Here is a 144,179-nt window from a genome sequence, read left to right as displayed (position 1 = left end):
ACTGTTAGTCTGCAGAGCCGAGGTTGCACGGAGCACTAATGATATTGACCTGCCAGCCAAGCGCAATCAGCATCCGATCAGATCATCCGTCAGAGATTGAATGCACAAGTCTTGAAGAGCTTTGTATCTTGTATGGACACTTGATGGACGCCAGACTAAACCCTGACCTCTCTATAAACCTTCGATATATACATAAATTTGATATGTCCTAGTTACTAAGACTGTTTAGAAAAAAATACCATTTCTCGGGGAGGGGGAGGTACGAGTTGCACGTGCATACTGAAAAATTGATGATATCGATATGGCAAATACAATTTCCCTGAAATATTCGAAGGATGGTTTAAGAGTGGAAAATTGCAGCAACAAGTAGCAGAGCTTAAACACGCCATTGCATTCGGGTCTCCAATCAGTCATATCAATCTGTATGATAGGATGCTGTTTGCTGAACATCTCAAAATGCAGAAAGCATTCATGTCCATATTGGGCCTAACGTTATTTTCATAATTATAATCTATGTAAGAACTTATCGTTGTAACAAGCAGATGGGCCTATTGTACAGTTGACTTCTACAAGTTAAGTGCTAAACAATGATCAGAAAGTGCATCTTTTTTTACATCAATTGAATTTTCATCGTTTTCCAGATATCGAAAAAACAAACAAAGCAATTCCGATTGCAACTTCATCAAAATGCTATAAAGTAGTAACCTACATAATACTGTATGTCACGCACTTTGAGCGTGCAGAGCCGAGGTTGTAAGAAAATGTATAAATATAATGTATATTGATGCATATATTCATAATGATTACACCGACACTTTGTTAAAATCGGTTATACTGTACTGAAATCGGAACGAAGAAATGAAATTAAACTCAAATGACAATTAACATGAAGCAGGAACTAAAAAAAGAAGAAGAAAAAGATTACGAAAAAGGGGAAAAGGAGAAGAAAAACAGGAAAAAGTAGATGACTTTAAATACGATGAGAAGAAAAGTAGGCCCTTTGAAAGAAGACGATTTGAATGAAAGGAAGAGACAGGAGAGGGAGAAAAGGGGCAAGAACAGAAGCAGAAAAAAAATGAATAGGGAGCTTTAGATTTTCGCGACGCGGACGTTCAGAGGGAAAAGAAATGTTCTGCGCGTGCGCACATTTGCCTATGAAAATTGACCTCACGTCTTCTGACTTTGCACGGTCGGTTCTGGGCCATTTTTGCGTCCGCTAAATTCACGACGCAGAGAGCTTCTAGTACTTGATGCAATGATCATATGGGTCACGGGGCGCCATTTCACTTTGTATAGGCTGCGTCCTTGGGTAATCTTAAGCTTCTCTGCAACACAACGCAGGGAGAAAGGAGAACGGTCAAGGCAATCGTCGATCGTCTTAAACGTCCGCGTCGAAAATCTGAAACTCCCTCGTGATGAAGAAGAAGAAGCCGAGATGAAAGTCCATCTGCTCAAAATGAAGAATCATTTTAAAAAAATCCTTGTTCTTCCTCTCGTCTTGTCTGTGGGCCATTCTCAGATTAAGTGTTCAATTCCATGTGAGTAAAACCGAAAAATCAACCACAAAGTAATACATTCAAAGATGTGTTTTCGGTAGCTGAAAAACCGGTCAAATACGAAACAAAAAGTGGAACATTCTAAATGATGGCCATTCGTTGAGTAAAAATGAATTGAAATAGAGCATCATATATGTTTTTTGATCACCAATCAGATACGTTACCGCAAATTTACATGTTGTAATGGACTCCTAACTTTGAATTGAATTTATTGTTTTGATCCAATTTCTGTTCAGGAAAAGACATCTGTCCCCTCCTAAAGATATTGGGGTTTTTCAAGAGAAAAAGATGTTATAATCCCTTGCTAATTGGTAGAAATTATTTCTGCGTGGTAGGTTGAAATATGTCTTCTGCTGAAATGAAATATAACCTTAAGATTCACTTTGTTCTTTTTTTAACAGATTCGCTTACAAATAAAGTTTCGAATCCCAGAAATCATGCAAAGGGAACGATCCGGTCTGGAATTTGCACAGGAAACGAATATGAATTATTGCTTTCGTGGGGAAATAACTATTGAAAAACATCGAATCGCCTTTGGTATGGTATCTGGTAAAATATAACTAATAATTTTAGTTGTGTATGAATTAATAAATATCACCTGTTTAATCATTAAAAATGAATGATGTAAGCCCAAATTAACCATTTTAGACATTGTACGTAATATTTAAACTACGAAATGTTGTGGAAAAGAGCCCTAAATGTGAAAGCTGAGTCCTTCATTCACAGAATATTCTTATCTTACGTCTGAATGTATTTATCCATCTGACTATAAATATTCATTAAGTTATGATGGATAATGCAAACAAGGATTAAAAATATATCTTTGCAGGCACTTAGAAGGAAGTAGGTACAGTCTCTATGAACTTGATGTTTGTTCGACGTATGGTAACGTATCTGGCTCACCCCTTTTAATGAAAATGAATAAATAATTGTTCAACTCAATGAATCTTTAGTAGTTCTTCATATGTTGAAAAACACTAAATATGCAACAGAACACTGAAACTTTTCTCGGAAGCTTTTCATAAACTACTTTTTACTCTTTCAAATTTAGGTAACGTATCTGCATGGCGTACCGTAAATGAATCTGTCGGTGAAGTTACAGAGCAATTTCTACTGAATATTCTTCATTTGAACATAACTTTAATTTTTTATGGAAGCGTCATTCTAAGCAGAATTGTTTTATGAACACTTTGTTTTACATAACATTATTTGTCACCGTGGGTGCCCTGAATTATACGTAACGTATCTGCTAAATCTGAAAAGCAAAAAACTGATATGCTGAATCATAGCTTCGTCTTGTAAAATAAACGTTAAAAGTTGTTGAATAGAATATGAAAGTGGCTGGGTTTTATAGAATAGAACTTTGGAGTTTGTGAGCACACAACGATTTGTTTGTCAAAACATTTACAATTTTTTTTCAGCATTTTGATTATGTGGTAACGTATCTGTCGGAAAACTTGGCATTAAGTTATGAGACACTGACGCAGAAAGAAAAATCATGTGGAAGTGTTGCTCTTTTTCACCTCCCTGTCCTTTTGGTGTAAGAATATAATCCTGAGGTCCAACAAAACGAAGCATGTAATATGTAGGGACGAATTTTGACCAGATTTGATCCCCTGAAAGCACAAGACCAATGAGCAAAATTCGGTCACGTATCTGTGGTAACGTATATGGTCGATCATGACTAGTGTTATAATGAGAGCGATATCTCCCGAATATTTCTCACTTGTACTAAACTTTAATGTTGAATCGATGCGTCATTCCGAGGAGTAATGTATAATATACAATTTGTCTGACATTGCAATATCTGTCACAGTGGGTGGCGTGAAATGTATGTAACGTATCTGTCCAAATAGAAATGCAGAAAACAGATATTTCAAACATTGTACCGTATTCTCAATAAAAAGCTATTGCACAAAAAATCTAAGTACTTGCAATGTATGAAGTATATCTTCACGGTCTCATTATTATACACAGGGTCATTGCATAGTCTTGTTATTTTTGCAATGCTGTAACACTAAAGAAACTGGTAACGTATCTGGCGGTGAACTTGGCGACAGGTTTCAAAAGGCTATAAAAATGAAGTCAATAAAATATTGTGGAACTTTTTGAGTATTGTGATTAGCACATATGATATGCTCATCGTCCATGCAAATGAAATTTGGAAAGTGTGTTTGTGGACGGAGAGGAGCAATGAAACATGATTCTGAAATAGCCGGCGACACTGCGTTTTGGGGGTCTTAACGAAGTTTAACAGCAAAATTTTATACAAAAAGGCAGACCACCGCATTTGATCGTGTTTGTTTTTAACAAATAAAGTCCTCGTGATATATCATAAACATTTAAATAGTATCTAACAGGTTTCAGGGAACCGCAAACTGTCATGGAATGTCGGCGACACCAAAATTCCGTATTTGAACACTTTTTCTGAGAATGGGCCATATGCGATTTTTTTTCTGCTTCTGGACACATTTTATGTTCGCCTTATTGTCTTTTTCAATGTTTTAGTCATTTATTTACATGTGTATGTGTGTGTGTATGTGTGAGCGCGCGCGTGGGTATGTTTGTGTGGGCATGTGATTTTTTGTTTCCCTTTTTCAGCGCACACCAGAGTGGCGATACCAAAAGAGCAGAAAGGCTAACTCGGCGAAGATAGGTCATGTATCACACAATGTTAGAGAGTACCGCCTTTAATCACGAGGGGGGGGGGGGGGAGGACCGTGATGGGGAACGTGATCACCGTGGATGTCATGTCAGATTAAGCTGTCATACAATAATTGCTCTGGCTGTCACAGTGCACTGCAAAAAGTCCGGTGTTAAATAGTGAACACCGAGCTGGTGTTAAATTTTCGGTGCTCATTTATGGTGTTAAATTAACACCTCCGGGTGTCATTTCGAAATTTTAAACTGTTTTTTGAAGAGTTTCTTAGTAACTGCACTTCTTGTTGATTTTTAATTTAAACAAGACGATCAAGAATTTTACATTAAAATACTAGATTTTTGAAAAAATGTTAAAATAAATTTACACCAAAGTAACACCAGCTGGTGTGGTCTCTTATTGAAGCTGGACGGGTGTTAAACCATTGATATTAACACCAACAAATATCAAATCAACACCATGTGGTGTCATTTTTTAATTAACACCAGTACAGTGTCAAAATAACACCAGGTACAGTGTCAAATTAACACCACGAAGTGTCAGGTGAACACTTTTCAACACCATCACAGTGCATTTTTAACACCTGTGGGTGTGGTCCTTTATTGAAGTTTGATCGGTGTTAGATTTAACACCCATGGTGTTAAATCTAACACCGATGTTTTTACAGTGTGCTGATGAGAAACCTAATGGGCCGTAGTAAGAGGGGGTGAACGCAACGAAACGTTACGTGACTTGACATGACGTGACAAAAAAAAAAAAAAAAAAATGAACTGCGAAACACAGCCCGAACGCCGAATGCGAAGTTCCCACAGTACAACTGTGTACAAGGAGCGCCCAGGGGTTAAGGCCGTCCTTAGTTAGTGTGACGCGACTAGAGCATGTGTACCAGTAGTCTAGCTATACATGTTCACTAGTCTGGGACAAGGATACCCTTGTAACAAACTAAGATACGGAGACCTAAAGAGAGAAAGAGGGAAACTATCCCACCTGCCCATGGCGTACTACATTTCGGGAAAACAGGGCTGACGTGGTCACGGGGAACATGGTGAAAACGTATAAAGCATTAAAGTGATGGTATAGTATTGATGGGGATGAGGATCGGGCTCTTAACATTTTGCGAGATACCAAGAAACCACTTGTGAAATACGTAATACAGAACATACCATTCTCAGAGGAATTCAAAGTTTATTTGATGAAAATCGGTTTTGGAATGGCCAAGACATCCGAAACAAACAAAACACAACAAAGCGATCATAATAAAAGGCGAGTCCCAGCTTTTATTAGGATTGCTCTGTTTTGTATATCTTAGCAATTTCAAAATCAATTTTCATCAACTAAACGTTGAATTCCTCTTATTACATACTCCTTCATATTTCATAGGTTTCTCGTTATCTCATTCAAAAATGTTAGAAACCTGAAGTTAAGTCTCAACCAAAACTATACTATATCCTTGTAATTTTCTGTGCGCCATTATTATGATTCATCTCGCTTCAACATAACATTCAGAGTGAAAAGACACACACACACACACACACACACACACACACACACACACACACACAAGCATTTGAGCATCTCTGCAAAAAATTAAAAAAAAATTAAAAAAATTAAAAATATCAAGCTGGTTCAAATCAAATCCATGGTCCACACTTAGCCCAGAGACTATCAAAAACAAGTGCAAAATAGGTGGCACATTTTTGTGTGCCATCACGCATTTGTATAGTCACGTCTGCTGACACAAACCATAATGTGACCATGCGTCACAAAACCAACAAAAAGTCGCACCCCTTGATTTTACGTGAGGACTCAAAAAAAAGGTGAAAGGGGTCAACAGAGTCAATCTGTTGAGTTTTCATATTTTCTGAAAGAGATATACTTCTTCTACAGTATGCTTTGGTTTGGGATCATAACATGAATGGGAAAGTGTGTTTTCAGCAGTTTTTCTACAACCCTTAATTTTCTGGGGGGAGAGTATAGAATGATCAGGTATGACTTGGAGGTCCCTTTTTCATTTCACTGTCAAGTCTAATAACTTTTGAAAGGATCACGCTACTGCTTTGAAAGTTGGCATTAGTCATGGACAGAATGTGTTATTAGAACATCCTCAATTTCAGCTCAATCTGATAATCCCTTCACTTTTGTTCTTCGATTGGTTTACATCTTGTGTTTTGTCCCTTTCATCACACAGCTGGCACGGCTTGGTAAAGATTAAGGCATGGCTCGACACTAACTTTTTTGTTTGGTGGCCCGATGGGGCCACCAAAATCCTAAATTTCAAATTTTTGGTGGCCCGAGAGAAAAATTTGGTGTCCCGAAAAAAAAGAACCCACAATAAAAAACATTAAAAGTCCTTTTTTTTAAGGAGTCAAATATTTAAGTTTTATGATAGTAAGAATTAGAAGTTGGACATATCTACTCATAAATTAAACTTCAACAAACTTGCAACACTCACTCTCAGGCACTCATTCAGTCCTTTTCATCCATCCTTTAAACAAATTTAACTGCTAATTTCCGGCGCAAAAAGTTACGAATTTATTGACATACTTTTCAAAAAATTGTGGTGGCCCGAGGCGGGCCACCAAATTTGCCCTTTTTTGAAATTTGGTGGCCCGACTTTCATTTTTGGTGGCCCCGGGCCACCGGGCCACCGTTAGTGTCGAGCCCTGATTAAGGGCTTGAATAGACCTTGTACTTCAGAGCCTCTTTTCTCAGTTCATGCTTTTCCAGAGTGTGTGCTTTCTTTCCAGTATTTAGATAGGTTAGGGGAGTCCGTGTGAATCGAGTTATACATTATTTTAAAGCTTAGAGTCTGCTCTTTCAGAATCTGCCCATAACTAAAAATCCATATCTGGCGACTTTTTGTTGGTTTTGTAATGCAGGGCCACATATGTACATTGTACTTCTGCATTTGAAATTTGCAGAGTCCATGGATTAGTTTCAAACTACATTGTACCTTCGTGAATTCCGTCGTCAATGTAAGGCGTGTAAACTGAACAGACAAATAAAGCCATCATCAAACAGCAGCAATTTAATCAGGTTCAGAAAACTTAACATATGAATGTACCAGGTATGCAATTTATTATGTACTTGTCAAGTTCACGCAGCAATGAATATACATGTACATATAGTACAGGACATGTACTTGCAACTTCTGACAGATAATACGCCTTGGCAAAATATTGGCTTTCAAAGTCATGAATATGTTTCATTATAATATATGCTACATTTATGTCATGTATAATTGTATATAGATATATTCCATTTTTGTGACAAGTGTCACATAATATGCAGTGGAAAGACAAACCATGATAACATAACCATTTATTTCATCAGTCGAGAACCAGCACAAGAATGTAACTTGCCAAAGACAGAGTGGAAGATTTTAATATGCAATTGATGCACAGGACAGAGTGGATCGGTGAGAATTGGATGCATGAGTTTAACATTGGAATTGTTTAAACCCACAAGCACAGCAAGTGGGTTTTAGACTGTTCCAAAGTCAAACGAGAGCATCCAATTCTCACTGATCCACGACATTGGCTTGTGTATCATTTGTGTTATAAAATGGGCCCGTTAATTCATAAAATACCACCATTTTCCCCATCATGCATCCAGTACACCTACAACTCTACACAAGACTAGAGCCATGCGTCTGAATTTTACTGGACGCATGGCTCAGTGTGGATCAGTACAAATCAATGCATGACAATTGACCAATCAGATTGTAGAGATTCTAATGCCCATTTCATAACACTTTCTTACAATAATATGGACATTGCTGGTGTTCCTGGAAATTGTTCTGTTTGAAATCTTTATTGTTCATACACTGTATGTGACTATTTGTTTTAGTTCATAGAGTTTTCATAAGCCTCTTACATGTAGGTGAAATTCATAAATGAATTTCAAACTGGCAACACATTTCAAAGTTGGCAAATTCGTGCAAATTACCTTCTGAATCTTTGGGGATATTACTAACGTTAACCAATTCCTAAACAGGGGCAGATCCAGAGGGGGGCGCACTGAGCGCGCGCCCCTCTTATTTGTTGTTAAAACAAAAGAAATAAAAGGGAAAATGAGATGAAACCCGCAAGCAGCACCTGAAATATTGTTTGCACCCCCCCCCCCCCCCCCCCCCTTTTACGTAATTCCTGGATCCGGCCATGGTTAAGGTATATTTCAGAAACAAGTTGAAGCACTGATTATTTCTCACTCATTTGATATCTATAGATAAAAATAAATGAATCTACATGCAATATATGCAATGAATTTTCCCTATTTCGTATACACAAACAAATCACACAGTAGAGCTGCTGGTTAGAATGTCCACTTGCTTGACATTATTGCAGCCTAGAAATAAGCAGAGTTGTAACTTTGTTACCTCCAGTGTACATTCAATGACAAAATCATTCTGTGAAAATTACAAAATAGAGTTGTTATAGCCTCTAATTCAATAAAACAAAAGAACACACAACACACACAAACATTTCACTTGTTTTGATCTATTCCCATCATAAATCAAGCACCAATTTACTTAACATTCTTCAAAAGAGTTGTAACAAAATGATTATACTAAAGATCAGCTGCAGTGTATAATGATTAATACTACCCCAAACTTGATCCATTTACCAAAGTGATATCTCATACTATGCCAAACTTAATCTATTTACCAAAGTCGTATCCCATACAAGTACTACGCCAAACTTAATCCATTTACCAAAGTCGTATCCCATACAAGTACTACGCCAAACTTAATCCATTTACCAAAGTGATATCTCATACCAGGTACTCTGCCAAACTTAATCCATTTACCAAAGTCGTATCCCATACAAGTACTACGCCAAACTTAATCCATTTACCAAAGTGATATCTCATACCAGGTACTCTGCCAAACTTTATAATCCATTTACCAAAGTCGTATCCCATACAAGTACTACGCCAAACTTAATCCATTTACCAAAGTGATATCTCATACCAGGTACTCTGCCAAACTAGATCCATTTACCAAAGTGATATCCTACACGTGGTATTCGTGGGTTGTTGGTGTTTTTTTCTTCATATAATTCTTTTTCTTTTCGCAGGTTTCAAAGATTGGCAACACAAAGCAAAGTTGGCGCACTGTTTCTCTAAATATTGATTCAGTGTATCATGATCAATGCTATACCCAAGACTTCATCCATTCACTAAAATTCAATTCTTACACTGAGTACAAGCTATTATCTTTTTTGTTTTCTTCATTCTTTTGATCAACACTGGTGCAAAAGATCGGCAATACGAAGCAAAATTGGCACACCACCTCCCTGGATTTTGCTTGTAACCAAGGACACATCCTCGGGAGCTGCCGAGTTCATACATGGCAGGTGTGTTCTTCTCCTCCTCCTTGATATCTCTTGTCATTCTCACTGGCAGCTAGACTGAAATGATGTCAACAGTATATCAATTACATGTACCGTATATGACCATCCGGCTCAAAATCCACAAAAGTCACATACATGGGATTTTCTGTAATGGACCAGAAATAGTCATTCGGGTTGACCGACACAATTTAAAAAAAAGAAAAAAGGTTTATCTTACATGGGAGAGTAATCTCTTCTCTACCTAATATCAAAATTTGGTGGCTTATAACAGAACAAAACTTGAGAAAAAGCAGTTTTTTCAAGACCGTACATGTATCTTTTTTTTCGGACAGGTGCTTCTTTCATTGTGATTTTCATCGATACTTCTGCATAACACACTTGAGTGACCCTAATCTTTAAATCCTTTCTTCTCCCTTTTCTCCCATTACAAGGAAGTCCTCAGGACGGGCAGTTTTCTTTCGTTATATCAAAATTTCATTATAACTGAACAAATAAACAATAAAAATTGGTAGAGCAGATACTGTTGCAGTCTGAATTTTAACTTTGTTGTAAGCATGTTCGTTATAACGGGAGTGTACTGTATTTCAATTCACTTTTTGAATAGATTAGGATGGTGAAATTTGAACAAGTACACATTGTAATATATCATTTTACAGATTTGGGACTACTCTTTCATACCATGAAGAAAAGTGAAAATTCATTTTCTGGCCTACTGTTTGTGGGTTTTGAGCCCGGCAGTCACAAGTGGCAGTTCTGAGAGGTCCTAAAGCTAAAACGTAGTTGTCAGATGGGCTTAAAATTTGTTTGCCATTATTTGGAATTTGCTTGTAATACATTCAAATACTTTACCAAGAAACTTGTCTGCCTGATGCGATTTGCCAGGATAATGAGTTGTATTAGGAGTATTCCGGGATCAAATTTAAAATGATAAAAATCGTACCCAGCTTATATCCCTGAAGAGCCCTCCCTGTCCAGGAGTGGGCACATAGAACATGACTAGTACATTATGATCGAAATGTGCCTTATTAGGAGTGGTACTGAATAAGCTGTTATTTTCACTCCTGGATCGTGAATTTAACAACCAGCAAAAATGTTGCCATATGCTAGGCTAATAGTGCACTTACGTTGTATGACAAGCCCCAGTGTCAAATCGCAAAAACAACATCTCGCGAAAATGTCAGTGACCTTCCCATTTGCAACAATACCTTTACGCAAAAACAAAGGCTTATACAGTATCGCACTGCAGGCAGCTAACAAGTTGTGGAGCAATTCAATCTCATGCAATGGATACTGTTACGACCCAATATATTGTATTCAAGGTACAGCAATAGACTATAAACATCTCACAGCAACCACGATCAGGAATGTTCTGCAATTGTAGTAAGTGCAGCTTACACTCTTTGGCAATATTTCACATTATTCTTTTTTTTGTTTCCCAATGAAAATCCTGCTGTCATAGCAGCATTTTACACATTTAGTCTCTATGCGGTTGGGGAACACACATAGAGACTATCCTATTGTATTATGCATTCTAACAACTGATTATCATTATTACTTCTTATGAATACAGAAATATCTCTATTTCAGAGCAGAAATCAACAGATTATGCAGTCAAATGGAAACTACATTTTTCTTTGACACTCAGGACAAGATGCAAAATCTATTGCCAATGTGATCATCCCTCTGGCAAGATTTACTTCAGAGAAATGACAATGATTTCCTCATCACCATCGACATTTCTTTCCCTGGTATAATCAGCCAATGAGACAGAAAGAGAGAAAGATAAAGGGAGGGAGGGAAAGAGATCGAGGGAGAGAGAGAGGTAAAACAGCCTTGAGATTGTAAAACAAGGTACACGTATGTTGAAAATTGATTTAGTCACATATTTCTGGTTATTTTAGTATAATCTAATTATTGACCAAATTTTGAAATCAGAACCCATTTCGTTACTGCGATATGACGCTCCCTCCCATCTGAAATTGTCCCAACTTTTATTGGCAAAGCAATGTGAGCGGTGATACGCTTGCCCCAGCTCAACACACGACGGTCATGGACTTGGCAAAACAATGTACAAATGTATCTACAGAGACACATTGTTTTGCCATCTCAATGTTACCACAGTCATAGTCTGCGTGCCGCACGCGGCTGCAGAAGGGCACGCATATTGACATTGTAATACATTATACACACGCCAGTGATCAAGACTTACATTGTTTTGCTACATCAATGGCGATACTGTGGTTATGTTGAAACGGCAAAAAAAAATGTATGTTTTGATTAACCCGTTCCTTCCGTAATTCTCCGAGTGCCCTTAATGCCCCCAAACGAGATTCTTTTCGCCTGTCGACAGTGCTAAGAGGCACACAGGTTGGTAATCCAGCTGTGTGAAGGCAGTCAAGCGGTTCATTGTGTCCCCCTTTCTATGGTCGACTACATGTGCCAATGAACAATGGAAATATCGATCGGATGCGAGGTATGAACAGAGCGTGCGCTGATGAGCTCTCAGAATCTTTTGTTCTACAGAAAACCAGGTACCTGAATGAGGTGACTGGGGTCAGCGAACCCCCATTTCTAACTGATCTCAGCCTTGATAATTATGTACATGTTCGTATGAGTTTACAGCAGAACAAGCAAAAAACTAAATCAGGAAAAGGTACATAATACTGTAAAACCCCCTTTTTTTAGATAGCAGGAGAACAAATCCTGATAGAATAAACTCCATGAAGATAGCTTGAACCATTTCCAAGATATGGAGAAAAAGTGAAATTTTAACATTTTCACTTGACCTCTGACCTTTGACCTCATGACTCGAAACTCTCTCAGGAGAATTTTTATTTGGTATTACATGTGTACACCAAGTTTCAGAAAAAACCTCCAGGCATTGCATAGATATGGGGGAAATAGTGAAATTTTGAGCATTTGACCTCGACCTTTCGATCTTTGACCTTGAGCATGTGTGCCCCAAAGTTGATAGGCACAACTTGGCCTACTTATGCATATACATACCAAGTCTCATTATGATACCTTCAATGGTTTTTTAGTTATGCTGTCCACAAAATTTATTACGGACGGACGGAGGACGGACGGAAGGACGGACGGACAACCCGAAAACATAATGCCTCCGGCACCACTTTGTGGTGGAGGCATAAAAAGTTTAAGTTCACTATAAAGAAGTCTAAATATCAAAGCCCTCTTACAAACAAAATGAATTCTTTTTTTTTTTTAATTAAACATATTCCAATTCCATATATTTGATTGATTTTGTACCCACAGTGACATACAACTTGTATGGTGCAAAACCTGATAATGAGGCAATGTAGTTATTTTTAATAGGCCCTCATGTGAAACCTGATAACGAAGCAGTGTTGTGTATTTTTAGGCCCTCATCATAATGAGGTTCCCCTCTAACCACTATTTGTACATCGGCACATGCTTCCTTCAACAGCATAATTATAACGTACGCCGCAACAGAATGTGGCATGCCCACGGAAGACACTTCTGAATGGAGAACTTTGCAAAGACGAATATTTCCTTAGTCTGATATCCAGTCGTTGCGGTACATTTTTTCCACTTTCAGGTGCTTCCTGAAGAAGTTGATGATCTTCCTCCAAGCAAACTCCTGGTCTTTGGCGACTTGCTGGATGTCCTCGCCACCGTAGTCTGTGTAGTACACTGCAAGGAAAAAAAAAATTACAATTGGATTTCTGCATTGATAACTTTCAATATGATTAAACTGTCTGAATGTTACATGTACTTCAGGGCCTAAAAATATAACATCTTACCTATATTTTGCAAAAAACTGCATTCAATCTGGTTACGTGGCCACAGAGAAATGTGGATCGTTGTAAAGCATGTCATGGGTCTGTTTCTTCCAAGTTCAGCACTTGGATGCTCTTGGAACTGCATGCATATTAATATGTGAACACAGTGGACAAAACTTCGAGGGAAGGGATTCCTGACATGCTCTACAAAGATCCTCATTTCTCCTGGACTACTGAAGCAAATCAGATGGGATTTTCTGTACAACATGTGCAACAAGGAAAAGTAGAAATTACGCGGTGCGTAATATATGTCCCCGCCGGAAGTAGCATTTTGTAACAAAATGTGCAATATAGGTAAAAAATCAAGGTCAAAGGTCAAAGAAGTCAAAGGTCAAAATTCTGTGTAGAAGTTTTGAAGCCCTCACCTAGTGCCATCACATAAAGCAAATGGAATCAAAATTGGGTTAGAAATGGCGAAGGAGTAGCATTTTGTAGCCAATGTACAATATAGGTCAAAAATCAAGGTCAAAGGTCAAAGAAGACAAAGGTCAAAATTCTGTGTAGAAGTTTTGAAGCCCTCACCTAGTGCTATCACATAAAGCAAACAGAATCGAAATCGGGTTAGAAATGGCGAAGGAGTAGCATTTTGTAGCAAAATGCAGAATATAGGTCAAAAATCAAGGTCAAAGGTCAAAGAAGTCAAAGGTCAAAATTCTGTGTAGAAGTTTTGAAGCCCTCAACTAGTGCCATCATATAAAGCAAACGAAATCGAAATCGGGTTAGAAATGGCGAAGGAGTAGCATTTTGTAGCAAAATGTACAATATAGGTCAAAAATCAAGGTCAAAGGTCAAAGAAGTCAAAGGTCAAAATTCTGTGTAGAAGTTTTGAAGCCCTCACCTAGTGCCATCACTTAAAGCAAACGGAATCGAAATCGGGTTAGAAATGGCGAAGGAGTAGCATTTTGTAGCAAATGTACAATATAGGTCAAAGGTCAAGGTCAAAGGTCACAACTGAAATTGTGTGTAGAAGTTTTAAAGCTCCCACGTAGTGCTATCATATAAAGCAAACAGAATCAAAATTGGCTCATAAATGACAGAGAAGTAGCAAATTGAACATTTTGATCACACACGGACGCACACACGGACGGACGCACGGACGGACGGACGGACGGACGGACGGACGGACGGACGCACAGACACACACACGTACGGAGCCCGTTTCATAGTCCCCTGCTCGAACTCGTTCGGCGGGGACAATAAGTTTCTGTTTCATTCCCTGAAACTGTATTTGGATTGATTCACTATTTTTATTTTTATTTTTTTTTTTTTTTGTGGGGGGGGGGGGACATATGGTACAACAAAGTTACAACTCTTTGGCTTGAATTCACGAAGGTGGTACAATCTTATGAAATCAGTCATTTTGTCGACGAAATGATTATTTTGTAACAAAATGACTGATTTCGTAACGAAATATTCCATGCGACACTTGGCACCCCATGGTTTTTGTCCATGGTTTAAATCATGGACAAGATTGTACCACCTTTGTAAATTCGGGCCCATATATGCCATGTCATTATTAGTAGAGTGTAAATGAAGCTTTTCAAAGTATAGTCACTCTGACCAGGTTTTGATGCATAGGCATAAACATAAACAGAGGAAGAAATGGGGACAAAAATAATGATCGACAGGAATGGATACTAAACAATGCTGCTCCCTAATCCCACATTGACTCACTCGTCATCTGGCCAGTGGTGATTTGACCCGGGTCGTAGAGGCTGGACACGGTGTTGATTGCTTGGTATGGACACTCCAGGAAGTGACCAGTCCCTGGCAGGGATTGCAACTCCACCAGATGACCCTTGCCCGCCTCCTTCATCTGCTTCACAAGCTAAAAACAAGTGACAATTTACAGAATATCACATCATGAGAAGGCAACTGCACACTTGTAAAAATACAGTTGAACCTCTCGTATGCGGACAAGTCGGGACCGGTGCTCATCCGGATAAGGGATTTGGCCGGATACGGGAGACTCAATGCTTTATATATACATGTACATACACATACACATGTACTGATGTAGCCCATTGTAGTACCACATGTAGTAATGTGTATACTGCAACCTTTTCATTGTTACACTCAGTAACAGACCCCAAAATAGAGGTTCGTGTTTGCAAGAATGAAATCATTTTCTTTTATAAATTCTTGGGATGATTTACCTAAATAATGATTAAGAAATGTATCAAGTAGATCTTGAAAATAAACAGTACGAGTCGACGAAACTTCAATCATCACGGCTCGGCAAAGTCGACTGTAGGTCGCCATTGTTAGATGGTCTCCCTCTCTCTCTTTGTGTATGTACTATGTGTGAACAATTTTTGAGTGTTCAATATCATTCGTTGCTCAGCCAATGACTCGAAACAATGCATGTTTATCTAGTCATGTCGATGGCTGTGTATGGACCTATATGTGGCATTGCGATATGAGAGGACTCGAGTGCATAATCTGTCCATATTCTTGCGATGATTTGGGGATGTTTGGGGGTGTTAAAATGTCTGAAGGTAAGCAATTTGAAAGGAAATTTGATGTAATGTATGTTAATCATGTTGGAAGTAATATGTAATTCATGTGTGTTTGTATAGGAGTTCTCAAGGAGTTGGGAATCCCCCTTTCCTCCCGTAATTATCATTTTTTTTTTTTAAAAATCACGGCGAGATTGCGTCCGTATAATAGAGAGATCCGGATAAAGGGAGGCCGGATAAGAGAGGTTCAACTGTATACATAAAATATCATACAACAGCTAGAATGAATGTAGCTTTTCGATTGGTCGATTGCCCATCACATGACATTTAGTTAAAAGTTCCATCGCACGCTGTGGCTGTCACCCGTGCAATTTTGTTTGAGCAAAAATGGAGAGCGCATGGCTGAAACAGAGAAGATAGCTTCTTCTTATCATTTTTCTATTCTTTATTTTTTGGTAAGACTGCTACCAATAACAAGAAAAGTTCAGCTGATAATAAATAGAGAAGTTTTTTTTTTTTTGGACAAACCAGGTTGACACACACTCACACACACACAAAAGTGATGCCTCTTATAGAAATACTTTTGTGACAATATCTAATGGAAGTTAACAAATCACCAAATACAAATGTAATGAAAATTTGAACTTCCTTTGAATTCTCAAAGAAATTTTGTTGGAAGAGTTTGGATCCAATGATGCTTTTGTAATATTAAGTGGAGACATGGCAGCACTATACACTGCTGCTTTTATTACAAGATAGACAGTAGAATACTTACTTCAGTTGTCATAGGTATAGAAGGTATGTGCTTGTCATCTTCATGACGGAACGCCAGGAGTGGACAATTTATATTCTCCACCTGAAGGAGTGAGAAAAGATTTATCATTTTCTAATAAGTATTGTCATTTTCATTTGTGAATAAATATAAATTTCCATAATTTAGTAACATTATGTTTTGTCATATTGGGGGTGTGTAATATCTGTATCATATCAGGGTAAAATATTATGTTACCTTGTTCGTTGCTCCCCCATCCCCATGCCCATTTCAACAAATGAGGATCCCAACACCCTAGGAATGCTTCTATCTGCCAAGTTTCAGATGAAAATGTAAGAAGTTTTCGAATCACGTATTAAGCCACATTACAGATGACGGACAGCAAGGAACAATAGCTGAATACAAAAATGACCTAGCTCTGACATATCTTTTACAATTATTTTAGAAGTGATTATAGTTATTTAAGCTGAATACATACATATCAGGGTCCACATGCTAAATTGCATTAACTTCATAAAATATTACCATTTAAAATTGTACAGTGAAACAGACTGCAAACAGAATGACAAATAATCATGCATGAGATCGAAAGTCCGTGTTGTAAGAAAACGTAAGTAAATCCAAAACAATAATCTACAAACTGATCACGGAGAGACCAATTGGGGACACTAATAGCATTAAAACAAGTGAGAAAAAATCAAGATAAACTTAGTTCTTACATCCTTGTATAATTTCAAGTGTCTCTCTCTGGTAAAACATGTTTGAATTCAGGAGAAAAAAAAAAGCACATGAAAGATGCAGATTGAGCGATATGACAGAAACAGATCTTGTACAAAACTATAGATCAAAAAATTTTCATGGTATGAAATTTTCACGAACTGGAGCCAGTGACCTTTATCGCTGCACGAAATTTTTGCTAATTGCCATCAACATTGAATACATAACAGTGTAGACAAGCACTTCAGCATTTTAATTCCAAGACTCCTTAACTGCCTCACACAAAAGTCATAAAATTGAAAAATGCATGCGAAAATCTCTGGTTTCAGAATAAGTAACAACACGTAACTCAGTATGATACTATCTTTAATCATCTCCCCCTCTCAGTCTGTATTTCTTTTTATCACAAAGTTTGTTTACAGAGCGAAAAGCAAGTGAGAAGACACCTGTTAGACGCCTAGGTACTGTACTTTATTGAAGAACAAAGACGATAATCTCATGCTTAACGCACACAAATACAATATTGTACTACCTCGTACACATACTCACAATTGGCAGGGCTTTAGTGTAACCCTCAATCGAGTCAGAGAAGGAGTGATTATTGAAAGTGAGCCACCACTTGTCGTTCTTGTCTTTCCATCTTGAGACCATCGTTGACATCGGTCTGCGAACAATAGCAGATCAAGAGCAAGGAGGTAAGAGACGCATACGCAAAAAAAAAAAAAAATGTCATACTGTAAAAGTGGAAATTTTGCTGTGTTGAAATTTTTGCGCACTTCACACAACCAGAAATAGCGTGAGAATAAAATCATGTGAATATATTTTGGCAATCTTACCAGGCCAAGCCGAAAAAATATCCTCTTTTACAGTAGTGTAATAATTGGGCATACCCAGGTTGTTGTTGGTTTTCTGGTTTTTTTTTGTTTTTTTTTCTAAGGTGGGTGCTCAAGTTTGATGTATGAAAGTAGCGGGGCAGTAACCATATTTGTCCAACACACAATAAATGGTGTCTCTGTACATATTATGAATAGACACATTCAAAGCCTCTCAAGGGAAAGTCTCGAATGTTTAGTTTTCTTACTCTCTTTGGCGAATAAAGAACATCCAGTTTTTGTGAGTCATATATAATTTTTAGACTGAGAATCTTGCTTTCATATAAAAGCAATCAGCCTTAACTCATCGAAACATGTCTGGAATATATAAGTTCACATACACATAAAAATATATTCACATATTATACACACGTAATATACACATAATATGTACGTGTACAGTCAGACCTATCCTAGTGGACACCAATCTGCAGTGACTACCTGCCATACAACGCCATTAAAAATCATTCCTCCCAAATGAAATATCATGTTCACTCTTTATGTGCTACGTTCGCACACCTGACTCAGTTGATGGCATGCCAAGTTCGCATGCACATAGCACACAAACCTGAACAAACCAATTGGAAAATCGCCAAATACCACAGTACAATGAAAGCGTTTCTTGCAATTCCATTCATGCAACATGTTCTGTGCATTTCATGAGGTGATTGAATATTAAAGGGTGTTCCCTACTGGATTTGCAAGTAAATTCCAATTTTCCGTCACTGTTTTGTGTGCAAAAGCCATGCCTCTAAAATAACGTAGTTATGGTCATTTGAAAGAAAAATAATCATATACAATGTACATTTGCCATACAATTTTCATCACAGCAAAGCTTGGCATTTTCTCTACAACTTCACTCACTACACGTCCAGGGTAACAAAAATCTGGAAAAGTTACACAGACTTGAAAAACAGAATGTTTTCCCCAAAGAACGACTACGTTGCAGTCTCAGAATAATGTCACACACAGGTGGTTTACACCATGGCACATAAAGAGTTAAAGGCCCTGTCTATCACGTCCACCTGTATATAATGATCATTTCTTTGTCTCCACTGGGTGGCTGCTACAGACAGGTTTGACCGCAGATCACGAAAATATCCATGAAAGACGAGAGTGGAGACTCGGGATCTTCCTTACCCTATGGGGTCTATGAGGCTTCCATCAAGGTTCTTCCAGCCCACCTGGACCGACAGCAGCGTGGAGAACCCCGCGGCCACCATGCACCGGACCGGCAGCTGGAGGCGTGTGACGGAGTGGAGCATCATGGATCCCCCGTAGCAGGAGCTCGTTATGCCAATCCGCTCTGCATCCAACCTGGGATGCTCTTGGGCAAATTTGATTACATCCTGGAGGGAGGTCGAGAGATAGAGAAGAGAGAGCAAAAGAGAGAGAAAGAGAGAGAAAGAAGAGACATGGGTGAAGAGCGCTATGTCTTGACATTGCATTGATGCTGTCCAAAATCATGGCATGACTATTAAACATACTATCAGAAAATTCTGAAGTCCAAAATGGCATGAACTTGCCCCTAACCCTACAATCCCTACTCATTCTCTAAACAAAGCAAGACAGAAATGCCCACATCTATCTTGGCACACTGCATATGAAAACAAGTTTATAGCATTCAAAGTCTATGCTTTCCCCTTCTCTTTTGTAAAGGTAGGTAATTATCCAAGAAATTTGAAAAAGAACATTTAGTATTTTGTACTAGGCTTTTCTGACCACGCAACAGCTGGTGACCTGGAAACATATTCAATATCAGGTTTATCCAAAGGATGGATTGATGTGCAAAAGAGAGGGAAAAAAAATCATCACTTGGCCATTCCACAGGCATACATCGTAGCCTCAAATCTAAATGAATACAAGATAGCAGTTGAAATAAATTTGGACACTTATGTACCACTGGTACTGCTCCCTGGCCCCAATTGGGGCTCTCTGCCCCAACTTGCCCCTGAGAATGAATCTTTCTATAAAGTACATTGAAAATCACACCTTGGGTTTTAAAGACCTGATAGATGATATCAATTATCATGATATGTGGTTGCCCAAATCATTTACTTCCCATCGAGGTACGTACATTCAGAAACCATGAATAGCACCCGTCACCGAGTATGTGCTTCGAAACATACACACATTGGTAATGCAACACTGCACACACACACTGGTCGCATGGTCGCTGACCGGTAAAAATCATTGTCGGACCAGTAACTTTTTCAGGAATGGACCAATAAAGCATGGAAAAACTGGGTACCTACTGGTCCGACAGACAGGTTGGACCAGTAGAAAAAATGGGTTAGTGTGCAGCCCTGGGTAATGGCCAACTAGTACTGCAGTTGAGATTTGATCTGCTATGCATATATACTTTAATACACAGATATCAGAGATAAAGCTGTCTACAATTTACTACAGGGATTCTCAAATTTATCCAAGCTAAGCCAGCCTTCCACCTCCATGGGGATTCCAACACCACCAAGTCTTTAAAGAAGAAGAGGGAAAAATGTTTGGACAATCAGCTGATTGATGATGCACAATATCTAGGTGAAGTACAATGCCATGGAAATGTGTGATCTTTAACAAGAAGCTAGAAACTCACCAGGAATGCTTGGCTGTCCATGTACACATTTTCCTCCTTTGTCTTGAGGCGGCGTGGCAGGAAATAGTCAAAGGCAAAAACCGCAAAGCCATGTGAAGCGAGAAGTGCTGCGCGGTCCACGACCAGTCGCGTCAGGAGTCCCCTCATGTCCACGACAAAAGGCAAAGGATCTGATCCCTCTTCGAGAGTGGCAAAATGGGACAAAAAAAAAAATCAGACCGAGTGGAAAAGGAGTGCATCTAATATAAACACAGTGTAGATTGGTTTGCTAGAAACCCTGCATCATACCTGACACTTATGTATAATGCTTCAGGCAATGTTCATGTCATGGAAAGTTAATTCTGATCTTCAACAGTGTAAATGTGCAGAAAGTGCTTTTTACACTGTATCTGCTCATTTCTCTGATGTCGAATCACCAATGGATAATTTATCATCATTGAATTCCAATCATTATTTCAATGCAAAATAACAAAGGAAACGATATATATCATGTCATCACAGTTTCTGTATTTCGGAAGCAATGATTAAAAAAAGAAAGAACAAAAAAAAAGAGCAACAAGAGACAGAATTTACTATTGCGACTGTGTGTACAATGTATGTTCAGACATGAAATCCGGACACTGTCAGAACTTTCACTTTGTAAAAACATAATTTTGCTTGGAAAAGTCCTGTTTGGGATTGCTGTGATTCATAAGTTTTTTCTGCAAAGTACATCAAAAAGAAGTAATCTACAAGATCCACAATTATTCATATATTATCCATATTATAGGGATATCAATCCTGAAAGTAAATACTGTAAACATTGACTTAAATGTATCCCTCTCATATTGTACTTTATAAAGTGGCAAGCATCAGGGCCCCTTAAAATTTGCTCAATTTTCTGCTGGTATGTATTGTACATCAGAAGGCAATCCCATGTGCATATCAATAATATGTCACTTGGAACTTAGTTTCAGCACAGAGAATACCCGCCTTTCCTTTTTCTCACTTTCCACTCAAATACTCTGGTTTGCTTTGAACGAATACCATCTGGTGTTTAAAATGCATTCACAAACTCTATACCTAAAAAAAAAAAATCACATGTCAGCCTAACATATCAAACAGTCGCACAATTTACTGAGTGACTGCTATTGAAAAGTCATTACACTTTACTTACCGTATGACCGGTCATATGGAACGTTACATGTCAGGCAAAATAAATGCCTAGTCATGTGGAGGCTCTCAAGCAATCATTATAGGATGTTCATCATTAGCTTTTCAATAGCTGCCATGGCATAGTGAGTTTATATTCAAGACCCTGCTAACAGCTGGCTTGTTACAGGAGCATTTTCTAGCCATGTTTCAATTGAAAGTAACATGTATGTAATATGTTACTGTATACGCTGTTATTTTCGTGTACAGATATTTTCGCGAATGATGAGGCCATAGACATTTTCACGAGATGTTTTCGCGAATCGACGCCGACGCTTATGTTAATGCACTTTTAACAGGGCGCATGAAGACATTTTCGCATTGTTGAATTCGCGATCCAACTGTGATTTGCGAAATTCACGAAAATTGAACCCTTGCGAAAATAACAGCTGATACAGTAGTATCTATCAATATGGACATACCTCTCTTCTCTGGTAGGAATAGTACGCCTTCTGCCTCGCCAGTCGAAACAGGAATTCTTTCAACATAGTCTGCTACATACGTCCTCTCCACCACCTTGGACGCTAGGACGCCTCCTTGTCCATCATGGAGCTCAAAAGTATATGTAAACGGTCTGGTCACATCGAACTTGACCAGCCGAGGATGCTTGTGTGCCACCTCCGGGACTGGCTGTTGGCTCCAGAGGAGACCCATGGGTTCCACGCCCTGGTAGCTGCCCCCCAGTGATGGGTCTGTTTGAACTGGACAGCAAGCGACAAACAACACACAATACTAACCAGAAATCCTCCATTTCACAGTCCTGATTGTCCAAATGCCTTGGCAATTTGTTGGTGTCCCATGTTTGCCCTTCTTGGGATGCAATATAATATCCATTTTTTTTCCACAAAATTACAATGACATGATAGAATAGATTATTGCACTGTAATGGAATATCACGTTTTCATATTACTTGTGCAATTTATGTTGGTACATATGTAATTCATATACGATGTACACTTCATAAATTATCACGTTATTGTAACTGTATGGAAATCTATAATTGTGATATCATGCATGTCCATTCTCCAAAGGAAAACAGACAAAAATGATAAAGGTTTTCTAGAAAGGACATTAAATATCAACTCATGCGAACAACTGTATGAGGACAATTACCCCCCCCCCCCCCCCCCCCTGCTAAATACCAGCTACTGATAGGATTAGTGTAAAAATTATAAAAAGGTAAGGGTAAGGGTTAGGGATAGAATTTGGGTTAGGGTCAAGTTCAAGTTGATTTATTTCAGGGTCAGGAGCATGTCCTCATCAGATCTCTGTTTAGATTGTATTGCATATGAAATGTAAATTATGTATCCTTGCGATGATATGATCTGAATGAATAAAAGTATTTGAACCAACCTAATTAACAATGATCGAGTTTTACTCAAATCTACCATGGCTTGAAACGTTGAAAGCATGTGCTACGTTCTCGCTCCCATCTCGCAATGGTTCTCACATCAGGTTACATACAATGTACGTACATTCTGTGTCTTCAATGACGATTAAATGGTTTTAATACATGTTCATGTTTACCAGACTGATCTGGTTCATTTCACTTGCTTGATGGATTCACTCATTTGATATTTGACCGTGCACCACAAAACAAACAAAAAGTCCCACCCCTTGATTTAAAGTGAGGTCTCAAAAAGGTGACATTTTTCAACCAAGTCAATCCTGAGTTTTTCATATTTTCTGAAAGAGCTTTCCTTCTACATTATTCTTCAGTTTGATATCATAACATGAATGGAAAAGTGTTTTTTTTTTTTGCCATTTTTCTACAACCCTTTTGGGGGGAAGAGTAGGATGATCAGGTTTTTCTTACAGGCTGCTTTTCATGTCTTGAAATCCTGTGCACACTCTTCACTTTCAAGTCTTATAACTTTTGAAAAGATGACGCTACTGCTTTGAAAGTTAGTGTTAATCATGAGCAGAATGTGTTAATAGAACATGCTGAATTTCAGCTTAATCTGATAATTCCTTCATTGTTGCTGCTCTGGTGGTTTACATCCTGTGGTTTGTCCCTTTCATGGCACAGCTTGCATGGCTTGGTAAAGATTAAGCACTTGAATAGACCGTGAACTTCAGAGACTCTTTTCTCAATTCACACTTTTCCAGAGTGTTTGCTTTCTTTCCAGTATTGAGTAGGTACGTTAGGGGAGTCCATTTGAATTGAGTTATAAATTATATTAAAGCTTAAAGTCTGCTCTTTCAGAATCCGCCCTTAACTGAAAATCCATGCCTGGCGACTTTTTGTTGGTTTTATGGTGCAGGGTCACATAACGTTTACATCTGTATGCTTCATGATGTGATATGCTGATATTACAAATTTACTTGTGACTCAATCAGCATCACATAAGTTTGTAAATGACCAAATTAAGGTCACCTGTCTTGATTTTCCATTAGGCTTGAAAATAATGATTTTGGTAAAAACTAAGCTTGGGGTTTCAGTGTTTTCTAAGAAACTTTAAAATACCATGTCTACTTAACTTGCAACTGTGCAAAGCTTGCCAATCAGAAACATTCTTTAGTACAGGGGAATGAAAATCCAAAATATGTGCAGAAAAAACAAATGCAGCAATATTAGAACACATTAGACGATCTGTGAAAGTTTGAAGAAAGTCGAACAGTCCGTTGACACCAAATTTGCGATGTCTGGGCACGGGTTCCGAAGTTGCGCATAGATATGCACGTGCATGTCAGGCCAAAAATTGCTCGAAAATGTAAATTCGTGTACAATTTCAATGCAAACTGTGTTTACAGGCAAATTTCATAAAAGCATGATTATTTGGGGGTTTTATTGATTAAAATCAATTAATAACATATTTTCTTGTTCGGAACAATGTCGCTGACAAATTTCATCGAAAAAACAATGAAAAACATAAAGTCGAAAAAACAAGGAAGTACATAAGAAATTCAAAAAACAATAAAATATTGAGGAAATTTTTTATGATTGTGCAATTTTTTTCTCTTACATTTGCTAAGGACACTAAAAAGAATATTTACACAAAAAATGTGCCTGTTTTGAGCTTTATACCAAATTGTTTGATTTCATGCATCATTATGCATAAATTAGCATAATTTAGTGTAAATGATAATTTTTGAAAAAATTAACTTCATGGTACTTTAGATTACATCATAGGCAATGTGTGTGCCAATTTTCGTCGCGATCGCGCAGTAGACGGCCGAGATCTGGAGGGGGGGTCTGGGAGCCCCCCCGGCTCTATCATCTACCTAAATAGCCCGGCCTAGTTACGGTTAAAATGAAAAACAACGTAACAAAGAAAATATCTTATAAACAAAGAAACTTCCACAAAATGTAATTTCTCATGAAAAGTACATATTCCCTTAACCCTAAAAGGGCCAGGGGGGTGGGGTGGGGGGGCGAATCCGCCCCCCCCCCCAACGTTTTGCGCTACAATTCTGTAACGCGAGAAGGCCTCGTCGCGAGGCTTCTTGACTTTGTTTGTTCAAGTCACGCGCAACTTTTGAGACCAAATTTGCAACGTCCGCGCATACTTTTGCCAAGCCACGCCCATTTTTGTAATGGAATGTCGCCCCAAACTGGGCACAATTTTGTGATTTTGTGTACATTTCCTATGGAAAACAGTGCTCTGTCATGAAAGTCATAAAAACTTGATTATTTTTACAGCTATTCACTTTCATTGATTACTCAAGTGCTAATTATGGTAGAAAAGTTGTCAGTGACAATTTCAAATGAAAAAACAAATAAAAAAACGAAAGTTGAAAAACAGGGAAATACATAAGAAATTCTGAAAATATCAAAAAATACATAAGACCTGAAATGAGTTTTGGAAGTTTCTGTGATGTAACATTGTTGAATAGGCTAAAACAGATACAGATCAAAAATTAAACTCTCAATGCTTTTTATTAGGCTAAAATATGATCTTGAGCTTAATTTGCATAATTAATTAATTAGAATTAGAAATTGTTTCAAAAAGTCTTATGACACAATCTTGTAAATTATGACTTGGGTCTCACGCATGCAAAATTTCACCGCGATCGCACCACCGATGGCTAAGATCTCGGGGGACGGAATCCATATGTGCAGAAAATCCCACACCACTCTACACATTATCCAAAGTCTTCTACCACACAAAGGGTGACATAAAAAGTGTAACCTACACACTTTGAACCTTTTGTATTCATTTCATATCCCACTCAAAGGACAGGGTGTTTTATCGTTCTATAATGTAAACACTGGAAGAGATGGCATAATAACACACAATAAACAACACTGTACACCTCAGCTGAACTCAAACACAAGTGTTCAACTGCAAGGCAAACATACATTTTGTACTATTGCTGCGTAAGCCATATCTCACTACAGATCAAAGTTTCCTGATAACAAAGCTGCTTTTAATAAAATAACAGCTTCAAAACAAAATAACTTGAATGTTTGGTATGAATGTACCATAGAAAATACAGATTTTGAAATTAGGCAATGTATTTTACTGCACATGTAACAATTGAAAAAAGATGATTGGATCATATTTTGTAATGGGGTACAAAACCAGAAACATTCGCGAATTGGATCAGGGAGAACAGCCTTTTTGCAGCAAGAAACTTTCACGGACTGCAGACCATGATGGTGTGCTGTACAGCATAGCACTGGTATTTAAATACATTCTGTAGACAAAAATGTTCGCATGCATTTTACTTTCACGAATTTTGGTTCCTCGTGAAATTCACGAAAGTTTCATGCATCATGCGAAACTTTCTAATTTTACATCACATTAGAGAAGAGGACATACCTTTCACGGTACCATCATCTGCAGCCCTGTACTGGCCACTCGCCTGATACTCGTATTTCCCGTTTTCTGTGCGCACCTTTGCGGTTAGCGTGACCAGCTGTCCCGGCTGCAAGCCCAAGCACCTGATGTCCATCAACTCATCTGCGAGGCCCGACTCCGGCGTGATGCTGAGAACGGGACCAGTATCCGTACATTCCTTGGTGACGCTGGATGAAGCAGTCTCACGCCTTGACATGACGGAAACACCGGCCTGAAGCGATGGTACCTGACGCAAGAGAATCCTAAGTCTTGCGATGCTCATCATGCCCCACCCTAAATCCATAGGAGTCAAATCATGTGAAAAGCTAAATAGTTTCTACTTTTCATGTGAGGATTTATCACACAATTCCATGCATCTGAGCACATACATCTGAGATGACCTTTCAGTTATGGCACAGCAACTCAAAACTACTAGGACACAGTTTTATGTCTGCTGAACTGCAGGAACAGGTGTTGCAAGTATGAAGTCTACAGGGAATATTAAAGGGAGGTCATGGTTAGTGCATGTCTCATTTGACCCCTACACCACAGACTTTGAAATAACATGGACATGTGTTGTGATCAATAATTCCTACTTGAAGCATGGCATCTTGTATTATTACAATCAATGTTGATGAATGACTTACACCTTTACGTTCTAATTTAGTCTCAAACACATACATTGTACTGACATAATTCAGATTCTCATAGTTGCTCGAGACTTCTTTACGTTTTAAAGTCAGTGGTAAATACACAGACATTCTCATTTGACCTTTGTTCTGCACATGCGCAAATCACAACCGTGAACTCCCTTATTGCCATACAGCTTAAGTTGGTATGAAATATCAATTTGGAGACAATAGAAAGTGATCTTCTTTTTGAATCTAAATGTATTTTTTTGGAGTCATCTCCAAGGTCCTGTATTTCTTTGACAAGCACAGAAGAGGGGGTTTATGTCCACCTCTCATAATCATAATAGATTTTGAAACAATATGTTAAAATCAACAAGTAATAATTTGCTAATGAGTGCTTGCAGTACAATAGGGCAAGACTATTTGCTGAATTATTTCTTTGTGATGCACTTTTTGAAAACAAGTATCACAATGTACAATGTAGGTTAGCTATCCAAAATGACAAAAAGAAACGCCCAAAGGAAACTTAAATAAAAACCATTTCTTTACAGGTGCACACAATAGTGAGGATCTGCTTATTCACAGCTTTGTGAAATACATGGAGGTTCATTAGCAAGGGATAAAATTTGTCTTGATCTTGATCTTGTGTTCATGCCATGCTGTAATGATTTGTTGAAATTGTACGTGCAAGCAGTACGTCATCTCTTGTCTAGCTGTGTACAGTATACAGTGTGGCCATTAAACTAGTTTTGCTAACCTTTTAAAAAATGATGATATAGTTCAGCGCATGCTGTTATTAAAGGACAAGTTCACCTTCATAAACATAAGGATTGCGAAAATGCAACAATATTAGTAGAACACATCAGTGAAAGTTTGAGGAAAATTGGACAATCGATGCAAAAGTTATGAATTTTTGAAGTTTTTGTGTTAGAACCGCTGGATGAGGAGACTACTACAGCTTGTGAGTCATATGCGTACAACAGTATAAAGAAAATGTAAAAGAAAATTCAACATATTTTCACTTTTTTCTCATAATAAAAGAGCACTTGACTTGCCTCTTTCTAAAGGCAGGGGGAATAATATTACCCATAACATTTGTCGGTAACGAGTCAGGGGAATGTGTACTTTTTTCAAAAGATGGAATTTTGTGAAATTCTCTTTATATTTTCCTTATATTGTTGTACGCATGTGACATCTAAGTTATTCATACACTGCAGTAGTCTTCTCATCCAGCGGGTACTGCACAAAAACTTCAAAAATTCATAACTTTTGAACTGATTGTCTGATTTTCCTCAAACTTTCAATGATGTGTTCTACTAATATTGCTACATTCTCTCAATCCTTATGTTTATGAAGGTGAACTTGTCCTTTAAAGTGGAACTATGATCGAAATTGATAGATTGGGCACTTTTGTGTACAGCCTCAATGGCCTTTACAGACTGCAAATGACTGGAAATGGTCAATGAATAGAAATCACCAATGGTCCAAGGTCTTCCTGTTGGACAGGGGGCATTGTTACGCCCCAGTGAGCTACAATGTAGCTGTCACATTTCCCTCAGCTGTCAAGTTTGGAACACAACAAAAACAGCCTGGCAATTTTTAGCGAAGTGCCTTTTGTGGCACTTACCGGTACCGGCACAGTACCCAAGGGGCGCTCCTGCACACGCCCCCTCCCCCACCCTGAAAATTAATGTTCTGTGGCCCTGTGATGAGCTATTTACATACTGTACAGTGTATACATGTTCATTGCCACTGAGTGGTGCTATCAATACGCACCATGCACACTTTAATAACCTGTCGAGGACGGGCTAATTTTGCTACAACATGTACATTTCCCAAAGACTCATTATACTTGGGACTCGTCTTCGACAGGTTAATACAGAGTATACCAACAAAGTACTACAAATGGTGTCTGAAGTGTATGGCGAAGTACTTGTCACAGGATGTGTCGTCCACAGTACATTACTTCCATCTTTTGAATTGGCCATCCTCAAATTGTCACTCAACACTTATATACACATAAAATTTTACTAAATAGAACATACCGGTAACTTTTACTAACAATGGGGGGGGGGATGCAAGCATTGCATAAAAACAACATATTTTATACACAGGTATGTCATTCAACAAATCTGAAATGGCTATATAATTATGAGCTGATAATAAAGGTTATTGTACAAAAAGTACCAAATGATGCCAAATACATACTGTATAAGACAAAGAAGGGGCAGCAGAAAGGAGAATTACAGTATAATAAAAAAAGAGGAATTGCGCTGGGATGCCCTGATGTAAATCAGTGACTAGGATATAGATCTAGTAGGAGTTCTATCACTAACATTAGTAACAACAGTCAACACACATACAAAATGACAACAATATTGTTGTCATATGATTAAAAAACCTAAAGAAACAAAAGCATGCATGTTGACTATTAAAAACTCCACAGAAATAGTGTACTAGTACTATACGTAGGTAGTAGTAGGGATGTATAGGGGTCATTATGCATGTAGGGACTACTTGCAGTCTAGCCCACATTAATTGTTACATCGTATGAACGTTAGATCTAAAGGCCATGTCATACTATAGTGTATAAATCAGCGAATGCCTAGCGGATGGGCAAAATTTGGCAAAGTCCAGATACAGTTGAATCCACTCGAATTCGCAAGCAAAATGTGGTTTTCGAACGTTCGCCTAACGAATGATGAGCATACGTATGCTAACCATGTTATGAGCGGGCAAGGTAACGAATGAAAGCGAATGCTTACAGTCCATACAACGGATGCTGAGCGGACAAGGCGAATGAGCAGCGAATGCCCAACATATGCAAAGTGATACTTTGGCAATCACGTGACGGATCTCGGCTGACGCACACTTCACCAAATCATTTTGAGCAGTGATAGTACTTGTCGAGTAATGTTGTGACTGTGAAAATGGCTCCAAAAAGAAGGAATCAGTCACCACCAAGTATTCCTGATGTCACTACCCTCGACAATCCTAAAGATTCCCCTAAAAGTGCACTTCCTTCTGATGACCACGTTGACGATGATGTTGGTAGTCCAATATCCTCCATTGCATCTGGTGCCTCCAACTGGAGTCAAACTTTCACAATTCCCAATTTCCATGCAGAGATTCCCATATAAGGTTGAACTTCTAGTTCGCACACTTCACCAAATCATTTTGAGCAGTGATAGTACTTGTCGAGTAATGTTGTGACTGTGAAAATGGCTCCAAAAAGAAGGAATCAGTCACCACCAAGTATTCCTGATGTCACTACCCTCGACAATCCTAAAGATTCCCCTAAAAGTGCACTTCCTTCTGATGACCACGTTGACGATGATGTTGGTAGTCCAATATCCTCCATTGCATCTGGTGCCTCCAACTGGAGTCAAACTTTCACAATTCCCAATTTCCATGCAGAGATTTCCATATAAGGTTGACTTGATACCAGCGATATAAAATAATGTTCTCGATACAAGCACTGCAAGTGCTGTTATTATCTATCATATTCCACATTTCTAAGACTCTTGCTGTAGGATTGGTCAAGAGCTGATCACGTGATAAAGCGTAGTTTTGCCCATCACATCACCTGCAATTTCATATGAACTACATGTATGTGCATGAGCGTTCTTGTGACACGTGTTTGTGTGATTGAATGTGTGTGTGCGTGTGTGTGTGTGTGCTTGTATTGCATCTGTCTTATGTAAATATGTTACTATTACTGTAAACGTGGAAATTTTCGCGGTACATTAATTTTCGCGGATTTCGCGCTACGCTCGGCTAGCGCGAATTCAAAAACGCGCGAATATATCTTCACAATTTTCTACGCACATTTTGAACGGGATGAATTGTGTGCGCTTCATCGATGATACTGCTACGTAGTACAATGTACAGGCATGTTTACGCTACTAGTACTGTGCGAAGAGACGATACCCTAGATTGCTGTGTACTGTAGCATGCATGTGTGCACCGCACGCATCGATGCTACAGTACCCCGTGACTACGGTACTAGAGTCACAGCTGTACTACGTATTTGAGTGCTTGTACTCGCAGTCGAGCCGCTCGCTACGTCGCTTGTCGTACGCTGGCATAGCAAGCTATGTAGCAGAGGCTTTGGATGAAAGCAGTGAATGTGTACTACAGTAAAGTAACCTGCTGCGGAGCGCGAATTTACGAACCCGCGAATACGTTTTCGAGCCGCTCAGCGCGAAAAATTAATCGCGCGAAAATATTGACGTTTACAGTATACTTCTTGTTAATATCTTTTAGAAAATGGGTTCAAGAACGTAGCCAATAGGAAGCGCTGAAATGAGTCACGTGGGCTTTGATTACTTTAGTACCATTGCACTGCAGTACCAGTGCACACTCAATCAGTTGTTACAAGTGCGTCGCGCGCTACTATACGCGCTGTCAATCCTGTAAACAACTTCTAGTTCGGGCTGCCGGCCGGCCTTTCTTGTGTGCATAACATAATAGCCGGGTTCACACGTACACCGATTAGCAGGATACAAATCTCGAGATTTGCATCGCGATCGTCATCCCGAGTTTTTTGCACGTGTGGACAGAAAAAACCCGAAAATTAGCGGGATAAGCATCGCAATGCTAATCCCAAGAAATCTTGCGCTGGTTCATCAATTAGCGGGATAATTGGCCCCGCGTTGGTACGTGTGAACGGTTGGGATTAGAATCTCGAGTTTTTACGTCCCATCTGCGCATTGCATGATTCATGCAATGCGCACATCACAACAGCGAGGCCTCTGCAAAGAGGTCCTTCACCTCTTTGGAGCACAACAACAACAGCGCGCGAACCACACCACTGACGCGTAAAAGACAATGGACAAAGGTCAGTGCGCGCAGGCAGTGATAGAGAAGGGCGCTGCGGGACCCAGTTTGCAGGCTTTGCTGTTATCTCTATCGGCAATTAGCGGGATAATTCGGTACGTGTGGACGCTCGCCAAATTAGTGGGATACCGATCGCGATCGCTATCCCGCTAATTTGGTACGTGTGGACGCTCGCACAAAAACTCGGGATGTGCATCGCGATCATCATCCCGCTATGTGAACCCGGCTAATATGTGGCGTACGTATACGGTACTCTTATACGTACAGTACTTACATGTGCGGGATTTCCGAGTGCGACGTGCTTGACTCGACTCCCTCGAGCGAGTGCTACATGTAGCTGACTGGTATTGACCCACAAAGGTACGTGAAAAATGCTGTTAGTTTTCGACCCATTTTATAAAACAAATGATGCACAGGACTATTTCGTGGCGTTAGTGGAGATGCAGCTCACTCTTGGGTATTTACAATGTAGTGCAACATGCACTCGGCTTCGCCTCGTGCATGTTTCACAATTGTAAATACCCTCGAGTGCGCTACGCCTCCACTAACGCACTCTATCCTGTGCATCATTTGTATATAAAACTTTAGTATGTTTTGTTTTGTTTTATATGTTTATCCGGGACCCTTTTTTACAAGCTCTGCTTCTTTTGGGGTCCCAAACCATTCATTATTCTTAATTCTGTATCCTTTTGTAAAATGTAAAATGTTTAATGAATTGGTTAAATAAACTTGAAACTTGAAACTTGAAGAAGAACTAGGTCACTTGATAGTACGCAGTGCAACGCACTTTCCCTTCAGTGTTGCGCGTGGCGCACAGCAAATTCATGACTTTGTCATCTATAAAGACAGCTCTTTGTTTTGCTGATCTCTGGCAGTCCATACAGTCTTAACGCGAGATGAGTAAGCGCGAAATTAAAGTGCGTTGCACTGTAGACTATCATTTAAATAGGTCACTTGATAGTACACAGTGCAATGCACTTTCACTTCAGGTGCGCGCAGCAAATTCATTGTTTTGTCATCTACGCGCACACGTAGCCTAAGCCCCAAGGATACCTAAAGACAGCTAAAACGGTTTCAGATGTGGAATAAAATGGGAATTTCTAGGACCCTAGATGTGGAATATAAAGCAAATAATCAACTTTTAGTTTCAGGCAAAGAGACAAACTATCACTTCCTTGGCGATCTGAATGTGTACGCCGTCTTTCCTCAGCTGCACTTCGGAAAGATAGCTACATCCAGATCACCTCGGAAGTGATAGTTTGTCCCATCACCTTCACCAACGTTGATTATTTGCTTACCATTTATTACTTAATGCCAGAATACGTATAATGACATGTATCATGTGGGGGCTGTTGCATAGTGGATAAGACTCCTGACTCCAGAATCGCGGACCCGGGTTCGAATCCCGCCCAGTGCTTAACATCCTTGGACAAGATTTTTACCCACGATGTCCTTCTCGACCAAGGTGTATAAATGGGCACCTGCGGCAACGCTACTAGGGTATTACTAATAATAATGGCAGCGCCCTCTGGTAGAGCAGTGGCAGCACTGTAAAGGCTATGTGCTGGGTAAATAAGACCATTGTTTTTCTTATCATTATTATTATCATTATTGTCATTATTTTTGCTACAAATATCTAATATTTCTTTTTCTTCTACGTTTATATCTTTATGCCCCATGGTGGAAACCCCCTGTGTGCCACGTTATTCTGAGACACGAAAGTATATAGTCATGCTTTGAGAAAGAATTCTGTTTTTCCAATCTGTATAACTAACTCTTAGAGTCTACTACAAATTTCTGTTAAGCTGGACATGAGTAAAGTTAGAGAGGAATATGCCAACCTTTGCTTCCATATACAATGTATAACAATTTTATTTTCAATTTTCCTTTTGAATTACCAGTTGCTACATTTATGTAACAGCTAGTGTAACATTAAAGGCATGACTTATGGACATAAAATAGTTAAAATAATGACAGAAACTTAGAATGTACACGCAAATCTAGACTTCTAGTTGGGAACAGCGCTTGATAGTAAATCACCACATAGAATGCAAGCCGTATGTACTAGAGGAACAAAAGCGCGAGAAACGCTTCGATTGTACTGTGGGATTAGCGATTTATCGATCGGTTTTGGCGGCTTTGTTTGTTGAGCAGAATATGCGAAATTGGCACGCCGTCGACTGAGTCGGATGTGCGAACGTGGCACATAAAGAGTTAATTAACGTGTGTTGCCGTGCAGATTTGCTGGGCAAATTTGGACGAACGGTGGATGAATAAGAAATGAACGCAGAGCGACCAAAGCTTTACTTTCAGCAGATGCTAAGCGAAGTCAAAGCGGATTGTCATTCCGTTTGTCACCCGCTCAAGGTTTTGGACATGTCCAAAATTTAAATTTGGCTCCGGCGGATCCCTGCAAATCTCTGCGATCAGCTGGCGAATACAGCAAACGTCGAGCGGGTCACGAACGACGAGTAACGGATGTGAGCGTATCTCCACATTCTCGGATCCGCTGGGCATTCGTTGGCTCGATCCACTGGCGCTCTAGTGTGACGGGGGCTTTAGGTTGCCTAATATTAGACAGTCTATTCTAGTATTCATACAAAGATTGTAATGTTTATAGATTAAAGCAATAAAAACATCTTCAAAGTATGGATGCAGTTGACTCAAAGTTAAGACTAAAGAGCTCCCAAATCAATAGAGTTGAGTCTAACGACATTTAACGTAAGATTCTAACATTCGTATTTACCTGACCTGAATTGGACGAGGTGCCTTTAGAACCTAACTAAGTAGCGTTTTCACGCTGTCAAGGAAACGTTTCCGAGTAAGTCTACAAATTGATCAACGAAAACTATCAACGTTGAGTTTTATAGTCAGATGTTCTTCCCTTGTGATCGTGTAGACTATGTGCGAAACATTGGTATTGTACTATAACGTTAGTAAATTTAGTACAACTAAGTTTGTACGTAGGCCTAGATAAGGTCCTTTCATTGCGTGGTATACACACAGATAAAGAAGGTGAATGAATATGAATGTTATTGTAGACTAGTCATGTCACGTTTAGATGAACGTAAATTTACCCTTCTTCAGGAACACGTACAGCAGCCCTGAGTGACCTTTCTCGCTTCCTCTCTCCGCCTGTGGTCACGGCGTTACTAACTTACTAGTGTCGCGGAAAGTGGCAAAGATCGGGGGGACAAAAGGCTCGCTGGAGCTCTTTCAACGGCAGTCTCGGTCTCTGTCAAGGCTGTTGTAGTACTTGTACGTGCGGTATACGCGACATGATTTAAGCAAAATGTTCATGTACACATAGTGTACATGTACATTGTACGACGCGACGTGCACTTGTATGGCGCATTAAAGCTACCTGCCAAAGAGCTAGCGGTCTAGAAGTAGCGCCACCATCTCACCCGGTACCCGCATACAAATTAATGTGTGTGTACGGTGTGTGGGCCGGGGATCTGATGGGGAGGAGAAAAATCTCTTCACTTTGGGTGGGGCCACTGATTGGTACATGGTCTTTGCATGCAGAGCCCAGTTGTGACGTGACTGGCCCAGTTTCAAAGTCCACGGTACTTCCGACCAATCAAATCAATGATCCTGTTTCTATTGGCTGGTCTTTGGTTGGTACTATAATAGTACTAGTTTATAGTGAATTTGCGCTCCGTATTTCACGGTTGAAAATTTAGGGGAGGGAATCCAATCGTACCCCGATGTAATGTTTTGATTTTTCTTTTCAAATGGAGAAAGTTAATTACAAAGAACGAGATGGTAATGACGTTGAAGAAGACTTTGAAAGAAGAAGGAGAAGAAGAAGAATGACGACAAAGAAAAGAAGATTATGCCAGTTGGATTATGCTGACGAAAGAGGACAAGAAGAAATATGATGTGTGAGTTTTTCTTCAATTTCATTGCCTCCCTCTACAAATGAAATTTGTAAGATCGCAATTGCTGATTATTCTGTAAGTTGCCATCTCACAAATTTCATTTGCAGAGGGAGACAAATTGAAGAAAAACTCACACCTCACCCCCCCCCATGTTCAATAATCTCTTGCTTTCAAGAAGAATGGAATGATGAAGAAGGTGACCGAGAATGATCAAAGAGAGGAGGAAGATGAGGATCTAAAGATGATGAAGAAGAATTCGTAGGAGAAGAAGAAACTAAAAAGGAGGGGATAAAGCAATAATGGAGATAAACCACCGCGTGCCGGCGCCACATTTTCTAAAGGTGGGGGCACTTCCGGGTTTCATGAGTTAACAAGCAAAAAAAAAAAAAAAAAAGGAGGGGGGGGGGTCTTCATTCTCATTACACTTGATCGGGTTTCTTCAGCTGGAAAAAAGAAGAAGAAGAAGAAGAAGAAGAAGAAGAAGAAGAAGAAAAAGGGGGGGGGGGGTTGAGCGCATTACCGGGCACAAAGCTTACGGTTTTATGGTTTTGCTCTTTTTTTTTTACTGCCACTTCACTTCCGGGGTAAAATAAAAAGTGGGGGTGCAAAGTGGTGGCACCCTATGTATTCCTACAGTACGGGAACAAAAAAGTGGTACGGACTGAAAAAAGAAGGAGATACAGAGTAAAATTAAGAGGATGAGAACGAGTAGAAAAAGTAGCAGAGGGAGGAGAAAAAAAAAGACGTTGAAGAAAGAACAATGAGAAGACGGTGAAGATGAAGAAAGAAAGACGATGATGAGGAATAAAAGAAAAACAAAAGGAGAGGCAGTCGGCGGCCTGCGCCACGTTTTTAAAAGTGGGGGTCCAGTTTTAGGGAGAAGAAGAAGAATAAAAGGCCAAAGGAGAGTGAAGATGTCATTTAGGAACCAAAATACTAAGCCCACAAATCAAATTTTGAAAAAAAAAATCAAGCTTCGTCTGTTGTTGTTGGTAAGTATTTATATAACCTGTTACGTTTTCTTTATTTGCTTACTAGTACTTGTCTCTTCTTCTTTGTTTTGATTTGTGTGTGTGTGTGTGTGTGTGTGTGTGTATCTTTTGCGTCTTAATGTGCGTGTATTATGTGTTTGTGTCTGTATTTAAGACCACTGGTCCTTGTAAAGAAAATGGCCAGAAATGAACGAATAGTAAGCAAAGTATAGACTGCTGTGAAGAGAATTATATACATGTAGTATGTCATATTCATAACGCACACTCTACCGAGCACAAATCTCCCACTATGACTAAAAAACGTCCCGCTGCCCCTGTATATCAAGTTTTACATAATAATTGTTTGCATATACACTCGAAAAAATAAAGTCTAAATCAACATTTTAGATGTTGTCACTCCTCCAAGCTTTGTTAAAAAAAAATGTTACAGGGACTGTACAGTACTGGTTGAGGTGGGGATTCATGTTTTGAACATTCTTAAGTGAGATAATGAGAAACCTCTGTTGAAATATATATGAAAGAGCATGTAATTTTAAGAAGGATTCAACGTTTGTTTGGTGAAAATTAGATTTCAAATGGCTGAAATATCAAAAAAGTGATGATAATAAAAGGCGACAAGCCACAACTTTATTAGGATCTCTTTGTTTCACTTTGTTTTTGGATATCTCAGCCATTTCAAAACCGATTTTCATCAAACAAACTTTTAATACCCCTTAGAATTGCATGCTCTTTGACATCTCATAGAGTGGTTTCTGAATATCTCGCAAAACGTAAAAAGCTAAATCCTCTCCTCGACCAGAACTGTACACACCCTTTAAATTTAACATCCAAAATGTTATATTCAAAAATGTTGAACTGCCATTGCAGTATTATGACTACAATATCGAGTGTCAGATTAATTGCAAAAAAAGTTGGAGTGACAACATTTAAAATGTTCCATTTACCTTTTATTTTGTTAGAGTATAATCACATGGGGCCTGTATACATTACATGATATATATATATATATATATATATATATATATATATATATATATATATATATACTTTAAGCTTTAAAATGATGTATACATCAAATCAAATGGACTCTCCTAACCGATCTAAATATGGGAAAGAAAGTACAAATTCAGGAAAAGTGTGAACTGAGAAAAGAGGCTCTGAAGTACAGTGTCTGTTCAAGCGCTTAATCTTTACCAAACCGTGCTGGCTGTGCGATGAATGGGACAAAAAACAGGAAGTAAACCACCAGAGTAACAACAATGAAGGGATCATTAGATTAAACTGAAATTAAGCATGCCTGGGTAACATATTCTGTCCATAATTAATGCCAACTTTCAAAGCAGTAGCACTATCCTTTCAAAAGTTATCAGAGTTGAAAGTGAAGAGTGTGGACAAGGTTTTTTCAGAAATGAAAAAGGGATTCTAAAGACACACCTAATCACACTATTCTACCAAAAATGTTCGAGATAAACTGCTAAAAAAACACACTTTCCTGCCCGTTTTATGATACCAAATTTTAGGATAATGTAAAAGAAGACCCCGCTCTTTTAGAAAATATGAAAAAGTCAAGTTCGGCCAGGTTGACCCATTTCACTTTTATTTTCAGTCCTCACGCAAAATCAGTGTGTGCGACTTTATGTTCGTTTTGAGGTGCACGGTCACATATATATATATATTGAGAGAGAGAGAGAGAGAGAGAGAGAGAGAGAGAGAGAGGGAGAGAGAGAGAGAGGGAGAGAGAGAGAGGGAGAGAGAGAGAGGGAGAGGGAGAGAGAGAGGGGCGGGGAGAGTGAGAATAATGTGTATACAGGTATAATATCGATTTCAATGCACGCAACTAATCTTTGATGAACAAAGAATATAGTGATAATGACATGATTATAGAGTCGAATCAGACGTCTTATCGCTTATCACGTTTATTGGTTATACAATACTACAATACACGGATGGAGTGCAGTAAGAATTACGCACTAGGTTACAACATGTACTCGTATACTGGTGATGAACATCTCAATAATTACAACGTAATGGGATGAATACATGCATTTTTGTGAGTATTACGTCTAAACATCGTATACTTCATTTCATACGGATTTTATGAATTGTTAGTTACTATAATGAGAATGAAAACAAAGAAGGCTAACAAATTGAAACCAATGTGAAGGACGTCCGTGCTGAATGAAATCCACCTTTTCCCCTTTTGCATGATTTTTACCACCAGGGGGTGTTTCATAAAGCTGTTCGTAAAGTTACGAACAACTTACGAGCGACTGGTGATCAGTTCTTGTGCTGAATTATGGAAATTCTGATAAGTATAGCACATCAGAGCTGATCACCAGTCGCTCGTAAGATGTTCGTAACTTTACGAACAGCTTTATGAAACAGGGCCCAGGACTCTATAGATTCAAATTGACAGTCTAAAGTAGATAATGTATAGCTACATACTTTCCTACTTAGGGATACACAAGACAGTGAGCAACAGGGAAATAAATACAAGTGTACATCTACCGAAACCATATACCAGCATGACCAGTGACATAGTTGTTTTTTTTCTTACACAAGATACACAAGACAGTGAGCAACAGGGAAATAAATACAAGTGTACACTGTTCTACATGAAACCATATACCAGCATGACCAGTGACATAGTTTTTTTTTCTTACCTTGTGCTTTATAAGTAAGCAGTATAACAACAATAACAATCTTTTATCTCCACCAAACTGTCCACCGCGTTTCGTGCGATGTTGTGTGTATAACATTTTGATGCATCGCAATGACCAAGCAGTTCTGTTAGAATTCGAACTATATGGTTTCTATACGTGTGTTGTTGTGGTTGTTTTTTGTTTGTTTGTTTGTTTGTTCCTTAGCCATGTTAGTGAAGTTATTTTCAAGATTTAGTCAAAAGAAGATAATGGAGATTAATATTCTGACAAACATCTGTTCAAATTCTTGTAAACCTTGCAAACTGCCAGATGGCAGGTATACTTCTCATCATCGGGTTCAGCGAAGTTCCATTTCACAGTGTTCTTGGATGAAACAATCTATATGCGCATTAAGGCAGACCTTTTACTGTCATTACTCTCAAAGAGCAATGTCACTATCCCGGCACAATCGGGTATAAAATGTGCTGTACATGACGCGTTTGCAAACAATTGTTATAACAAAATGTTACTAGTCTTTTCCATGTTAACTTTGATACAAATGAACGACTTAATTAGTGATTACATTATGAATAGTCATAGAATAATGAAGTCATGTGACTACGTGCCGATGTCAGGTGGTATGATACTGAGGTCCTGTGCAAAAGTGTACAACAAACATACACTGTATAACACTGATTACCATTTTCATGATTCTGCTTATAATACACATGCATATCAACATGGGAACTGCAATTCCAGATTTCCAAACTTCTGAGCTCATTTAGTCAATAACAAAAGAAACTGATGGTGATACACAAATACTTTCGAGTATTCTTCTGTGCTAAATGAAAATTCACTTAGAATTTTCATTAGAGTTCAAGTATTTGCGATTTCGTAAACTGTGAACGAGCCAAAGAGTGTAATTTTGTTCGTATTATGACTGCGTCGAATTGAACCCTTATCAAAATTCTCAAGGACATAACTTTGTTCCCTCATTAAATTGGTAACTATACAGTTGTAGTTCGTTTTTTCCGAAGGTATTCGATTATTCCGAAGTTTTGTTGTTCGAAATGAAATGAGGTTTATTGTTCCGTAGGTTTGTAAGTCCGAAAAGAAAAGGTTCATAATTTCAAAGGTTCGTTAGTATACACACATTTTCTTTCTCTCATTTTCAGATTAACGAAACTTCGGATTAACAAACCTTTTTTCGGCATCACGAGGCTTCGGAATAATGCCACAAACGTTCTGATCAACGAGCTCTATTTCATATTCGGATTGACTCTTATAGGTCTGTGCATGTGTTTCTGAATAACGAACCTTCGGAGCAACGAATTAATTTCATTTTCGGATTAACGAACCTTCGGAATGACGAACATCAGCGGCAACTGCGTGATATGGCAACGGTAGTTCATGGAATGATCCTGACGCAATAACCTGACGTATGTTGTTGGTTTTTTTTTAAAGTAAGGTATAATAAATCAGAATGCTGTCGGACTAAAGAGAAAATGTCAAACGTTTCACTCTATCCAGATTGAACATACGATTATGCGTGACAAAATACTTATCAAACTTTAAATTATGTACATGCTCTCACCTAATTGTGGTAATCGGTATATGCCATAACCATTGTACCCATACATGCAAATTAGCCAACATGTGGCTAAGATGATTATTACTTCTTGTACTATTGAAACAGAATCATCTCTTTTTTTTTAACTTTTCATTTCGCGTAAAAAGATGAAGATTAGCTGTGTCAATTATCCATTACAGGTCAAGGGGAGTTCATTGTGGGGACGTATGTCGCCATATGTTTCTTGTTTATGTTTGCAATCAATATCATCATTTAGTGACGTCATGTGAAACATTAAAACTCCATTGCTTTCTTATTCCAAGGTCTGACTTTGACGAGATTAACCTCTCTAATATTCTTGACGTCAGTTGATGAAAGTCAACTCAAACATATCATTATGAAACTTAACTCGACAGCATAAGGGAAGATGACCAATCATAAAAACTCTTTAGTTCATCAAAGTGAGTGTTGCATATCGTTGTCATGCACTAAAAGAACTTTTCAGCATTATTATTCAGATCTTATGGGGTTGGTTTCTTTTTTTTCTGCAATCCCTCGAGTTTTGCTTCATATACCGTTTTGATTTCATACTTATCTATGACACTGTCCATCTGGTGTGAAAGGAGAATGCAAAGACGAATTTCTTGCAGCACATCTCTAAGCGACTTCTTAAAACGGTGAAGTTTATTATCTTAAGGTGTTTTTTTTTCAAGAAAAACAGTAAGATTTAAGGTCCGAGAAGAGTTTAAAACATTCCTTGCGGAATGAACGACTCATCGTCAAGAAGATGACGAACTGGCTAAACCGGTTGACAGCTGTTAGTCTTCGCATGAATATGACGACTGAGTATGCCGTGGGGTTGGAGACGCCGAGATCGCGGACTGCGCCAAAGAGCATGCAGGCGATGCTGGGGCACCAGGCTAAGATATAGACGACGACAACGCATAGATGCAAAACTATCGCTTTCTCTTGCTTCGTTCGTAGCAGAGGACGAACTGCGGCACCAGGATCTCGCAACTCGCCAATTGCAGGTAGCGGCGCCACCGAAACTCTGTGACTGATCGTTCCGGTAGCCAGCCCAGAAATGCTCTTTGCGTCTCCAACATATACGTTCATGTCTGTAGCTCCCGTCTGTACGGTTTGCTTCGTAGGTCGTGTTGCTACAGGTTGAGCCATATCCGGCTGCTGATCTCTGGAAGTTGTAGGCCGACAATCATGACCAGCATCATTTAATTGATCATTTTCTCTACCAAGTTTATCGCGTTGTAATCTGGCGATTACTGACCGAGTATCACGGCGATAGAGGCTATGCGGACGCCTGATCATTCCCCTTGGTCCCGCAGCCTCCATTTGAGCTCGGATCTTCGCTCGGGACCGCAGGTTCTTCATCACAAGAACATACAGAATCACCGTGATGGTGATGGTGACGAAAGATATTATGGCAACGGAATTGGTGTAGATCCTGGCTGATCTGTGAAAGTTAGGCGGGATGCCACAGATCGAATAATCCGGGGAGAGAGTCATTAAGGTGTACATCATCGGCATAGGTACACTCATAGACACTGCCAGAACTACGCTGACAATCACAGTCACAAGCGACATCTTCAGATTAAGTCCGCGGTCGTATGGCTTGCATACGGAAAAGTAGCGGTTGACGGAGATTAGGGCTGCCATAAAAACGGACGCGTTAAAGCCTAAAAAGAACGAGAATCCGTGCAATCTGCAGATCATCTGACTTGTCTGCTTCGTGAAAAACAGAAAGTACCGAAGGAGCATTGGACTGGTAAAACACAGCAGGAGGTCGACGATCGCGAGACCGATGATGAGAACGTTCGTCGACGTCCGGTTCTTCCGGGCGTGGACGGCGATGAGAACGGCGTTGCCCGGAATGCCGACCAAAATGACCACCAAGTGCAGACCGAGTGTCAAGATAATGTGAAGTTCCATAGTGTTCGATGTATAACTATGAAATGTGTACCCTTAAATTCTGCAAAATGTAACAGTACATAATATACAGAAAACAACTACACTCCATAGAGTGGTTCTTGAGATCCGTGTAGTGGGGTTTTCCGTTATATACTCAGTAGGATGCTGCTTTACAGAAAACCGCTTGGGTTATATCTCTTCATCTCTTCATGTCGACGTTTGCTCTTTCCCTATAGCTGTCTATGGATCTACTGAGTATTCATAATTCCTCTGTCAAATAAAGAATTTGACCTGAACCTTCAAGTTATCGATTTGCACGAGAGCTCCGATGTCAATTTGAGTCACCTTGCAATCCTTTCCCTGTGAATAATACTGAGAAGAAAGGGATTACACGTCTTAAGTCGACAACTCAGCAGGGATCGTGAGCTGGTAAATTCTTCTCATTATAGTGTCAGTAAGTTCCGCTCTAACTTGGTAGTAGCCCCTTTCCTGCACCTCGCACTAATTTTATTCAAAGCCGAATTAAGATGAAATGGTAATCTGCTGCCTAATCAAACCAAAATGGATCTAAATGAATCCCTCTCCTTGAATTCGATGGCCGCTCCTTTCACGTAGCCTCGATTCCGACAATAATGTCACTGAATTATATCGGGTATAATATAACTTTAAGGATTTGTGACTTTCCATTTGAAAACAGACACTGCGAGAAAGTGTTGAATGTCTGGACCGACACAGCATCTTCAACGTCGGTAATCAACAGCAGGTTCGTTTAGAATGCAGTCCGGCGAGAAAAATCAATGCGCTGCTATAATGAACACGCGCGCAAACTTCGGAGGGAGGGAGTGGCAGTCGAAAACCAGAAATAAATTGTTTATACGTCAGACCTTGTGCAACGATTTTGTTAGGTCAGTCATCTGTGGGTCATCGTGCGTATGAAATCTTACATGGTGATGAAAACGCCTGGAGCTAATAAGGCGCTGCTATGTTTCTACAACAGCGAGCGAGGTTCTATACGGAGTGTAATTCCGTGTTTGTGTTTGGTTTTGTTTGATTGTTTGTTTTTTATTGTTGTTACTCTTATTGTTGTTCTCTTTGCACACGGAAATTCATTATCTCTGAAACGGCAAACAAGATATATGATAAGCTGATGCCTTAACATTTCTTAGTGTCATGCAAACCAATTACAGTGATTGGTAGAATCCAGACCAAATTGCAATATCTTTGAAAAATGTAAAAGACCATAACATCTCTTCATGCTTACAAGATGACTAATCTTATAGTGACTTATGATGTCTCAGAAGACATGAATAATAATAATAATGAATCTGTCTCTCATTATTTATAGATATGTCAATGCTGGGTAGAGTCCATTAAGCTATTATCATTTCATAATGAGATCTCTTCCCCCCCCCCCTCTCTCTCTCTCTCTCTCTCCCTCTCCCTCTCCCTCCCTCTCCCCCCCCCTCTCTCTCTCTCTTGAAACCTTTTCAAGTCAGAGAAAGATGCTCCAGAGGTCAACCATCAAGATGTTGTCTGTTCGCATCGTATCATATCAATAAAGAGAAAACATGATTCATGATAATCTATAATTAAGAAAACTTTAAGGGCGCATTCGTGCAATATAGATTGCAGCCTTCGTTTTTCACTCAAGGCAAAGTTGAGCATCAGAAGCAACCTCATGGTTATACCGTCCCCTCCCCCAAAGCAAAAAAAAGTTAGGCCCCTAATGATAATAATTCCATGATGTCGATCCAATTCATAACGCTGGGCTCCTTTAGCAACCTTTTCTTTATATTCAAGTTGATTTTTATTTAAAACAGCATTGCTCTTATACTGAAATGATCAAACGATATACTTTCATTTATTTACTAAATAATTCAACTCATTCAAGGCTACTTATCATTGGTATTTTTTATATATTCACTATTAACAGAGACATCTATCATCTAGTGCAGAGACTAAGACTATGTTGGAGAGAGAGAGAGAGAGAGAGAGAGAGAGTCGATATAAATCTAAGCGGATCAAGAAGGATGAAAAATATGTTGAATTCTGGAGTGTTACACGCTTTAACGAAACTGTGATACAGCTTAAGCGTTAAGGTGGGTAAATCATGTTGACCCTGGCCATAATTACCATTAATTGCCTCAATTATTATCCAACATGTCTGCAATCAAGAAATCTCTTTAAATCAAGATTCTTTGCTGCTTTACATCAAACATCTACCGCGAAAACAACAACGTCATGCATGCCATGATGAGTTCCTAAGTTTCTCATAATTATGTTATGCTTTCACCAAATAGTTAAAGGGAAATTCCAGAAGAGTTTCAGAATATCACATCATGTAGTACATAAATCGAGAGCTCCGTGTATAAATTTGTAGAATTTATTGTGATCCTTGATTAGAGAAACCATTACCCTGAAAGATTTTTAAACAATTATAATAATGTGCTTTTTTTCTTTTCCAATAATGTTCAGCTGCAGGTACATCCGCTGGTACCATCTAAATGTCAGAATCGTCAGATTATTGCACGACAGGAACACTCCTTGGGCACAAGTTTCAATTTTGCCGATTTTAGTACAAACAGGGATTTGGACAAACAAAGAAAAAGAACAGTAACATCACGAAGTTTGTGTGCTCTGATGATGTGCATGTGGTTGGTTGACTTATTTAGGAGGCCATGTAATTATTTTGTTATGATTGTTTAAGAGGAAATTAAAATTACTTTTCATTGAAATCTTATAACATACGTCCGAACTATAGCTTCGTTTCATCGTCTCAATCTAGTCATCATTTCTTGAAACATTAAACAATTACATATACATTTCTTTTATCAGAGAAAAATAATCTGTGAAACACAAGTCCTCCTCAGATGTTCCTGTTATTGTACCGTCATTGTGTCTATTCTCTCCTTCTTTCATGTCTTTTCAGTCGGCTCTTCTGCGTTCTTATACCGGTATAAATATGTATACACAATTCTTTGCAATATATTAAATCCAGTTTATGTTAAATATTATTACTTTAACATCATGGAATCCAGTTCGCTCATCCACGATTACACGTGTTGTAGTTTAATTTTTCCTCTTTTTTCCTTCCTAATTTGATTTCGTGTCAGTTGCGATGACATTGGTTCCTTCCATTTTGCTTTATATAATATGTTGGTATATAGTTTCATTGTGTCATTTTTCGTTCTCTTATGCATTTTCTAAGGGTCTCATATCAGACAAGTTTTGCTTTGTAATGAGACCCTCCATTTTCTTTCTCATTATTATTTAATAATATGTTCTATGCATCATGTATGCAATAAAAACAAAACAATTGTTTTCTTCACTTTGTGACTCATTATCACATGTATTTTGTTGGTTTACATTTTTTTGCAATCAATAATTACAAATATGTTCATCTTATATATTGTATATAATTTTCTCTTTTTATTTGATGGAAATGAAAATAAATTTGAACTTGAACTTGATCTTGTTATCTGATTCGCATATTCATGCCGTTGCAAGTAAAAACTATATCGTGTAGTGAAAATCTAAAAGGCATATCTCTACATAAGTTCTTGTTGTTAAGAGTCCAATTTGGGTGGGGGGGGGGGGGGGGACTTATCACATTCTGACATGTCCGTTTGATCTAACATGCAGAATAATCAAGAGGAGTTGTACTTTTATTAGCTCCTTCTCCCCACTCTAAAAATATTGTATAAGACTGACACAGTGCTTTTTTAACCTTTCGTTTGCCTTGGGTGCCGATTGGCCTATAGGAAACCCAATTGCATTTCATCCAATTTTGTTTCCATATCCAAATAATACAAAATAATTGCAAAGAAGCATAATCAATATGATTGTATACAAGAAGGTGAAAGGTCATGAAGTACTAATACAATTTCAAACATTACATGCACTGCTGCACTTACATACACATCATAGATACACGTGATTTACATGATCTTCATGAATAATCACTGTGAGTTTAAATAGTCCTCGCTAATAATATTATGACGAATATTGTGCTGGGATATGAGGGGAACTTGCGGCACAGAAAGCAGATGTTGTACAATTATTAGCAATTTCCCTGAGTGAAAACAAAGACGCCTTTGCATACGCGCGTACACAATTATTATGAACGAGTGGGCATTAAACGATTCAGAAGGGATAAGAAGAAGAGGTACAAGTAAAGCAATGGGACAATAGCGGCCACGCACATATTCAAACAAAGTAACATACAAACCTGGGCCCTGTTTCATAAAGCTGTTCGTAAAGTTACGAACGACTTACGAATGACTGGTGATCAGTTCTGATGTGCTATGCTTATCAGAATTTGAATAATTCAACGGGTCTAGGAACAGTACCCCCTGGAAAACCACCCTCCGGATAACTACCACCCGGATAATTACCCCCCAGGACAATTCCCCCCTAGGGCAACTACCCCTCGGACAACTACCCTCCAAGGGCAATTACCCTCCAGGGTAATTACCCCCTAGGACAACTACCCCTCGGACAACTACCCTCCTAGGGCAATCACCCCCCAGGGCAATTCCCCCTTAGGAAAACTACCCCCTGGATAACTGCCCCTCGGATAACTACCCCTGGATAACTACCCCCGCGGATATAACTACCCCTGGATAATTACCCCCCGGAAAACTACCCCCTGGATAACTACCCCCGGAAAACTACCCCCTGGGTAACTACCCCCAGGAGAACTACCCCCTGGGTAACTACCCCCAGGATAACTACCCCCCGGATAACTACCCCTCGGATAACTACCCCCCGGATAATTACCCCCCGGATAATTACCCCCCGGATAATTACCCTCCGGATAACTAACCCCCCCCCCCCCGATAATTACCACCAGGATAATTATCCCCAGGTTAATTACCCCCTCCTCCGATAACTAGACCCCAGATAACTTCCACCCGATAACTACCCCCTCCGATAACTCCCCATGGATGATTACCCCGGATAAGTAGGCCTACAACTCGCCCTCCCCTATAACTATCAAGAGGAAAATTACCCCCAGGACAGTGCACCACGTCAATTACTCCCTGGGTAACTACCTCCCGGGTCACTGCTCCCACCCCCCCCCCCGACTCTTACTTTTAATAAAAAGGATATCATTACTACAGAAAACGAAGTTCTTTGTATTATTTGCCAGGAATCACGGAGATGCCATACTGAGACATCATCTTATGAAAACAACATCTTAAGGATTTACGATTTGTATCGTTTGCATTTAGGACGATTTATGTACAAGCTTAATTTCTCCCTCTGTATTTTGACTCTATGTTCATAAAACACGAAGCTGTCCCTTCATATCCTACCCGGTAATCCAGTAAATGTCAATGTCTTTAACCAAAACTATTTTCGCTAAATCTGTGTTTTCTTTTACTGTTCCGAAATTTCGGATTTATCTTGATAGTATAGTATAAAAGAAGTTTTAAGTTTGAATGCCTTTACCATTGAATTAAAGACATTTTGAAGAAATGTTGCACTTCAGAATGAGTTATACTTTTTGCAATATTTTTTTTAACCATAATCGTCTATCGTTTACCACAACTCCATGTAACACTTCTTTATTTTGAGGAGCTTATATCTCATGCCTCACGTGCCCTGGTTTTGACCCATCATCTTCCTCTTCCCTCTCGCTCTTCTCTGTCCACCGTGAAGGTAGTCTATTCCTGTCATTCATTACTCACCTTTCCTCTTTCTCTCATTACAAGGGATTTATCTCGTGTGTGTTCATGTGCAATGCACTCCCGTTAAAACGAAATGCTCAGGACCGGCAGTTTTTTGTTTTTTGTTTTTTTCGTTTTAACGAAATTTCATTATAACCGAACAAATGCAATGTATAAGGAAAAGAAGGAAACCACGCATAAAAAAATGCTATTTGTTGAATCCTCATCATACGCTGGAAAGCTATGTGAGATGGGAGAATACCTTTTTAATTTCGTTTAAATATTACATCTCAAAAAGAGCATAAAGTTGTTTGTGTTGTCACACATGTGTAGAAAATGACGGTGTAGGATTTGGTTACAGTTCGCTATTCCAAAGGTTCTTTTCTTACTAAAGTACGTTACTTCGAAGCCTCCTTATTCCGAAGTTTCGCCATTCCCTGGATTCCGATGGTTTGTTTATCTGAAGGTTCGCATTTCTGAAGAATCATTATTCCGAAAGTTCATGATTTAGATCAAAATAATATATCGTTCATTTTCCGAAGGTTCGTTGATCTGAAAATGAAATGAGGTTCGTCATTTTGAAGGTTTATAAATCAAAAAGTGAGAAAGGTTCACTATTCAGAAAGTCCGTTGTTCCGAAGGCTTTTTCATCCGAAAATGATATAAGGTTCGTTATTCCGAAGAAATTTTGTTAATGAAAAAAAAATGAGAAAGGTTACTTATTTCGAAGATTTATTTATCTTAAGACGATTATAAGGATTGCAGTTCTTAAGTTATGTTAGTGTACTCTCCTTTTTTCACCATGGACGATATTTTTGTAATGTTCCGATTAACGAACGTTTTAATTCCTATCATGTTCGGACTAACGAACCGTATAAGAATGAGAATAAGGACCATATTTTATTATCGGATTAAAAAACTTTTGATATGGAATAACGCAAAAATGTGCTTAATATTTCATTTCCGAACTATTACGGACATTTAGTTGTATCAGAATCTATGTGTTTTGTATTGAAGGACTTCGGAACAATGAAACAAACCTTATCTGAATTCAGATTATTGTATTACAATAATGCAAGTTCCCCTCGGAAACTGTGCGTGATACGCGGAGTGAACATTCAATGATGCGTTCGCTCATGCAGAGACGCTTTAAAAATGCTTGTTCCGCTACGCATTTTCGAATCATCGGCGATCCGCATTTCGTTATAACGGAGCACATTTCCTTTGTTTTTCTTTGTCAGTGGTGCTCAGAAAAGACTTCGTGATAACGAAAATCTTTTTATAACCGTCTTCGTTATAAGCGAATTTTGTACCATAGACTTTAATGGCGATAATTTTGGGACCAGAAGTTTTGCTTCGTTACAACGAAATTTCGTTATAACCGTGTTCGTTGTAACGGGAGTGCACTGTATCTTTATTTGTGTTGTTCGTCTCTGTCTTTTGCTTTCTTTGCATTGTTTCATCAATTTTGTAACCATTTTACTGTTATACCGTTAACGCTCATTTCAGGATTGCCCTACTGCATCATTGGGCATTAACAACTAGTATATCAAGAATGTGGGAAGAGATTGTCACCTCCTTGGTATGATCACCGCAGAGCATTACCTCCCTTGACAATTACTCCTTATTAAAATTAGGCTCCAAACAGTCACCCCTCTTACAATAACTCTCCCCCAGAAAATTACGTTTCTCATTGTTATTTTCGAACGTTTGCTATTTGAATTGAAAAAAAAAAACATTTTTTTTCACTACATATCGTCTGGTTTTGGTCGAGACCTAACTTCAGGTTTTAAACATCTTTTGGGTGAGAAAATTAGAAACCCCTTACGAAATGAGCATGTTATTCCAAGAAGGATTCAAGTTTTTGTGAAAGAAAAATACTCTTGAAATGGCCAGGATAAAACAGAGCAGCCCTATAATGTAAAAAGGATTCTGTCAACTACAACTCTCTATAGATCTATTAAAAAAAGAGGGTGCAGGACAAAAGACTTCGTTAACAACTAGGGGTGTTTTGTAAAAAAAAAAAGAAATACCGTTAAACTCGTAATATTTTACTCTTTCTAATCAGACTAACTTAATTTGAACTGGATTTCCCCTTAAAGTGTCGAGGACATTTAATTTGAAAACTAGCACAATTCTACTTGTATGTAAAACAAGCTGTAATCTTACTCTTATGACAGATTAGGGCACCGTTTGATAGAAGTTGCCAGTTATGACATCTTGTTAGTCTCTAATAATTTCAATAAAACCATGGGTTCTGCTTGATTGATAAGCTCGAGTCACCGACTTGTTACCATGGACCTGCTTTGAGCGACCTACAACGATTGGTAATTGTGTGGAACTGACAGCTTGTCAGGACTGACTTCATAAAACCGTGCCCGGATCCTATCAGAAATTATGGCTTTATATCGAAGGATCCCTCGCTAATGTTAAGGAAATATGAATTGCAGTGAAATCAACTCTCCTTTTCTTATGTTTATCTTCCAATGTGTTATAACGGTAGAAAATGACAAGCCAAAAGAGTAAATGATGACAGTGTAAGAGAAAGGTGCATCTTCTGATATGGTGTTATGAACTTATGGAAAAATTACAACGGGTGGTACTTCTTTCGGGGGGCGGGGAGGGAGGGTTGTCCAGTAGGTAAGTATCAGGAGGGGGCGGGGGGGGGGGGGGGGTCGGGGTATGGTTATGGGGGGGGGGGGTAGTAATCCGGGTGGTAGTTATCCGGGGGGTAGTTATCCGGGGGGTAGTTATCCGGGGGGTAGTTAGCCAGGGGGTAGTTCTCCGGGGGGTAGTTATCCAAGGGGTAGTTATCCGGGGGGTAGTTATCCAGGGGGTAGTTATCCGGGTGGTAGTTATCTGGGGGGTAGTTATCCGGGGGGTAGTCATCCAGGGGGTAGTTACCCAGGGGGTTGTTATCCAGGGGGTAGATGTCCTAAGGGTAATTGCCCTTGGTGGTAGTTGCCCTAGGAGGGTAGATGACCGGGTGGTGGTTGTCCTAGGGGGTAATGGCCCTGGAGGGTGATTGCCCTAGGAGGGTAGTTGTCCGGGGGGTTGTTGCCCTAAGGGGGAATAGACCTGGGGGGTAATTATCCGGGTGGTAGTTATCCGGAGGGTAGTTGCCCAGGGGGTAAGGGCCCGGATACGTAATTCAACACTAGAACTGATCACCAGCCGTTCGTAAGTCATTCGTAACTTCATACGAACAACTTTATGAAACATATCCCCCTGGTTGAAGACACAGGAAAGCCCATAGCAGTGTGTGCGGATTACTGTCAAAAGTCCCTGGAACAGAAAGAGTTAAAGAGAGCACCGCGCACCATCTTCCACACGTCATGATGGGAGCTCTTTGAAACCGAATCTTAATTGCCAAACTATCATTCACAGTGGCGGATCCAGAGGGGGGCGAAACCGGCGCACGCCCCCCCCCCTTTATTTTTCGTAAAAAACAAAAGAAATAAAAAGAAAAACAATGAAATGAAACCCGGAAGTGGCACCAGAAATATCAGTCACCCCCCCCCCCCCTTTACAGAATTCCTGGATCCGCCCCTGATTCAAACATGTATTATACTCTCCACTAAACAGCAGCAGCAGCAGCAACAACAACAACAACAATAACAACAACAACAACAACAATCATGACAATTATCGTGATTCTCATTATATTTCCCCAAATTGCAAAGGCGTTGTCACCATCAATTTAGCTAACTGCGCTGATCATTAATTTTGTGATATTTTTGCGTGATAACGAACATCAGGTGCATATCTAGGATTAATATAATCCCCTCCCGCCCATAACACCCTGTCTTTCAGATAACACTGATGAGACGAGGGGGGGGGGGGGGGTGTCTAAGATCATTGTGCGTCACACGTACAGTTTGCATTGCTGGTATCTCGCGGTCAAAATCAGTGCAAGTATAGGCTATAAAGATTTATGCTTTTGTCAACATCTGTGACTGAAAGTGTCTCTTGCATTATCCGATTATATTGGAGTCCGCATGCTTAAGTGCCCTTGCCAGCAATTCAGTTATTTTGGCCATTATTGCCTGGTTAATGGAAAGAGTTTGCATTTTTCCCATCTGTTTTGAGTATACTCTAACAATTGAGTATATGAATATAAGAACGACCCAAGTCCATGGAAGACCATTTCGAGTAAACTAAAAAAAAAACTTTATACCTTTTTTATTTGTCCAATAATATTCTATTTAACTGTGATGGGAAGGCAACATTGTATATACAAATTAAAACATATATCATTATGAAAATTAACATTTACATTAATTGTGGAGAGGCCATTTTGTGTGGTGGACTTGGGTCGTTCTTTGATTCATACACATGATATTCTGCTATAGAGATGAGAGAAGGATGAGAGAGGGCGCTATTATATGAATGTAAGAATGACCCAAGTCCTTCATTCTTACATTAGTATAAGATTTATCTCATTCATTTCAGGCACTTCCGGGGTAATTAGGATTTATCGTTTATACACAAGATGAGTCCTTGCATAAGCTACAATTTCCCATGTCAAACTGAATTTGGCCAAAAATTTGACTTGGGTCGTTCTCATATTCAGGTCCTCAATTTTTGAGGTTGCATATTATTAGAAGCCATGCATCTGGTAGGATTTTTCAAAGATCCGTTGCTATGGTGACAGATTAAGAAGCCCCGTTGCTTCGGCGGTTTAGAATAAAATTTTCTTGCCTTGCTTACTTGCTTACTTGCCACCAGTAGCTTCGTTTTATAAGACCCTGATGCATGGTATCGACATTCATTTTTCAGCATATGACTCCTGCCATATAGTTAACATTTTCTCTGGAGCAGGGTCATCGATGATGAACATCTTCCGTAGAAATATCATAGGGTCATTTCTATCTTTCCATTAATAGTTAAGCGAAATGACGCATTCGTATAATATAGAAAGCAAAGAACTAAACTTGGGTAATCTATCCGTGTTGTTAATAATGCCAGCTGATACCATTCAGGTGTAACGGGTGCAGGGGGGGGGGGGGGGAGCATTTGAGCCCCATACTTTGGTCTTGTTTTTCAGAGGGCTGAAGGTATAAAGTTGTTTTTTTTTTTACTTTTCGTTGTCTATCTTTGTTTGTCAGCAGCCGACCTTGTTGGAGTGGCATGAACAAAAAAACAGTTGTGATGCTTGCCATCCGATTCTGATAAAACATATATCATTATGACAATCAACATTTACATTAATTGTGGAGAGGCCATTTTGTGTGGTGGACTTGGGTCGTTCTTTGATTCATATACATGATATTCTGCTATAGAGATGAGAGAAGGATGAGAGAGGGCGCTATTATATGAATGTAAGAATGACCCAAGTCCTTCATTCTTACATTAGTATAAGATTTATCTCATTCATTTCAGGCACTTCCGGGGGTAATTAGGATTTATCGTTTATACACAAGATGAGTCCTTGCATAAGCTACAATTTCCCATGTCAAACTGAATTTGGCCAAAAATTTGACTTGGGTCGTTCTCATATTCAGGTCCTCAATTTTTGAGTTGCATATTATTAGAAGCCATGCATCTGATAGGATTTTTCAAAGATCCGTTGCTATGGTGACAGATTGAGAAGCCCCGTTGCTTCGGCGGTTTAGAATAAATTTTCTTGCCTTGCTTACTTGCTTACTTGCCACCAGTAGCTTCGTTTTATAAGACCCTGATGCATGGTATCGACATTCATTTTTCAGCATATGTAACTCCTGCCATATAGTTAACATTTTCTCTGGAGCAGGGTCATCGATGATGAACATCTTCCGTAGAAATATCATAGGGTCATTTCTATCTTTCCATTAATAGTTAAGCGAAATGACGCATTCGTATAATATAGAAAGCAAAGAACTAACCTTGGGTAATCTATCCGTGTTGTTAATAATGCCAGCTGATACCAGGGCAGGTGTAACGGGTGGGGGGGGGGGGGGAGCATTTGAGCCCCATACTTTGGTCTTGTTTTTCAGAGCGCTGAAAGTATATATATATATATTTTTGTTTAACTTTTTGTTGTCTATCTTTGTTTGTCAGCAGCCGACCTTGTTGGAGTGGCATGAAAAAAAACTTGTGATGCTTGCCATCCAATTCTGGTTTGGAAATAGCATCTAAAAGTTTGAAGGTTGTTTGTTTGTTTGTTTTTTGAACTATTTTTACTTGTCGTTTAACCGAAGTGGATCCAGAGAAAATAATGTTAAGCCGGAAGTGGCACCAGAAAATGTTAAAGGGATGGTATAGTAATAAGAGGTATCTCATTATCTCACCAAAACACGTTAAAAACCTGAAGTTATAGGTCTCAACCAAAACTATACGATCCCCTTAAACAGAGTCTTGCTATAAGAATCGATTGGTTGGCTATACACATCCATGATAATCTTTGATTGATACTTATTGATTGATTTGAATTCATTCCCACTTTGTGTTCACAACATAGAAGCAAACATAACTGAATTTCGATGATTCTTACTACATACAATAATACTTTGCCTTTTTACGACGTAAAAGGATTATATCGCATAAGAGGATCATGAGGTAGCGCCCCGGGAGCGCCCCCTTTTTCTTTGTCAAAGCAAAAGAAATAAAACGAAGAAATCAAAATACCATCTTTTTTAGCTTATTGTAGTGGGAGTAGATTTGTGCTGAAGCCCACCACTCCCCCATCTTTATTTTTTTTATTTTATTTATTTTATTATTATCATTTTTTGCATGTCAGCCGATGAAACCCGGAAGAGGCACTAGAATAATAATAATGACTATACTCACGAATAAAATCAATGGACAATAATTATGCCATCACACAGTCTGGGATAGTGCTGAGGACGACGCCAGCCATGTACAAGACTCCCATTAGCTCTTTGTTAATACTGTACTACAGTTTCCCATCATTCCCATAAGAAAGAGAAATTTGAATGTAGGCCTTTAAATCAGTACATTATAACATGATAATGTATGCATGTAACATCAAAACGTCTCTTGTATCTGTACGCGAATATGATAATTTACACCCAATAATTCTAATTTGAAAGATTTAAGAAGAAAATAAATTTTTTAAAAGGAATTTGAATTTTCAAAGCAAGCTCACCAGCCGTGACTTTTTAAATTTGATTGCAGACATTTCAAGAGATTCAGAATCAACGAGACGGTCACGACATTCAAAACTGCAGTATTTATGGCATATTTGATATAAGAATTAGGCGAATTTGTTTTATACTTTTGGAATAAACAAGCTACAGATCCTTACGGTAACGATAGGTGGTATACCCTCAATCATACCACCATTGTATACCACACATTTTGTGCACACACGTTAGACAATATTGGCACATTTCAAATACAATAATACATTTCTTTTTTTAGTACCATGATAGCGAGAAGCAAGAAATGTTATTCAATATCAAAAAGTGAACACACAAAGGTAATCAATACGAAAAAGGAGCTGAAATTACGTTTCAAGTGCAAAAGCGAATGAGAACAGGCCGCTAAAAAAGAAAAGAAAACAAAACCAGCATATCAAACAAGGTCATCCAAATAGGTGCTTGAGATCTCTCTATGGGAATGGAGGCTCTATACCTCCATGCTATTAGTAAAAGGAAACCCCGAACATGCAGCACAATGGAAAGATATCCACCCCCACCCCCAGAGAGAGAAAGAGAGAGGGGGATAATAATGCCTTTGCCGTTAGATTTTCTGGTTGAAATGAGCAGAGGTGACTCCCAAATAGTACTATATCTGTACAGTATTTTGTATTCACTGAGCCCCGAAGTGAATAATGCATACGATAGTACACATGAATACTTTGGGAGTCACCGAAGTCCACGTACTTACATTATTATAAACATACTCGAAATAATGCAGAGTTTCTTTGTTTATACGTTTTGGATGAAACTTTTAAGCTAAAGAAGGGGGGGGGGGGACACTGCCCAGCATAGGCGCCGGAAGTGGGGGGGCATTGGGGGCGGCCGCCCCCCAATCCAAAAAGTGGGGGGGGGGGGGGGCAAAACGCATTTTTGCCCCCCCCCCCCCAAAAAAAAAAAAGCCCCCCCCCTAAAAAAAAAATAATAAAAATAGATGAATAAACAAAGAAAATAAAATAAATATGTATATATATGAATAAAAGGGAAAAAATATGGCTACAAACGGCAGCTTTTGGACTGTAAAATGTCAAAATTTTCAAGCTCGCTCGCTTCGCTCGCTCGCATCCAGCAGTTGAGCCCGGTGCGCCTCCCCCTTAATTTCTAAAGCGAAAAACATAGCTACGACGGCAGTTGTTGGACTCTAGAATGTCAAAATTTTCAAGCTCGCTCGCTTAGCTCGCTCGCATTGAATCGATAAATGCCATTCTCGTAATGTTGCTGACAGTAATTGCCAGTAGTTGCGCCCGATGCCCCCACCCCTTAATTTCCAAAGCGAAAGAGAATAGCTACAAACGGGAGTTTGGGGACTGTAAAATGTCAAAATTTTCAAGCTCGCTCGCATTGAATCGTTATGCCACTCTCCTAATGTTGCTGCCAGTTATTGCCAGCAGTTGCGCCCGATTCCCCCCCCCCCTTAATTTCCAAAGCGAAAGGTATAGTTACAAACGGGAGTTTTTGGACTGTAACATGTCAAAATGTTCAAGCTCGCTCGCTTCGCTCGCTCGCATTGAATCTTTATGCCACTCTCCTAACGTTGCTGCCAGTAATTGCCAGCAGTTGCGCCCGATGCCCCCCCCTTTATTTCCAAAGCGAAAGATATAGCTACAAACGGGAGTTTTTGGACTGTAACATGTCAAAATGTTCAAGCTCGCTCGCATTGAATCGTTATGCCATTCTCCCAATGTTGCTGCCAGTAATTGCCAGCAGTTGCGCCCGATGCCCCCCCCCCTTAATTTCCAAAGCGAATAGTATAGTTACAAATGGGAGTTTTTGGACTGTAACATGTCAAAATTTTCAAGCTCGCTCGCTTCGCTCGCTCGCATTGAATCGTTATGCCACTCTCCTAACGTTGCTGCCAGTAATTGCCAGCAGTTGCGCCCGATGCCCCCCTTAATTTCCAAAGCGAAAGATATAGTTACAAACGGGAGTTTTTGGACTGTAAAATGTCAAAATTCTCAAGCTCGCTCGCTTTGCTCGCTCGCATTGAATCGTTATGCCATTCTCCTAATGTTGCTGCCAGTAATTGCCAGCAGTTGCGCCCGATGCGCCGCCCCATTAATTTCCAAAGTGAAAGATATAGCTACAAACCCCAGTTTTGGGACTGTAGAATGTCAAAATTTTCAAGCTTGCTCGCTTCGCTCGCTCGCATTGAATCGTTATGCCATTCTCCTAATGTTGCGGCCAATAATTGCCAGCAGTTGCGCCCGATGCGCCCCCATTTATTTCCAAAGCGAAATATATAGCTACAATTAAAACTCCAGTTTTGGAACTGTGGGGGGGGGGGGGGGGGAAATATCAACATTTTCAAGCTCGCTCGCTTCGCTCGCTCGCATTTTATTGTTATGCCATTCACCTTATGTTGCTGACAGTATATAATTTGTCGATCGTTTCACACCGTCATTCCATAATCCATGTAAGGAAAACTTACAATGTTCCTCATTGACTGCGTTGTTGAATGTATCACATTCCGTACTGTACATATTGTAGTCCCATTATTGCTCACGCACACACGCACAAGCATACAGACGGTCAAAATTACTTTATGGTTCCCCCCATGTTTCGACCCATCGTACGCCACTTTACATATATATATATATATATATATATATATATATATATATATAATAGATGTGTGTGCGTGTGTGTGTGTGTGTATTGTGTAACATAATATGCATGGTCTAATCTTGAGCCCCCTCCAATGTTTGCCCCCCCCCCCCCCTCAATCCAAAACTGCTTCCGGCGCGCCTGCTGCCCAGTGAGTGTGATGGGTCTCATGGGCCTTGTTTGCCTAGTTTTGGACTCATGGACCTAATTTGCCAGGTGTGGAGCTGATGGACCGTACAGCTTGTGGACCTATTTTACTTGATGTCGAGTTCTTGGGCCTTGGGCGGGGTTCAGATCAGTTCAGTTCAGTTTATTTTATTTTAACACGGAACCTGCTTCAGTCAATGGCTGTTCTTCAGCTGGTCCGTGCCCGACAAAATCACATATACATCATTATACTTTGTACAATAACAAACATATCAAACAAGCAAAACAAAAATACAATTATTCATTGAAGATAAAAAAAATACACAAATACAAGAAAGTACAAAGAACGCCAACGTTTACCCTCTCCCATCCTCGTCCACTCAAATCGTAATACTGAATATGGTCATAATTAAATCATATCTCTATTCATCAAATATATTTCATAAATTAACTCCATTTCTGCCTTATACCTAAACACTTATCTTCAATCCAGCAAATGTGTGACACCTTTGTGTGATTCCCCTTTTTGATCGAGGTCTTTGTAATTCTTAATTCTTACATACGCTTCTCAAACTACGATAAAGTTCTTTGAATACAAGATATTGCATAAACTCACCAGGTCGCGGTTATTCAGAGCCGAATATGTGGATAAACTGGGGTGGTATTCTGAGGTCGTAATTAAGTCTGTAATTAACTTCGTGATTAAGTCGTGCAGTTAATAGGCCCTTAATCATGGGCAAAATCGGTATTCTGAGGACGTAATTAAGGTATGATTAAGTCCCCTGTAATTATCTTAGGTCCCTCCCATCTAATTGTTATTCCATCCAATCAGACGCGTTGTTAGAAGCCAAAATGATGATTACACGCGCAAATATGCCCTCAATGCGCGCTCCTCCACGCCCCCTGTCATTACAACCCAAGAGCTCCGTGCGCACACTCCGGTATTTGATTACAACCCCTCACCTACGCACGCGAAGATCTCAACCTCTTTGCTCACATAAAATGACAAAATTCCTCGAAGATCGGCTATATTTCTTTTTTTCTCTGAATTCTACGGATACCATGATAACAAGATTCAACCGCTCCTCGGTTAAGGAAGACGGTAAGCATCGTTGTGGCAGAGAAAACACGATGTAATGCGTGATATCGGAGTAGTTAATGACACTCTTTGGTATCATTAAGTTTTCCATTAACTTTCATACTTAATTACACCCTCAGAATACCGATTCGTAATTAACTCTGTGATTAAGTCCTCTCAGAGGTGCACGCGCATTGATACGCGCAAACGCGTAGGTCCTTCCCGCCAAAACGCTTGTTGCTATGGTAGTTAATATACCCCCTACTTAATCATGCTCTCAGAATACCAATTCGGTAATTAAGTGCTAATCAGACACTTAATTAGCTCTCAGAATACGGCCCCAGACTTTAAGTTCATCACAGTTAATGCTGGAAGAATAGAATTAACCAACGTAGACGAACTTGAACAGCGCCCTCTTCACCATAACTTTCTATGTTGCTGTTTTTGTTTTTTTCTTGCTCGCGAGCGTTATCACAGATTGAAGTTAGCTGACCGTTTTCCTATATGCCTGCTGTCGTCTCGAATTTTACACACTGTACAGGCCTATAAAGCATTACTAGTATTTACAATCGAACTTCCAGTATTTCACAAATGATCCAACAATTAAGAAAAGCACATTCGAACCTGTACATTTATGGAAAATGCGATATATAAATGTATTTGTTGATTATTATTATTATTATTATTATTATTATTATTATCATTATCATCATCATCATTATCATTGTTATTATTATTATTACTATTACTATAAAGATCCTGCTAGTTCCCAGGTTTTGTCCTTCAGACATTTTCCGGCGTTTAGGGATATTTTTTTCTTTAGATAGTGTATGGGTATTGCAGAAGAAAACAAAAGAATTGTGCTCTAATTGACATCTACACTAAATAAAGGCTTACTGCTCCTTCCACTAAATTGGAGTCACTGAACACCAGTAAGCCGATGATGGCATTATGAAGAGTTTGTTCGCAAAAACTGATAAGTCCATATTTGCCAAATGGAGATATTTGCGATTAAAGGTCAAGAAAAGTAAAAAGAATAACTTAGAAAAATTTTGCTTCTTTTGACCATAACTTCAAAAATGTACCTTTATATGTAATGACCAATATATCATTTAAAAGGTATTATTTTGTACTGTGTGACAGAGATCGTACTTCAAAATCTCCAAAAATGGACTTATCGGTTTTTGCAAACAAACTCTTCATAAGTTATAAATAATACATGATTATCAGTAGGTCTACTTTACATCTTATAAGTTAGATCAATGTCATATCAATATAATACTCACTAAACTGGACCAAAAATGTTGGAGTCTTTAGGTCGCCACCCCAAATACCAATGATATTTTGTCAAGAACTGAACATCAATGCACTGCAAAAACAAAACAAGAACAGAACAAACAAACAAACAAACTAAATTCAAGAAACATGCCTGAACTGTTTCGTTCTGTTTTGTTTTGTTTGTTTGTGTGTGTGTGTGTGTGTTTAATAAACACACACACACACATTTGAAGCGCCATGAGCACTGAAAAGTGGACCTGTGCGCTATACAAGTAGCCACTATTATTATTATTATTATTATTATTATTATTATTATTAATATTCTATAATAGTCTATAATAATGAATGCCTGTATCAAGTCAAAGGCAAGCATTGTATTTATAAACCAGGGTATCTTGGAAGTTTGGGAACATGTATAGGCACCCTATTATGATTTGAATTGACTTGATAAAACCACTGACAATATTGACTAAAGTAATGACATTCATCATGGCAACACAACTACACATTCTGCGGTATGTAGAATCCTCGACTGCCAACAAACGTTCCCACGAATTTGGTTATAAACTTCCAGACCGCGTTCGGGAGCCAGACTACGAACGATCCGGATGTAAAACAGAAATTAGCCCGCTACCTTCATTCAGGACCATTGTACTTCCGAGTCGCAACGTAGCGTAGCAACACACAGCGGCATGTACATTGCACGACCTCTCCATATGTCTGGCACTGTGTGTGGCTAGATCTGGGCAACTGTTACGTATTGTATTACCGTGCGTTTGTTATCAGTTGAATTGTGTACGCTCTATGGGTCTCTACTACTACGTAAATAACGGAAACCGGTTAGATTGTCTGCGTTTTTCAGCACATCAAACGGCTATTTCACTTAATTGGTGACTGCAGCAACATACCAACAAGATGAATTCTGTATTTTAGAATCGATTGTAGTTACTGGATGACTGAATACGTGTAAAAATGGCTGACGTTCAGGTGAGTTTCCCCGTTTTGCATGGTCATAAGCGAATCAATAAATTTGCAAGATGTCGCCATACACGAACATCGAAAATCGACACTGCGGTACTGTCACAATTGTCAGCGTTGTTCACTCGCATAACACGATAACGTATGCTCGTAGGGTTTCTATTCTAACGTTAGGCAGACTAGGATATAAACAATGAAGGGTCATAATTATTTGGGCTTTCACCATCGTACAGTAGACAGTCTAGAGTTACATTAACAATGAACATGATTAAACCAATGTACATTTTTTTTTTTTTAGGGATTGTTATAGAATTAGAACCTAACGTTAGACTAGACAGCTGAGCCGAGCCTGAGACAGGTCTTTTAACACGTAACATTAGGCGGACTGCATGACTATTTTTGTATGATCTTTTTTAATTCAATTCAATTCAATTCAATTTATTTATTTTTTTTTTTAGCGAGGAAAAAAGGATGATCAATGTCTAAATACACATGCCAATGACTGTTCTGGGAACGTGTCATTCATAGGGAGTCCGAGAGCTCAGACATCCTCTCCTCCACTTAATTTGCCCAAGCCAAGCACTACAAGCAGCTCATTTCCACTATCCCCGCTGGCATTGACTGGTAATGGTAGGTGTCCAACAGTGGCAACACAATATCGTCCGACACTGTTTTTGAATGTTACAGTGAAACCATCACCCCTCTATGATAATTGCTAACATTGCGCGTAAAAGAATGAACTTTCACGCATGAGACTACGTGTGATGGCTTTGCATTCTTCACTGGGGATTTGATGTCAAAATATTACCACGATTATGCCCTAGATTCTACTGAAAAAACCCGATGATTAAAGATCAACAGCAAAACATTTCACATGTACTGTAGGCCCTATTGTCAATTTACCAGAGGTAAGGTACAAACGTGTAGGGGTGTTGGTTTCAAAACACAGCGCAACTGAGCGAGTAGATAAACATCAAAATATCAACCCACGCATTCGAAGCAGTTATCTTGAGGAGCATGTGTAGACCCTAGGCCTACCGTGAATCCTATGTTTAATTCGCGCTTGTGTATTTAATATAGAAGTCTATTCTTTACATGTGAGTAAAATTTCAGGCAAATTGTGTGATATTTTGAGTTTCTATTTTGTATTAATAGAAAAACATTTAATACAGTGTAGGGTGTCGATAAATTGGACACCCAACCATACTGATTTTGTTCTCCCATAAAGGGAAGTAGGGCTTCTACAAATGTACACCATGTAGCTGTAACATGCACGCGTGTATGCAAAATGCATTACCCGTACTAGTAGAACTAGAAAATTCCATTACTTGGAAGGGATACTTTGTTCATTCCTCTTGAGCGTACCTTAAATAAACATGTAGAAATCTTCTGGAAATTTTAATAAACATACACTGTAGATCTACTGTACATTGTAGGTGTACTACTGGTACTACAAAAGTGTATTTAGGTCTAGAATCTACTTCTATCCAACGCTGGCCTCAGACTTTACATTTATTTATTTATTTATTTTTTTTTTTTGACAAAAACTTGTCTGCATTTTAGTTTTGTGAATCTTTTCTCGCAAAATTTGCAAAATTTTTATGCGCACAAAAATTCCTGGTTTTGCATTAATGTACACATATACTGTACAGTGTACATGTGCATTACTGGTTGACTGCTTTTGTTTTTCTTGTTACTTTTTTTCAAATGTAGGGTTCATCCTGAATGCTTTCATGAGCAATTGGATGGACTATTATAAATGAATGACCTCGTACAGAATGTGAGGCGCATGCTACAATGTAAGAAAAAAGTGATTAACTTTCTCTGTGTTTCGACTTCTTTCTACAGTACCAAGCACCAAGAGCTAACAAAGGCAAGAAACCGGATGATGCCCAGTCGTTTCTACCAACTCTGCCAGCGGTAAGTGCTCAACTTTCATCTGATTTTTGATTTGTTAGACATCTTTTAAAACATCTTTAGTCTCCATGAGATGTTAATTGGTATAATCTCACAGAAACGTGAACAGCATTGAGCGTACAATTGGCCATATAATATGCAAAAGTAGTCGTTTGCAGATCTGTAGGCCTAAAAGTCTGATAAATATTTTTCTGAACTCTTGAAGTTGCAATTTATTACGTAATGTACTGTGAAGGACATCCTCACCAGTGGTGGATCCAGAGAGGGGCACATGGGGCATGCCCTCCCCCTTCTTTATTTTTCATTAAAACAAAAAGAAAAAGAAAAAAGGAGGTGCATGTGTCCCCTTTAAAGGGTTAAGTTTGTAAAGGCGCCTCCCCTTTATGGAATTCCTGGATCTGCCCCTGCTTGCAGTCTAGATTATTAAATGATTGGTCTCTGACGTGAGCTCGAGTTCAAATCACTGGAGATGCATGCCAGGGTGATACATTGTAGTATTTAGGAGATTTTCACTTCATCCCATAAAATATGGTAAAGAGTGACTGTCATTTTTAATTTTTATCTTTTTAATATTTTTTTTTAGTGCTTACCTTGAATCAGTGTATTGCCTCCAAAATACATTTTTGTTGGTGTATCAGAATATTTTTGGTCAGCATTTGGCATCTCTGTTTTACACTGTACCTGCACTGGATTATGAATTTAGAAATTGCAAGAAATGCAGATTACAAGTATCCTCTTTTACAGTGCTATAAGGTACAACAAAAGGAATTGTAATGTAAACTTGCATTAATTGATAGTATCACATTATCATGATGAACATTGTACGACCATGCCACTTCATGTTTGACCTGAAAGCTGTCCCCATACTGTATACGCTATAATTTTCGCGTACATAAATTTTCGCAAATTGCCGCTGTCACACATTTTTGCGAGTGGTTAAATTCGCGATTGGGGGACCAGAGAAAATGTGAAGTGGCAAAGAAAGTGTGAATTTTCAACTTACCAGCAAATAATCTGAATGATACTAGTTATACACTGCTGCATGAAAAAAACTTACCAAACTCTGCGAACTAGTAAGGTAGAATTCAACATTTTATTTTTTGAAGTGGTTAAGTCCATCGCGCTAGATTTCTGACGAATGGTCCCCTTGCGATAATGGATTGGCTCTCTACAGTATTCGTAAGTAGATGTGGACGTGCTATATGTACGTAAACAAGCTTAGCCAGTATGGTCTGTTCGGTAAGCCATGACATGGTATACTAGTACTGAAATGTTCGTATCATCAAGGCAAGGGATTCATTTTGGAAGGTAATATTTTCGCGTGTTGTTAATTTTGCGAATAGCTCCCGACTCGCGAAATTAGCGAAAATAAAACCCCCGCGAAATATATAGTGTATGCAGTAATTGTTCAAGCCAAGCTCTTTACAACAATAAGTCTTTGTGCACCATTACCTCAGACTTGTATTTGTCAGCCCTTATGTGATCTGAGTCTTCCATGTTGTGTGTATTGCTTCGTCACTCTGTGACGTTGCAGTAGTTTGACACATTTTAAACAAAGAGTGCAAATTTTGTGTCAAATGTTGTGTTTCCAAATTGTACTGAATTGTTCTGAAAACTTTTTGACTGTCTTTTGTCTTCTAAATACCCTTCAATAACAGAAACGCTCCAAGCCTGTTTGGCAGGCCAACCCACCCTCATTCATCTTGACTGGCAAGCCGCCTGAAGAGGAGGTAGAAGATCTGAGCGTTACTGCACAAATTACACCAAGTAAGTAGCCTATTATCATGACTGCTCTTGGCACACAGTGTCTCGTTAGCTTTCAGTTTTGAGACAGGAAATATGTCTACATTAAACTGGTCCCATTAATGGTTGTAGATTACTCTCAAACAGACAAGGGAGATTACCAACCAGCTGAATTTGTTTTGTCACTGACGAGCAAGCCAATAAGATACATGTAGGCATGCGACAGCAAACCATTTTGTGCTATGCAAAGAGATAGTGAGACAGGAACAGAGGCTGCCCTGTCAACTGTTATTAAGACCTCATACATGGTGTTTATGCTCCGTGAATTATTCAAAGCGAAACTGTTATCCACACATAACCAGACTTGAAGTGTGCTCTTCAAGTTGTAGCCATGCAATGGGATGTATAAATTGCTCTACATACATGTATGACTGGCATTCTTATGTTTGGTCTGTGATATAATTGATACGTCCTTTTGGAACAAGTGTTTGCTTTCCCATCATCATTGCAACACTTACAATGTACTGATACTTGCCTTTCCTTGTTTCATACCTGTAGTTCGTTATCACAGTTCTTATCTTTTTTCCCCGCTAGGAACGCGGAAAGCGCGAACGAGAACTCGCACCAAGTCAAATGAGGCGGAGCAGAATGGAACCAATGGGAACAAAGGCAAGGGCTTCTCTCACCCCAGGAAAGACCGGGAGACCTTCAGAAATGCCCTTGTTAACATCATCATGTAAGTTCAGCTCACATGTAGAGATCGAAGGGATGTTATAGTGTTGGTTGAGATTGGGCTTCTGTTGTCAACTTTTTTTTAGATAATGAGAAAACTCTTATAAAATACGAAGGCCTTTCACTTCTTAGATATCCCAGAGTGAAGACGTACAGACTGTAGCTGCCTGAAGATGAACCAAATATAATTTTCATTATAGATGATTAGTCTGTGGTTGTACCATTCACTTCTGGGCAAAGACGGAGATTACAATCATTTAGGTAATTTTATATGTGATCCTGATTCTTATCTAGCCAATGCGAAATGAAATGGCTATCCAGGAGAGAAATCTGTTGTGTTTTATATGTCACAACCAGAATTCGGAATGATTTTAAACACCCATTTCTTGGCTTCACTATGCAGTCAGAATTTTTAAAAAACTAAAAAAAACTAAAAAAAAAAAAATTAGTGTCATTGCTGTTATTAGACTCACTGTCATCATTACTTTTAAGATCATGATTAGAAATACCGTAACTCTGTGTGTGTGTGTGTATTAACTTGTAGATGCTGAAATACGGTAATATGTGTGGAGTATCTGTGAATTTGTAATAACAGTGAATGTTGTTCTCTTCACATTTAGCACCATGAAAACCCCAGTGACAACTTCATGTACATGGTACAATGATCAAGTTGGTCAAAAAAAAAAAAAGAAAAAGAAAAAAAAAAGTGGAGGGAGATGTATAACTATTGAATGCACCTGATGTTTTAAATGTATTTCTTGATCATGTTTGTAGGCAAGAAGAAGCCAGTGAAAGACCATCATCCGCCGATGGAGAGCTTCCCCCACTCTCCAGGACTGGATCTCCAACTGCTGCCGAAAAGGACATTCTGGTAAGATGGGATTGAAGGGATTGAGAATATCCAGGACTTTTATAAACTTGAATGATATTAAGTTGATTCCCCCCCCCCCCCTCCTTTTTTGTCTAAAATACACAGTACAGGAATAGAGACGAATTCAAGAATCAATAGTTTGAAGACAGGAAAATTGCTACTAGTGAACTCAGATGAATTTTCTGGATCTTGTAAATAAGCTCTTGAAGACAGTTGGCCGAGTGCCGAAAACCCCCCAAAATTAAAGGATAAGCAAATAATGAATAATCAATTGACTGTGTCATTGTTTGGGTGACAAGACCGTTTATCTGAAATTTTGGTGAAAATTACTTTTTTATGGTCAGGTTATCAGTTAAGTGATGTCCTGTCCAAATGCTAGCTATCTTACTCCAAAATAAAGCCATTGTGGCTTGTCAAAGAAAACACTATCCCATTTGATGTAGTGCTTTGGCTGCCATATTTTTTTTGTTACTGTTGTTTTTTTTGTTAGCGGAACATCTAGCATTTTGTAGATACAGTGTACAAGGTCTTGTCGCCCCTGCGACGATATATGTGTTTGACAATAATTCAGTCATTACCTCTTCTGCTACATCTTGCAGCGCTACTACTACTACATCCACAACGGCATTGACACGGAGCACGTGGCTCCGATGGAGGACTCGTGGCTGGAGAATGTCCTCCATCTAGTGGCGGCCGGCCTCAAGGAGGGCCATGGTGAAACCATTGAGAACCTCTCAGACGAAATGAAGGAAGACTATCTCCTCAGTGTAAAGAAGTCCATTGGTTAGTAGCAGCAACACTCTTGGCTTGCAATAACCATGTCTAGTTAATCATAAAAGTTGTCAACTGACTGCCTTGAGCTAGGGCTCAAATATTGGACCATCATCACAGTCAAATGAAAGAGACAAGATAGATGCTTTTCCATTTTTTTAATCCTGTAATTCTCATGGACATTCACACAATGTGAAACTATTAAAGTGTAGTTTGCTTCCTGATAACTTTTAGAAGTTTGAGCACTTGGTCACACTACAGACAAAACTATGTGTAGCTTCAGTGATGCAAAATTAGCCATAGTTTCGGTCTCTTAAAAACATTGTAATATGCACACAGCATACAAAAAAAATGCGCAATGTGCATAAACAACTTGAAGGGATCTATTGTGGCATCACCACACAAAACTAGGTGTACATGTAGTTTCATGAAAAGTGAGAAACTTCCCAAGTGCATTCAGGGAGTTTTGAGGGAAGTGTCCCGGGCAGCTTCTCAAGAAGTTTGCAGTCACACTGCTCAAACTACGCAAAGCAAGATACCAGGTAGTCATACTATGCATAGTTTTGTGTAGTGTGACCGCATCCATCGATATGGCTGCATCGGACTCGGACTTGCGTCTGGAGATTTCCATAGGAACTAATGGCTCAAGTGTAATAACTGAGCGTACTTTTGACATTGCAGAGGTGCAAAATATTTTCTTGCCTTTAGTAATAAACAAACAAAGGTTGTTTACCTTGGATACCCATGTCCATGCTGGCAAAATATATTTTTTCACTTCACTTCCAGATACAAGATGTTGGCATAGTAAAATTGCAAGCCAAACACAGACACTGGCACGCTGAGCATGGGTGTATAAAATGATGTAGAACCCACATTATGTGCACCATGTAGCCAACATTAAATGCGTTAAATACATGTAGATTCAACCAGGCACAACACAATACATGAAAATAAGAAGTTTGTCATTCACAAAAATGTGGATATAAAGTATTCACAGAAATTCTCATCTGAATTATAATTGAGAGAAGTATAAATAATGTTAAGAAGTGCAAATTAAAATAGACTTTGGGTAAAACTTTTGTTGGTCCTCAACATCAAATGACACCTTGTAAATTTCGAACTGTAAATCCACAGTTGACTTTGTCCTGCGTGACCCCCGTGAACGGGATGACGACAAGCAGGAGGAGCTGATTCCACACCGGGCCGAGCTCTCTGTGGTGCCCAAGCCCTGGAACAAGGCCTTTCTCACCTCCCAGGCCAGCATAGTCCAGGAACTGGACATCACGAACCCCACCATGCTGCAAGTCCTGGAACTTTGGCATGTCTCCTTTGGGTAAGTTCATCAGGAAGCTAATATATAAATAGTGAATGTTCACGAGTGCAATGGTACAAAATTTCGCACGAGGGGAAAGATAGAGGCGCGCTTTTAGAAGCCGAGTTGAATAGTGCGCCTCATCTTTCACCGAGTGCGAAATCTTGTTCCATTGCACGAGTAAAGATCATACACTATTTGTTTTATACAACACCTAGAACGTCAACAGATGTGGTCCAGGCAGATTCTTGTATTTGAAATGGCAACCATTTTCTGTGTAAGACGAATGAGTAGCCACACAGTCACAGTCATGGTGTAGGCCTACATACGCAAAGCCGATCGGTTGAAGTTGTTTACAAAAATGAGTGACAAAAGTATGCGCTTGTAATTGTTGAGTGCGGGCAGCAAATGTTCGTTTATTGTGACATCAGAGCCGTGCGATACAACCAAAACTTTGAGTCAATCGTCAGTTTAACACGGGAGTCAACGGAAATGGGTGACGTCAGCTGCTCGCTATCCATTTTTACTCATAAAACTAAATTGCGATGGGCAAAACAATCAGATAGCTACATTCTTTTTAGGTGTTGTATAATATATTCCATTCAGCCATCTATGTTATTCTATCACAAGTCTAATAGTAGTATATACTTAAAGCTTAGTTTTACGTGAATTCACCGAAACTTCCACAAGGGTTGATAAGAATGAACAATAAAAAGTGAAGAGACATTGTGCCCAATCGCCAACTCACTCTCAACCTCTCATCACAGACACTTGTGCACACATGCTGCAATACATTCCTGCCATGAGACATACTCCACATATAACTAGAAGAAATACAGAGGATCCAAGGCTAATAACAAGTGCCGTGCAAATTGCTTCTGATCTCTCGACAGAAATCTGCGTCTGGTTGACGTCCAAGAGTTCCACCAGAAGACGACTTCCATGGAGCTGCCTTTGTTTCAGACCCTGGTCATGAGGCACATTGAGGGAGCTAAGGAGAAGCTGCTCAAAAAGTAAGAATTTCATTCTTCTTATGCACTGAAAGGACGGGTTGACCTTTTTAGATATAAGGGTCAAGAGAATGCAGCGATACCAGTAGAACACATCAGTGAAAGTTTGAGAAAAATTGGACAATCTGTTCAAAAGTTATGAATTTTTGAAGTTTCAGTGCTGCCATTGCTGGATGAGAAGACTACTACAGCTTGTGATGTTATGTGCGTAGAACAATATAAAGGAAGTACGAATACAGAAATTTCAACATATTTCCACTTTTCTCGCATAATAATAGAGCACTCACAACTTGGCTCTTTCAGAAGGCAGGGGGAATGATATTACCCTTAACTATAAATGTCAACAGCGAGTCAAAGGAATGTGTGCTTTTTCAGGAAATTTTGTGGAATTCTCTCTATATCTTCCTTACATTGTTCTATGCATGTGACATCATACACTTCTAGTAGTCTTCTCATCCAGCAGTGATTGTACAAAAAACATAAAGAATGTGTGACTTTTGAATGGCTTTTCTGATTTTCCTCAAACTTTTCATGATGTGTTAATTTGCTGTATTCACTCTATCCTTATGTATATGAAGGTACTTCTTCCCCATCCTTTAGTAACCCACCAAAACGTGACCTACATACAATTGTAATTGTAGATTAGCAAGCCCATTCAGGTGTTCAGTAGTGATATGCCCGAGTCCAACACAAATGTAATGGCACAGGGTATGTACTACTACACAGGCTACTACAGTGTACTACTACCATAACAGTAATATTACCACTACTACATAAATTGCTACTACAAATGTCAGAATTACAGACTTATGGGATTTACACTTTTGAGAAGTGATCAAAACCAAAGCGGGTTTTTCGGATACTGAAAGTCTTGTGCTTTCTTTCTTGTTACTCGTAAGGTGGTTCCCAGAAGTGCAAAACATCTACTACCAGGGCAACCGTCGCAAACTGGTGCCCAGCAACCACAACGGCAAGAAGCTGGAGGCCTTCTTCAACTGTGCAGCCACACTGATGACCCAGCACCTCCAGGAGCTGTGCCTCGACTCCATGGATGATTTCACCGGCCTCATCTGCCAGTCTCCGGTGAGATTCAACTGTTCCTTTCAGCTTTGCTTTTTCCTTTTTCCATTTTTCTACCATAATATGATACAGGAATAGAATGTGAAACAGAAGAAACACAAAACCTAACCAAAGTAACCCTACCCGCCCCCAACCCTTTCAGCTTCCTTTTTTCTTTTTATCCTCAAAGGAATAGAATGTGAAACAAACGAAGCACAAAACCAAACCAAACTAATCTTACCCACTCCCCCCCCCCCCCCCAAAAAAAACCTTCAGCTTCCCTTTTTCTTTTTGTCTTCAAAGGAATAGAATGTGAAACAGAAGAAGCAAAAATCAAACCTAACAACCTAAGTAAACCTACCTCCACCCCCCCAAAAAAAAAAAAATCAAAAGGATAGAAAAGAAGGAAAACGTGTCACACTTTGTTATTGCCTGCATGTGTAATGTTCTAGAAGATATCTAGTATTTATGCTATGGATGTGGCTTGCCCATGGAGAATACTGCATACCTTGTCATTTCCATTCTTTAGTGGGAATTACATTATTACAAAAAATGTTCCTGCCAATGAACCATTCCCCAGTGTACCAGGTACTCAGATACTAGGTCTTAAGGATCATGATAGTGATCCTAGGACTAGCTAGCAAAACTCATAAAAAGAAAGTCAAAAATACCCCAGCAGTAAAAAACAAAACAAAAACAAGAACAGAGTTAGATAGATGAAGAAAAAGTCTTGCCCTGAATACCAATATCAGTAATAGTAACGATTTGCTCTTTTTCCTTGGCCCTGTACAAGTCATCCACCCGTGCCTTCGAGCACCCGGGCTTCGTGATCCGCCTTGTGCTGGAGGGCAGTGACATCAAGTTTGAGCCGACCTTTCCCGACTTCGAGGTTGTGCTCCTCAACGTCTATGATGTCATGATCAAGGCCGTGAGCGTGGTTCCGAGGGTGGAGACCAAGCTGTACTCAGAATGGGTGAGTGATGAAAGATGGCTGATGGAAAGATCCAGTTTCCTTTTTATGCCTCCGCAACGAAGTGGCCGGAGGCATTATGTTTTCGGGTCGTCCGTCCGTCCGTCCGTCCGTCCGTACGTCCGTACGTCCGTCCGTACGTCCGTCCGTACGTCCGTCCGTACGTCCGTCCGTCCCGTTTTGTTTTTGTCGATATCTCAAGAACCGTGTGGTGGTTTTACATCAAACTTAGTATGAGGGTATATCCTTTGGGGATGATACTTTGTGTGGATTTTAAGGTCACAGGGTCAAAGGTCAAAGGTCACTGGTTATTTTGTGAAAAAAAAATTGAAATTTCATGTTTTTCTCCATATCTCGCAAATGGTTCAAGGTATCTTCATGGAACTTAGTATATATGCTTGTACCGATGGGCAGTGATTATCTAGGGAAGTTGGGGTCATGGGTCAAAGGTCAGGGGGTCAAAGGTCAAGGTCAACTCCTCAAAATATCACTACTTTCCTTAAAATGCAATATGCCTGAAGGGTTTTTTTTTCAAACTTGATGTATGGCATGTATTACCCAATATATATTTTTGGGGAAGTTTCTTGCCAAAAGGTCAAAGGTCAAAAGGTAAAAGGTCAAGTGAAAGTGCTAAATTGCACTTTTTCCTCCATATCTCGAAAGTAACTCAAGGTATCGTCATGAAACTTACATATTTATGCATGTTCAACCTAACAGTGATTCTCTTTGGAACTGTGAGGTCAAAGGTCAAAGGCCAGGTTTAGATAATGCTATTTTCCCATTTGATACTGAAATTATGCTTTTTCTCAATACCTTGAAAATTACTCAATGCATAGACTTATAAAAGGGTCAAAAGTCAAGTAAAAATCATCAGTTCCCCAAATACCTGCACTCTGACATTTTAATCATTCATCCAATTGAACCTAGTTCTAGAAAAAGTGAACATTCAGCACATTTGTGTCAAACCTGTCATTTTAATATTTTGCCAATTGTGTGAAACTGTCATCACACATTGTCAAGACATTGTACTATAGACCTATTAGGAGAACCATGCATTATGGCGGAGGCATATCAGTAGCCGTAGCGATATATCTAGTTGATTATAGTATTAATAATTTAACTTCTATAGCGCTATGTGACTTGCGTATTTAGAAAATGATCATTTATTTATTTATTTTTTTATTCAGAGAAAAGTTTTTGTATACTCTTTTAAAGCTGGCTTTAGAGAGAGATATCATTACTGTGACAGGTATTAGCTGCCATCTAAAGAGTACATTTAATATTCCTTTTTATCTTCTGGTAATGTGTACACTTGGTGAGCTGTCCAATTCCATGTCCTTCTTTGAGGAAACTGAATGCTGATTATACATTTGTGTTTATATGTATGTGTACAATACAATCTTAAACTGATGGTGTAGTATTGGTTAAGATGAGGATTCAGCTTTTAATTCTTTTGAGATACTTAGAAATCCCTGTATGAAATGTTAGAGAGCATACAATTCTATAAGGAATTCACATTTTATTTGATGTAAATTGGTTTTAAAATATGACTGAGATTGCCATCCGAAACTGTACCATCAAAAAAGGAAAGTAAAGACAATGGCAACCTGAGTTGGCGTCATTGACCATTCCATTGTCCGTGTTGACCGTTCCAGAGTGGCCCCAAGTCCAAGGCCACGCTGCGTCCCATCATCCTGGAGGAGATTCTGGCCGACCACAAGGCCAAGATTAAAGAGATCATCAAGCAGGAGAGCGAGCAGCCAAAGGATCACCTCAAGATCTACGACAAGTACATGTTCCTCATCAACAAACAGGTAGGCCACACTGACTTTCACCTCCCCCCACTCTTGAGGGCAGAGCTCGCACTCATGGAATCTCACAGAAGGGCCATCATGATAAGGAATTAACTCTTTATGTGCCACGTTCGCATGTCCGACTCAGTCGACGGCGTGCCAACTTCGCATATTCTGCTCAACAAACAAAGCCGCCAAAACCGGTCGATAAATCGGCTAATCACTGCTAATCCCGCGGCACAATGAAAGCGTTTCTCGTGCTTTTGTTCCTCTCATATACGGCTTGCATTCTATGTGATGATTGACTGTCAAGTGGTGTTCCCAACTAGATTTGGTCGTACATTCTAAGTTACTGTCACTGTTTTATGTGCAAAAGTCATGCCTTTACAGTAATGCAGCAATTGGTTATTCAAAAAAAAATTGAAAATAGATTCGTCATACAATTTATATCGAAACAAAGCTTGGCATTCCTTATTAACTTTACCTGGTTTTATGCCCATCTTAACAGAAATTTGTAGAAGTTATACACATTGGAAAAACAGAATTCTTTCTCAAAGCATGACTACCTTCCTGTCTCAGAATAACGTGGCACACAGGGGGTTTCCAGCATGGCACATAAAGAGTTAACTGATCTTTAATTAAATACTACATCTATCTGAAGGATGGCTGATCATTAGTTGACTCTATCATGATTGTCTCATATCTTCATGACTTTGGTGATATCTTTTGATAGTGGAATTCAAGCCATAGCTTTGTGGCAAGTTTATGATGAGTGAATGATATTGGGAATGGAAGAATTATGCAGGATGATTTTAAGCTGTCATTTGTCATGATATAGACATGATATGAATGATGTTCCAATCCAAAAATTCGCTTTGGTTGAAGAGAAACTTGCTGCCAAATGCTATACAGTTATTGCCCTGTATTCCTTATGATACTCACTTCTGGCATATTCTTTGCTATGCATGTATGTGATTTACTTTTTAGTTTTTTTGTCAGATCATGCAATTTATGTGCAATATTGTTCTGCTGCGGATAGCATCTTTCGTCAATTTGTGCACATTCAACTATTGACCGATTCGGGTTCGTTGAGGGCAGCAGACATTTCATGGCACTGGGCGCAACCATAGTGGGTGTCTCAGCCGACCCCCCCTGCTCTCCCCCACCCTGGGCAACATGTTTATCACGCACTTGTAACAAAGGTTCGCGCACTAAGCAAGCGTTCGCGCACTCAGTACGAGACGCCCATTGGCTAAAGCAGTTTTTCATTCTGCGCGCGTGCTAATGTAGGGAGAGGGGTGGGGAGTGGGAAGGGGGGGTCGGCTGAGACACCCACTATGGCTGCGCCCAGTGCCAAAAATACACATAGCGCATCACAGAATCGGTCAATAGATGTATGCAATTCATGTTATATAGATATGACAATTTGCTGATTAGCAGCACCACTGGTTTGCATTCCCTACCTACTGGCACAGATACCATGAAACTATTACCATTGATAACTGTAAAGACCATCTGCTCTCACATGGGATTGTGGTATTGTTATGCCTATAGTGGGTTGTTTAACTTAGAGATGGGCTAAGTTTGTTATATTTTTTAAATCTGTTTATTTTCATGGGGGGCCGGGGGGGGGGGGGGGGGGGGGGGGGGAATGAACAGAAAAGCAGTGAAATATCTTGCCAACTGACAGCTACTGTATGTATGTGTCTGGATAGTTCCATCCGTGTGATTGATGTGAGTACATCTGGACTATAAAATCAGAAATAATCACGGCACAAGATTTCCGCATATTGAAGCTTATTTCCTTTTTTTTGACATTAAAATTTTGCGACTGGTACTAGCACTCAATGCATATAGTGTAGACAAGAACCGCTGTGTGCATTTCCATTTTGCAAATTTTGGCTCTCTCGAAATTAACCCGTTCCTTCCGCAATTCTCTGAGTGCCTTTAATGCCCCCAAACGAGATTCTTTTCGCCCGTCGACAGAGAGGCACACAGGCTGGTAATCCAGCTGTGTGAAGGCAGTCAAGCGGTTCATTGTGTCCCCCTTTCTACGGTCAACTACATGTGCCCGTGAACAATGGAAATATCGATCGAGTGCCTGGTATGAATAGAGCGTGCGCTGATGAGCTCTCAGAATCTTTTGTTCTGCACAAAACCAGGTACCTGAATGAGGTGACTGGGGTCAGCGAACCCGCATTTCTAACTGATCTCAGCCTTGATCATTATGTACATGTTCGTACGAGTTTACAGCAGAACAAGCAAAAAACTAAATCAGGAAAAGGTACATAATACTGTAAAACCCCCTTTTTTTAAACAGCAGGAGAACAAATCCTGATAGAATAAACTCTGATCTTTTTATCAAGCCCACTTTTCTGAGCATTTTAACACAAAGAAACATGAATATAGGCCATTGAAGCAGGCACCCTTGTCTTCATTTTGGGAACCTGGTAAACCAGGTTCCCGTATATCAGTTGCTCCCACGGGAACCTGGTAAACCAGGTTCCCGTAAGGAACGGGTTAAAGTGCACATGAAAATTTCTGGTTTTACAGTTTATGAAGGCAATCAAACTGATATCATTTGATGGATCTTTCTCTGCAGGCTGATGCTGATGTTGAGCAGTTCATGCAGGAGGAGCACACATTTGACGAGTACACCAAGGAGGTAGAGAAGTACCACCAGCTGAACGAGGAGATCATGTTCCACACACGCAAGGTTTGTCCCGTGGCAGAGATGCCCGCCATTATTTATTTATTTTTTTTGCAGTAGGTTTTAGTGATATCTTTTTGTTTTTGTTTTTGCCAAAAATACTGCACGGTTTTAGGGAAAATGCTGTTTTCCCCAGGTTCTATTATAACACATGTCTATCGCAGGAAAGCCTGTTTTTATTCTATATTATGTTTCCCCACCAAAAAGGCATTTTCCTCAGCCCTGGGAATACTGCGATGCTGTTTACAATGTTGACATGACTTTTAGTAGAGATTAAAATATAGGCTTCTACAAAAAAATAGAAATAAACAAAACAAAAACAAAGCGTAACTAAAACAAACAAACGAACAAACAAAAAACTAATTGCCAGCGCTCATGCATTTGGTTGCTCAGCACTAAAATAAAAGAGTTAATATCACAAAGCAAAATAAAACAAAAATCTTGAGCATGTGAGAAGACACAGTTGACGCGTTTGCTATTCAAGGATTAGATATGAATTGATGAAATCAGTTGAAGGCTGAAATAGATCAGTGCTAATATTTCCTATTCAAATGGTTTATAATACTGCTATTTGGTTTGTTTTGTTTCTCTTTATCTTAAATTTTCCAATCCCTTTGAAAAAAAAATTGTGTCATCAACTTTTTATTCTGTTTCTCTTTCAAATTTTGACAGTCAGGTAGAGCTAAAATTGGAAATCACCTTGTCTTTTTTTGCAGACTACTGCCACAAAATTATAGCAAAACCCAACACACATGCCTGTTGTTCAGACTTGTGTAGCCATTGTATCAGTGGAATTACATGATTGTGTATGTTGCATATCTGGCCAAGGTAGGTAATAGGTGTTTTAGGTAATAGCTAGAGTTTATCTTGTCCCTGATGTGAAGTCCAAGGTATATTCTGCCGTATCTTAATTTCAATGGACTCCATCTTATTCCAAATACCGGCCAGATACTGTATACGCCTTATATTTAGCGAGTCTAATTTTTGGCGAATCAGGATTTCGCGACAATTATGTGAGTGGTTAAATTCGCGATCGTGGAGTACTGTACTGAAATGTATACGTGTGCGCCACATTCATATCGTGATCAGAGTCATTATTTTTGCGTGTCTTTAATTTCGCGAACAGCACCTGACTCGCGAAATTTGCGATGGAATCCCATTTTCTTTGCTCAATTTTCCACTGATAAAAATAAAAACCTTCCAAAATATTCGGCGTATACAGTATCCAAAGGCACGATGGAGCTTGTAATATGTCATGTTTAATGCATGCTACTTCAATTTCTCTGACATATTTTTGTAGGATGGAGCTGACCAACGAAAGGTTTGTCATGTTCTTTGGTCTGAAGTGCATTACCTCACAAATGCTGCCTTATTACGTCATTAATGCTGTGTCCTTACTAACCCAGTGTATGCATGTGTTTTTTTATGTCAGTTGTCAGCTTGTGCGAGTTCTTCATTGAATGGTAATGAGGCATTTACATGCCTTGCTGGAAATCTTGAGTTTGCAAAACCATCTTAAGACTCTTGTGATATTGCATTTGATAGACAAATTTTGTGTTTATCAGCAGATCTCCCAAATCATGTTATATGCTATGGGAAGATCAGTGCAGGGAAATAGAATTTTAAGAAAAACTCTTCAGACAGGTGATAATTGTGACACGAAACATACATGTACCTCCAGTAGAATGTAACATCATCTAGATGCATACAGTTTCAGCGCCTGAGGTCTGCAACAAATAGCAAGTCTTTATATGTGACCCTGCACCACAAAGCAAACAAAAAGTTGCCAGACATGAATTTTTAGTTAAGACCATATTCTGAAAGAGCAGACTTTAAGCTGATGTATAACTCAAATGAAATGGACTCTCCTAACGTATCTAGATATTGGAAAGAAAGCACAAACTCGGGAAAAGTGTGAACTGAGAAAAGAGGCTCTGAAGTACAGTGTCTATTCAAGCGCTTAATCTTTACCAAACCGTGCTGGCTGTGCGATGAATGGGACAAAAAACAGGAAGTAAACCACCAGAGTAAAAATAATGAAGGGATTATCAGATTAAACTGAAATTAAACATGCCTCGTTAACACATTCTATCCGTAATTAATGCCAACTTTCAAAGCAGTAGCACTATCCTTTCAAAAGTTATTAAAGTTGAAAGTGAAGAGTGTGTACGAGGTTTTTCAGAAATGAAAAAGGAACTCAGTATAAGACACACCTAATCACACTATTCTACCAAAAATGTTCGAGATAAACTGCTAAAAAACACACTTTCCCGCCCATTTTATGACCCCAAATTTTAGCAGAATGTAAAAGAAGACTTGCTCTTTCAGAAAATATAAAAAAATCAAGATCGGCTAGGTTGACCCATTTCACTTTAATATTTTCAGTCCTCACGCAAAATCAGTGTGTGCGACTTTTTGTTCGTTTTGTGGTGCACAGTCACATATCACCTCCATCAGCATTTCATTGTCTTGTCATCAATATTTTGTTGTGCCAGAGCTTATTGTTTTTAACATTTCATATAATCATGACTATCAAACTGTCAGTGTAGTTATTGATGTGTGGACTGTACATGGCTAACCATCATACATGTGTATATGTGGGTTGTTCTTGTGGGTGGCATGCACATACAGTCTGTTTTTCCCTGAGTTTTCTTTCCTCTTTCCTATCAAAGGCAAAACATAGTTCTCATAAGGGCTCAAAATCAATATTTCCACCATTTGGAATTTGCATGTGATACATCAAAAGGATCTATTTAACAAGAAACTTGTCTGGCTGATATGGTTTACCAGAATGATGACTTGCTTTGGAGTATTTTAAGGTCAAAAGAGTGTAATATTAAATTTCAACCGTGTGCATACAACTTTTATCCCATAGAACCCTTCTTGTTCAGAAGTGGGTTAGTAGAGTGCTATGTGATGATTGAGTATACCTTAGGAATTGTATTTCCCAAAGGGCTACATGCAATTCACTCTCATTTAAAAGATTGATTGAGTATACTAAGACCCGATTTGTCCATTGTCGATAAATGATTCATTACGTAGCAGCTGTGATCGGATGTGTTCACAAATTGCAATACTGTCAGCATACCCTTTTGGCCATTTTTTCACATTTTTTGGGTTACCCAACCGACATTGTGTTAATCACAGCAGTTACTGCCAGTATATCATTTAGTGTGTCCATTTTAAAGCAAAAATCAACTGTTTCTGTAGGGCGGCGTATGGAGTCTATGTTTTACCTTTAATGCTGGTGTGTCACTCACTATAGCTCTTTATTTCTCACTCATTCTTCATCTGGGTATTTTGTACATTGTAGCTTGTCTCTGGGTCTATGTGCACTTCATGTCATGACGCTGATTGCTTTGTGTCAAGTTGAGAGAAAAACACCAGTTATGAATGAACACCAAGGGAGAAATACACTGTGTTTTTGATGAAAATTCAATCAATTCATTTCAATTCAATTCATCTTTATTCGTCCAATAAAAAGTATTACAGGAAACTCATCGCGGGATTTTCACATATAAATGACAAAGCATAACAAATACAATATATACATAAAAAAAGAACAATACGGAATAGCACTTGACAAATAAATAAATAACCGGGCATATATGCAAAATCAAACTGAAAAGAACAATCGTTTAAAAACGTTGCATAAAAACGGACTCCATTGGCATGATGCTAAAAACTTCAAAAACCTTCTCTCTTGTTACGTCCCAATATCAACCCCCCCCCCCCCCCCCCCCCCCCCCCGTCAGCCCGTAATAGACTGGAACCAAAACCAACTCGCACTAAAATACAACACAGCAAACAAATCAAAACATACAGAAACAATATCAGTGATTATATCATCATATCATATAAATTTCTTTCTAAGTCCACCAATATTGCACAGAGTCATTTCCCAAATTCTGAAATATAATAATGATATAAAATAATATAAAAATATAAATATTTGCGTGTACATTTGATGAAGATATCCTCAGATTCTGAATCGGTAAATTGGATCCCTCTTGTCACTCATCTTGTACAGTTTCCTTGTATTGTATTTGACTCCCTGTTGGATTTGGTCATTTGTCTAGCCAGGGTGAATTCCATAAGGACTGCTCAGTGTACATTTCACCAGTTGCTTTGCCTTGTGTGTTGGTGGCATATTCAAAGCTCGTCAACAAAGACAGAAATTTAGTTATTTCAGCAAAACGAGTTGTAACCTGTGCATATATGCAGTATGACTGTATGTGCAGGTGCAAAACCTAAAACGCTTATTGAAACTCTTCATATAGCTAAGCTACTGAGACATTCCTCCTCAAGCTGCGATTGAAAAGCAGGCCCAGATTTTGCCAGCTTGACCAAATACATTGAACTTTGTGTGACTTTCATTTTCCAAATCTTGTTGATGTTACCTGAGAATTCAGACAGATACAAAATGAACAAAATACATTACACAAGAAGCAAAATAGTGATGTACATGACTTGAAGCATCGTGACCTCATATCCAACTCTGTGTGTCTTGGTGTGTCCATTGTGTGTAACTTTGTATCATTGCAACCAGCTACAGCTATAGATTGTAGTGTAGTGCATACTTTGTACCTGTGTTCATCTAACATGACTAATGTGTAGCTACTTGACTTCAACAAATTACTCATTGTCACAAAGTAGTGTAGTATTGTGTATTTTGCAGTTGGCTGTAATACAGAATGTCATGTAAATCTTGAGTAGCTACGTACATACATGTAGATGGCAGCTGCATTAGCTCTAATAGCAAGTTGTACTGTTTAGTGCTATATTGGCATTGCTGAATGTGCATTGTTTATGACATAACATACAATATCAGCCAAGAATTGCAGTTCTTCACAGCACCAGCATGATGTAAACAGGTACAAAAATAAGGGTTTTTATAACAGAATTGGCATATGAAGGAAGAAGTTTGCATGGTGGTATACATAACATGAACTGGGTTTGCGGTTCACCATGTGTTAGTCCTGAAAAAGACCACTGGAAGGAGAGGATATAGGAAATGATAGGAGAGGAAGTGAGGAAGAGAATGAGCGAGAGTAGAAGTATTCTTTCTTGAGGATGTGATAGTCCTGAAAAGGACTGTGAACCAGAGAAGAGTAAGAAGCAAGGAGAGAGGTTTCGGACAGTTGACTGTCCATCCTCAGGAGTGAGGACGGACAGTCAACTGTCCGAAACAATTTTTTTAGAATCAGAGTAAGGGAATTTTTTAGAATAAGAGTACTATAGGTGGGAGTCTTTTTATTTGGTGTATTCTGATGGGTCTTGCCTTCACTCAGGTGGTGAGACTTGGGATGTTTGAGCTGCACTGTGATGAGCTGATCAGGGCGCTGTCCAAGCGGTCCGAGGCGCTCATGGAGAGACTGCTGGCTAGGATGTGCAAGGACCATGCTGATGCCAACCGCAAGTAAGTCAGCGCCTCTTAGAACAAAAACCCAAGATAATAATGTTTCGTTTGTGCAACAGACAGAATGAAGACGTGTTCCCTAGCATGCACAAAATATGCACTCTCTACCATTGTAAGCGATGATTAAACTAAAAGGCAATGATCCATACAACTGTATGTTCAAAGCCAATCTGCTTATCAATGAATACTAGAAATTGCATTTATTTCTCTAAACCTGAAACCACAGTGACTTGTATTTATATTTTGTAATTATAATTATTTCACTTATTTGTAATGTAAAGTAGATCAGACTTGTATGCAAACTAACTGCTTGTAGAAAATAAAACCAGGAGGGGAAAATGATATGAATCAGTGGGATCTCGATGATTGCTAAATCAATGGGTCGCATCAATAAGTTATTCATTCACAACTGACTGCTTACCACACAAGAGGATGGAATCATTGGCTGGCCACATCGTGGGTCTTGATTAATTTTTGCCTCCCACCCCCCATCCCATCCGCAGGCTGTGTGAGGAGTACGAGGCAATCGCTGAGAAGGCCCTCACCACACCTCCCAACACTGAGAAGCTGATGGAGCTGCGGGCGTACATTGAGAACGTGGAGAAGAAGACGATCCACGAGCTTGAGAAGGACCTGGTCAGCAGCCGCGACCGCCTGGCCTTCCTCGTCGACTACGCCTCGTTCTCGCCTGCCGAGATCCGCCTCAACAGCAGCACCTTCCAGTGGCACGGCCGCATGCCGGAGATCTTCGAGGAGCACAAGACCATCGTGGACGAGAAGACGGGCCAGTACCAGGAAGGCCTCAAGGTAAGGTGGCTGGAAGGGAGGGTAGAGGAAGGGAGGGCAGAAGAAGGGAGGGTAGAATATTAACCTTCAAAGAACTCTTGATCACTGTCTTCAGTACTAGTTCCTTGAAGGGGAACAACACCCAATGAGATACATGTTAAGATTATGTGCATAATGGCGTATGGTTTCCTAGAAAGTACAGCAATATTGCGCTCCTTGCGACAACTCTCATTAAATCTATGTGAAACAGCATGTTTATTTTTGTCTGTTATACAACCCCTTTTGTAAGTTATGTTTATTTGAAAGCCTATTAAGACTTTACAAGAGATGGTGTGTCACAGAAACAATTCTGACATACTTTTGTTGACCATTGACCTCTTCCAAATTACATACTGTAAAAGTGGATATTTTCGTGCGACTAATTTTTCGCGCTTGGCCCGGTAAGAAGAGTTCCGCGTGTTTTTAATTCCGTGGAATCAAGACATCATGCACAGGAACATATGGCAAGCAAAAATATTTGCGTGCTTTTATTTTCGCACTAGTTTTTGGTTGCGCAAAATGCGCGAAATTACAACACCGCGAAAATTTCCACTTTTACAGTAATTATGTATTCTATGTAGAAACAAAAAATGGTAAAGCATAACCCCCCCCCCCCCCCCCCAAAAAAAAAAAAAGAAGAAGAAGAAGGAAGGTTTCAGGCATTAAGGGTGTAATAAGACAGGCGGTTTCGGGGGGGGGGGGGGGGGGGGGGGTCAATGGGTTAAAGCACAATTTCACATGACCTTTGAGGTGATCGTGATTAATGGAGTCAACCAGATAAACAGAGTGCTAACAGTTACATCTAAATAGGAGATAAATTAATTTCTTCATTTCCACTGTAGAAAGAGTGAGTCATCCTAATAAAATTTGAATGATGAGTAATGTGTTAGGCAGTCAGTGTTTTGAGAATTGGTTGATTTGAGCCTTACGTCCCTTTTGCCCTCAGTTGCGTCGCGAGCGCTTTCAGGAGGAGCTGGACGGCTACACCAAACAGCTGGAGGAGTTCCAGACGTTTGGGGACCTGTCCGAGGTCAACCGCTACCTCAAGAAGGCACAGGCCCTGAGTAACAGGCTGGAGGCAGCCGCCGAGAAGGTAGGAAAGAACACCATGCCTGTCTCATAAGAAAAAAAGAAATAAAATAGTAGAGTGACATATTTAGCCTAATGGAACAGTGTGTGGAAGTTAGTATCAAGTACAGGTCATCTTTTAACCCCCATTATCATCATTCATGTAGATATGAAGACAAACATTTGGTAGTTGTTGTTGTTTTTTTTTTGTGAAGGCACTCTAGGAGATATACACATGTACTGTCTGATGAAAGTTGAACCATACTTGCCTGAACTCTGATGGTGTGCCTGTATGTATATTCCCGATGTTTCCTGTAGAGTCCTACGATAAACTCCCTGCATATTGGCTCTTGTCTTGCTCTCCACACAGATTGAGGCTTTCAACACGGAGGAGGAGTCCTTCGGCTGGCAGACGTCTGCCTACCCCCAGAAGAATAGCATCCAGTCCACTCTGGGACCCTACCTCAAGCTGTATGAAACCACTGTGGAATTCAACACCAAGCACAAGTGAGTTACAGATGATGTCGTAGTCCCACACATGCTTGTTATGTGATCCTGCATCACAAAACCAACAAAAAGTCGCCAGACACAGATTTTCACTTTAGGGCAGATTCTGAAAGCAGCGACTGTAAGATTTGAAGTGATGTATAAGTCAATATGAATGGAGCTTCCTGACTCATCTAAATAATGGAAAGAAAACTGTTAACTACAATGAAAAGAGGCTTTGAAATTTAGGGTCTTTTCAAGTGCTTAATCCTCACCAAGCTGTGCTCTGCACAATGAATGAGACAAAAAGAAAGAAAAAAAAAAAGGATGTAAAACTCCAGAGTAACCACAATGAAGGGATAATCAGATTATAAGCTGAAATTTTGCACACTCTCCCACCACATGCTATTTATTACTGATGATACCTGGTAACTCTCTAAGCAGTAGCATCATTCAAACGTTCTTAGAGTTGAAAATGAAGGATGTGTATAGGGCTTTAAAGAAGTAGAAGGAGTCATTAAAACATGGTATTGCATAACCGCACCAGTCTACAATAAAATGTAACAAAAAGAAAAACTACAAAACTCCAAATTTCCCAGTCAATTTATGATCCCAAACTTAGGAATTATGGAGAAGAAGAATCACTCTTCCTGAAGAAGAAGAAAAGAACAACAACAAACAAAACTTGAAATTGATTTGGTTGAGCCATTTCACCTATTTTGAGTCCTCATTTAAAATCTGGGCGTTTGAATCTTGTTGGTTTTATGATGCAAAGTGACATATACCTTTTGGTTTAGGGATCTACAGTCTGTAGCTTTTGGCACCTTCCTGATAATGCAATCCCATTTTTTGAAAGTTAAAAGGACTTAAATAAAATTGTACCACTGTTGGTGTTCATTGTACATGCAACTCAGTATGTAGACCCGCAGTGCCTCAGCTAGGGTACTTTACTTTCGAAATCAAGAAAATTATCAAACTCAAAACCATACCCAGATGTCTTCAAATAATGTACTAATACCGATGCTTACTGCACATGGTATTCAAATTCAAAACACATTGAGTAATATACATATATTTGATGTACCCCTAGGGGAAATCTTATTGCTGTTAATTTATTGAGACAGAGTTAACCTATCACTGAGGATTTGAACAAATCAGGTACATAGTGTAAATTCCCAAAAAGGACGGACCACAAATTCAAGTTATGTTGATGAATATCAATGAACTCCTTACTACACAACATTGTGTTCCTATCATTTGAGAGCAACAATTTTGCGTAAAAGTGGTCATCATTATTTGCAAAGAAAATTGTAACGAATCGTTCACATTTATAAACTGTACATATTATTTAGAGGCTTCTGCCAAAATCATGGAAAAAAAGACCCACTCTGATCTTTCAGTGAACACTTAGGGTACAGACAACCAGGAAATAGCGTGAGTACAAACTTTTTTTTGGGTTTTCTCCTGTGTGACAGGGCGTGGATGGAGGGAGCCTTCTCTGACGTCAACCCAGACCAGGTGGATGCGGACATCGGGAACTACTGGAGGACCCTGTACAAGCTGGAGAAGCAGTTCTCTGAGGTTCCCACGGCAAAGAAGATTGCTGAGAAGGTCAAAGACAAGGTGAGACATAGCATAGTGAGCAAAGAGCTAAAGGGCCCCCCTTAACCCTAACTTACCTGGGGGGGGGCCACAATGGCCCCCCCTCGACAAATTCCACGACCATTCCGCCGCGCAAAATTTTTTGACCGCGCCGCTCACTGACTTTTTAATTTCAAGTCTCGCGCAACTTTTAAGACCAAATTTGTTGCGCCCGGGCATACCGTTCCGAAGCCACGCCCCTTCAAAAAATTTTCGTCAACCCCAAAATTGCTCAAAAACATGATTTTGTGTACAAAGTCAATACAAATTGTGTTTTTTCAATTAATTCATATAAAGATTCATATTTTTAATTCTAATGGGTGAAATAAATTTATTTTAGTATAATTATGCTTCTAAAGATGTGTATGACAAATTCTGCTGAAAAAAACAACGAAAACAAAAGTTCGAAAAAACAAAGAAATATATTAAAAAATGATAAAACAATAAAAAAACATAAGAAATTAATTTTGATACTGAATTTTTTTTTACGCAGAAATGTTTGGAATGTCACTAGGAATATTTACACCAAAAATCAGCATTCCATAAGCTTTTATAAGCCAATTACTGACGAAAATGAGGTTTTTTGCATATATTTGCATAATTAATTAATTTAAGATAGAAAATGCACATTTTTTGAAACTTTAACTGAACAGTCTTGTAGATTACATCCGGCTTTATGTTCATGCAAAATTTTGCGGCGATCGCGCGATCAACGGCCGAGATCTGAAGGGGGGCCATAATGGCCCCCCCCCCCCCCCAGGAATTCAAGCTTGCTAAATAGCCCAGGTAAGTTAGGGTTAAGATCTCGGCCGTGGATCGCGCGATCGGCGCGGAAATTTGCACAATGGTAGTGTGCGATGTAATCTACAAGATCGTATATTTAAATTTTCCAAAATAGTCTTCTTTTATTTTATTTTGATTAATTATGCTAATTTATGCGAGAAATCAGACTCTTTGATCTAAATAAGTAAATAAAGCTCCAAAAGTGTTCATTTTTGGTCTAATTATTCTTTGTGGCATTCTTAGCAAATGTACTTGAAAAAAGATTCGGTATCAAAATTAATTTCTTATTTATTTTATTGCTTTATGAATTTCTTATGTATTTCTTTGTTTTTTCGACCTTTTGTTTTTGTTGTTTTTTTTTAACAAAATTTGTGGCAGACACTTTTTGAAGCATAATACTCCTAAAACAAATTAATTTTAGCCGTTGAGAGTAAAAATAAGCATATTTACAGTATATGAACCATGTGAAAAAACTCAATTTGCATTGACTTTGTACACAAAATCACATTTTTGAGCCATTTTCGGCCTCACGTACATGAACAAAAAGTTATGTAACTTCAGAACCGTACCCCCAGGCGTCACAAATTTGGTGTCAAAATGTGCGGGAAACTCGAAAGAAAAAAGTCATAGAGCATCGCGGCGAGAGCATTGCGTGTTGCAGAGTAATCGCGCGAAATGTTGGGGGGGGGGCCTAAAAGGCTAAAACCCTAAAAGTCTTTTTAGGGTTAAAGAGCTGGGTATGCAGGTACATTACATAAAAGATTAATAACAGGTTTCAATGAGAATGAAATGTCCGAATGTCAGTTTCAACAGGAGGGAAAGTGTACTTCTCACAAAAAAAGAAAGAAATTTTGCGTAATTATCTGTATATTTTGTGTACATTGTCGTCCATGCTTGGCATCACGATCTGTCTTTGAACAATTCATAACTTTAGAAAGGATTGTCCAATGCAAGGCTCTGCATTATTGTGCATCTAATATTTGGAGTCTAAAGATACATATGAGCCTTGGGCAACCAAAAAAGTGAGCTAAGTCATGCCACGTCAGTACTCTACAGATGTCACTTGCGCGCACGCGTGTGTGTGTGTGTGGGGGGAGGGGGATAAAATGTATTCAGTGCCTGTTTACAGTTGCCATTTACATTTTGTATCATGTGTTATACATGTACACATCTACACTTTTGTTCGGGATATGCCCTTACAGTGTGTTGTATGGCTTGACGTCATTCTCCTATTTTTTTTTTTTTTTTTGGCACGTCCTCACAGGTTGATAACTTCAAGGAGTACATCCCTCTGGTGACCTCAGTCTGCAACCCCGGTCTCCGGGACCGCCACTGGGAGCAGATGGCGGACATCGTGGGCTTCCCTCTCAAGCCAGACGAGGTACGATGATTACATAACACACCCCCTCATGTCTACCACACCAAGCTGTATTATACACGTTATGCAGGTTAAAGCACATAAAAGGCACCAGTACCAGAAAACAAAGCAGAGCAAAACCAACCAAAACTTATAAACTTCACAGGAACGAACCAAACATGTCCAAACTTTCCCTATGCACTCACAGATCAAGGCAGAACCTCCTATACATTGGATTCCCTCTCCCCCCTCCCCCACATACCGGTACCTTCAAAGTGAATACATGCATTCATGATAATGGACATATAACTATAAATTTATTCACTCAAGATGTAGGTATATCTAGACTGTAAGTTTATTCCATTTACGTATATATTGACAATGCCTGGACCATCCTCTGTGGAATGTGCTCTGGTGTCAGCATGATCAAATTTGTTGTTATAATGTTGTTTATTCCAATATGGTTCCTGTGGATAGAGATGACTTTGTAGTCCCTCTTTTTTTCTTTTTTTTTCTTTTTTTTTTGGGGGGGGGGGGGGGAGGGGGGTAGGGGCATTTAAGTGACTGGCACAATCTGTTGGTGCAGTTGTAATTCTGATATGTCATATAAGCATTTGATGTTCGTTTTGCTAGGTTAGTACTCTATTCCGTGTATATGATATCCTATCTTTTTTGTTGTTGCTCATTTTTCCACTAATATATGATATCTTGCTGTATTTCTCATTGTGTAAAGTGAGAAGAGAGAATTGTAGTTTTCTAGCTAAAGGTGTGTTGGAGTCTAATACAATCAACACTATCCCCCTAACCCCCCCTCCCCCAGTACCAATTATACAACTTGTGCGATATTGAAATGTAGAAGCTTAAAACATTATCAATGTCCATATGACAACCCAGTCTGCTGAAGAAAGGGTCCGTAAATTTAAGGTGAGTCTCATATCAGCACACTGCATGATCACACGATGTAGACAGCCGTCACCTGATACTTAACAAGCACCCAGGGTCATGTGACATCACCATGCTGTTCGTCACTCAAAGCATTTTTTTTTTTTTTGTCTAGGAAAATGTGCAAGTCCATGTGTGTGTTGATAAGATGGCAAATATAATGTGCTTGTTGTATGAGACATGTTGATCAAAACAACAGTGTTACATTTATGCACAGAATGGCAGCTTTACACATGTACATTGTATAAACATGTACCTGCTCCACCCCCCTCCCCTTTGCATCGACGATGGTGTTTATTATACACATGCAGCAAGACACACAGCTAATTTACATACATGTAATATGTTGTAGTTAAAGGTCAAGTAGAAGGTCAATTCTTTTACATTTTCTTCCGTGTACGCACTGTATGTGTAGCACTTTTACAAAGATATAAAAGATCCCAGTATAGGACAAAAGCACATGTAATTCACAAGCCTCAATGCGTAAAATCACTTGCCATCTTGGAAAGCAATCTGTAGTTCTAATTCATGTACTGTTGCACACAGGGCAAAAAGATAATCACAAACTTAACATAATAATCTGATGTGTAATATGCATGTGCATTAATTTTTATTATTTTTGTCAAAATAAAGCACAGTTGTTAATTTTGTTGGACTTATCTCTGTAGGGTCTGCAAATGTAGATTGCTTTATACTTGTCATCACTTATACACTGTAGCACTACAGATAAAGCGTAAACAGGACCCACAGGTGAATGGTGTTATCGCAAAGTGTACCGTCTGGAACTCTTCAAGTTGTAGTCTTTGTTCATGTGCAAATGCCTAGAGGTGTTGTGTATAGTCTCCACTTCAATGTGTGTTGCTTTTTCAATGCCTGTTAAGACTGTGTAATGGCTTGTGATTGGCCATAGTGCAACTTTATTTGTACTTTTAAACCAAAGTGTGTAGCTTGGAGCCAACATACACTACATGTATGTTCTTGAATTTGCACATTCAAGAATGTAATATAGTTTGTGACATTCAAAATAGATTTTTGTTAAAGCCTTTAATATCCCAAGCCTGTTAGACTCTGAACACTAGTGTTGAGCGGTTTGGTAAAAAGGGATAAAGAATACCAAGTCGGAAGAACACACTTACACCAAGATACAAATTGAATTAATGTAAATAGAAGCGCCTTATGTTTCAGTGGTTGCACAACAGCTGACTGGTTTTGTGTGTAGAAATAAATGCATTCTGTGATTAAAGAATTAGTGAAAACATGATATCAGCATTCCATTTTTTTCTCAAGGGCAAATGTCGGCTCTTTATAGAGTAGCTGTGACCAGGAAAATCTTGGAAGTTTGATAGCACTTGATGCGAAACGACCAAGTACCCCAGGATGGGTAGATTGTGGAATCCTTCAGTTGAGAATGATAGTTTTAAAGGGTTCCCAGGACAATTACCCCAGATCCTTTCCCTGGCTGTAACCCTAATCCTAATCCTTAACCTACATTTGAATCCTAACCCTAACCCAGATTCTCACTCTAAACCTAATCCTCAGCCTAGTCTTACTCTAACCCTATCTACATAAACCAGTATTTAGCTGGGGGAGGGGGTTGTTGTTCTTGGGTTGTAACTGTCCTGGTACATTTGATATACAGATATATATATAGATACAGATATATATATTGATATACAGATATCAATAGCCAGGTTAAATTTGGAGTGCTTGAAATAATACCACTTGTACATCTTCTTTTCTGCGAGCTGAACTTATAATAATTTTCCCCACAATGCACATGAACCTCCCTTTTTCCAATGCATGAAGTTCTTCTCACTCCATGACATAAATTTTTATTTGCCAGGACACCACCCTGTCCAAGATGATCGACATGAACCTGGAGCCGTACCTCACCAGGTTTGAGGGCATCAGTGAGGCGGCCTCCAAGGAGTACTCCCTGGAGAAAGCCATGGAGAAGATGGTGGGCGAGTGGGCCGAGGTAAGATTACTAGCAACCAGCTGGGTCTGGAATTCATGGTTGTTGCTAAGAGACTAATAGTTCAGTCGATCATGGAGACCTTTGCTCTATGCAGCCAATTGTAATTTGGAAAAGGCTCTTTAGTCGGGTGAGTGGATGATGGAAAAGGTGACAATATGGAAACTGTGGGCTCTTTGTGCTCATTTATGTAAATGTATTTTGATGGTTGCTGACACCTGTGAATAGGATTTACGCTATGTTCCTATTTTTGTTGTTGTTATCTTTGCAATGGAAACTCATGAATCTTAGACACATACCTTCCACATTTCCCCAAAAGAGCAACTGAAAAAATAGGTGAACCTCCAGAAGTGATTTTCTGTAATTCCTTCCAAATAATTGAGTTATCCTGCAGTTATTATGAATGATGTATAGCGATCTCTCGCTATTGGCAAATTTTTCTTTAGTATCGGGAATTGAATGTTTTTACATGTTCGTCACGTCAAGTGGTAATGAGTTAATTTCTAGCAGATGATACAAACTGCATTGTTTGATTCACAAAGCTTAGTACATTGCAAGTGTGCTGGAATGACCCTGCAGTATATTCAGCATATTTTTGTCGAACATGACATATCACAGATTTTCTTGCTAACAGTTTGTTATCCAGCAGGTGCACAGGTTGGAACCTTATGAAAAAAATCTCACAGTATATTCCCCCAGTAGTGATGTGCAATCTACCTCTAATAAATCATGTGATACATTGATCCCCTCTGTCCTGCAGATGGAGTTTGTGATGATTCCGTACCGCGAGACTGGTACCATGATCCTGTCTTCGATTGACGACATCCAAGTCTTGCTGGATGACCAGATTGTCAAGACCCAGACCATGAGAGGGTCACCATTCATCAAGCCTTTTGAAACAGAGATCAAGTGAGTGATGAAAGCCTGATGAATAGTTCCAGAAAGGGCAAAGTTTTCTGTTATCCTTCAGTCTCAAATGAAAATCATTTTGTAACATGGGAGAATGCTACACTAGTGTGCATGTATATACAACGCTGCACACTGGCATTGGTCCAACAGTCCCTGACCAGTATGTTGGACCAGTAACTTTTTCAGGAATGGACCAGTAAAAAAATTGAAAAATTGGGTACCTACTGGTCCAACAGACAGGTCGGACCAGTAGAAAGAAATGGGTTAGTGTGCTGGTATATTTAGAGCTTTCTTTATTCCTTGTGATTAACCGAGTCTTGTATTTCCACTATATGTTATAGTATGAGTTGATTGTTCTATAGAGATTTGTCTTTGTTTCTTTCAACTTCATGTGTATTCAAATGATTAAAAAAAAATGTATGAGAATAAAGTTAGCAGCCATTCAGGATATACACTGTATCTAGCCATTTAACCTGTAATACATGATTTACATGTTTGAAACTATGCCTTTCTGGATGTTTATCAATAACAGATTTTAATGCTGAAAGCCAGGAGTACATGTTGATGGACAGTATGGTTTCTCTCGAGTTATGTACTGTTGTACTTTAATTGGGTACATGATATGAGATGCTCGTGGCTTTGCAGTGTTAGTGTTTCCATGAGGGATGATAAGAGTCGTGTAGAAAGAATGTGATAAAGCATAATTTGAGAAGTTCTCTGTGGAGCGAATTGAGATGTGGTTCTTATCCTTTTTGGTATCTTGCACAAGACCATTGTGTATGAGAAATATTCAGATTTCATAGCTGTGTGTTATATTTCATGTTCTTGCCATCTACTTTCCTTCTATAATATGCCTTTCTGTGTCTCTATCATTTATGCCTCTTCTTTGTCTTATGTTTGATCTCTTCTCTTTCTTCTTTCATCATCTACATGTATCTCTCGTTCTTTTCAATATTTCCTGATGTGTTTTACTCCCCATTCTCGTACTCCTCTATCCCACTTTTCCACCTTTCACATCCCTCCTCCCTCCTCTTGTGGTTTTCCTTGTCTGTAATATCCCCTTCTACTGGTTCTTCTGTCCCACCCCTCTGGTCTATCTGTGTTCCATTCCCTTTTCTCTTCTATCTCTCAATCCATCCATCTCCCTCTCTGTCTCCATCTCTTCCTCCACCCATCCCATCCTCTTTACCTCCCTTTTCCTGCATTCCTCCTTCTCTCCCTCTTAATCTCTCCGTTCCTCCTTTCCTCCACCCAGGTCCTGGGAGGCCAAGCTGTTGCTGCTCCAGGAGATCCTGGACGAGTGGCTGAAGGTGCAGGCCACCTGGCTCTACCTGGAGCCCATCTTCAGCTCCCCAGACATCATGGCCCAGATGCCGGAGGAGGGGCGCAGGTTCTCCACCGTGGACAAGAACTGGCGTGACATCATGAAGGCCGCTGTGGTGGTATGTAGGGGAACGGTGTCTGACCCGCTTTAGAGAAAATTATTCAATGGTTAACAATGATATACGTCAGTGGGAGCATTAGTAAGAATTACCCACACAAGGTACCTTTGGAACATGGTATCATTCCCAAGGTGATAGCTGATGGTTTTTGGACTCTGAAAGTACCGAGCTTGCGTAATTGTACAATACCCAAACAAAATAATGTGTATTATTTGTTTTATAAAATGATGAATTAGATCTTATTTGTTTGATAAATCTCTCTTATCTCAAAGTCCATTCATGACCCTGCATCACAACACCACCTTAAAGTCGCCAGAGGTGCATTTTCAGCTGAGGGCAGATTCTGAAAGAACAGACTGTAAGCTTTAAAATGATGTATTACTCAATGCAAATGAAACAGACTTTCCTAACCTGTCAAAGTAATGGAAAGAATGTACACACTCTAGAAAAGTGTCAACTGAGAAGAGAGCCTCTGAAGTTAAAGGTCTATTCAAGTGTTTACCCTCACCAAGCTGTGCTCTGTGCAATGAATGGGACAAAAGACAGGAAGTAAAACAGCCTGGCAACAATAAAGAAGGGATTATCAGGTTTGGTTGATATTGAGCACACTGTATCAACACATTCTATTCATCGCTAATACCACCTTTCAAAGCAGTAGCATTATCCTTTCAAAAGTTTTTAGAGTTGAAAGTGAGGAGAGTGGAAAGGGGTTTAAAAATGGCCTCTAAGACATAATAAATCACACTATTCTACCAGAAGAGGTTCTACAAAAAGTGCAAAATACACAATTTCCCATTTGTTTTATGATCCCAAACTTTGAATAATGTGTTGAAGAATTGTCCTCCAGGAAATATAAGATACTGAAGACTGACTAGGTTGACTGATTTCACTTACTTTGAGTCCTCTAGTAAAATCTTGGTGTGTGACTTTTTTGTTGAATTTGTGATGCACGGTCTTGTATGGTACTAAATCTCCATTTTCGCCAGTATTAGATTAAAAGAATGAAATCTCACCAAGTAACTATTGTGATGTGAAAGTGCTAATTACTGGTCATTATACTTTACTCATGACATGTCATGAGCAAAATTATGAGTCAGGCAAAATAAATGCCTGAAGTGGACACATGTAGTATGTATACTGTCAACCAATCATGCGATTAGCGTCTGCTTCATCATTTTATGATAGGAAACTGTCACCACTCAAACAAACTCACAAAACATAGTGAAATGCACCTCTTTATGATATTATCATGTTTATGTATTAACCATGAGTATTCATTAATTTAGTTTAATATGTATATTCATAACAGCGCCATGAATGACTAAATGCATCTTCTTATGGTTACTTCCTTCCCCTAGGACAAGCACGTGCTTGCTGTGACTGAGATTGAGAAGATCCTTGAGAGGCTGAAGAAGTCCAATGAACTCTTGGAACTCATCCAGAAGGTAAACTATGAAATTTATTGTCTCATCCCAATCCAGGGACCAAGGGATCTATGGACCCGCCCAACTCATGCATATGTAGTATGAGACCTGCTGACCAGCACTCCATCATTGAGCATTCCTCCGACTGACCATAACAAATATGGATCTGAATTCATTGCAATCACATCTTAAACACTCAGTGATCAATGAATAAGATGTCCTTACTTTGATTATGAAGTAAATTTAAAAAAAAAAAAAAAAAATCAAACCTTTATTACCATATGTGACCACCCAGGTACAGTATAAACCCATAAACAGTCACAGAATAGGATTCTCTGTAATGACTGAAATGTGCCTTTTGGGCGACAAACTCAATTTTGTGGGTTTTTTTTTCTGAGTTTTCCCTTCCTGGGAGAGTAATCTTTTACCTACATTGGACATTTACCTTCTTTCAAAATTTGACAGCTTTAAACAAAAGCGAAATTGAGATACAATGTATCTAGATGATTGAGGCAGAATCTCACTTGTTCCTTCGTCCCTCTTCCCCCCCCCCCCCCACCACCCTTGTCCTTCCAGGGTCTGAACGACTACCTGGAGAAGAAGCGTCTCTACTTCCCCCGCTTCTTCTTCCTCTCCAACGACGAGCTCCTGGAGATCCTGTCGGAGACCAAGGACCCCACTCGCGTGCAGCCCCATCTCAAGAAGTGTTTCGAGGTGAGTTAGACGGAGGGGATGTTTGGACTCGGACAAGGAAGGTGGTAGTTTTGAAGTCATGAGGTCTCCATGTTCTCCATAATACAGTACATTCCCATGTTAACAAATACTGCTATAACGAAATTCTCCTTGTAACAGAGTAAAAATTTAGGTCCCCAAATCATAATCTGTATATCTTTACCAGGGTTGCACACTAACCCATTTTTTTCCCACTGGTCTGACCTATCTGTCGTACCAGTAGGTAGCCAGTTTCTCCACTTTCCATCTTGTCAATCACAGGTTTTATTTCTCTTAAAAATGAATTTCATCTAATATACTAAATAATCACATTAGGTAATCATATTCAACTGCACATTTGTTTTTGTTTTGTTTCTTTCAGAACATCATATTTCATTATACATGTGAGACCATGTTGCTCAAATTTTTGAAAGCTGGAAGCATTGTGAGTGCCGTCGAGTGAGCGTCACTTATACGTCACACTTTTCCTTTCCCCTCTTCCCCTCTAGGGCATTGCTAAGCTGGAGTTCACCGACATCCTGGACATCACTCACATGAAGAGCAGTGAGGGTGAGGTCATCGAACTCATCAGCTCCATCTCCACCTCCAAGGCCAGGGGCCAGGTGGAGAAGTGGCTTCTCGAGCTAGAAGGCTATATGATCTCCAGTATCAAGAAGGTCTGTAGTCTCCCTCCATAGGTAGTCAATACAGGAATAGGTTCTCAGGACCATTTCACTGAATTCATAATATTTTACAAGAGAAGAAGGAACAAAACCAACAAAATAAAAACAACAAACCATAAACTAGAAAAACACTCTGAGAGTGCAGACCTCCACCAAGCAGGGTTTTTTTTTAACCACTGATCTTGTTCTTCCATAGAAATCAGTGATTTTCATTCATACAATGTGCTGAAAATAGCCCACTTTCCCAATATAGAAGCCTTTTGTAACGTCATCAACTTCTAGCTGCACGCCGCCTCACCCTAGCCTAGCCCTAGCAGAAGCTAGACACGCACTTTAGTACATGTATGCAAACCTCAAATACCCTACCTGCCAAAATATAAAAAAAAAAATCCTTCATAAAATCCATAAAAATTCCGCGATCACTACCAAAAATTAATCATCTGTCACTTGTATCATTCTCAACCTTTCCTGTTATAGTTTTATCCAAATCTTTCACCACTTTTTGAATTATTTTGCACACGGACAAACGAACAAAAAAACAAAACAAGAAATGCCGGAGAAAACATAACCTCCTCCCTCGGCGGAGGTAATAAAACAAATTAAAGGACCTGTCAGAGGTGCAGTAGAACAGAGCCACAGTGGTAGAGTTGACCTTTACTATTTGCTTTAGTTTTGATAATAGTAGCTTTGTGTCAAGCAATGGAATGCAATTTAAAATAAAACAAAGCAGAAATCTAGCAAAATAGCAAAATTTGATAGCATACTGGTTCATACATTGTATAAGACATTTTTTTTGTTCTTTTTATTATTTGTGAAACAGGCACTGTCCATTAAGCTCATAATTTGTATTGGTGTCCATTCTGAAGGAGATCAAAGACAAAGCTCATAGATTTGTGCATAGGTGTGAGCACATTTTTTTTTCTGTGTGTATCCCAAGTGGGTGTGTTTGTGCATGCTACCTTGACATCATGTCGGCTGATGCTGTTACAAGAAGTGACCTCATCAAGCATTTTATGATATCAAAGATAATGTGTCTTGCATGCAGTTACCCTGGAAATATCATGCTTCATGCATAACAAAATGCCATTATACTTCTTCCAGGTTATCAAAGAGTCGCTGGATGCCTACTCCAAAGAACCTCGCACAGAGTGGGTGCTGGCCTGGCCTGGCCAGGCTGTACTGGCCGTCTCGCAGAAGTACTGGACCGACGAGATCCACAAGGCCATCGCCACCAGTCCGGACGCCCTGCAGGCCTACCTGGACCTCAACAACAGGCAGATCGACGACATCGTGGCGCTGGTGCGCGGCAAGCTCAACAAGCAGAACCGCACCACGCTGGGCGCCCTGGTCGTGCTGGACGTGCACGCCCGCGACGTGCTGGCGCTGCTGGTCAAGAACGGGATCCAGAGCGAGAACGACTTCCAGTGGCTGTCCCAGCTGCGCTACTACTGGGTGGAGGACAACATGTTGACCCGTATGATCAACGCCATGCTGGCCTATGGCTACGAGTATCTTGGCAACTCGGGACGTCTCGTCATCACCCCACTCACAGACAGATGTTACAGGTGAGCAAACACCCCCGATGCTTGGCAAACTAAACAAACATAAGAGTATTAATTGATTTAGAGTTCAAAATGAAATATAAATGTTTCTCCGCAAAAGTTATTGACATTTGCTAGTCACCATTTCCCTGCTTGCTCGTGATCTTCATGCGAGTAAAGATTTGTTTCTACTATGATTGTGTGATTTCATGTAATTCCTTTTTGATTTAACTATATTTATGCCATTTCTATGTGACTTAAAGAGAATCAGTACAATTGTTAATCTATTCTCCATGAATATAGTCTATTTAATTTCAGTTTTGACTAGTAAAACAATATATGCAGGCTGAATTTTATCTGCCACTTACCTGTCAATATATTGTAAACTAGCTCCTCGCAAATGGCTAGTTGCTATGATTAAAAAATGAAGGTTTTGGTTACTATGCCATCTAGTAATGTAAAAACAGAAAGATTTGAGAAGTTCAGTTCTCACACTCAACCCATGAAGATCATCATGGCTGTTGATCTTTGGTGGGCATTGAAAGTGTACACTGTAGTTTCATCAAACAAAAGATAGCCCCAAAGTTTGATTTAAACAAAAAGAAATCAGACGTCAGTAATATGGAGGTACAAAATGTGTATATATATTTGAATTCGATATTGCTGCACACCATACTAAAACATGGTCTGCCTGAAGTGTAATTCTAGTGCGCCATTTACTGCTCAGCAATAAATTTTCTCATGAAGACAATAAAAAATGGCTGAATTCCAATTCTATCATTTTCTGGTTCCAATTCCTCTTGGCGCCATATTATACTCTTACATTTTATACACCTCGTGATATTCCCTGAGTTACTACATTGCTAACCTTTTGCTTGGTAGAACTCTCTTTGGGGCCCTTCACCTCCATCTCGGGGGTGCCCCTGAGGGGCCCGCCGGGACCGGGAAGACGGAGACCACCAAGGATCTGGCCAAGGCCGTGGCCAAGCAGTGCGTGGTCTTCAACTGCTCCGACGGCCTGGACTACATCGCCCTGGGCAAGTTTTTCAAGGGGCTGGCCTCCTGCGGGGCGTGGTCGTGCTTCGACGAGTTCAACCGCATCGACCTCGAGGTGCTCTCCGTGGTCGCCCAGCAGATCCTCACCATCCAACGAGGTCAGTGATGTTGGACAAGTATAAAAACAAAACAGCAAGAAGTCACCAAAATGTATTTGTAGTGAAGGGTAGATTCTCAAAGAGCAGACTCTAATGTTGCATAACTCAATACAAATGAACTTTCTTAACCTATCCAGATTATGGTATAAAGACACTACACACTCTGAAGAAAGTGTTTACTGAAAAAAGAGGCTTTTAAGTTTATGGCCTATTCAAGTGCTCAATCTCACTTAGCTCTACTCTGTGCAATGATTAGGACAAAACAGGATGCAAACTCCATTGCAACCACAATGAAGGGATTAGCAGATTAAAGGGTGTGTACAGTTCTTGTTGAGCTTTTAACATTTGGCGAGATATTCAGAAACCACTCGATGAGATGTCAAAGAGCATGCAATTCTAAGGGGTATCAAAAGTTTATTTCATGAAAATCGGTTTGAAATAGCTGAGATATCAAAAAACAAGGTAAAACAAAGAGATCCTAATAAAAGGCGTGGCCTGTCGCCTTTTATTATTATCACTTGTTTGGATGTCTCGGGCATTTGAAAACCAGTTTTCATCAAATAAACGTTGAATCCTTCTTAAAATTACATGCTCTTTCATATTTCATAAGAGGTTTCTCATTATCTCACTTAGGAATGTTCAAAACATGAATACCCGCCTCAACCAGTACTGTACAGTCCCTGTGAGTGAATTTGTGCACACTCTGTTAGCACATTCTATTCATGACTAACATTGATGTTCAAGCAGCAGCATCACTTTTCAAGGTATTAGCACGGAAAGTGAAGAGTGTTTAAGGGGTTACAAATGAAAAGAGGCCTCTAAGACATACCTAATCACAATATTCTACCAACTGAAGAAAGTATTCTAGAAAAGCGGCAAAAATTCTCAGTTTCCCATTCATTTAATGATTCCAAACGTAAGAATAATGCAGCAGGTTACTTTTTCAGAAATTACAAAAAAAAAAATGTAAAACTAAAGATTGATTAGGTAGACCCATTTCACCCATTTTGGGTCCTCACTTTAAATTGGTGTTGTGTGACTTTTTGTTGGTTGTGTGATGCATGGTCACATATTTTTTTTTCCATTTTTTTCATGATCCCTAATCGCCGTGGTGTGTTGGCCAGAATGTTGTTACCATACAGTGTACTGTATACAATGTATTTTCAACATCGTCAAAGTGGTGATGCCTTATTTAAGAGCAGGTTACAAGTAAGTTATTAGCAAAACGACACCTGTATTGAATATGAATATAAATAGTTGGGACTGCCTTTTTGAAGCAACAGCACCAGTGAAACCCATTGCAAGTTTCTGCCACTGCAGTTTCAAATGCATCATTTGATTGTGTTTACATATAGGTATCAATGCCGGAGCAGACACTCTGCTGTTTGAGGGGACAGAGATCAAGCTAGACCCAACCTGCTCTGTCTTCATCACCATGAACCCTGGCTACGCTGGCCGATCTGAGCTACCAGACAACCTGAAGGTATGTATGTAGATAAATTGATTAGACATGAATATGACCACAGATATAAATTATCTATTGCATAATAGATCCTTCCTTCTTTTTGTCACAGCAGCACCAATGAAACCCAAGTTTCTGCCACTGCAGTTTAAAATGCCGTATTTGATTGTGTGGTTTTTAAACAGCACTTTTGTCATTCAGTCTGAAGTTAGCTTGATGTCACAATGTAGCTGATGTGAGCAAGCTGCAAGAAGGATATGTGTTCACACAGCTTTGATTTGTGGACCATATTACTTCCACCAAGGAAGGTGTTCATGTTTTCATTGGGTTAAGCTGCAAGAAGGATATGTGTTCACACAGCTTTGATTTGTGGACCATATTACTTCCACCAAGGAAGGTGTTCATGTTTTCATTGGGTTGGTTTATTTGTGTGTTTGTCTGTTGCAAAATAACTCCAAAAGTTGTAAACGGACTTGACTGAAACTTGCAGGAAAAGTTGATAATGACACAAGGAACAGATGATTAAATTTTGGGAGTGATCCAGGAATTTTTATGGATTTTTGAAGGAATCTTTATCTTTTGGCACATACATGCACAATTGTAGGGTCAATGAATTTGGGAGTTCAAGCTGCACATATTTGAGGTTTGCATACTTGATGTAAAGTGCGTGTTTTGTATGGGCAAGGCACCGCACAGCTGGAAGCTGATGATGTAAGCAAAAGGCTTCTATATTGGGAAATTGGGCGATTGTCAGCATGTGTGTATGGGTTGAAATGAGCTGCTTGGCAGAGGTCTGTGCTCTTTGAGTCCTTTTCTGATTACCTGTACTAACTGTCTCCTCGCTGCCCTGTACCAACAGGCTCTCTTCCGTACCGTGGCCATGATGGTACCGGATTACGCCCTGATCTCCGAGATCGTGCTCTACTCCTTCGGCTTCATCAAAGCCCGCCCTCTCTCGGTGAAGATCGTCGCCACCTACCGCCTGTGCTCTGAGCAGCTCTCGTCCCAGCATCACTACGACTACGGCATGCGTGCAGTCAAGTCCGTGCTGACTGCGGCCGGAAATCTCAAGGTAGGTAAACATTCTGAGTCTTGGGTACATGTAGCTCAATGTGTGGGACTGCTGTCCGAGTGAGAAAAAAAAAGTTTCTGCAATCAAAAAGTCAAGCAGATCAGTTCATATCATATGTGACCGTGCACCTCAAAACGAACATAAAGTCGCACACACTGATTTTGCGTCAGGACAGAAAATAAGTGAAATGGGTCAACCTAGCCGAACTTGACTTTTTCATATTTTCTGAAAGAGCGGGTCTTCTTTTACATTATGCTAAAATTTGGTATCATAAAACGGGCAGAAATGTGTGTTTTTTAGCAGTTTATTTCGAACATTTTTGGTAGAATAGTGTGATTAGGTGTGTCTTTAGAATCCCTTTTTCATTTCTGAAAAACCTTGTCCACACTCTTCACTTTCAACTGTAATAACTTTTGAAAGGATAGTGCTACTGCTTTGAAAGTTGGCATTGATTATGGACAGAATAAGTTCATGAGGCATGCCTAATTTCATTATAATCTGATAATCCCTTCATTGTTGTTACTCTGGTGGTTTACTTTCTATTTTTTGTCCCATTCATCGCACAGTCAGCACGGTTTGGTAAAGATTAAGCGCTTGAATAGACACTCTATTTCAGAGCCTCTTTTCTCAGTTCACACTTTTCCTGAGTTTGTGCTTTCTTTCCAATATTTAGATAGGTTAGGAGAGTCCATTTGATTTGAGTTATACATCATTTTAAAGCTTAAAGTCTGCTCTTTCAGAATATGGTCTTAACTAAAAAAACATGTCTGGCGACTTTTTGTTTGTTTTGAGGTGCAGTGTCACATATTGTCTTTTTATGCCTCTGCCACAAAGTGTCGCTGGAGGCATTATCTAATTTAAGATTAGTCATAATTAGTGTTCCATTTTTTTTTTTGCAAGAAACTTTGGAAAGCAAGACATCTTTCAACTTTTTGCTTTGTACCTGGTAGCTTTGATACAACCACTTTGGTTGTGAAGAGGCAAGAAAGCATTAATATCAATCACCTTCTGGTGAATCGGATGTTATTCCCAAATTCTAAATTGCACGTAAATATTAACTTTCATCCCAACATGAATTTGACATGCTTGTGTACATTTCTCTACCCATTGCTGTACAATATGATCGCAAATTTAACAACTCGCAAAATTGTCAGGAAGTCCTGATTCATGAAAAATTACACTCGCCAGATACATGCTGTTTACAGTCTTTCATGAATTACACTTTGACTTCCGTCTTCGCCCCTCAGCTGAAGTATCCCGAGGAGGATGAGGACATTCTGATGTTGCGCTCCATCAACGACGTCAACTTGCCCAAGTTTCTGTCCCACGATCTGCCCCTCTTTGCGGTGAGTTCTCCGTCTGAGCTGTTTTATCAAGTCAAGCTCTACTGTCTGTTGTTTATTTCATTTGTGTTTTTCTATTGGAGAGAAAAAATAGAAAAAATAATCACCTACTGAAAATACATTCATCAGTACAAGCTGGAAAAAATGAATGTGAATTCTATTAATTGCTGCAGTGTATTGTTAACTTTCAAGAATTCAAATGCTCATTTCATTGTTTCTTCATTCATTTTGTAAGTAAATGTATGTGATGGAGAACTATACAAAATTATTTAAAGAAACAAAAATCAGAAACGAAGAAAATGGCCATGGCAAGACTTATGGCATAAGCTTTGTTATTCCTTCTTGCAGGGTATCACATCAGATCTTTTCCCGGGTACAGTCCTGCCCAAGCCAGACTACGCCACCCTCACTGAGGCTATCACAGAGAATGCAGAAAAACTCAACCTCCAGCTCACCGCTGTCTTCCTTGACAAGATTCTGCAGGTATGTGTGAGTGGCATGCAGAAAACAATTCACAAGATGATCATGAATAGCATGAATGCAAATATTACACTTAAAGAAATGGCATGTCAGAGTCTGTCTTAATCTAAAAAAAAAGAAGTAAAAGTGTGTTTAGATTAATGGGATCAGTCTTCTACTGGTCTATGATGCAATGTGAAGAGGAGGTCATAGGTGCATGTCTAAGCTGCAGATTCAGTCCAAGGCAGCATCACTTGGTTTTGCAAGTTCTGTAAGCCGCCATGACTAATTCCGATGTTGGCAGTCCTCCACGATGTGACGCAGGGTTTACCGAGGATGTCCAAAGTCACAAGCTAGACTAGCCACAAATTTCCATTTATGTAGGTGATGGTCTGTCCTTGCATGGAGGGTTCGAATGTGGTTCAGGGTGAGTCACTCCTTCCAAGGGAGGTTAAAGCCTTCGACTTTGTTATTAGGTCAGTGACAGTCTGTTGTATGTAGCTTGAATGATGTCAGAGATGGCATCAGACCAACATTGGTGCCAATCAGTTTTTGAGTCAAAGTTATCCAATGACAATGGGATCACTACTCCATTGACATTTTCTGAGAGTTAAAGTACTTTAACAAGGTATTATTTGACTGACCAGTGATTGCACTAGTGAATGTAAAGGCCACCGCACACTACACGATCAGACTGGTCTTAAAGTCTTAAGCCAAGCTGGGTCGTAAGACCAGTCATACGACCGGACGCCGCACACTATGCGACCCGACTGTAAAGCGCACTGTGTGCGCTTGCATTTTACTGCATTGTGAATGGCTGAAAGCCTACGACCAGTCGTAGAAATTCAACATGTCAAATCTCTACGACTGGCTTTAAGACCCAGTCGTACGACTAGAAAATGGCAAGTCTGTGACGTCACACTTCTAGTCTTAAGGTCTTAAGACTGGAGAATCGGGGCAAAATCGTGTAGTGTGCGGCGGGCTTAAGGATGAAGCACCGCACAAAAATGTGAAAGACATAATCATTGTTTTGCTTTGTCATAATATAGAGACCAGTTGAACACCAGATTTATCTTAGTAATAGCAGGCAATATGAAAGTTTTATCATTATTAGACATCTTAGGCTGTGTTAGTTATCATCGAATCATCAATGTAATTCATGTTTTCTCGCTCTCCCACAAGATCTACGAGATGATGATCGTCCGTCACGGCTTCATGATAGTCGGAGAGCCCTTTGGCGGAAAGACATCCGCCTACCGTGTACTCAGCATGGCTCTGGCAGACATTGCAGAGAAGGTAAAGGAGCTTTATTTTAAAGACTATCCATTAACTCATTCATCAGCCATGAAGTAGTATTCAAGCTTCACTCGTTAATTCAATGACCTCATTTCTTGCATCTTTCATGAATTGTAGCTTGTATTCATATGACATTTTTTGTCCACCAAATATTTTCATAGTTCTATGATCAACAGTAATGAAAACTGCAGAACAGACACATAGGTAGCAGTGTGAAATGTACTCATCTGATTTGAATCTAGTTGCAAGATAAAACTCAACTAATGTACTTTAGTAGCCCCAGTGAAAATAGAAGATCAGACATACTGTGTATGAAGTAGATTTGAGCAGAGGTAATCACTCAAAATGCTGACAGGGTCTGCTGCAAAGTCCTGTATACTTGTATATGTTCATGTGGTTTTATTTTTGGCAGCTTTGTGAGTAGACTAATTTTCATGATTATGATAGCATTTCAAAAGCATGCCCCCTCCCTCCCCCATAGCAGAAATACAATCCATGTACAATATATCATCTCTTAGATTTGAAAGTGGAAACTTTGCTTCTTACAAAGGGTTGGTACTTATTTCCTATTTAACAGCTTTAGCTCTCTCTCTCATGATTGTAACACTTGAAACACTGTTTTCCAAGTCCTGGTTTGCACAACATCATGCTCACTACTATTTTATGTACAATGTCTCATATGCAGTAATCATTTCTGCATGAAGATCTGATAGCTGCAATGTATCTCCAAAATGAGATTCTCAGTGAACTAATATCCTGACTCTAAACACAATGTCCAATCTTTTAGGGCCTCATGGAAGAGAATCGGGTGCAGATCACAGTCATCAACCCCAAGGCCATCACCATGGGTCAGCTGTATGGTCAGTTTGACCCCGTCTCCCACGAGTGGTCAGATGGAATCTTGGCCATCAGCTACAGAGCTTTTGCAAGCTCCACGGTAAGTCCAGGCAGATGCTTTTCTGTAGTAGAACGGTGCAAGGGTATACGTCTTTCACTTTTAAAATAGTATGCTATTACTTTGTGAGCTTCCTCAGATTATGCCTGTGTGACTTCATTAATGGTACAGCTCTATATCAGTCTGTAAGTTAAATCTGTTTCATTACTTTTGTCAAATTCTGATAGCATATCTGATAGCATATTACCATAGATGTGTGCTTCACAAAAAACAATCTTAATTTTCCTGGAAAACTACTTGATTTCGATGGCTAGGTGAAAATGAACGCCCCTTGCAAATTTACTTCTATATCCATTTTATTAGGAGTCATATTTTGGATATCTACTTCCTAGGCATGTATCTATATCTATCATGATGAACAGTAATCATCTCAGACAAGTCGACTCTGTCACCACAAAGTCATTAACTATGTGTTACGTTTGCACACCCGACTCAGTTGATGCCAAGCCAAGTTTGCATATTCTGTTCAAATGCAAAAACCCGCCCAAAATGATCGATAAATTGCCAAATGCCACAGTACAATGAAGGTGTTTCTCGCGATTCCGTTCCTGTCACATGTGGCTTGCATTTTATGTGGTGATTTACTATCAAGCAGTGTTCCCCTCTGGATTCGCAAGTTGTGTACATTCTAGTAAGTTTCTGTCACTGTTTTGTGTGAAAAAGTCATGCCTCTACAATAATGTAGCTACTGGTCAATAGAAGAAAAAAAATCATAGATTTATTGTACAATTTACATCAAAGCTAAGCTTGGCATTTTTTCTAGAAATTGTAGAATACTGTTTGAGGTATGTTATAATTATTGATATAGATATTTATTGTTTGTATAATATACAGGCGCAGATATTTACGGTTTATATGTGGTATTGGCTGTAGATTCTTTTTTTCCCGGGAGGGGGGGGGGGGGGGGGGGGGGGGGGGGGAGGAGGAGGGTAGCCGCAGGTATGAGATGGGGATAGCGGGTGAAAGTTTATTCTGCCGCTGCGGCTGGTTTGGATTTCGCATTTTTCTATGTTTTGTTTTTTTGTTGGGAAAGGAAAGGAATTTGAGGTTAAATGATATGTTTGGAAAGTTGAGATGAGATTAGTATTGATGCACTGTAATATTATGGGTGAATGGGTAATTGAAAAAAAAATGTAGAAATGTTTATTTATAGTTTTTGGTTTTAGGTTGAAAAAGATTGATAGTTGTAAATAAGATGGGTTCTGATAATCATAATATGTGGTAGGGGTATGGGGCACAGAGCCAAAATAAAGATTAACGTTGGTGAAGATTTGATGAGATGATGATGATAATAAGGTTTATGTGGGGGTTTTTTGTATATATGTATGTATATGCATATATATAGGTCTATATGTGTATTTGTATAATTTATTATATTATATTTTAATGCGGATTATTGTATTAATACTACGGATGATAACTACATCACTGCTGTTATTGTAACACAGAAATAGTATTATGTATTGATTGTTTTTATTGATTGATCACCGGTAATATCTGATATTCTATGTGTGATATGGGTTGCAATAATGTAAACTCTAATATTCTTGTTTTGTATCCCCATGTACGTGTCTAAACCTGCCATTCGTTTTGAATGAAACGGTGGACCTGGTTCTTTTGTATATTTGTTATTCTCACACTTACTTGAACTTGAATAAAGTCATGATTAAACAAACTTTGCTCAATCTGTATGTCCAGGGTGACTGAAATCTATTAAGATAAAAATGACATAGATTTGAAAAATAATCTGTTTTTCCAAATCATGATGACTTTGATGTCTGAGAATAATGTGGCACACAGGGGGTTTACGCCATGGCACATAAAGAGTTAAATTCTCTTGTAGCGATGATATGCAGATGGCCTGTTAATGCATTTCTTTCCATCTCCACCTTCATTTCCCTCCAGACCCCTGACAGAAAGTGGCTCATCTTTGACGGCCCCATCGACGCCATCTGGATCGAGAACATGAACACTGTGCTGGACGACAACAAGAAGCTCTGTCTGATGAGCGGTGAGATCATCCAGCTGGCCCCAACGACCAACCTCATCTTTGAGCCCAAAGATCTGGAGGTGGCCTCTCCCGCCACGGTGAGAAACTTTCTTTTGGATTTTCCCCAAAATGTTCATCTGGATCTAAAATATTAAGTGCCATGAGATTTATCTTGAGAAACCATTCTTGGTAGAAAAATTTCTCTGTCTGTTTTATTGTCACATTTGATATACATGTACAAGGCAGCTACCATGTGATGTCTTTCTCAATCTATTAATAAGTACAGTTTGTATTTAGGCAGGTGAGTAGAGCCACTATGCCCACACCCACCCAGGAACACACACACACACACACACACATACACACATAAGATTGTATAGATACAAGTATAAGCTTTGCAGTAGGTCCTCAACTTGTACCAATATCTGGATGTAACAGGAAGGTAAATTTAATATCTTCTTTCGTCCCCATATTGTTTTCTAATCATGGAACCTTACAAGCTGTAATCTGTGTGAAAACAGTAATGTACTAGACATGGAGAAGTAGTAAATAATGTGCCCCGTTTCTCTCATTTTTTTCTCAGGTGTCTCGCTGCGGTATGATCTACATGGAGCCCCACATGCTTGGATGGCGCCCTCTCATGGTGTCCTGGATCAACACACTCCCGGCCGGCTTCAACGACACGCACAAGAAGCTCATAACGGACATGTTTGACCGCATGCTGCCCGCCTCTCTCGAATTCGTCCGCAAGAGTGGTGTCAAGGTAAGTCATCTGTACAGGTATCTTTTTGCGGAATACTGCATGCTACTGTTAGTACTTGATCCAAGTTTTCATTCAACAAAGACTGTTGCATATCAATCTCCTAACTTAGCCATTGTATTGCACATGACTCTTTGTTTGTCTTTCTGTGTGTCCGATTGTCTGTCCCAGTGTTTGACTCCATTTCTGCACCAAAGGTCTGGCTGTCTTCCTCTCCATACATAACCAACAAACTATCGGGAATCGGTGTGAAAGTTCATTGAACCCTGAAACCTTATCCTATTGAAGACGGGATGATTTAACCTATTGAAGACGGGCTGATTGTGCTATAACACACATTTCCCATGGACATTTGCCCGAATATACTTGGGACTCGTCCTCAAAGGGTTGAAGACCTGGTAGCGTCAGGAGAGACCATGCGATGGGATGGCTGGCCCGACTTGAATCAGTTCAGAAATTCTGCACAGCAGAAATGCAGCTGAAGAATCTTAAATGGAGTTGAATGTTTTTGATGAGCTTGTGCTTTAGTTCACATATCGTTTGCTGATTGGGAATTTTATTCCAGTAAGCCTGCACTAGTCATGGTTATCTAATACACCCCATGGTCAGAAAATGAAGATCCATCTGTTTGGGCTCAAACCTTCACTACCCATGCCACCTGGTCTTTAAGTTTTATGTTCATGATGTGCTGGACTCTCTCAATCTACCCCCTTCCCTCTCCTTTACAGGAACTGTCACCTACCAATGACACTAACTTGGTCAAGTCCCTGATGAACCTCATGGAGTGCATGTTTGACGAGTTCCAGGATGAAGCCGCCATGGGCAAGATGGACGAGCGCACCATCGTCGGCTGGATTGAGGTACGCCGTGGTAGAATCATTCCCCCCCGCGGAAAATTAACCTGACAAAACGATGTATGTAGCAAGATAATCACAGCACACTACTCCAAACTCAAACCAAAATGTCAATGAAGGAAATTTGGAAATCTACATGTATTCGTAACCATTGTTTGCGGCAGTCCAACTTTTGATGGGCGCTTGTGATGCAAGATGAGAGATAGATAAGAAGTGATGATCCATCCAATGTCAGTATGGTAGAATTTAGGGAAAATTTCAACCTAATGACATCAGAAATGACATAGTTCTTTGGAGGCTCATTATTAGTCTTGTCATTTTCATAATGATAGAATAGCATTATTACCATGGTTCTGTTTTGTTCTTTTACAGCATCTATTTGTAAACCAGTTATTGAAAGAGAGAATGATGTAATTATCTAAAGTTTCTGTGAAATGCGAAGAAAAAAAAAATGAAGCAAAAAAGCTCTGTTACTGTAAGAATGACTTCAAATAGAGATATGATACAACCTAATTTGCCAATAGAATTTCTGAATGTAATTCATGTCTCCCTTTTTTTCTTTTCTTTTTTTCCAGGGTATCTACCTGTTCTCCTTTGTGTGGTCCATTGGCGCCAGCATTTCCGGTGAAGGTCGCGTCAAGTTCGACCTTCTCCTGCGCGAGATCATAGAGGGCGGTCTCTCCGAGGAGTCAAGGAGCAAGTACCGCATCATAGAGTTTGTTGACCCTCCCATCAAGTCCTTCACCCTGCCCTTCCCCAAAGAGGGCACTGTTTACGATTACAGATTTGTCAAGGAGGTGAGTAGAGGAGATAACTGCTGCAGCTTTATTTTGCTATTCTCCTGTGTTTGTCTATGCTTGACCCTGTCAAAATGGACGCCATAAATCTGTCAAACTCTTGGCTTTATGGTATCCTATGTGTGACTTTGTGTATTGATCAATAACAGAGAGCACAAAATTAGATTATTCATTCCTTGACAAATGCTGTAGTACAGTAAAAATTTGTGTCCTGGAGAAAATGCTTTGAAAGGCTTCTTTGAACATTCTATCGCAAAAATGCCATCTCATATGTGTGATTGTGTTCAAAGGCAAGAACAAAAAAAATGTAAACTAGCTTGATACAAAAATATATACATTGTGAATGCAAAAGCAGCAACAAAGAAAAACAGTTATTGTAAGTGCCCTTTAATTGCAAGTTTTATATTGACAGATGACTTTTCATTGTATATTTTTGGATGATGTTTCTTTGAAAGGATGCTGGACGTTGGGAGCTCTGACCGAGGAGATCAGAGAGGCCCCGCCCATCCCAAAGATGCGGCCGTTAACTCCATCATCGTGCCCACCATCGACACGGTTCGTTACACCGCCCTCATGAAGATGCTGGTAACCCACCAGAAGCCTTGCCTCTTTGTTGGACCTACAGGAACAGGAAAATCTGTTTATGTGACCGTAAGTATTCAGGCAGCACGCAGTTAGTGCTACTGACTAATTTGACTGAATACAAACATTGGTCCAATCATGATAAAGATGTAAACTGTGACTCATCAAAATACATATCAAGAACTTCTGATATAACAGTGCATCTATCTCCGTTGAAATTATCCATGAAATTCATTGTGTAGGCTGCTTGTGTCTTTTTGACTGTGAATACCAAGTTCGAAGCAGCATTGCTTTCTGGTGTGTACAGTATAAAGGATCCTTCAAGCTTGTTACTTACATCCATTTGTACCTCATGAAGTGTGTGAATCTTTTGGCCACTTCAAGACGAAGACTGGGATAAATTCATGAATTAAATGTTAATATGCAAACTGCCAAAAAAAAAAAAAAACATTGGTCCAATGTGTGTGATTACTAGACTATTAGGCCCGAATTCACAAACAGGTGGTGCAATCTTATCCATGGTTTAAACCATGGACAAAGACCGTAGTATTCTATGGGGCGCCAAGTTTCGCATGGCCTATTTCGTTACGAAATCAGTCATTTCGTTGACGAAATTATCATTTCATGGATGAGTGAAAATTAGTGAAATTTAGAAAGCCATATTATTTCGGCATACTGTAAAACAAATCTGTAAATTCTGTAGCTACCTTTTCTTGAAAAGTTCTCCATTGAATCTGATGTCTAGTGGAAAAAGAAATGCTGTGGCACTGCAATGCACAAGTAGCAGTGAAATTTTATTACCCATGTCATTGCTTTGTCAGGATATCGTAAATTGTAACATCTGTAAGCTTTCATTTTTCTTGATGAGGCAGACTTCAGCTCATTTCATGCTACATCCAGCAAGAAATGAGATTTCATTAGACGGGGAACCCTGTCCAATGCAAACATGCAAACTTCATGTCATTTATAAAACATCTACCAAGACTGGTAATCTTATTAGAGATGGACCCCTCCCCCCCCCCCCCCCCCCCCCCCCAAAAAAAAAAAAAAAAAAGTTAAAATCAATTTCATTCTTGCACCAAATGAAGCATGCCGCATGTCATCATAACCATTCCATTTTTGTCCTTGACAGGAATTCCTTCTGAACAACCTGGACAAGGAGGTCTTCAAACCCAACATCATCAACTTCTCTGCCCAGACCTCGGCCAACCAGACCCAGGACATCATCATGTCCAAGCTGGACAAGCGCAGGAAGGGAGTGTTTGGACCGCCATTCGGCAAGAAGACTGTAAGTCGGGGAGAATGCTGAAAATAGGTCTTGTTAGCTGTCTTCTCTGGTCCTTAAAACCCAGCCTTAAACAATTTCAAAGTTGTCTCACAGAGTCCTTTTGACTACTTTTGGTTTGCTAGAGAATGGGCTTGAAAGTGACTTTGTGAAGATGTATTCAAAACTGTTTGCTTAATATAGAATGAATATGCAGCACCCGCTGCTGTAAAGGGATCAGAACCAGCACAGGCTGTTGCGCAGGAGCTTGGTAGTCTGAGGGGTACAATGCCGTTCTAGCAATCAGGAGATAATTATTTTGAGTTCATCCCGAGTATGTATGCCCATGTTTTTTTATCGTGGCTGCTACTAAAACACAGAATAATCAATGTTTATGTACATTGATGAAGGGCAGTTTGTCAAACAATTGCAATGAAAACAACTTGATGTTTGAATTCATTCATTTGAAATAAAGATTAGTGTACATGTATGTACTTAGTCCACAAAGAACGATCTTTGGTCTACATTTGATATTTGCTATGTACTTTCAAAGGATTATGAAAACATGCAGATTATGACGGGATTTCAGTTATAAATGGAATCTGAAATTATTTCATTTTTGGCTGCTCTGCTCACCAGGTTGTGTTTGTGGACGATCTAAACATGCCAGCCCGTGAGGAGTACGGGGCCCAGCCTCCCATTGAGCTGCTGCGCCAGTGGATGGACCACTGGAATTGGTACGACCTCAAGGACTGCACCGCTATGAAGCTCATCGACATCCAGATCATGGCCGCCATGGGGCCTCCAGGTTCGTCTTGCCATCCTTTCACTGTCTGGCTTTGTAAATTATCTTAGGCAGAGTCTTTGTGTGGTAGATTTAGCTCTCCATAGAAAGTTGTCAAAGATTCCCAAACATGATGAATTTGGGCCCCCTGTGTCTTTGTGATGCTATTGCAGCAACTTTCATTCTCAATCTGATATCTAATGATGGAGTTCCTTAGTAGAATTCTGCTATACGTGCGTTGTTATTTCAATTGTCATACTTGTTAGTGTGATATGTCTATGAGAAGATGTTTATCTCTGTGAGGAGTAAAACAGATGTTCACATAATGCTCATCATCTTTTGCCAAAAGTTACCACCAAATTCTGACAATTGAAGGAAATACACACCAGGTATATTTTAGTGGTGTCTGTGGAAGACCGAAATTGTATACATGATGATGTGTACAATGTAAATATTACATAATCGCATGTTTCTTGTTGCGTACTAAAAGGTGGTGGCCGAAATCCCGTCACTCCCCGATTCCTCCGCCACTTCAACACGATGACCATCAACGAGTTTGACGACACCACCATGGTCAGCATCTTCACCAACATCATGGCCTGGCACATCTCGGCCAGGTGAGCATCTTGCAGATTAACCTGTTGAGGACGAGTCCCGAGTATACTCGGGCAGGTGTTCATGGGAAATACGTGTTGTAGCAAAATCAGTCCATCGTCAACAAGTTAAGCCTTACTCTCAAGGACTTAAGGTTACTTAGTGAATAAACATTAAGAGATTTTGTGTGCTAATCAACACTCTAAGTACACAAAGGGTTAATCTATATTTTGCTCTCTTCTTATATCAATGTATCACTAGGTAAGCTTCCTCCGTAATGCGGTTTCTTCTCCTTGACCCGTTGAGGACAGTTTGATTTTGCTACAACACGCATTTCCCATAGACCCCTGCCCGAGTATACTTGGGACTCGTCCTCAACGGGTTAATGAAAATGTTTTTTTTTTCCCCAAACAACTTTCTTTCAATCACATGACACAAACAGAAAAAAAAATGGCATTGAATCTCAAAGTTGAGAGGAAGAAAAATAGGAATCCTATAGCAAAGGATTTACAAGTCAAAGTGCAATGTGATGTTAGGTTTAAAGGATGCTTTCATTTCCCACTATCAACCATTAATACTCCTTTCTGTGCAGAGACTGAGTGTCATTAGTGACAGGGTTCCCAGCCCATCAGGTAAATCAGGGGAAATTATTTTACTTTTTTCCAGTCAGGGAAAAGTCGGGGAATTTGTTAAAAATGCCTCAAATCAGGGAAAAATCAGGGAATTTTGATTGGCCCAAAAATCAAAAGTAGTCAGCTAGACTCTGTTATATTTCGTTGCATATCAAAACAACATCCATTGAATGAAACTGGATGAAAATTGGATGTGAAACTGGAAGTGAGATGCTGTTATAGTTATCATGGAAATTTGATACTTCATCAGGGAAAAATCATGGAATTGTTAGGGAATTTTGTTTTCGTGAAATGCTGGGAACCCTGAGTGAGGACATCTATCTTATTCGAGCACCAAAGTCAAATTAAACCTCATTACCATGTGTGTCTTGGTTTTTGTATTTTGTTAGGGGCTTTATGAATCTTTTCAAAGTTATTTACTGCATCCATATTGAGTGGGCATCTTGAAGTCAACGTGACATCTTTGTTGTTTGTCTGTTTTCGCATTTTATCAGAAGGAGGCTTCTTTCCTGTAATCTTATTTGATCTGTTCTTTATTTGATATGATCTTTATTAGGGGCTTCTCCAAAGAGTTTGAGCCCATCGTGAACCAGATCGTGGCTGCCACTGCGGAGGTCTACAACGCCACCATGAAGAACCTGCTGCCCACGCCGGCCAAGTCCCACTACCTCTTCAACCTGCGAGACTTCGCCCGCGTCATCCAGGGTGTACTCCTGTCTATCCCCGACTACTGCGAGTCTCCGGCCGTCATGAAGCGTCTATGGGTCCATGAGGTCAGCTTCTAGTCGTCTTTGATAAAGTCTAATTCCTAACTTTGATTCACATGTGAAGGAAGTGATGAGTTGAATATTTCTCTCTAGTAAATGCTTATCATGGAACCATAGTGAATTCGTTTTGTTTTGTTTTGTTTTGTTTTTTCTTTGCATAGAATTGCAAAAAAAGTGTGATGAATCAAAAAATAACATTGGAACTTTAAAAGCAATTTTGGCTTAAATGCAGTAAGGTATTCTGCCCTCCTAGGGTCAGAGAATTTCAAGTTTTGTGACTGCTTCAGATATTTCAAAGTGTGAATACAGTTGTATACTTGCAAATGTCACCCTCTATAGAACTAGAGCAAAAGTGCAAACACACAAATGTCTTGTGGAAATATCTAATGATTATGCAGAATTGTTGCAAATATGGAATTCACTTAAAGTGACCCAATGAAAAACCAACCCTGAGAAAATAGTAATCACATAAAAGGATCCACTTTAACACTGTGTGCTTGCCAGTGATTCAATAATACCACACCTAACAACAAGTAATCATGTCTGTAATATCTTGCCTTTCCAACTCTGAACCGTGCTTCAGGTCTTCCGCGTGTACTATGACCGTCTCGTGGACGACGACGACCGCAAGTGGACCACGGAGTGCGTCATGGAGATCGTGCAGAACCACCTGAAGGAGAACTTCCACGTCCTCTTCGAGCACCTGGACTCCAACTCGGACGGTAAAGTGGAGGAGGACGACCTCCGCAGCCTCATGTTCTGCGACTTCACTGACCCAAAGAACGAGAACAAGAACTACATCGAGGTGACGGATGTGGAGAAGCTGCGCGTCATCGTGGAGAGCCACTTGGAGGAGTTCAACGCCATGAGCAAGAAGCCGATGAACCTCGTCATGTTCAGGTCAGTGAAGAAGGTTGAAGGTAGACTAATTCAGCCATACAATTAGCAATGCAGCTTCACTCACTTAGAAACTTGATGTATAACTGGAATCTTCAGAAGCTCTAATCACAAGAGTGTGTGGCAGTGTAGCTCAGTCTCTTTTTGCAAGCCTTTCCACTCATCTTATAAGCAGAGTTTGTCACATTCTTTCATGGAGAATGCTAACAATTGTTTCTCCCGTCCAGGTTTGCCATTGAGCATGTGTCCCGCATCTCGCGTGTCATCAAGCAGCCCAAGGGTCACTGTCTGCTGGTAGGCGTGGGAGGTAGTGGCCGTCACTCCCTTACCCACCTGGCTGCTCACATGGCGGACTATGAGCTCTTTGAGGTCAGTTGCACTTTCTTTTCGGGGATGGAGGGGGGGGGGTGGGCATTAATCTGAAGTGTGTAATTGGATATTCATGAATTTTAACCCCCCCCTCAAAAAAACAAAAACAAAAACACACTGACACAACCACAAACAATATATTGAGATACAAGGACCTTACAGTATTCCTAAAAACCATGCAGGGCTGATGATTCTGGAGATTTAAACTCCACAGACCAGTTTCAAATCATTTAATTGATGTAGGGATCCAATGTTCTTTGATACAGCTGTAGCTGTTTCAACGTGGCAAACAAAACTGTAGAGCTCTAATATGTGGTACATTGTAGCACCCCTTGGTATCCACCTGTACACAGGAACAGTGTAGCAAGCCAAGCGACATATTGCTCTTAATGGTACCTGCGTGATAGTAACTATGTTCAAGCAACACCTTTGGGCCCATGCAAAAACGTAGACCACTACTACTAGTTTGCTGTAGGCCCTATGTACAGATTAAAGTTGGTATGCAGGCTGGTTCAATAAATACAGGGGCAAAACACAATAAATATGGTCAGAAATTTACATTATCCAGAAGCTTTTTCCGAGAGCTGTATCATTAATGTCATACTATCTCTTATCACCTGCATCCTCAAGGTGGAGATTTCCAAGAACTACACTTCAGTGGAGTGGCGTGAGGACCTCAAGGTCATCTTGAGGAAGTCCACTGAAGGAGAGCAGCACGGAGTCTTCCTCTTCTCAGACACACAGGTGAGGGCAGCACACACCTCATGTCCAGCTGGCTCATTTTTTTATTAGAGTGTTGACTGAAATAGCAATAACTGCACTCTTCTTGATTTGAGACTAGTAGCTTAAATACTGGCATTCATTTCCCTCCGTTTGTCTTGTGGGTTATGAGATCACAGCAGAAATGGTTTGTCTTTTTTGTCTTAACTTTAATCATTTTGAAATTTACTCTGTTCTTTCCTTGTTACGGATATCTTACCCATGCTAAGTCATCTACTAGATTTCAAGTTAGCTGGACAGTTTATGTTAGTTAATAAAATGGGTCAGTTGAAGTACATAAGCTGGGGCAGCAAGACCTCGTATCTACAAAATGTCAAATGTTCAAGAGAGCAAAAAAAAAAAACGTGGCAGCCAAGGTACTATATCAAATGGGAGAGCCTTTCCTTTGACATCCCATGGTGATTTCATTTTTGGGGTAAGACAGCTAGGATTTGGACAGAACGTCACTTAAAGGGGAAGGCTAGTAACTGATCAGTGGGAATCAGTGGAAATGCTGGGAGATGATTGTTCCAATCCTTATGGGATTCATTCAAGAGTTCATTGTATATCTATTGTTGTGTGAAAATGATTTGCTTCAGAATGGTCTCATATTCGAGTAATGTGCAGTTTAATGCTTCCAGGTTAGCGTCCCTGGTCAGTGACGGAGCATTAATCTGCACATTACTTGAATATGAGACCGTTCTGAAGCAAATCATTTTCACACAACAATAGATATACAATGAACTCTTGAATGAATCCCATAAGGATTGGAACAATCATCTCCCAGCATTTCCACTGATTCCCACTGATCAGTTACTAGCCTTCCCCTTTAACTGATTATCTGACCATTTTTCAAAAAAAGTCATTTTCACCAAAATTGAGATACAAGGTCTTGTCGTCCCAGTGATGATACAGTAAGACATTTCAGTGTCTCCATGCATATACCTGAGTGTGTACAATCTTGTCTTAGCTTGGTTTCAAGTTATTCTGCCCAGTGACTTCATACAGCCTTTAAATAGGTTACCATAGATCTGTGATAAATGATTGAAAACTCCATCTGAAAATGGAGGGTCATTACAAATTCAATAAATATCTTTCTGTTCCCCCCCCCCACCCCAGATTAAGCAAGAATCTTTCCTTGAGGACATCAACAACCTTCTGAATGCTGGTGAGGTGCCCAACCTCTTCGCGACTGACGAGAAAGCCGAGATCTGCGAAAAGATGCGGGTGATTGACAGGTGGGTGGATCACCAATGATCGTGTGTTTCTCGGAAATTGTGCGTGATGATTGAGGCTGGGAAGCAGACATTGTTTTAATCTTATCGGTCAAACAGGGAAAAAATGTTGAAAGCAGTCTGCTCTTGTTGTCTTTGTTGCTAATTAATTTTTCTACTTCATACTTCAATGGCCTGATAATGTTCATATTCTGAAATCACTTACCCCCAACTACCAGTATGCAAGTGTGGCCTGTCAACTTTATAAAAAAATCATATCGCTTTTGACAATGTCAAGATGTAGTTAATAATGATAATAATGATCATGCACTAAAGTTAGGACTTATATTGTGCCAAATCCACTCTGTGAGAGTGCTCAACTTAACTTGAGGTTTAGGAAGTAGAGGTTTTTATCTTAGTGATGAGTAATTATGTAAGTATTGTAATTTAAAAAAAAATGCATATACAAAGGACAATGTACATGTATGTCCGTTATCATATCTACTGTATCAGCGTGTCCATTCATTCATGATTTTATTTCACATAATCACAGATTTTGAGAAGTGTTCAATATTTGAGAAGAGATTATGCAAAACTTTTGTGAAATGAATTGAAACCAAGTTTCCCCATCTTGCCATCATTTTGAGGTGAGGTATTGTACCAAGTTCTTATTATTTCTATAATTCCCTTCTCCCAGGCAACGCGATAAGAGCAAGCAGACGGATGGTTCCCCCATCGCCCTCTTCAACCTCTTCATTGAGCGTGTGCGAGAACAGCTTCACATCGTCCTGGCAATGAGCCCCATCGGTGACGCCTTCCGAAACCGGCTCAGGAAGTTCCCCTCGCTCGTCAACTGCTGCACCATCGATTGGTTCCAGGTCAGGCATACCACCAGCGCTTCAGATTTTTTCCTCTTTCGCTTGTTTCAATTCCTCTCAAATAAAAAGAATAAAAGAGTAAATACACACACAAAGAAGAATGGAATTTGACCATTTATGCAGCTTAGTTTGTAACTGTGGTTAGATTTCTAGTGAAAGACAAAATTCAGTCTCGTGAACAGACTATCTGATGAAGCCTTAATCACTGACATAGAGCCATCGACAGAGATCAATTTTCCAGCTCAAGATATTTCTATGATTTGAATGACTACGCTCGGTGAAGATGGTGCTACTTTTGTTTAAAATATTCCAATAACAAATTATATGAAATGATTAATAGCAGAAGTTGTGTTGGTAATAATGATGTGATAATGATTATGATAACAACAATGAGAAAAGATAATAACAATTGTGATAACAACAATATTAATTATATCTATCTTGTTGTTAATGTTTTTCATTGCTTTCCATTGTTGTTGCTACAAACTTCATTGAAGTAGTAATCTACTGCCTTATTCTTTGTACATTAGTGTTGCTAGATTATTAAAAATCATCTAGACCGATTAATGCAAAGTATTCTGATCTTGACTTTCTCCCCCCCCCCCACCCCTCCCCCGTCAGTCGTGGCCGGAGGATGCCCTGCAGGCCGTGGCTAGCCGATTCCTGGACGAGGTCGAAATGGACGATGACATCAAGGAGGGCTGCATCAACACCTGCAAGATGTTCCACACCACCACCCGCAACCTCTCCCAGAAGTTCAAGGACGAGCTGGAGCGTCACAACTACGTGACACCCACCTCCTACCTGGAGCTGATCAACACCTTTAAGACGCTGCTCAACAAGAAGAGGATGTAAGCTTTCTGCCCTTGGTTTTCCAATCCACGAAAACACAAATCTCACTTCTTATCATTTGTTTACTTTCATTGATTTATGTTCACAGAAATATGTGTCCCATGCAACTACAGTATTGTGACAGTTGTAGATTAAATTATATTTCCTTCAGTTGGTTTTTTGGGGTGAGAGCAGTCCTTTTGTGATGATTATGTTATGCATATTCGTATGAGTTTACATAAATCCATTTTTTTGGGTATGTCTGCTGAGTTGAAATTCTTCTTACATTCCATGATTTAAGCTGCAAAATGTGAAAGCATGTCCTAACCTTCAGATTTCTTGCAGTTGGGAGCATTGTGCTAATGTAAAGTTGGCTAGCTGGGAGTTCCATTCACACAGTCGCTAACTTTAAGTTATAGGCCCTAGGGGCACTGCTGTCATCACAGTTAGCTAACTTCAAATTCATTTAAAGTCAAGACAATGCCATATGAACCTTCAATACTTATTTGTGCTTTGCGTGTGGTGTAGCTACAGTGTAACCTCAAGTTCCATTCACACAGTCTCCGACTTGAAGTTAAAGGCCTTAGTTGCACTGCTGTCATCAAAGCTAGTTAATTATAAGGTGCCTTAAAAATCTTGTATTCCTTTTACAGCCCTGAAAATCAGATTCTTTTCATAAGCTGGTAGGCAATTCAGACCTGTATCCAGACTAATAAAACTGGAGACTTCTTCCTGATGAAGGGGGAAACAAGAATATTGATTTCAAGTCAATTTGTTTATCGCAAAAAATAAAGATTCCAAAGGTTATTCTCGATACAAAGGAAAGCATATTCTTGAATGATATATGGTAAGTTTTTAATTTAAAAAAGAAAAGAAGAAGAAAGAAAAAACCCAAAACTGATGTGTATTAAATACTGTAAGATTTCATGCAGGATGTTGGAAGGCATTATTCTTCAAGCATGCAAAGTTTTGTGACATTGCAAAAGGGATATAATACGACCTTTAAAGTTAAGGCTGCTTCCTTGCGAAGCTAATAAAATTATCTCTGCTTTGTCCGTCGGTGTACAGGGAAGTGTACCGCAGCAAGAGGCGCTACGAGGTGGGTCTGGAGAAGCTCAACTCGGCCGCCTCCCAGGTCTCCACCATGCAGAAGGAGCTGGAAGAGCTGCAGCCCCAGCTGGTGGTCGCCAGCAAGGAGGTTGACGAGATTATGGTCATCATCGAGAAGGAGTCCATCGAGGTCGCCAAGACTGAGAAGGTATGAGCCGACCGCAGCGGGAGTTTCGATATGCCAGTATTCTGACGTACACAGTCTGCAAAGTCCTGAAAACGCTTGTCTTTTTAATACAAATTCCAATATGTAAAACAAAAATAACATTCGTATTAATGTAGGAGACTCAGCATGTGCCTGTGCGGCTTGTAAACTATGGGATGATTGACCATTAGAATATCGGGAAATCCCAACTGTATCAGTCTCAGGTCTCAAAACACCTTTTCTTAATCAACTGTTGAGGACGGACTGATTTTGCTATAACATATTTCCCATAAACAGCTGCCCGAGTATTCTCGGGAATGGTCTTCAACGGGTGAAACTATGGATTATGTATTGCATTGCCTTGCATTGCATTGGAGTCTGACATTTGAGTCTTAAAAGTGCAGGTTTTGGAGAGGAAATAAAAGTACATGTATCTACATGGTTGCTTTGCATCTTTGATAATGCTTGATTGTGCCACACAATCTTAAACATTTTGACTTGCGAAGCTTCAAAGAATGACCAGAAATTTAGAATTAAAAAAAAATATACATATTATATATCAACAAACAAACAGAATTCTTATCCAGATAGGGGCATGATGGACTAATTGATTTTACCACTCATCTTCTTTGTGTTTTTCCCTTTTTGTTGTTGAGGGGAGCAAGTCCTTTAATGAAAAGGTAGAAATTTCATTTCTGGCAGGAAAATTTAATATTCAAGCATTTTGTTGGCAGAAAATTTGTCTTCACCTAAGGATGATGTCGGTGTTCTAGGAGGGTGCCCTCTTTTTTTTTTCTGTGTGTGTGTGGCCAGTTTCCGTATTCAAGAGTACACTCTGGATCCAAACATTTGTCCTTATACAGATCGTGAAAGCCGACGAGGAGGTCGCCAACAAACAGGCCATGGCAGCCAAAGCCATCAAGGACGAGTGTGACGCCGACCTGGCTGTAGCCCTGCCTGTCCTTGAGTCGGCCCTGGCTGCCCTCAACACCCTGACGAACCAGGTACCGTCCCTCTCGGGATCTGCTCATACTGGGTTAGACCCAGAAACATTTACATGTACGGCACAAAGTCTTCACGGATTGGAGCTGATGGCCTTTTTTTGCTGCATGAAATTTTCGCCAATAGCTGGTGGCAGTCAATGCGTCATGTAGACAAAATGCTTTTGCGTGCATTTTACTTTCACAAACGTTGGCTCCGTGTCAAATTCTCAAAAGTTTCAAGTACGCAAAAATTTCAAGAGTTTGCAGCAGATTGTCAGTTTTGAAGTTGCGACTTCATCATCTCTGTTAATTATTTTTAGTTCAATTTTAATCTGAATGGAGGCTTCTTTCATTCAGTTTATCAGATCTTACTGTATAAGTGGATATTTTTGCGCGAATAATTTTTCATGCGCGGCCGGGTAAGATGAATTTTACATGTTATTAATTCTGCAAAATCGAGACATGAACTACTGGGACATATCATAAGCAGAGAAGTATTTGCATTATTTTATTTTTGCTCTTGTTTCTGGTTGTGCGACATGCATGTAAATTTTTTACATGCAAACATTTCCACTTGTACAGTACTCTATTCAGTAGAATCAACTTGAATATGGAGTTGGATTGTTTAACCTGATACTAACAGTCAAGATCCTACAAGTGTCTAGGTCATCTTGAACAAATAGCATTGTAAATGCCAAAGTTTTAAGTTACAGTCATAACAGAACTCTGAGAGCGCAGACCTCCACCAAGCAGCTCATTTCTAACTACTGTACTAATCTTGCTGTTCAAATAAGATCTGTGATTTCTACTCACACAGTGAGTGTACTACATGTATGCATGCTTAAAATCGCCCCATTTCCCAATACTGAAGCCTTTTGTTACATCACCAGCTCCAGCTGTGCAGTGCCTTGCAGGAGCATAGCACACACTTATGTGCGCACATGGAAACCACAAAAAAATATGCAGCTTGAACTCCCAAGTTCATTAACCCTACCTGCCAAAATATCAAAAATCCTTCACAAAATCCATAAGAATTTCTGAATTACTACCAAAATGTAATCATCTGTCCCCTTGTGTCATTCTCAACCTTTCCTGGAAGTTTCATCTAAATCCATTCACAATTTTTTGAGGTATTGCACACAAACAAACAAACAAACAACCAAACACCAATGAAAACAAAACCTCCTTCCTTTGTGGAGTTAAAAAACACTAATATGAACTGTACCACATCATCACTAACTTTACATCACCTCCCAAATGCTGTCTTCCCTAGTAATTCGGAGAAACAACAGCGCATGATTTCCAGTTCTGTCAAGGAATATGTTAATATCATTAATGATTAAGCCCAGCTTGCACATTTCTACTCGTGGTCTTGTGCTCGTACAGCGACAGTGCAAAATTTCTTGGTTAATCATGAACATCATTTTCTCCTTTCAAGTCATTTCTACCTTGACCATGGGCATAGTAAGTAGTACTCAAGAATTGAACATTTGAGTTCTTGATAGCTGTTTCACGTCTCAAGATTTCATTCAGGCAAATGTGTCAAGGAAGAAATGAAATAAAAACGAAATCAATAGAGGCAACAGTCATTCATTTTTGTGTATCCTCCTCGCATCATATCCTCTATTTCCCCTCCTCCTTTTTTGTTTTTTTGTTCAACAGCATTATTGATCTGCAGTAATCAAACCTCGGAGTATCTTACCAGAGAGTGCTCACAAAGTTTCAAGGAAAGAAATGTCATGCCCGTGCAGTTCAAACAAACATATCAGTCATCAGAGAATAATCATATAATTTTGTATCAGTTTTAATTACTGATGTGTAGATTTACATTTGTGTTGTCCAATTCATGTGGATCAGTTTCTTGTATGATCCACTTTTTTTTAGGTTTTCATATGCACACTGAAGTGCGTGCTCTAGTTTCTGCTGGGGCGAGGTGTGCCACGCAGCTGGAAGTTGACGATGTAACAAAAGGCTTCTATATTGGGAAATTGGGCAATGGCCGTCAGCATGCATACGTATTGGGTGGAAATCACTGATCTCTACAGAAGAGCAAGATCAGTGGTGGAAATGAGCTGCATGCTTGGTGGAGGTCTGCGCTCTCAGAGTGCTTCTCTAGTTTGGTTTATACAATAGGTTTATGAACTATGGTATCAGTTGATAAAACTTTGTATGACATATCATTGGGCTGCTCTGATTGGCCGTACAGACAACTGTGGAAAGGCATTTGTTTTGATTCATGCTGTGCGCACATCTATACAATATGTACGTATCATATGTACGTCCACACATTGCACAGCTTTTTAGCTAATACGTGCTAGCGGCTACACCAAGCGATCAGAATTTTGCTGTAGGATTTTACACATAGTGCTGTTATGCTTTTACAGTATGCTGCACTACTGTTCGAAAATGAGTGCATATGTGACTCATAATATGTATACAGTGCTTCAGTTCTGATTTACTACATTCTTGAACCCAAATAAACATACCAATTAACATGCCCCTCCCCCCCCCCCAACATTCCTTGATGTAGGACATCACCATGGTAAAGGCGATGAAGAACCCGCCAGCCGGCGTGCGACTCGTGATGGAGGCCGTCTGCATCCTGAAGAACATCAAGCCGGACCGCATCCCGGATCCGGGCGGGTCCGGCAAGAAGATTGAGGACTTCTGGGGCCCCTCCAAGAGGCTTCTCGGTGACATGAAGTTCCTGCAGAGTCTGCATGACTATGACAAGGTAAGGACACATTAAAGGCGCATATAGTCCCGGTGGGTGCGGGGGTGCTGTTGATGATACTGCCGATCACTGTTAGCATTGATACGAAGATTGCCGAAGTTGAGCTGTCATCAAGAGTAAAGCACGTTGGTGTTGCTAGGTAACGTTGCCTTCGTTGTCTTCTCTGCGCATCACGCAGTCTGTAGTAATGCCAGAGTGCGTGCATATGTGTTTCTTAGTATGACATCACAAAAGAAGTTTGCTAAAGCTGCCATCCCCCTCAGCCGAATCATGAGCCGAACTGTGATCGGACCACTGACTACAGTGAATCGGACTTCTTCAGACTTGGGGAAATGGGTCAAAGCGTAAGTTCTAAAGAGGAGTCGATAGCGTAGGTCTCTATAGGAAATTTGCGCCGTGCGCCCTCGTACGCATTTGACTGAACCACCGTGACCATGTGCCTTTAACCAGTAGAGGAGGGGCTCATTTCCCATAGACACCTACCCAAGTATACTTGAGACAAGTCTCCAACAGGCAAAACTGTGTCACTGAAGTCAGAGAATAAGATTGAAATCTGCAATTAAAATATGATGATGACAAGCTTATGGCACATCAATGTTTTACTAAAATCATGGAATGAAATTGAAAATGTGTGATAAGAAACATTAGGATGCATCATCATCTCCCACATATGATGAAAATGATGCTGATTACGGGTACTGACCCCACCTCACCCAACCTGCCCTAACATTTATTTCCTACCCAAAATCCACAAAGAGAACAACCCTGGGAGACCGATGATATCCGGATGCGCATGTCCAAATGTAGAAATATTCAGACTCGTCGATTTACACCTAAGACCGCTTGTTCAAAAATTGCCCTCTTTCAGTCAAGACACGACACACTTCTTAAGAACATACAGGAAATAAACACCAAGCATGCCCCATTTTCACTGCGTAGCATTCTAGTGTCAGCCGACGTATGTAGTTTGTACACCAACATCCCTCACTATGAGGGTATCCTAGCAACAAAACGCGCCCTGGACAACCGCATCAACCCACATCCCCCAGCTGACCAACTCTTGCGCCTATTAGAGCTTGTACTTACTTTAACGTCCGCCGAGAGATTTGCGTGTGTGTGTGTGTGTGTGTGTGTGTGTGTGTATGTGTTACTCGCTTTTTGGCCACTACGGGCGTGCTACATTTCGAAGGTGCTGAATCGGAATCTTGATGATACCATACTTGAATATGATACTTTATGATTCTGACATATTGAAGATGGCTACAAAAATCTGAATGTCCATCTATGTCCGTTAAGACGGTATTCTTGCATCCTTAGGCCTTTTGAGAAGTCCAAAGATTGCCCTCTAATATCTCTACCTTAAACTGAAATCCAATCTATTTTTTTTTCTTACAAATGATGAAGTTTTGAACATGAAGTATTCATGGTTTTACCCAACACCAATCTGTAGCAGCCTCGGAACATCGCACCACCTTTAAAGGAACAGTATAGTATTGGCTGACATGAGAATTCAGCTTTACATAGACTTACCTAGACCCCACTTTATATGAAATGTAAAAAAGCATACAATTCTAAGAGGACTTAAAAGTTTATTTGATGAAAATCGGATTCAGTGAAACAACTGATATATAAAGTGAAAAGTGAAACAGTGAAACAACTGTGAAACAACTGATATGTATCTGTATATATCGTAAATGATTTTATATAACATTTGTATCTCAGGACCTTGATGAAAATCAGTACATTTGCTGACCATGTAATCCTGAATAAAGATGTTTTAATAAATAAATGAATAAATAAACTAAAAAGAAATCAAACAAAACAATCCTAATAAAACGTGGGTGCCACCGTTTATTAGGATCGCTTTATATTGCACATCTCAGCCATTTCAACACCAGCTTACATCAAATAAACCTTGAATTCCTTTTAAAATTGTATATGCATTTTCAAATTTCATACGAGATTTCTCATTGCCAAAAAAATCACAAAAAACGTTGGAAAAGCCAAGCCCCTTATCAACAGAAACTGTACTTTATCTTCGATGTCACACCCTGCATTATGTCATTGATAAAATAATCCTTTGGAATTTTCTTTTCTTTTCTCTTCTTTCGTGATCCATTCCAAGTAATCCGAAGATGTAGCGGGAAATTAGTATACAATATACATGATATATAGCACATACTACGATATTCTTCTCGCCACATACGTGACGTTTAGGGTATCAAGTCAAAATGTATTTAAGTCACAGAGGCCCTGTCCAGCGGCGGATCCGGGTTTTTTTTTTATTAAAACAAAAGAAATAAAAACAAAAAAAAAAATGGGGGCGCATGCGTCCCCCTTTAATCAAAAAAAAGAAAAAAAAAAGAGGCGCCTCCTCTTTCCGGAATTCCTGCTGTCCCTACTTTAGTGTCGGTATCATTTTTCTGAGTATCATGAAAACAGATTTGATTACATTGAAGAAAAAAAAAGTTGCTTTGAATAGCAAACTTACCGCAGAAAATGAGCATCACTGTGAGTTTGTAAAGAATTCCTGTCATAGCTACTGGTAAAATCCACTTATCTGACGCAAAGTGAAGTTGTTTTCTCACACTCTGATAGAATTGTACAAGGAAAAGAAAATAGGTGTATCAAGCAAGTATCACACCAACGGAGCAAACGAAGTAGGTTTGGTTTTGCTGTCGAGAGTTACCAAAATTATTTCCAACAAGCGTAATGGAAAATTCCCACTATGATTTCAACTGTCATGTAACAATCCAAGGTGTAAACCGCTCGCAGGTACTTCACGACTGGGGGAACTTCTGTGTGAGTTGTGGACTAAAATGGCATTTTTTTTTTCATGTGTTTTTCATGTGATGCGCGCGGGCGGGCGCGCGCGCATCGTGTGTGTGTGTGTGTGTGTGTGTGTGTGTGTGTGTGTGTGTGTGTGTGTGTGTGTGTGTGTGTGTGTGTGTGTGTGTACACGCCATTGATGTGGTACTGACCTGAACTCAAAAGTTGTGCCCCAAATCCCCCCCCCCCTTTTTTCTTGTCTGGGATATTAGATTTTCTTACAATTTGACCATTACTAGTATATCAGATGTCAATCAACATTTTAGAATTCATGGGTGTTCTTTTTTTTTCTTTCTATTTGTTAATTACTCCTAAATGTCTATCTTGTCGGGAGAATACACAAAATATTATCGTGATATTGGTAAACGTTCGATTCACTGCCCTTTATTTTGTTATGTGCAGGTGAGCAACATTAATGTTATAATAGGGCCTAGTCTTGAATTAGTAATGTATATTTGATACGAACAGATGAACAGACAGGCGAACAGACAGACTGGTGGAAGAACGGAAAGATGGACGGGTAGACAACCCCAAAACATAACCGCTTCCATCCAGGCGTCGCTTTGTGGCGAAGGCATTTAAAAAAAAAAAAAAAAAAAAAAAAAACGTAGTATGATACATAGTTTCATATAAGGCCTCAATTTAATGCTAAACCGCTATTTTCCGTATAATCTGCCTGAGTGAGCATGTAGAAGTATGGTAAGGCGTGAAGTAAAACGCGTCAAGATAAAGTTATTATGTGAGAAAATTCGAAGATGCTGCAGGTAATATTAAAAAGTAAAGTGTAAAGTAAAGTATACTTGGACATTGAAATAGACATTGTTTGATATGTTTTTATGTAGTAATCGATTGGTAATTCATGAATAAAAATACGTGATTCTTTAAATTTCTCTTTTTGTGTAAATATCGGTTAATCTGTCTCATTAGTACGAGGATGGTTTTGTCGAAAGAACAAATGAACATAAAACACATATGAAAGAAAATTATCAGGGAAGTGTTAAAATCATGGAATTTAGCTCTTATTTCAAGTGTGCACCATCTTTGTGTTACCTGTATTGTACAAAGTCTAGTGAGGTAGAGCTTAGGGGAGGGTGTGGGAGGGGGAACACAAGACGGAGCTTTAGCGTTATTAAAATTGAAATAAAGCGATCTGAAGCACACTTTTTGTGGAAAATTAGAAAATTGTCATTCCCCAAAGTATACTAAGTCTATAGAGGGGACCAAGCAATGGGAAGGTTATATGGCAAGATACGTCTCTCATATTCGAGGGAGCTTTTTTCAGTTTTAGATCTGAAATTCAAAAATCTGGTGCACACTTTTGTTGAATATCTAGAAATTTGTCTTTCAGAGAAGGTGGAAGGGGATAAGCCCTATTCCCTATTTCCCCTTCCTACACGAGGGAGATTCTGTATTTTCTGATTGCATTTTAAACAATTTGGTGCACACATTTTGTGGCATATTTGGAAAACTGTCTAAGTTCAAAGTGTAACAATAGTCTACATGTATACATAGGGGCGGGGCGGGGGGGGGGGGGGCGGGCGAGCAGGGAGAAGGCGTGGGCGAGTGCTAACACCACCCTTCCAGTTTTCTATCAAAAAACGCAAGAAAATTTTCCTCATTTCGGGAATTATTGGGGATCATAATGATAATGTTTGCCCCTCCCCTTTTCCCCCGTCCGCGCTCCCCTCCTCCAGGATACGAGAGTGCTTTTGCATTATTAGAATTCATATGAAAATATCTCGTAAACACATTCATGATGTAGTCTGGGAACATTTCAATCCCAGAGGTGTTTATTTTATTTTTTTTTTTGGGGGGGGGGGGTAGGGGTTGACCCTCCGTTAATTGAAAGTATCTGGATATCTCCTCCCACCCCCGGAACATTTGCACCTTTTTAAACGGAAGTAACAGACCCGTTGCACACTTTAGATGAAACATTTAAAATCTGTCAATCTAAAGTGTATTAAGTAGAAAGGACTGAACGGGGAGGGTATGGAAGGGGTTAGGGCTATCACCCCCTTAAGCGAGGGAGATTTTGTATTTTCAGAATTGAAATTCAGCCATCTTTGGTTGAAATATTTAGACAGTTGTCTATCAAAAAAGTAAAAAAAATTCCACATCTTGGGAGTTACGAGGAGGAGCAAAATGATATATTCATCCCCAATACTTTTATGGGGGAACCATCCCCCTCCCCCTCCATCGACGCCTTATACATAATTTATGAGGGAGCTTTTGTAAGTGAAAGATCTGCTGCATAATCTTTGATAAAATATATTAACGGAAATACGTCAATCTCAAAAGTGTACAAAGTCTATCGAAAGGAATCCAGTATCTCAAAAGTGTACAAAGTTCTAGCCGCGTTGTTGGACAATTTTCCATGAAGAAAGTTCGAGATTTGTACTTATCTCGAGAATTGCTAGGCGGACAAATGATTTGTCTGCCCCCAGCATTCCCCCCCCCCCCCCAAGATAGATTCGACGCCCCTGATCATCCCTGGGTATGCTCATAGATGTATCAGAGTCATCATCGTTTCAGGAATGATTCAGGAAATGGAGGGGAGGGGATTCAATTATGGCGGTATAGTTTTTGTTATTGGTTGTTTGTTTTCGTATATAATTTGCAGATGGTCCCGAGTTGCTCGCTTCATAGCGCGTTTACATGTAAGCCTATGATATTTGACGTTGTCAACGTCTGGACCATACCTTATGTCGATATTACTTTTTTCGCGAGCGAGCGAAGCGAGTGAGCGCTCGAGAAAATTATGTATACATTATCCTACAAGAATACTGTTCAGCTCTGTTACCTGTCTGAAGGCGGGCGTACGAACGTCATGCAATATGCCAAAATTGATACAATCACATTTCTGCTTCCTCCATTTTTTCTCATATTTCAGGGGGGGATGATTGAATAGGCCATCCCCCCCCCCCCCCCTCCTCCATTTCCGGGGGGATATACCCCCCCCCCCATCCCCCCGGGATTTACGCCCATGCAAGGCAGACATTTCCATAAAGACATTTTGAATATAGGACTCAGTACTTTGAACTTAAAACTAGGCCTTATCAGCAAACAAATAGGGGCTACTAAATGATAAAAGTTTTTTGATAACATTTCTTTTTCATATTCCGAGTCATGTGGCTGAACTTTGCATCTGTTCTTTGAGCTGAGCTAAGAGTCCACACTACACAATCACGACAACGAGCAAACCATTATCGTTATCTAAGAGACTAAATATAAACCCATGCATCATGCAGTTTCTCTTTAGTTGTTCGATTAAATTCATTTTTTTTTTAAATTTCCAATCCTGCGTATGTAGACCAATACAGAGTTGCCGATCTGCATATTTCATTAACGTGTTTTTTTTTCATAATAAGATCACCTTGGACGGCTGTGAAATATTAAGATCTTCTCTCCCTACTGTTATCATAAATCATAATAAATCACATATACGGATTTTGATTAATTCCGAGCAAACATTCCCAGCATAACGTTTTCAGAACGTTTCCTAAACGTTTTTTTTTTTTTTTTTTTTTTAGGTTTAGTACGTCTTCGTATAAAATGCACATCTTAAAAACGTATATATAACGTCAAAGTTGGGACTTAGGTGGTAAGACAACGGGAACAAGTTAGAATAGGATTATGATTTGGGTACATATCCCAGATTGTATCTGTATAAACCCATAACGAAACTTTTTTTTTAATGCCTCATTTAAAAAAAAATGAATATTAGACATTCTTAAAAGGTTTTCTGGTCGTTATATGTTTAATAGACGGATATGAAAAGTTCTCAGAACGTTCAGGAGAGGGTCATAAGACTTTTTAGATGTTCTCAAAACGTTTTTTGAACGTTCTAGAAGGTTTTCAAAGGCTTTCTGGATGTCCACAGAACGTCCACAGAACGTTTGTAATATTCTTAAAGGACAAGTTCACCTTCATAAACATAAGGATTGAGAGAATGTAGCAATATTAGTAGAACACATTATTGAAAGTTTGAGGAAAATCAGACAATCCGTTCAAAAGTTATGAATTTTTGAAATTTTTGTGCAGTACCCGCTGGATGAGAAGACTACTGCAGTGTAGGAATAACTTAGATGTCACATGCGTACAACAATATAAGGAAAATATAAAGAGAATTTCACAAAATTCCATCTTTTGAAAAAAGTACACATTCCCCTGACTCGTTACCGACAAATGTTATGGGTAATATTATTCCCCCTGCCTTTAGAAAGAGGCAAGTCAAGTGCTCTTTTATTATGCGAAAAAAGTGAAAATATGTTGAATTTTCTTTTACATTTTCTTTATACTGTTGTACGCATATGACTCACAAGCTGTAGTAGTCTCCTCATCCAGCGGTTCCAACACAAAAATTAAAAAAATTCATAACTTTTGCATCGATTGTCCAATTTTCCTCAAACTTTCGCTGATGTGTTCTACTAATATTGTTGCATTTTCTCAATCTTTATGTTTATGAAGGTGAACTTGTCCTTTAAAATGTTTTCTGACGTCTATAACGTCCAAAAGGTTTTCTGCATGTCCTTAAAAAGTCTGAAAGGTTTAGTATTGGTTTTTTAAACATTTAAAAAAAACGTGTTTTTTAACGTCCATTTGAGATGTCCAAACAACTAACTTGGATCGTTTGGAAAACGTTCAGAAAAAGTCCAAATGTTAGCCGGGTTGTTGATTAAGTGTATATTTTTATAAAGAGTTTAAAACATAAAGATTTTATGCTGTTGGGAAGATTATGCCAAATGTGTGGAACAAAAATGTCTGGGTGTTAATGATAATTTGGGTTTTGTATGACGGAAGTTTCCAGATTCGCATTGATCAAATGTCATACCAAAGTCTTATACAACCATGACAATATTATTTGTATGACGACATGCAGCATGATAAAAAAATGTCTTAAATCTTACTTGCATATATGAGTAAACGCACGTAATTGTTAAAGTTTTTATTTAGCTGTTTCAAATAAAGGGAATATTTGTAAATGGTATGTTTTAATACTAGAAAATACATGTATAAGCGAAGACGAAACGAAAGCACATACTGTAAAACGTGAGAAGTAGGAAATATTGAATATCTGTACGTATATAATAACCTCAGTAGGATTTTAAAAATGGAGTGACTTCTTTGTGTGGACAGCCCGCTGATATTTGGGAAAAAAACAGAATACAATGTTGATCATGATCACCAAAAGGGCGCTGAAATGAAACAATCAAATTTTCACGAAATAAAAAGATTCTGTAATCAAAAGTAGGCAGATTTATAAGAATTGATCCAAATAGCGAGCAAAATAACGCCCTTTTGGTTTTTATGTTTAACATTGTACTGAAACTAAAAATATGTTAAAATTGACACAGTAATGTACAGGAGATCAAGCTCTACAATCTTAAACAAGTAGTTTGATATCGCCCAAAGTTGCAATAACGACCTTCTGGTTCTCAGAATTGAAATATGTATACTATAACAAGTATATATAGTGCGCTTACCTGAGGATAGGGAGACTGCTACTAGCAGGGCAACAAACACCCATGTCCAGTGAATTCGTGGCATGTTGGTTAAGTGGTATTCTCTCCTAAAGTGGTATTCTCTCCTAATATCAGTGGGGTGGGAAGGTTCATACAAAGAACATTAGGTAACGTAGGAATTCACCTATATTCTCACTTCGATCTTCGACTCTGCTTAAATTTGTACATTCATATAGTATTAGTACAAAAAGAGGCTGCATAATTTTCTTGACTCTTCCCCTTTTATATATATATGTATATATATATATATATATATATATATATATATATAGATACATACATGTATCTCAAAGAAACTAAACTTGAGACAGACGTTGCTCTCGACTGATTAAAAGGGAGAACAAGATCGAGAGTAACGTCCGCCTCAGTCTAATTTCTTTCACTATATGCTGCTCACAGTGCTACGCACCGCGTACGTTTTGGAAGGGAAGTATCCCTCGCACTATATATATATATATATATATATATATATATATATATATGTAAATATAACATGTATATATGTCTGTATATATATATATATATATATATATATATATATATAGCAATAATAATGTCACAACAGGGGAATGCAGGGCCTGCATTAATTGCCAATCTTGATTTCAATGAATAATCCGAATTTTCGAGGATCCTTCCTCTTCATCAGTGATGACAGTGCGAATTTTCACAATGATATTAAGCGATATACAATATATAAAAATATATATATAGATGGATATGCGGCAATATTAGCAGAACGAATAGTTGAAGTTTGAGAGAAATCGGACAATTCATTGAGAGTTATGAATTTTGAAGGTCTCAGTGCGGCCATCACTGGCTGAGAAATATATATAAAGAAAATCTAGCATAATGAAAAAGCATTTAACTCACATCTTTAAGAAAATAGGGGGGATTTATTGCCCTTAACATAATATGCCAGTGTCAAGAGGAGGGACTGTTGTACATGGAAATGAAATTTTGTGGAATTCTCTTTATATTTTCTTGTATCGTTGTCCATGCGTTATGCCATGAATGTTATCTTGTCATCCAGCAATAGCGGTACCAAAATTCAAAACGGATTGTCCGATTTTCCTCGAACGCGATTGATGTGTGAGGTACCTCTTTGGTTCTACTTATATTTCTACATTCATTCAGTTCACAAAGTTTCACTTTCAAGGATTAACAACCTAGAAACGTTGGATAACAGCAGAGAAGTAACTTCCTTGTAGTTTGCATTACAAACGCTATAGGCAGGAAAAAACACATATGAAAATGTAATTTGGATATATACCGAACAAAACAGAGACTATATGATATTATATACAATGTGTAATACATCTTGTCACCGCATGCACCCTGGCCCGTTTGTTGGGGAAAGGTGCGATCTATTGCGAGAGTAACATAGGCCTACTTAACCCAACACGTAGCAAACACGAACTACCATTCAAAGGATGCCAGCAGAGTTAATGAGACCTAATATACGGCATGATTGCGTATGAAATAATTGGTTTCATTCACACAAACCTGTTCTGTGTTCCTGGCAGGCATTCCTGGCAGATTTTCTGGATAATCGGTGGGTAAATTTCACGTCAAGCTACCAAGTTTCAAGACAAATCCGAACAGAAAACGAAACACTAACTGGTCATGTGTTGGTGACGCGTTAAAGTTGGGTAATTTCCGACATGTGTACATAACAGGAATCCAGCTCCGAACGATCGTTCGGTACAAGGTACAACTAAACAAGCAGAAAAAATGACGAGCCAGAACATAATGTTCTGTCAATATTTTTGCAGCAAGACGACAGATGTCAAGCCCGGAACGATCGTTCGGTACAAGGTACAACTAAACAAGCAGAAAAAAATGACAAGCCAGAACATAATGTTCTGTCAGTATTTTTGCAGGAAGACGACAGATGTCAAGCCCATTGAGCAGCTAGGCGTAAAGTTTTGCGCGTCCATTGAGCAAAACGACCAAAGGACGGCGGGGGGGGGGGGGGGATTAAATTCTTATTGAATATTGTGGCTTATTCGGCCAAAAATCAAAAAGTCTCTCAAAAATTAAGGTTCGAGGTTTGTGATCTTTAGGTAATCTTTTTCTTGAGGAGTAAGAAAAAGCATGCCAGGAGTTTGAGCATGAAAAAAAAAGACCCCTGAGGCGGAGACTGACACGTACAGGCGTGAGTATGGGTCTGCAAGAATGAAATGAGACAATTATTTTCCTTAATTTGTGACAACTACACCAAGCCTCCGTCGTATTTCAACACAAATTCAAAAGTAAATTTCACTTTTATTTTGCAGTTTCACATTTAATTTTGTAAACTATACACGTACAGTATCCATACACTGTCCATACTATTCTTCCAAACCTAATATCTTCTAATGCCAATTGAGAGAGTTGACTTTGTTTCTAATTCAGTTTTCATTGCATTTTCTCTGAATGTTTTCATTTCAAACAGCATTAAGTATTCATATTTGTGATTTCGTAAAGAATAGATTCCCACAGAGAATGAGATATATATATATATATATAGAGAGAGAGAGAGAGGGAGAAAGAGATAGGAAAAGCCTGCGCTCCTGTAGACCAATTAACACTAGAATAGACTTCTGCAAATATTGTGATAGGATGAGTTTTTTAATTGAACTAAAAATGGATGTGATATTATCTTGAATCTTGAACTTGTTGCAAGCATGTTATGCATATAACATATGACTGAGAGTCAGCTGAATTCTTCGGGCTAGAGAGAAGCGATGAGCAGAATGTGTCGTGAAACCAGGGAATCACCAGGACGCTATGCTCGGCATCGTCACATATCTCATTATACTATAAGCTCATTTGCTCTTTACAACTCTGCACTGCTTTTCAATACGTTGGTGCAGTGTAAACTCAACTGTCACGCATGTATTGTTTCATTATAAATCTCCAACTCCTCCATTGTTTTTTTTTTCTGCACAGGATTCCTTACCGAACCAACAACATGCCCTATCTATCCCCCTTCCCCCCCCCCCCCCAACACACAACACACCGCATCCACTCTCACAACCACCCTACCGGTCCCCTACATTAATTGACTATTAAAGTCTTTTATATATACGGCACTTGTAAAATCAAGACAATTCGGATAAAACTATACAGTGTAAAACTTCCAATTACACAGTACATTAAAAGTGCACATACACCCTTGCAAACAAGCGACGACACAATAATGATGGTTACGAATGAGGAATAAAAACTTCATTTATACTGCAAGTACATTCCAGACCATTGTTTTAATGTACACCAAATATTGAACCCAAATAGTGCATGCCTCAAGGAATACTTTAACACATACTGAAAAGGTAACTATTGACATCCCCTCTAGAAGAACTAAAAGCCTCACAATTATGAACATAGATATATAATTGCTAATGATATATTATGCTGAAAAAGACGGTAAAAGGTGACTTGAAAATGGAAACCAATTTGGCCCCAAAGATGTGATTGAGTACTTACCCTGTTTGACATTATTGTGACTTGTTTTTTTTTTATTTCAGAAAGTAATTATTGACGATTGAGCAACAGATCTTTATTTTTTATAAAACCCTTCTTACGTTCTTACGTTCTCAAAAGTTTTTAGCAATGATTGTTAGTATGACCACCATTCTTTAAATGTGGAATATTCCGCCGAGTAGAAATTCTAGTGTTTTTTTTTTTTGCTTCATAGAACTATCTAAATATGAGAAAGATCCATTCTTCCTTATGCCAGTACTTGACAAAGTTTACTCTCATGTGGAGATTGCTAAAGAAGTTTATTTCACTGAATTGGCAAACCACCAAAATCAGTCTCCTTTGTGGTTCATTTTGTCCCGATCAAGCTTCTCCTTCGCCTGTACGATTACGCCTCTTCCCATCCTCAAAGCTAAAGTCTTAGGCAAATGATATTCATGTCATTCATAACGCCTATAAGCATTGAGCAGGCAGGCAGGTGCATTTAGGGTTTTGTCGCGCATTCTGGCCTAGTCTTGCCACAATATCAAATTTTCTTTTTTCACACGTGAGTTTCCTCCTTATGCGCAATAGTCCATACTGTTTACTCACAATTATCCTGTAAGTCAGTAAAAACTTTAGAACCACTATCCCTCCCTGGCACTATAAAATACTTACCATATTTTGTGCCTAACGATGTCACGTTTTCGTCTCTTAAAAATCGAAAAACCTAATTCCAACTCAACTCAGCTCAGTTCTTCAATCCCAGTTGGAACTTACTGTAAAACCAGCTCCAGTAGATAATTATCTTGAAGATTAAGATATGAATGGGCCAGTAGTTCTACACACTAGCAATCAGTAGAGAATACATGCCCCTCTCAACCATAATGTGATAGTGATAAAGAGAGAATTACCGAGATTACCGAGGAATACTCGTCTTAAAGCAATGAACATTCAAAATTGGTTGACTGGTTTGTGTTGGTGGTCTTGAAGACATTGTCAAAGACATGCACGAGTTGTATATCTTAATACTTCATTATATATATATATATATATATATATATATATATATATACAAAGAATATGTAAAGAGTGGTTGGCAAAAATACGGGTAACGCACCTTAAAACCAAAAACAAACAAACAAACAAACGAATTCAAACACATACAGGGAAACAAAACATAAACAAAACCCCCAAACCCCGATAACATATGTAACAGTTGAGATTCCAGTAGATTACGTAGAATGATGAAGGAATCATATGATAATGGTCATGCATGCAGCCATGACGTAATCAGAATATGTGAAGAATGAAAATATGAGACGAGATTCATACATAGATACCAGACAAGTTTCGGCACTTACTGCAGCAGTCCACACTATTCACTCCAGTTGAAATGACGTATACGGTTCTCATCATCAAGTAATTTTGTAAACTTTCTACATTTGGCTAAATAAAATTATCAGTGGAACTTATGACATAAAAAACCACTCTACCGAACTATGTTGAAGAAAGTAACATCAAACGAATCAAATCCAACAAGTATTTGTGCCGTAATGGACCGGTTTATCACTACAGTCAAACTAAAGATAGTGTCTTTCGAAATTTCAGATATTGTAACGATATCAAACTGTGATATCCCATGATATATCTCAGATACCCGAGTGGGAGGAATCTAGTCCACCACACATCATTTGTTTCTGTGTCGAGCAAACCTCTGGCAATTGGTCTTCATGAACTTCTGTTATTGTTTTTTTTTTTGGAAAAAAAATATGTATAGAAGTCAGAGTATTAAAGTATAATTCAATATTGTACATGATAGGCCTGCCGGTTTATTACTAGCACTTATCTAACAGAATACGTGACGTTTTATCTCTACAAAAACTAGAAATGAAAACATTATTTCCAACATATTAATTCAGAAGTATCAGGAAAAGAAGTAAACAGACAGAAATTATAGAGAGTTTACATACATGAAGAATTTTACTTGTTAATGAATACTTTCCAACTTAAAAGTACTGTATTAACAAAAATCTTAACTCCAACTCATCCTCACCATGATGACGCTTGATGTTATTAAATCTTCGTATACCACTTCAAACCAAGACAATAAACACGCAGATTCAGAACTCATTTCAAGTCCATCGAACATGCACAAACAAAAAAGATGTGACGAACGTCCTTATATTCACATCGAATTTGCAAGCAGGGTGAGGATGAGTTCCGATAAATAAAGCAAAACTAATTGTATTGTGTATAATGCATTGATAAATGATTCAAATGTAGGATCTATAAAATTACATTATCCAACCCTCATTCAACAAAATGAGGAGTTAACACAACGTTTACATGCGATTACAGACAGTTTAGGCATCGGTACATAGAGCATACGATGAATGTTTGGAATAACAAGGTTCACAACTTAGTTACGGAATATCGAAGCGGTAACAATGAAAGAATAGGCCTGTAGATGTGAGCATTGACATACCTCTTAGCTAAGGTCTGTATCGAAATTTTAAGTGTGTACTCCTGTGCAAATAACTTTTGTCATTCCAGTTTATTAATGTGCATTCAAATTCACACAAGCGAAAATATTCGGGCATTAAAATTCAGAATCCGAGCAATCAATTCCATCTTTATTTCGTTTTTCGTCAAATCAAATTCACGCTTGGGCGTTCAATTTCCAATTGCGAGCATTGCATTTACTATTCATATGCTACTCGTGCATTCATATAGTCATGACACATTTTTGTGATAGTCCCGATGTGCTTGTTTGGCGCGTTCAATTTCATTTTGTTTGTTTGTTTGCTTTTATTTCTGCATTCAATCAGATGCAATTTGAATGCAAACTTCAAAAAGTACAAAGACAAAGAATAACAAGTGCAGTGAAATAAATCGATAACAGTACATAAATAGATACACATAGGTGATTGCATTGAGCAATGTAGATACACAGAAACATAAAATAAGATATACAGTATTTTTCAGTAAACAACAGAGATAATTGAATGCAGGAGACCACCATCATAAGCGATTAAGCTTGAAATAGATGGAGGCCTCATAAAATGACTATCCAACGACATAACTCTCTTGGAGGAAGGTGATCAGGTGAGTGCAGTGCAGTTGCAGGTGAGAGTGCAAGATGCAGTTGAAGGAAGAAAATAGAGATTGACAATAAGATGACAATCTACACTATAAATATTTGTTAGCTCAATTGGTTTGGAGAATATAATTGTATCAAATATCGTTTAAGTGAAGCTTTCAAAGAATAAATACTTGAACAAGACTTTATATTATCCTGGAGATTATTCCAAATGTCCGGACCCGAATGTCTTATAGATTTATGTGTCACCAATGATTTGGGATTCAAAAGGTGGAAATTTCTACATATACGAGTAGGGTACGAATGGACAGAAGTATTGAACCTAAACATGTTATCAAACGATGATGGAAGTTGATCATGTATATATTTAAACATAATTACTGCTACTTGAATAATATTCAAATCAAAAACCTTCATTGTTTTAAGCTCATGAAATAGCTTTCAGGCGATCAAGTTCCTACTTCGTGCAATCAATTTAACGAAGAAAACGGAGTAGACTTTTTTTTTTAAGAAAGGGAAAAGGGCATACACAACCAATGAAGGCTTGCAGATAGTGTAATTGTGATTGTTTACCCCTTTCTGTACCAATGAATCCAGTGTGCACGAATTTTTACGCACATACCTATGGTCAGAAATTAATGTGGCACAAAGGGTTAAAGGTTCTGCATTGTTCTCTGTTCATGTATTCTTTATTTTTTATCTCAATGAATTTCAAATTCCAAGGTCCAATCAGCAGTCCATCCAAACAACACAACGGCAATTTAATCATATTTCTTGATGATACTCATGCTGACAACGCCCCAACACTAACCACATAATGGCAATGCATGCATTTAAAGGCAAACTGACACACAATTATCTCACATAGTCAAGCAAAAGTAAACCAATAAGACAGCAATAAACAGCAAACAAGACGTATACAAATTCATGTTATCAGCTTCAATGCGGTCGAAATTGCTTTTTCCCCAGAAGGTGTCAACCAGTCTTCAATAGCATGCTCGTTTGTAGGCCTAAAATATGCCTAATATTTGTTTGTCTCTTTCATTTTCCATTTTAGAAGATGGCTGGAAAGCCCATATTCAGATGCAAAAGCTGGTATTCCATGGGGTTCAATTGGATGTGAGGTGGGACCACTTCCCTGGGTTAAACACTATGCTTTTTGCGATGAGTAAATGAAGTGGGATCTTTTACGTGAATGAGTTGTGACTATCTCACACACGGGACCTCCATTTTATGTCCTATCCGAGGGACATGTGCCTGTATATTTCTTTTCGTGTAGCCCGAGTTCAAATATTTCCATGAACAGGGAGAACTCTACTCCAAACCAATATTTTCGAAGCTGAATGAAAAAGACACACATACACGGCCCCAAACTAACTGAATTCAGGACTATTTTCAAATTGAATGCAGTTATCTGGAACATGGATGCCTATTCACGAATTTGTATTACCGACGAGATTCAGTCGCCAACTTGACATGAATTTGAATGCTCATTGCTGAAATCCGTGCTCTTCTCGTAAATTTGAATCTCCAGTAGTGAATTTGAACGCTCCGATAGTGAATTCGAATGACGGGATTTTGAATTTCATTGCTGATTCAGTGCTGCATTAGCTAGCGTGGAATACATGAATTCGAATGCTCGGAATAGGAACTTGAGTGACAAATGTATGGAACTGACAGGGAAAACCTATAATATTCCTCTACTCATAATGAACATTGGTAACAAAATTCGGTTTGAGGTGATAGACTGTAATGACTGGAAAAAAAAATGGGTGTGATGATTGTTTTGACATACATCAAGAGGCTACGTAATAGAACGAGGTTAATTCCTGCTTAGAATTGAACATGAATGTTATGCAACCACAAGCTACAGAAATACAAGATAGTTATAACATCAGCTTGACAACAACTGTTGATATCAATGTATATAACAATGCACATAATCATTAAAGATATAGGGAAACTGAACTAAGGTTTTCTATAGCTCAGTCATTAGAGACCTGGCTAGCAATCCGGAGGTCTCGAGTTCGAATCCTGATGGAATCCCATCTCCTTTGCTTAATTTTCCACTAGTAAATGATATTAATTCTGGTCAGTTTTTCTGTTTGCGTTTGTTACATACTCAAAAATCTCAATCACTTCGGTGGTCCCTCGCATTTATCCCCAAGTTGAATTATCCTTCGGGTTTATGCCAGGTTCAAGTGTGTACGTGTTTGTCACACACAAACACACTGCTACAGCTTCTGACCATTCGACTATTGAGAATTTAGGGTTTCTGGGACGAACACTGAACTAGGGCTTTCTATAGCTCAGTCGGTAGAGCACCGGGATAGCAATCCGGAGGTCTCGGGTTCGAATCCCGATGGATTCCCATTTTCTTTGCTCAATTTTCCACTTATATGATATAGAGACGTATATAATACGAATGACAAGCCGAGTCCTTAGAGTGCTAACAGTTATCGCAGTACTTGGTATCAGGTGCTAATTTGAATAAGTATATGAATGATATACACATTAAAACGCATTAAAAATTCGAAAGCAATACATATAAGTTCTTCTTTAACTGGCAAAAATAACACAATGAATTATTCTGGATGAAAACATAAAGAAGAATATAGCTTTTAAAGTAAAATTTACTCATAAGTAAAAAAAAACGGCTTAAGGAGGTACGAGAAATGAATATAACAGTAATTACAATATTTAAATTTCTTGCAGTAACAATATCATAAAGTTCTACAAATACACTGAAATAAATGATTTGTATTTGGGATTGCTATATGTTTGCCACAACATATCTATGAAAAGGAAAATTATCAGGATATTATCTAAATATAAATATCGTGAAAGACAAATGGATTTTTTGTCCATCTTTGTCTTGGCAGCCAAAGAAAGTTCATGAGCTGTCAATGCTGTCATTAGCCTGATTAGGGGACTATAGCAAGCACAACGCGACCGCTAGTTGAGCGTACCGTGTGCAGGATTTGCACTGCGCATCCCCAGTTCTAAAAATACCAAAAAACCAAACAAACAAACACATCCCGTCCTGGGGAAAATGGGAACGGTTCTCGGCTAAAATTAACGTCCTGCAAATGCCGAGAAAAGCACCGTCCTGGGGAAAACAAGTACGGCACTCGCCCACAAAAGCGTTCGGTCCCGATGCTTGGCAGCAAGTGAGCCAGCCAGCCAGCCAGCCAGCCAATCAGCGATCTTATTCATACGCTCCCGTCCTGTACAGGAATGCGAAACTGCTTAGATGATGGGACGGAAGTCCGAGTACGGGGACTGTCACAGCTGATTGCTTCCGCGCATTCTCGGTCTTTCCGTCGTGTAGCGAAAACTCCCTAATACCTTTGGTCCTGACTCGTATCCTGCTTCCTGTGGCAAAATTAGTCGGACAAAGTTCCTAATGTAGGCCCTCGACCTCCATCTTGCCTTATTCTCTCTCCTCCGATGACTCGTCAAACAGTATAGGAGGGTGTTCTGGTCGGCTACCAGGAGAGCAGATGCACTTGCAACTTTCAAAATCAAAATCTGGAAAAATGATATCATTCATTGAATAATATTAATAAAATGTATTGAACTGATTCCTTTCTTAATTTTTCGATGGTGCACATTATTTTTCATACATATGAAATGACATATAAAGTGTTTTCCTACAAAATGCAATATAGACAATTTCATATTCATTGTATGATTCTTACCTCAAGAATTATAAAGAAGAGGAATTGCTTTTGAAATCTCACCGTTGACCACTCCACCTATTTTGGGTACTCCCGTGAAAATGGAGGGGTGCTACTTTTGTCGTTTTTGTGATGAATGGTCAAATAGTGGTGTGCAAATGAGCGTCTGCGCAAATAATCCTTTATACTTTTTCACACTTATATATTTGGACATTGTTGGAAGGCGGTGATGTTTCGTTTCACTCACTAACTCTTATTTTGAGTCAATGTAGACGGATGAAAATAAGCCAGTAGGCCTATACCTCTTTTGTTGTCCTGCATACATTCAACATTGAAGAGATTGCAAGCTTTACTAAGAACTAAAATAAGTAAGTAATGATGATTCAAACTGTTTTAGATCTTGCAGCAAATCAAATATTTCTTTTGGATTAATTGAAATGATTTTGACAGAAATTTTATTATGATAAAAAACAGATGTTGTCAGTGCATGAACTGTAATTTCAAGCAATTTGATGAAAAGATATGAATAAATCTATGAAATGGTATTCTGATTATATATCCAACATTAGAAGGGATTCCTATGATATTACGAAGTGAAGTATTGATGCTTGTGTCATCACCATTAATTGAGAATCTGAATATACCTTGACATAGCATTAATGTATG

General features: G+C 39.2%; 2 protein-coding genes across 2 annotated transcripts; one reads left to right on the top strand and one right to left on the bottom strand.

Annotated features, from left to right (window-relative positions):
* Nucleotides 1-13,100: 13,100 nt before the first annotated feature.
* LOC139719691 (bile acid-CoA:amino acid N-acyltransferase-like) lies at nt 13,101-27,062 on the bottom strand. The gene is made up of 8 exons (XM_071631089.1): nt 26,761-27,062; nt 22,417-22,695; nt 20,804-20,982; nt 19,351-19,559; nt 17,888-18,002; nt 16,625-16,705; nt 15,065-15,218; nt 13,101-13,241 (listed from the first exon to the last, which is right to left on the bottom strand). Exons 1-8 carry the CDS (start codon nt 27,059-27,061, stop codon nt 13,102-13,104), a joined length of 1,458 nt encoding a protein of 485 aa, XP_071487190.1. The 5' UTR covers nt 27,062; the 3' UTR covers nt 13,101.
* Nucleotides 27,063-61,997: 34,935 nt separating this feature from the next.
* On the top strand, nt 61,998-126,011 carry LOC139719676 (dynein axonemal heavy chain 7-like). The gene is given in 54 exon segments (XM_071631074.1): nt 61,998-62,168; nt 64,008-64,079; nt 65,735-65,843; nt 66,414-66,555; nt 67,326-67,422; nt 68,022-68,205; nt 69,328-69,526; nt 70,399-70,518; nt 71,415-71,598; nt 72,368-72,547; nt 74,200-74,358; nt 76,940-77,053; nt 78,348-78,368; nt 82,339-82,466; nt 82,970-83,273; nt 84,238-84,384; nt 84,730-84,866; nt 86,321-86,468; nt 88,534-88,650; nt 91,412-91,546; nt 92,304-92,452; nt 93,708-93,894; nt 95,253-95,339; nt 95,895-96,032; nt 96,539-96,706; nt 97,814-98,277; nt 99,136-99,407; nt 100,763-100,890; nt 101,729-101,941; nt 103,189-103,287; nt 103,633-103,767; nt 104,926-105,039; nt 105,827-105,976; nt 107,900-108,082; nt 108,568-108,747; nt 109,473-109,604; nt 110,174-110,395; nt 110,851-110,869; nt 110,872-110,898; nt 110,901-111,046; nt 112,110-112,265; nt 112,881-113,049; nt 113,516-113,642; nt 114,808-115,024; nt 115,602-115,918; nt 116,143-116,284; nt 116,915-117,028; nt 118,163-118,281; nt 118,955-119,135; nt 119,757-119,986; nt 121,035-121,224; nt 122,085-122,225; nt 124,735-124,938; nt 125,943-126,011. Coding segments are annotated over 54 exon segments (8,301 nt in total). The 5' UTR covers nt 61,998-62,153.
* Nucleotides 126,012-144,179: the final 18,168 nt, after the last annotated feature.

This window comes from Diadema antillarum, unplaced genomic scaffold (genome assembly GCF_040938485.1).
Source record: "Diadema antillarum isolate AM-2024a unplaced genomic scaffold, OU_Dant_1.0 scf00000113, whole genome shotgun sequence".
NCBI classification, from domain to species: domain Eukaryota; kingdom Metazoa; phylum Echinodermata; class Echinoidea; order Diadematoida; family Diadematidae; genus Diadema; species Diadema antillarum.
Note: the sequence above shows the minus strand (reverse complement) of the source record. Positions and strands in the feature narration are given on the sequence as shown.

Bases quoted from the DNA above. Each gene is read 5' to 3' on its own strand.
- LOC139719691 (XM_071631089.1), bottom strand. From the start codon at position 27,061: ATGAGCATCGCAAGACTTAGGATTCTCTTGCGTCAGGTACCATCGCTT. The intron at 20,983-22,416 runs GTATGTCCATAT...CCACTCTCGAAG, and splicing joins ATTCCTACCAGAGAAGAGAG to AGGGATCAGATCCTTTGCCT. The intron at 18,003-19,350 runs GTAAGGAAGATC...TATTGTTCGCAG, and splicing joins AGCCTCATAGACCCCATAGG to ACCGATGTCAACGATGGTCT.